Source organism: Hibiscus syriacus, unplaced genomic scaffold, assembly GCF_006381635.1.
Source record: "Hibiscus syriacus cultivar Baekdansim isolate YM2019G1 unplaced genomic scaffold, ASM638163v2 tig00110187_pilon, whole genome shotgun sequence".
In the NCBI taxonomy this organism is placed as follows: domain Eukaryota; kingdom Viridiplantae; phylum Streptophyta; class Magnoliopsida; order Malvales; family Malvaceae; genus Hibiscus; species Hibiscus syriacus.
In genome coordinates, this window is record NW_024062618.1 from 3011694 (window position 1) to 3155872 (window position 144179).

Genomic DNA, 144179 nt, shown 5'->3' on the forward strand with positions numbered 1-144179 from the left:
TGTGTATAAAATTTCTAAATAATTATTACCTTAATACGTACGTCTAATTAGTGTGTCCAATTCAATACTATTCACTCAGTAACCATTAGTAATATTGATACTATGTTTAATATCGATATCTTATAAATATGATTCACTTAATATTTATATTTAATATTTAATTTTGACATCGATATCAAGTCTCATGTCCAGATATCAACACTTATTTTGAAAATTGAATAATTACGCTTTTAATCCTTCTAATATATATGCCATGTGATTATATGACATATTTTGAGTATTTATTTATAAATATTTAGAATAAGTTAAAACCTAATAGAAAATATAATGATAATATCATATTTGATATTTGTATTTTAAAGATATTTAATGTAATACTTGTCCTTTGAAAAAGTGTCCTATATGATACTTTTACTTGATAAAATGTCCATTTTAGTACATGTATTTTTAAAATATTTAATATGATATTTATACTTTCTCAAAATATCTACTGCGGTATTTGAACTATCATTTTATGTATTATTATGGTACTTGAATTAACACGGAAAATAAATGAACGCACATAAACTAGTTTCTTCGTGTATTATCATGTAGGCACTATAGTAATTCACAAAATGATAGTTTGAATATCATATTACATATTTTGTCAAAGTTTATATACCGTATCAAATATTTTAAAATATATGTTATCACATTAGATATTTTATCAAAGTAAACGTATCACATTAGACAGCTTAAAAGTACAAGTGTCACATTCAACATTCAATATGACCTTATCCCAAAATATATCAAATTAATTAAGATATATTGTAGTATTAATATATATTTTAAATAATTCATGTGCAAATACATATAATAAAAATAAAATAGAGAAAAGTTTTGTATTCATTTTTATTGATATTAAGCATCAACTAATAGTTTTAGAACTTATATAATTAGAAAGTCAAGTTACAAGAGTGGCGTGGAAACTGGCATCTGGCTTTAACAGTTGAAAACAATCCACATGTTTATTATTTGCACCATTTGTTTCCTCTAATTTAGTAGAAATACACTCAAACCTGCAAATATAGACTTCATGTTTTCATATAAATCCTTTGTTATTACCTTCGTTCTAAGTACTAACATCTTCTGACAAAAAAATAAAATAAAAATAAATAAATAAAACGAGTAAATAGCAGCTTCGTATTCCTTCAATTATTACATCAAATGTCTCCCATGGCTTCTCCAGCTGCTGAACTTTCCTTTAGCTTTTTACTTCTCTTATCAGCTGCTGATGCTGCTAATAATATTGACATCAACAAGATTCTCGGCGCCTACCCTGGTTTCTCAGACTTCAACAAGTTGCTGACTCAAACCGGCGTTGCTTATGAGATCAACCAGCAGCCGAGTTGCACTGTTCTTGTCGTCGACAATGCTCATATGTCCGAGCTTTCAGGCCTATCGCCGGATGCAGAGAAGAACACCTTGAGCCTCCAGGTTGTGCTTGAGTATTACGATGAAACGAAGCTGAGGAACATGAATTTCAAGAGACCACTGCTTCTCACCACGCTTTACCAGCAGAGTGGGAAAGCTCAACACCACCAAGGTTTCTTGAAAATGAAAACTGAGGGCAGTGGTCAAGTGGCGTTTGGATCAGCTGCTCCTGGTTCTTACCTTGATACCACGTTTGTTAAACAAATTGTTACTGTACCTGATCGTGTTTCGGAACTACAAGTCAGCGATATTATAAATGGTACCCGTGCTTCTTCAAATTCAGCTTCACCAGCTTCCCTTCCTAAAGCTTCTTCTCCCAGGAAGGCACTAACACTACCACTAGCACCAGCAGCAGCAGTTCCTAGTCTTGTCGAGACTCCGGCTCTGTCCCCAATTACTCCAACCGAGTTGCCAGGTGCTCCTGCTTCTGCTCCTGCTCCTTCTGATGCATCTGTTGGTTATGAGGATTATGTTGCATCCACCATTCTTACGGTTTCACTTGGGCTTGGTTTCTTCTTACTATGATTTGACGAGGATAAAATAAGAGGAGAAAGTTTGGATTCTTTTATATTTGGATTTTTGGTTTGTACTCATCCTACTATGATGGGATGTTCCACTTTTTCAAAATGATCATAAAATCAAGCTTCCTGTTTCTAATATTGTTTTAGTTGCAAATTTAACAAGTGAATGTCTCATTAGTTATCATCATTCCATTCCATTTGCACAAATTCTTCTAACTTTGGAAAAATTAATGCATTAAACAAAGAGACATTGTAGCCACGTAACCAAAAGATCTCATGCTAATAATAGTAATAAAGAACCAATATATAGATATTATTACATAAAAGGAAAGTAATTCAAACCAAAGAATCATACCATATAAACATGAGATAATTAATCATATTAGAATGTAACCCTAAAATGTGGAGGTTAAATTTGTATATTTATTCAAAATTCTGAGCAAAATAATGGAATACGTAAATACTAAGGGATAAGTATATTTTTGTACCACTTAAAAAAAGTCATGCCATCATTTTTATAAACGATTTAACAAAGAGTAAAAAAAAATAACAGATGAAAAACGTTGGTGACTAAATTGATTTTTTTATAATTTGGTGACTAAAATAAAAAAAACACTAATAGTTAAGTGAGCAATAGTGTAATCAGTTTGGTATTGATTTTAAAAAATGATTTTAAAAAGTGATGTGAAAAAACTACTTTTTAAAAATATTTTTGAAAAATGCAGTTTTAAATTTTGATTGTATTTCTATTTTAGTCACCAAATTATTAGTGTATTTCTATTTTAGTCACCCAATTTATTTTGTTCACAACGTCGAAATTTAAACATCTGATCTTATTTAAGGATTTAATACCTTATACCACTAGATCAACTCTGTTGATAGCTGATTTATTAGATAATTTGTGTTTATGGTCATGCTCACGAATTTACATTTCTTTAGTTCCAATAGGGCTGAAGTGAAACTTCCAATTAATTCATTTGTGAAGTAGAATGATGATGGTTACGTGGTATTCATTTCTTCTGATTGTAGCTAAAAACATAGATAGAAACAAGAAGCCTGAATTTATTAGCATTTCAAAAAATTGGAATTACAGCTCCGGGTGAAAACAAACCAAAAATTCAAAGATTTAATGAACCTAAAGTTTCCCCTCTTGTTTCATCTACTCAAACCATCGTAAACAATAACCAAGCGCAAGTGAAAATCAAAAGAATGGTAGATGCCAGATAATCCCCACAAGGTACAGATACATCAGACTTATGTTCATCACTACCAGGACCAGGAGCATCAGCATCTGGCGGCGATGCATCGGTTGCTTTAGTCTTCGACGGAGCCGGAGACTTTCTGTTGTCCTCTTCGTCAAGACTAGGTGTAGGTGCTGGAGCTGGTGCTAGTACCTTCCTCGGAGGAGGAGCATATGCGGGAGCGTTTGTTGGAGAAGATGAAACCGAGGCTATATCGATGAGATTGCTGATTTGCAGCACTGAAAGGTCATAAGGTTTTGAAGTAACTTGTTTAACGAGTTGAGCTTCAAGGTGAGAGTTTGGAGACGATGATGCAAAAACCACGGCACTCTTTCCCGTGTTCATCATGTTCAAGAACCCTACCTGATTGCGTGCTTTCCCGGTTTGTTGGTAGAGCGTGGTGAGAATCTTTGCTGTTTTGGAATGCGATTTGTTGAGCTTGGCTTCATCGTAATAATCGAGCACAACATGCACGCTCAAGACCATCTTCTTTGTTTCCATGGGTCGGCCATAAAGTGAACCCAAATTACCATTCGAAACAACAAGAAGAGTGACGGTTTGCTTGCTGTTGATTTCGTCGGCGACGCCCGTTTCGTTCAACATGTTGACGAAGTCGGAGAACTCCGAGTAGCTGCTCAGGGACTTGCCGATGTCTAACTTAGCTGCGGCAGAAGCTAATAAGAGAAAGAAAAATGCAACAGATGGAGAAGACATGGGGAACTTTTTTTTGTTTGATTGTAATTTGAGGAAGATGAAGTTGTTGGTGTTTCAGACAAGGGTGCAAGAACGGGTTTATATACAAAACATGGTGATACCAATTCAAGCCTAATATTGGTAAGTTTGAGTTTATTTCGACCAAATAAGTGGAATTTCAGTTTTGGTCAGAGAAACAAAGAGAGCAATACAGTAAATGTGTGGGTACTTTTAATCGGAACCAAATGCATGTTTGTTCCCACACCCGTTAATATAATTCAATGATATTTCAAATTATTTTTCATTTAAAGCTATATAGTCATGATATTATAAATGATGATAGGTTAGAAAAAACATGTTTTACATCTCATGTTAATAATATTATATCTTACAAACATATTATTATGAAAAAGATTTTAATAAGTATTCTAAATTAATATTGTGTCTTCTTATGATTGAGAAAATGACGAAGTCTTATTCTACTGACTCTATGAAGTGAATGTGACATCTTATAATAAAAAAAGAAGATAAGACTAACAATCGTGGTCATGATAATGAGCGTGTCCATATTCACGGTCACGGTCTAAGACATGAAAAACATGATCATTTTAAGAATACTTACACCAACTATAAGCAAGATTATAAAAATGACGAGCGATAAAAATTTAATCAAGAAAATAGAATCTTTACATTATCGATGTGGAGGAACATAACATTAGTCTTGTATTGTCGTACGTCAAAGTATCTTGTGAACATTTATCAACAATCATTAAATGATAAAGAAAAACAAATTAAGATAAATTTTCTTTGCAAGAATGGAGAGGATGATTAAGGCATTTTTTATCCAACTTAATTAAAGGTAGATGCTTTCTTCACAACCTAAGAAGAGAGGAATTGAACTTTTTAATTTATATTATTATTATTATTATTATTATTATTTATTTTTAGGAATAAATTTTCATATCAGTTTATTGTTATATTGAATATTCATATTCATAACTATGTGATTTTTTTTATTTATTTCTCTCTCTCAAAAATATGATTTCTTCTCAAATACAATCTACAATAAATGATGAAGACTTACACTTAATAGACAGTGCAACTACTCATCATGTAACCCATTTAAAATATTAATACCTAATAAATTTTAACTTTAAACTCATTAATATTATAAAACAAGTTAATTTTAAAATCATTAATATTTGGAAAGAAAAAACTTTTCTCAAATACAAACTCAATTAATTTTATGTTCGTTCATTTGTCTTCATTTACATCGTTCGTTTGTGTTCGTTTATCATTTTAACGAACGAACATAAATGAATACGAACAAGCTAGATTTCTTGATGAACGAATACAAACAAAAAAATTTATTCGTTTATTTGACTAAAGATAAATGAACGAACATGAGCATACTCTCTTTTGTGCTCGTTCGGTTCATTTACAAGTCTAAGAACATAGGTTTGACAATATATATATATATATACTTAAAATATGGGTCGGATTATGATTTCAATTTCAACATTCAAGGTGCGAATTCGTATTAGTTCAATCCATTTTAAAGTTGATAATCTAAGTATTATTTTATATTATATAATTTGTATTATATAAAAATCAAATTTATAACAATATTTAATACTATAATGTAAATATGAAAAACATTTTAAGTTGTTTGTGTATAAATGAGTAAGAATTTTTTTTAATAAAAGATAAAACATTAAATATTAGGTTAAAAATAGAATATTTATTTGGGAAATATTGATTATATATTTTTATTCTATTCTAAAATTTTATAAATTCGGTCTCTAGTAGAGCTGGGTATATGGGCTAAGGCCCGCGGGCTACCCGTTTAACCCGCGACCCGTGCGGGCTTCGGGCCTCAAAAATTGAAGACCGTTTAAATTGTGGGCCGTTAAACCCGCGGGTTTAATGGGTATAACCGCGCGCTACCCGTTAAACCCGCTAAAGCCCGCTTAATTTAAAATTTATAAAATTTTAGAAAAAATAAACTTAAAGAATTTTATAGAAAAAGAAAATAAATTACTTATAAATATGATGTTACTTATAACTATTGTAGTTCTTAAATTTATTAGGGTGTTTGTCATAATTTTACCGTTGCTTGATATTTTTTTCATTTAAATATACATCATTATCATTTTGGTATTTAAAGTTTTTTTTATTTAATTATGACCTTTATTTTTTTCATGAAGTATGTTATCCATTTTGTTCTTTAATTATAAAAAGTCACGTGATATTCTAATAATATATCATATGACACGTAATATTTGGATTAAAAATAAGAAAGAAAAGTAAAATAAAAAATTAAAAATAGACTTTTCAACTTTTAAAGACTTTTACAAAATAAATATATTTTAACAAATTAATACTTATATTTTATCAATTTTAGTATAATTGTATCTTTCAAATTTGCTCTTATATTATAAGTATTTTATTTTATATTTTCATATTATGTTTTAGTATTTCTCTAAAGTATCCATAAAATACAATTATTAGAAACACTTGACAACTTTCTTGTTAGATTTGTATAATGTTTGACTTTGTTAAATTTTTAAGTTTGAATTTCTACTTTCAGACACTTCTGTGTATTCATATTATAGCCTTGAATAATTGTGTTTTATAAAAGTATAATGTAGTTATTGTTTTATTTTTTTTTCATTTTGGTGATATAAGTGAATATTGTTTTTTTAATTTGAGTTTAAGTAATTATATCATTATATATATATATTAATGATTAAAAAATTTAAAAAAAATATTATTTTATAATCATTTCCGGCTATTTAAAATAAAATTTAAATATTATTTATTATTTTGACAGTGCTACCTTCATTTTCAAGTTGCTCGATCATTTTTAAAGGTGTAGTAAGTTAAAACATTATTTTTTATTGTATTTAAAGCATTTAAAATTATTTTTATTAAACGGGCCGCGGGTAAGCCCGTTTAGCCCGCGGGTTAAATGGACGGGCCGCGGACCTTAAAATTCAAAACCGTTTATGAATACGGGCTTTTTAGCCCGCACCGTTTAAGCCCGCACCGTCAAAACCCGCGGGCTAAACGGGCGGGTAGCCCGTATACCCACCTCTAGTCTCTAGTAAAATCTTATGTTGGTCATTCATCACCAAAATTTGCTAGTTTAAGGTATTAAGGTTAGAAGATAAAATTTGATAAAGAAAAGATGCTTGTAAACCCAATGTATGTACTATAAATTTGATCAAGCAAGCAATACTACATTCAGATCTTAGATCAGTTTGTAGTCAAAGATGTATTATTTTATAGAAGATCTTCAAGTTAATAAATAGTACATGGACTAACTGCGAATGAGTCAAAAATATATACAAGTTCATTCATATTTCAAGTAAAATGTCAATTAGATATTTAGGGACGAATTCATAAAATATGCAAAGCACTAGGAGTATTTGTATAATTTACAAAATTATTTTTTACTAATTGTTTACTTATGTATTGAAAAGAAATACAACATATTTACTTACGTAAATTTATTTTTTCAAACTTTGTTTAACGTACTAATTATATTCATAATATGTCAAATATATATATATATATATTTGTAAAATTTAGACGATGATACAAATATACTTCTATAAATTTTTATGTAAATATTTTTAATTTAATATTAAAGTTTAACTTTTTTTAAATCTCATATGGATAATTTGATAAAATTTAGGGTAAAGTGCATAAATGGTCCCCATCTATATAGTGTTATTTTGTTGAGTCTCTCGACTATTAAAAGTTACAAAATAATTCTCCGACTATAGAGCGCTACTTTGTTGAGTCCTTCAACTATTAATAGTTACAAAATGATCATTCGGCTATTTATATGTTTTATAACTTGTCCTATTCCATTAAAAAATTGATAGTCGTCCAAATTGGATGTTAACCTACTAATGGATATTACTTTGTAAATATGTTATGCTTATAACCAACCTTATATACTATAATTTATGAACTAAACGTACTCTAAATTCAGTTGAGTTCAATTTCCAAATATTGATCAATTCGAAATCAATTATACAAGCTAATTGACAGATTGTTGCCTTAAACGGTAAAAATGAATAGAAGGATAAGAATTTTGAATTAAAATAAAATTATACCAAAGAAAATACTTATATTGAAAGAAATAGAATAAAATGTATAGTATTTAGTAGTAGTATAGAAATATCAAAAGCTCTTTCATAATCATATGATACTATTTCTTTAATTAGTAGCCTCCTCCGAAAACTATCCAAAATAATCGCTCTTATTTATTTATCTTTTGAAAACAACGATTGATCTCAAGGAAGAGATTGAAGAATTCCGTCGATGTCTTCCGACAAGGTGCATGTCGAGCACTGTAAAGGCGTCAATGGCCTCGATAAGGTCATCTTAAGGGAGAGTCGCCATTGCTCTGCTGAGGTTTCCGCTTTCATTCTCTTTATCTCAACTCTCATTTGCCTTCTTTTATCCCATTTTTCTTTCCTTTTTAATTTTGGAACGAAATGATTCTTGTTATTTTTATTCGGAATCTCAAATTCTGTGTTGAAAACTTTAACTGCATTTTAAAAGTTTCCGTTTCTTGGAGGACTTTTACGCCATTTTTTCTGTTTATTTTGGATTTATCTGGATAATGCTATTGTCTTACTTGTCTGTAGTAATGAATGATGATTGAATCGTGTTATGGTTTTGCTTAATAAATCCTATGATGATTTGTTAAGTTTGCATTGAATTTAGATTAAGCAGAATTCATCATTTTGTCGTTGTCTTAGATATAGAGCCTGTCTTACTTTACTTGTCTGGATAGCAAGAGCATTGAAGCTAAAATATATGAATCAATTGGAGGAAATAGTATGTATAAGATGCTTTATACATCTTTTCTTTCCCTTGTTAGTGTATACCGGCTTCTGCATGTGCAGTTTTGTTAGTAAGATTTCTCTGTTCTATACCCTGATGAGAGAGCTTAAATGTCCAGAAGCTAGTTAATTTGCTTACAATGCTCTTACTGCATAAAAATAATGAAGTTAATGTTTCATTATAAAATTACTATATTTAGTTAAATGTACACTTGATGGTCAATGAAATACTTGCGCATTTTTCAAGCTTCTACAGTAGTATAGATTATATCCATTTTACTTCCATCAAATGATCGGAACATTTCACCTTTTTTTTTACAAACAATTGGTATTAGAACATGAATTGGTTGTCTGAATGCCTTCAGTTTTGTTGATTTCATTTTTTTTTTCTTATATTAAACATGCCTAAAAGTGGAATTAGAGTTCTTGAAGTCCGATTTCATGAACTTAGGAAGCCATGAATGCTGCTTAATGTAATGCCGTTAGGTTCTTTCTCTCCTCCTCCTCTTTTCTTTTTAACTTGAAAAACTTAATATAGACATAGGAAACAACAATATTTCTCGGTTTCATTCTACTTTCTTTTCCCTTAAGCAGGTATATTTGTATGGAGGTCAAGTCACTTCTTGGAAGAATGCTCTTGGGGAAGAGCTGCTTTTCCTTAGTAGTAAGGTATCTGTATTAGAATTATTCTTGTAAGAAGCTGTTCGGTTTAAGAATTTAAATGAATTTAAGCCATCTCTTCTCCTGCTATCAGTGATCTACTTTTCATCGTTAAAGATGGTCTCAGGATGCTGTTATCATTTTCTCCCACTTAGGCAATACTTATATACTAGTAATGGACTCATTGATCGTGCAGTCTGGTGAGGAAATAGTAGGAAGTTATAGTATTATCTTAGGTGTTTGATCAGAACTTATTGCTACTTTTAGGTGATGAAGTTAGTTCTCAGAAAGCACTTTTGAAATAAATGAGTTCTCATATGCTGTCAGGAGGGGAGCATTGAAATGATAGTCACTTTTACTTACCTTTTGATACCAATGAAACTTCAAAAATTACCTAAAGCACCTGAAATATATCTAAATGAAACAATCAATGTACATTAAGTTTACTTCAAGAAGAAAATTAGCATTTTTATGGGTCTACTTTCTTTTTAGAAATACTTTTGTGGGTCTACTTAGTTTTATGACTGACCTTCCATTTAATGTGTGCTTTCTGCAGGCTACTTTTAGGCCTCCTAGGACTATTCGTGGAGGTATACCAATCTGTTTCCCTCAAGTATGTGATTCAATACTTTTATCTGTTTGTCTTTGCAATTTTTATATATTTGTTTCCGAATTCAATTGTTTTCTGTAAACAGGTGGGAAATATTGGTTCTCTTGAGCGACATGGATTTGCAAGGAATCGAATTTGGAGTGTTGATCCTGATCCCCCACCATGTTCATCAAATATTTCTCAAAAGGCCTTTGTCGACTTAATCCTGAGGAGTTCTGAAGAAGATATGAAGATCTGGCCTCACAGGTGAGTTATTAAGAATTTGATTATTTATCACAGCTATCTAATTGAAATTGGCATTTCAATTTCAATGCTCTTCTTTGAAACAAAGTAGTGAAACTAGCATGATACAACTGTTAAAACGTTGTCTGAACCAGATTCTAGTGCTTCTTTTTCTCCTATAAATTTATATTTTTCCCTATAAAAAGAATTCTCAAATTTATTGTATTAGGATTGTGCTGTTTTGGAGCTAACATGGAACTATATATGAAATCAATTTTAAATGTACAGTATTATTGTGTTATATGAGGATTTATGTAATTTTTTGGCCAATAGATTTTTGGATTAACTGATAACATTTGCTGTCACCCATCTGTGTATGCATTGTGTACATTTAGGGTGCCTAGTTTTATCATTTGGATTAAGGAACATGCAATTATGTGCAGGTATGAGTGTCGGTTACAGGTAGCTTTGGGACCTACAGGTGATTTAATGTTGACATCTCGCATCAGAAACACAAACACTGATGGAAAACCATTTACATTTAGATTTGCCTATCAGACCTATCTTTTCGTCACCGATATCAGGTAACAAATTCTCTTTGTTTCACCTTTTAATAAGACATTCATATTAGAGATGGAATGAAAAAAGAAAAACCTTTTTTTAGTGGAAAAATAGAAACTCTTTTCTAAATGTTGCTATTGTTATGCATATTATAGAGCTAGAACATACTCATTATGTGTTTTATTATTCTTTTCATTTTACTTTTATTTAGTGAAGTACGAGTAGAAGGACTAGAGACATTGGATTATTTGGATAACTTGATGAACAGAGAGCGGTTCACAGAACAAGAGGATGCAATAACATTTGAATCAGAAGTTAGTGTCAAATTTTTTAGAAGCAGGCTTATATCTTCGCTTTCTTTTTGATTCTAATAGTTTTAGTTGTGTTCACTGTCTTGTTGATGAGAAAGGTGGATAAAGTATATCTCAGTACACCAACAAAAATTGCCATCCTTGACCATGATAGGAACCGAACATTCGAATTGCGGAAGGATGGACTTCCAGATGCTGGTGAGTTTATACTTTTCCATACACTCCCAGATTAATTTAGAACCCTATGGATAGGCTATGCTAATGTATCTGCCATTTCAGTATGCGTACGAATGTATGCTTGAAACTGACCATCATTTCCATTTGTAGCTCAACCTGAACTAAATATTATACTTGTTACAGAACATAGCCTACATTTGTTTTAGTTGTAAAACACAAGTTCACTGTTTGCTTATGGCTTTGAAGTAAATTATGCAACTTAATGATTCATTTAACACAATCAGATAAGCATGCAAATCATGGTTAGATGTGTGACTTAGAGTTCGGTTCCGATACTTTGCAGTCGTGTGGAATCCATGGGATAAGAAAGCTAAGGCAATGGCCGATTTCGGAGACGACGAGTACACAAAAATGCTTTGTGTAGAGGCTGCTTGTGTGGAGGAGCCTATAACCTTGAAACCAGGTGAAGAGTGGAAAGGAAGGCAGGAGATTTCAGCTGTTCCTTCCAGTTACTGTAGTGAACAACTTGACCCGTGAAGGCTACTCCTTAGTGATTGAATAATACATCACAGGCTTTTTCCTGGGGCATGTATTGTACAGTTTAAAGACGGCAATCCGGTTTTCGCAACCGATTAGGCCTCCTCCAACTGGCTCCAAATCCAAATTAGCCAAGCATTTAAGTGCAGATTGTCTTGTTTACTAGCACGTTATTTATTATATTTTCAATTTAGGGTTTTTAGATACTAGTAAATATTCCTTTATTGCATCTGGAAGTCCATTTTCTTCGTTTTGATTGTCGAAGCTATTCATATAAATATCGTGCTTCCATCTGTGCGATTATAGAAGAACTTGGCATTTCTACGGATTCTCTGAAAAGTATGTTCAATAATTCCAGATAACAGAAATTGTATATCCTTTTCATATATACTTGGAGGGTCAAATTGTGAATTAAGCCAATAATAATCTTATCATTTTTAATTAAATTATTCTTTTTTCCCTTTCCGTATTATTTCCCGAGTTATCTATGAAAATTAGTTTTATAATTTTTAATTAAAAATAATAATTTCTTTATTATTTAAATTTGGCTCATATATAAAATAAACTCCTCTAATTGTATCAAAAAAATAAAATATATCTCTGATTTAAATCATGGATCAAATGAGTCTTTATTTTAAAAATTATAATCAAATAATTCTTGAAATTACCTTAAACTTTGACAACATAATTTCATAATTTTTTAAATATTGACTCATTTAATCGATACTTTTTTTTAAAAGAAATTATTTTATTCATGGTTAAAATCAAAGGTTGACAATTTTAGGGTACAATTAGAAGGGACTGTTTGCTATAAAATCCTTTAAATTTAATTTACTTTTATAAAGATTCTCCATTGAGCATTGTTTTAAAGAGTACTACTTTCACACGCTTTAGTAAAATACCGACATTGCTCCTCTGTTTCAAGAGCTTTTTCTTATATAGCTTCGGTAATGCGCACACACTTGACCTCTTGGTTTTTTCTTTGGTGTAGACATTTAATTTAGGTCGGTCTCTTAATTTAAATATTGGGTCAGTTAATATAATTAGACTCTGTTCTTGTATTGACAGACTCTTCCATTGTTTGTGACATATCAGACCCACCAAACTTCAAATAAAAACACTTCAAAATTATTAAAAAGAAACACACACAACCAAAATCCACAAAATGAATTGCTAGCATCATTATTCAATTTTCAGTCTTAAGTTGAACAACTAGTGATTTAAAACCTCAATACATTCATTCTTCACCTCCACAAACTAGATCGCATTCCCTTGATACACTAAAACCATATTAAAAATATATAGTATAGGGTAAAGTATACAAATGTCCCTTATTACAGGTTACTTTGTTGATTATCCAACTATTAAAAGTTACAAAATGATCCCGACTATAGAGAGTTGATTTGTTGAGTCATTCGATTATTAAAAGTTACAAAATAGTCATTTGACTATTTATATATTTCAAACTCGTCTTTTTTCGTTAAAAAATTGACAATAGTATGTGTTGAACGTTAACCAGTTGATTAGGATATGATAAATCATATTTTAATGATATCTACTGACACCATCATTGATTTCAAGTACTGACTCGACGGCATAATGTTTCGGACACTAGCTCGATGACATAATGTAAACATAGAATCGTTCCCAAAATACAACTTAAATGATTCTAGGATTATATTTTATCATATCTCAGTCAACATATTAACGTCTAGCTCAAAAGGCAGCCAATTTTGTAATGGAAAAAGATGATTTTGGAACAGATGAATAGTCAGGTGACCATTATGTAACTTTTAATAGTCAGAGACTCAACAAAACAACGCCCTATTGTCAAAAGGATATTTTGTAACTTTTAATAATCGAATAACTTAACAAATCAACTTCCTATAGTCGGGGACTATTTGTGTATTTTACCCTATAATATAATTGTGTTGTGATTCTTGTCTCTTACTTCCTCTAATCCTCTGGCAGCCACCGTGAGTGGAAGTCCACTCTTTCCCGCAACCATAGCAAAATTGGAAGTTACACCTGCAAGGCTGCAACCACAATCATACGACGTTTCTCTCATCAATGAACTCAAAGAAGAAAACAATAACTAGGGCATGCAGAAAGGTATACCCTTGTATTACTAGTCCTAATAATAATATCAACTGACCTGCAAGTCATATGTGAGCAGCCTTCTGTTCTTTCGACGAAGTAGTATTTGCACTCGGGGCACCTACCCCATTTATTTTCCCTGTCAAGTTCCCTCACAATCATATCTTCTCTTCCTCTTTCATACTCATTAAGCTCTCATTAGCTTTCTTTGCTGGTAATTAGTTTACAAGTAGTAGCATAGAATGTATGGTTAAAATAGAACAAATTCAGCTTATTCCAGAAGACATGAACATTAGAAAAAACACCTTGGAAGAAAGAATCCCACATGGGTAAGCAAGAGCAGTTATTAGTTATTTATAATTGTTGCTACCCATAAAATAAATTGCTGAGCTTTGTAACGGAAGTTTGTGACCCGAGAGGGGGCATTAAGATGATGGTACATGGGTCTGGTTCCTTGAGTCGGATTTCATGTGGCTTTACAATGGCCTGCCCGATCCAAGCCAGGAGTTAAGCAATGGTATCTCAGTGAAAACTGAGTGTGTCGTGGCTCTTAGAGTGAAGGGTACTGCGTGAGACTGGTTTCACAGAGCAGCGAAGACCTTCCTCTCTTGGCAGTGGAAGGATTACAGGCTTCATCCACTAAGATCCAACAACTTGTCTCACTGAGCCGACTTAACTGAACCGTCATCTTTTTTAAACAACTTATTTCTGCTATTTACTTGTTTCCAATTTGGGGGAAAAGTTTTGTTCCTTGCTTCACTGTGTTTTGTTTGCTTAACTGTTAGATGAGAGGGTGCCTATTTTTGAAAATATGTGAACTTCCTTGAAGAACCAAGTGAATGTTGTTTGATTTTCATTACTCTATAATTGAATGTCAGAGTATGAGCAATGGAGTTCTCTGTTGTTTATTCCTCATTTCATCTGTATGCCCACTTTATCGTTGGCCCCATGTGATTTAATGTCCAAGACATGTCCAGTATTCTATTCAACCACCTTTTGCATATCTTTTCTTTTTTTTCAAAATTTTTAGTCAATATGCTACTCCATACCCCTAAGGTTCATTCCCTTCCCACTTGTTTACTTTGCTAAATGCTTCTGCACTTGTTACACACTTGTTAAAAGCTACCACAAATCTGGCACATAGAATGTGTCGCGTGTTAGATTTTGAGGAATTGCAATTTTTTTCAGGCCTAAAAGGTAGTTGATCCTCTTTCAGGGACCCAGCAGTGTTGAAAAAACTATGAAAATCGATGAGCATATAGGATGTGCTATGAGTGAGTTGATGAGCATATAGGATGTCCAGCACTTGTTGAACATGCATGCACGAGTTGAGACTCAGGTACAATGCTTATTACTGTTGTTACACTTTGATATGAATTCATATGTAATTTCTGTGATGGTATATGTTACATTCACACAGAACCACAGATTCTCATATGGTGAGCCAATGACAGTTGAGTCCACAACACAAGCTCTTTGTGAGGTGGTTCTTCTATTTGGTGAAGGAGATGAAGAATCAATGGTTCACCTGCATATCTTTTCTCCTGTATAGTTGTAGCTATTGATCCAAGGCTGCATTGTAGCGTATTGGTCTGCTTTCACCAAGTCTAACTTGAGTTAAATTCATTCTCAATTACTTCCAACTTGTGTTTTGCAGATACTATACTGATCCCTCTGGCACATTTTGGCAATGCAATGCAAAAGCTATTGGCTCTGGCTCTGAAGTTGCAGATAGCTCTTTGCAAGAGCAGTTCAACAAGGTATCTCGACTTCTGTTATGTATCTTCCTTTTATTTGTCAGCAATAACTAAATAACCAAGATTAACATGCCATGTCAAAATAATAAATTCCATTGTTTTGACTCCCTCGTATATGCACGTGGGTTTTTTATGCTCACACTTTTAAACCAAAAAAGAACGAAAAACTAAGTTTTGAATTGGTTTCACAGGAATATTTCACTAAAACTAGCATCTCCAAGCTTATTGTTTAGGGTTTTTTTTCGGGAATCTCATGGAAGAAATAAATGAAGTCTTAGGAAACCTGTTTTCCATATTGACATCAATGGTAAAACCCATTTTAATCAACATAAGACTTTTCATCTCATAGCAGTCAATTTTTTCAAACTTTAATGTCAATTTTACTAAAATTTTTCTACAAACATCCAAAAATAAAAGCAAAATTGAGCAATCCTTGTCAACAACATCAAAAGATAAATTCAGATCACCTTATAATGAACGGGGCTTGAGGGGAGCATTGAAAGACAGTTTTCTTAAGAAACCCAATAAGTAGTCAATTTAAAATTTAAATTCAAATAAAGTATGATTGTATATCAGTTGCAGACCTTTTAAAATGTTTGGACTGTGACAAGATAGATAAATATTGGAACATCACATAAATAAATAAATTGCTAAAATCTATATAGACATAAGAAAGAATAGAAGTAGAGTGCTCTCCTTCACAAGGCATTAAACAGGTCCAATTACTCTGTTATATAGTTTGTTTAAAACAAAGCAAAAATGCTCTCAACTAAGTCATTTGTAGTATAGTGGTAAGTATTTCCGCCTGTCAAGTGGGTGACCTGGTTTGATCCCCGGCAACGGTTGAAAGCTTTTTTTTTCCCTCCTTTTTATTTTTTTAAAGCAGAAAGCTGAAAACCTTAAATTATTGACTTTGCCCAGACTCAAACCGGAGACCTTCAGTGTATTAGACTAATATGATAACCAAGTACACCACGAAACCTGTTGATCTATTCTTTATATGCATGTTTCAACGATATGGTGCATTATCCATCATTGACTTGGATCCAATTGCATTATCCTTCGTCGTGGTTTCGGTTTGACAAAGAACTTGTAATCAGTGTTATTCTACCAATTGAAGGACTTAGAGCACAAAGAACTTGTTCTAATCGCTTCTATTTGAGATAATTTGTGGTTAATTTGCAGTCCTTGATGGATCTTCTCTCAATTTTTGGCCATAAGCTACCTTAGAGATCATCAATGGCGGCAAGGGAAAGTGAAAGCAAGCTTCAAGATAGCTCAAAACCGTGAGGTTCACCCCACTTTTGCTCCTTAATTTTAATTAAGGAAAATTAGCATAGTTTTGTATTAATGAAACCTGGGTCCATGACTCATCGTTTAAATTGAAATGGATTAATTTGTCATGCAAACATTACAAGTTAGTCTCTCTAAAAAATAGTCCACAACCTCAATCTTATCGAAAGTCAAGATATTAAACCAGTTTTATAAACTCTAGACAAAGAGCATGGCTTGGATTGACATTGAGGGTGAAACATCGGTGGTGAATGGGTTGGAAATGGTTGTGAATAGACAGTAGATGACATGAAAGCCTCCTGAAACTGCAACTCTTGAGCATTCTTGTGGTTGAATGGAGGAAAGATTTCATCCTCATCATGATCAAAGAGTGCTAACAAGTATAACTCATCAATATCAGAAGTGGGTATGGTTTGTACTCATGATTCTTCTAATATGATTTAAATAGCTGTCCGCTATCACAAGCCGAAACCGTTATTGCATGACCGCGATACCTACAATCATCACAATAGTGTTCACTATGTCCACAATCGCGATAAACATAACCGAAAACACGACCGCAATTGAAATCCTTGATATCAATGTTAAAATATCCTATGATTCGATTCCTGAACACACCAACGATCCAAAAACAATGATAACAGCGGAAGAAAATGCAGCACTAGAACTATCGGTGATTAATATCATGTTATAATTTTCACATGTTTGTGAAGAATGAGAATTGATGATGGGCAGAGAAAGAGAGGCAGTACTCTCCGAAATTTTATTAATCATAGACTCGTAATATCTCAATAGAGACCGAGTGACTTGTATACAAATGACTGATGATTATTGGTTTAGAGACTAACAGCTAACAAACACCTTAATCGTCTCCAACCAACTCTCAACAGCCTCAACCGACGGTGCAGTACAAAGCAACAGATTCTTAACGATCTAACTGCACTCATCAGCCAACAATAATACTCTACTTACACAACTTACCTGTACTTATAACTGATCATTCTCAAGAGGTAGCATTCCTTAATACAAAGTTATTTAACCTTAACAGCAGCAGGCAAACAATTTAGGATATAATTAATAATACCAACTCCATCCAGATCATGCTTAATCCCAACTTGGTGAAAAAGCAAGGGTGTGGCCATAAACTTCTCCTGTTTCCCTTAAAACCCAATGGGATTACCCCAATCAGGTCAAAAACTCAAAAGGAAACTGGGCAGAATTGTGTTGGTATTCCACACCGTAAGCCCTATAGAACCAAACAGGGATTAGCATGATCGGTGAAAAGAGCGTTGGTATTGTTCTCTAGTCATCACCCTGAATGTAGGAGCAAAGAAGCATAGTGGCACAGCGGCGCAAGATGTAGAGCCGAGCACGTTGCTTCTTAACCATGGAAGCACACTTGGTGGAGAAACCGTGCCCCTTTCTTTTTGCGGAGCCCTTGGCTGCTCCACTCTTGTATTGCTGGAACTCAAACTCAACCATGGCTAAGAGAAAAGACTCGTTAGAGAAAAAAGAAAGAAAGAAAAAAAAAAAAAAAACTCGATGGTTTGAGGCTGTGAGGGGTAAGAGCTAATGTATTTATACACTCGGTCTCGAAGTCCTAGAAAGGCTAACTGGAATATGAAGGAAGCAAAGTGAACATGGTCAGATTCAGAAGCTGATAAGGGATCTGCATTTGCATGGGAGCTGTTACTCTTTCTTGCATTCACATAAGAAGAAGCATGCAAAGTTTGCTCTTTCTGTATCTGCATGGAGAAACAAAGAATAGCAAGCAATAGAGTTGACCCTTAATTAATGGCAAATTACTAAAATTAGCCTCCAACTTTTACAAATATAATCATTTTAGTCCCTATTTTCCTTGGCACTTTCAACATTTCGATTTTTAGTTAAAATAACTCATGTTAAATGAAAACAATCAATCATGTCGATGAACATGTCTTAAATTGATGATGTGACACATATCACATCACAATAGGTTAATAAAGATTCTGAATATATATTACATTGTAATCACCCAGACTATTAAAAAAAAATGCCACGTTATCGATACGCATTATCCGCTAGTCAACTAACGGTTTTCATCCAATATGAACCATTTTGATCAAAAATTAAAACGTTGAAAACTAAAATGCTTTAGAAATAGGGACCAATTTAATAATTTTATAAACGTTAGGGTTAATTTTGATATTATATCTTAATTAATTAAATGCCTTGCTTTAGAAGTAGTTCTTTGTATAGTTGATCGTCTACATGCTGTGTATGTATACGATTGAGTGGATTTAAAGGTGTCTTTTTCTAATTGTTGTACAACGTAGCATTAGTATTCAGTAAGCATATCTGGTTAGAGATTCGTGAGATTTCTTATCGCAATCTTTATGGATAGTATATGGTTTTGAATGTTTTGCAATAACTTGCAAAGGCATCAAAGTAAGACGCAATATACAGAAGAATGTAGACATTTAAAAATAATTCAATTCATTTTGAAGCGCGTGGAGCTCCTCGCTTTGAGACTCGAGAAGAAGCTAATTGCATAACGTTCTTCTAAAATATAATGTTATTTTTATTTTAGTTAATTAATTAATGTCTATTTCTTCCCGTAACAACTTAAGGATGGACACCCGGATTAACCAAGTTTTGAATCGGTCAGATTTTATAAAATTATATTTTTTTAAAGATAAATTTAGGTAGAGTAATATTCGAGATTTGGACAAAAAATAGTTAATCTGTTCTGATTCAAAAAATAATATAACTATTTATTATATTAAGAATAAATATAATAATACATGTATATTATATCTCTACTTTATCGAATGAGAATAATAATTTATATATTGGGCTAAATGGTGTAGTTGGGCTCAACTAAAAAATATGGAAATAAAACTAGCCTTAATATAAAATTAAGTGTTCAAATTATACCATTTTTTCTAGTTAAGTGTCTAAACTATTTTCGGTCAATATACGTGTCTAACGTTATAAACATTATCATTTTAAGTTTTCCGACCATAACGACATTAAAAAATTTCGTAAGGCGACACATGTCACCTTGTGGTAATTAAAAAATATTATATTTTAAAAACCCTTTTTTCCCCGAAAATTACAAAACAATACTCAAATCCATGTTTGTATGTCTACATACACATTATGCTCATCGCTTGTATACAACTATTACATCAAAATAGGGTCTAAACACATTGCTAACCAAATAAGAGACACAGACTCGAGACCGATCAATGTGACCTGAATCGAATCTATGAATATCTAAATTCTATAAAACCAATAGAATAAACTTCAATAAGTTCAATGAAGTAGTCGATAACACAATATATAATCAAATACATATATATATAAATTTATATTCTTGGACCTTAACACATGATTAAACGACAGGTGAAGGCCCATAAATTTGGGTTCATCCAATAATTAGTTTAAATAAATTACTTTTTTGATATCTTATTTATTCTCGTGTTTTTTTATGAACATACTATTTTTTAAGTATATTTTATTTTTATTTTAATCACTTCCCGTAAATTTTAATGAAAATGATGATGTGATTTAATATAATAATAATTTTAGTGTTCAAAATCTGTAAATTCTATTAATTTAATATTAACTTGAAATAATTCTATAAATCTTTAATATTTAAATATTGATAATTTTACACATGTCAGCATATTTCAACAACGACTCATCCTCTACCCTCGTTGGCAAAATCACCATTGTGTCATCTGCCTCACTATCAGGGACGAAGCCATGCCTTTATTTTTTAATTAAAAATATATACGAGTAAATTCTAAATTAGAGTTTATAATTTTAGTTTATTTTGATTTTTCCTTTTATTTTTATGGTTAATTATACTTTTTTCCGTTGATTTGGAATCCTAACTCCGTTAATGTTCACTGTTTATAGAGAGGGATGACATAGACAGATCTTGCTTTACATCTGTAGTTCTATATCCATATCTGGTTGTGACATAGAAAGATCTATCTTAGAATCCTAAACTAAACGAATTCATCACTCATCTTATGAATCGAATTATTCGTCAAACCAAAGAATCTATCTTCCATCCATGATTCTGACTCTAGTTCTATATTTACATCTGGTTGTGACCTAGACATATCGTTGCTTGTTTAGTGGCAAAGTTATTTTTTCTAGAATCAGGGTAAGGATGGTTATGTTTGCAAGAGTAAGTGATAATAACAGTGTAGGGTTTACTCAACTTGTTTCCTCGCTAAGCATCCCTTTGAGCTACTATACAGACAATAACCTTCGTTGATCGAAACCATAACGATAAAAAAATAAAAACTTCAATGGAAAAGTTTGATCATAGTTTGGAATGTTCAAAAGTTTGGAGGACCAATTTAAAATGTGGGGAAAAGTTTGGGGATGAATTTGGAACTTTCAAAATTTTTTGGATCAATTTAGAATGAGTCATGGATTAGGGATGAAATTGAAATGTTAACATATTTAGAGACTAATTTAGAATAAAGGTCATAGTTTGGGGATATATAATGCAATTAAATCTAAAATAAATAATACAATTAAATCGAAAATAAATAATACAATTAAATCTAAAATAAATAATACAACCGAAAGAAAAAGGAAATGAAAGGGAGGTAGGGTGCAAATAAACCAATTTTGGCTTCTGACATGACCAGTCACACAATCCAAAATGTCATAATCATTCTACTCATCCCCAATTGTAATCATTTAAGAATCTATACCCAGATTTCTTTTACTTTTTAATAAATATACCAAAATTGACGAACAAAACTGAAACACCGCGAAAATTATGAACTTATAAATACTTTGTCAACAACAAAAAGATAGACCCAAAAAAAAAATTAATGGCAATGTAAAAATAATAGCATTCCGTGGTTTTGGATTCTTTTGGTAAGTCGTGTCTGCCAGCTTTTACTTGGTTGAGTGGCTAAAAGGTATAAATTTTGTAGAATTAAGAGAGAAAAAAGAAATAGTATAAACCCAAAATCAGTTCTGGTTTGTGGGAAGTAACCAGTTTGGAGAGAGATGATGAAGAATCGGAGAAAAGGTTTCGTTTTGGTGTTGTTCACACTCTGCATTTTGGGGTTTAAGCCCCGACGCGCAAATGCTGCAACAGATCAAGGAGATGGTTGGTGTTACTTTGCTTCTTTTTTTCGCCTTATTTGTGATCTTTGGTGTTGCTTTCTGGTTGGGTTTCATTTGTTGTCGACTTTGAGCTGCTTGTGGCTTGAAATGATCTTCCTTGATTACATTGCCTTTTTCTTAAAAATACTTTCAGTGTTGTTTATTGTTTATAAAGTATTCACCTTTGCTTTTCAAAGGTGGGTTTTTGTAGATTATGGACATAAGATTTTATGCTAAGGGTAAATTTATAAAATTTTAGGAAGTAAAATAAATTATCAATAGAAATATAAAAAGAATATTTAAAATACACTAGAATTTGAAATTTTTAAGAGACTATTGATATGTATTCATGGACAAATTCATAACTTTCTGGCACTTCTGTGTTTTGCTGCTGACTGGAAAAAGGTTAAATCTTTCCCCACAATACCATTTATTTTCTCTGGCTGCAATTCTTAAGCCTTTTCTCTGTTCTGGAAAGAAATATATGTTCCCTTGAAACTGAGATCTAGTATAAGATTTCCCGGTGGGGTAACTGTATTTTTGGCTAAATTTCTGACCTTAATAACTAGGTCACTAATGACTTGAAGGAGTGGTAAACATCTTCTATAATAGGAAGATAAATTTGTTAAACATACTTTGTGTGCATGGAAGAACACCAGTACTTCGAGTGATTTCAATGAACCGGTTTCGATGAATGTTTAGAATAGAGAAGTGGATGAATTTAAAACTTGTGATTAAAACATTTCTCCTTGGCTTACTCATCTTGCTTGTGGGATGTTGGATGTGCATCTTCTGCCTTAGGGGTAATGTTCAACAGTTTAAATTCACCTCCACAGCTAACCGGTTGGACTGCAAACAATGGCGATCATTGTGGGCAGTCGTGGAAAGGTGTTACTTGCTTGGACCAATGTGTCACCGAAATGTACTTTCTTTGTTTCGATTTTCCTTCTATATGTCTTGTCCTCAATCAGCTGATGCTAACTATAGTACATTCTTGTATTTGGCCTTTTTCTTCAGTAAACTGTCGAGTCTCGGACTTTCCGGATCAATGGGTTACAGCCTTCAAAGTTTGACATCATTAAAGAAACTGTAGGAAATCTAGTCTCCAAGAGTGGATTGATTTTCTTTCCTTACATTTATCTGGTTATCTTTATGCTGATATTTGAACAAATCTGCAGGGACTTGAGCAATAACAATCTTGCAGGCAATATACCGTATAACATTCCTCTGAACTTGCAGCGATTGTATGTTACTAAACGTGCATTTGTTTCCTTTCCTATGTCTACAGTTTCTTTTCTTTAAGGATTTTGTATAACACAATGTTAATTTGTCTGCAGAAATCATGCATTTAATCGTTTTACTGGAAGTATCCCTTATTCCATCAATCAGATGCATTATCTTCAATACCTGTAAGTAATGTTTCAAATTTTCACACGAGGTCTGTAGACATTTTGACTCCTGCACTCTTTTTTCTTTTCCATTTCTGGTAACACAGAAATCTTGGACATAACCAGTTGCAGAACGAATTGAGTGACATGTTTGGACCACTTTCTTCCCTCTCCACATTGTAAGACGTTCTTACCACCACCATTGAGATTATGTTGTTTTCAATAAATGCCTGTTATGTTTATTCATTGCTTCAGGGATCTTTCTTTCAATTCTCTAACTGGTGATCTCCCCGCAAGTTTTAAGAATCTTACCAGTATGAACTCTATGTAAGTATTAATAGGAAATATGTTGTGGAACAAATGTATATGGTGGATCTCCATAAATATATTGTTTTCCCTTGTGCAGGTACTTGCAGAGCAACCAGTTTACGGGCACTATCAATGTCCTTTCCAATCTTCCCCTTGACACTCTCTGTATCCTGTATATTGTGCTTCGTCTCCATATGGTAAATGTCCCTGAAATATTGACCTTTGTGATAGTTGTTTCTATGTCTCACAGGTATATCTCCAATAACCATTTTTCCGGCTGGATACCGGATCAATTGAAAAGCATCGATTTGTAGGGGTAATATCCAGGAGGTCATCCTCAGATATTGAAAGGCTTGATGATCAACCCTTTGCTCCTCTTCCTTCTAATGAAGTGCAAGGTAACACGCACAATAGATCTGCAACTCTGCACGGTGGCCGTTGAATGTCACCATAATTCTATCTTTACGGTTTGCTCTCTTGATCAAACAATTCCCCCCCCCCCTCATGCTTAACATTGTATTGCAGCAATGAGCTACATACAGCCTTCCTCTTCAGTTGAGACCGAAATCTTTGATACAGCTGCTTCAGTAAACCTTCGTCCCCCACCCGTTGACCATCACAAATCATTAGATGAAGAAGATTTTTCTAAAAAGCCCATTGTTGTTAAGAAAGCTGTTCCAGTGCCTAAAAATGTTGCATCATATTCAATAGCAGACCTCCAGATGGCTACAGGCAGTTTCGGCATTGAAAATCTTCTTGGTGAAGGATCTTTTGGCCGTGTTTATCGAGCTCAATTTGATGACGGCAAGGTATGAATCTCCATATTTTTTCTCTAATAGTTTGTCATTTACTTGCCTCAAGTATTTTTAAGAATTTTCTACTCAGTACTCACCTGGCTGGTACCTTGTGTTCATATTGCCATAGGTTCTTGCTGTGAAGAAAATAGATTCATCAGCTTTTCCCGGTGAAATGACCGACAATTTTATAGAGATGGTTTTGAACATCTCCAAGTTGCATCACACAAATGTCACAGAGCTGGTTGGCTATTGTTCAGAGCATGGACAGCACCTACTTGTCTATGAGTTTCACAAAAATGGCTCACTTCATGACTTTATGCATCTATCAAATGAGTACAGCAAGCCTTTGATTTGGAACTCCCGTGTCAAAATCGCTCTGGGGACTGCACGCACATTAGAGTAAGTCGATAATTTGATTATGGGCAGCAATAGCTATTATTCCGTCTCATTTTTATATGATCGCTGCAAACGGAAGGATCTGCAGTTCATCTCATTTCTATCCTTTCCCCCCTTATAAACAGCTAAAGTTGACTCCCCCTAAGTCCATAAATTCATAATGGGCAACAATGGCTGCATGTATTTTTTCCAGGTACTTGCATGAAGGTTGCTCGCCGTCTGTTGTTCATAAAAACATCAAGTCGACAAACATCTTACTTGATGTTGAGCTCAATCTTCACCTCTCAGACTAAAGCTTTGCAACCATGTTACTATGTCTGGATACAGTGCACCCGAAGTGAAAATGTCTGGTCTGTACTCTCTTAAGAGTGACGTTTACAGTTTCGGAGTGGTTATGTTGGAACTTCTCACCGGACGGAAACCATTTGATAGGTAAGGAATCATCCATGAAGCATTTGGTACTCCGTCGTTGGATGTGCTAGCATCTCACTTAGTTCACCACATTTCTAATTAGTATGCAAGTGTTTTAACAGCACAAGGCCAAGACTGGAGCAATCTTTGGTTCGATGGGAAACACCTCAGCTGCATGATATCGATGCTCTATCGAAGATGGTTGACCCTGCACTTAAAGAGCTTTACCAGGTTAAATCTCTCTCTCGTTTTGCAGATGTGATCGCCCTTTGTGTCCAGGTAATGTCATCCTTTTTCTTGTTTCATCTACATTACATATTCGATGAATTGGATAAGCCCCAGCATTTGTGTGGATGAATGAACTTACTCTTAGGATCCGGATTCTAAACCATATGGAAAGAGAAAATAACTCATAGAATGCTTCATTGCTGTAGCATTTAACAGATCTTTTGTAATTGTTTCTCTGGAACAGCCGGAGCTAGGGATGGCAGTATGACCCGAACCCGACGGGGAAACCCGAAACCCGGTCAAGTTCGGGTCGGGTCGGGTTCGGGGATTTTTTCCGAGGATTTTTTCGGGTCGGGTTCAGGTTCGGGGCAAGGTATCCCCGACCCGCCACGATTATATATATATATATATATATATAATATTTTATATTTTTTATATTATAATTATATATAAAATATTTTCGGGTTCGGGGACGGGGACGGGGCAAAAAAAATCCCCGACGGGGCGCCCCGATAAAAAACCCGTCGGAGATCGGGTCGGGGATTCATTTCGGGTTCGGGGACGGGGCGAGCAAAACCCGCCCGAACCCGACCCGTTGCCATTCCTAGCCGGAGCCCGAGTTTTGACCTCCAATGTCAGAAGTGGTTCAAGCATTGGTTCCACCGACTAGTGCAACGAGCTAACATGAGTAAGAGAACAATAGGGTCAGATCAAGGTGCATCTCGTAGAACAGATAAAGCAGTCTATGATGAAACGCATGACTACACGTCTTCAATGGATATGAAGTACGCTGTTGACTGTTTTAGTGATGAGGACTCGAGATCATAACATGTAGAATGTTACTGTTTTATGGTAGCTAATAAAATATACCTCCCCCAACTTTAGCTTCGGTTTCAAATCAGCCCAACACTTTGTAATATGTTGCAATGTAGTCCACCCCGTAAGTTTAAATTCTTTCACCGTTGTGTACATGTTACTTTAATGTTCCCTTTACAATCATAACCGGAAACTGCAGATATCACTTAAAAAGAAAAATACCACAAATATTTCCTTTTCAGAGATATAATTGCATTCATTGGACAACATTATGTGACCACAAAGAGTATATAACAACAACAATGCCAACCGAATTAATACTCGAAACTACGTAATTATGCACACTATTTCTGAATCCACTACCTTTGTATTCAAAAGTAACACGCTAGATCCTTATTTATATCCTTCCTATCTTCGATCCCGAAAAAATAATCTGTAAAACATAAAGGCATTACGCTGTGTTCAACGGTAAGTGCATGTATGTATCTCTTCATCATATTGTTGTCACAGCCCCTATTGACAGGGGAAAAAATGTCAATTACACCAAATCTCTGCACTTCAAAACATCATTCTTGTTCAAACTAAAACTATTGCATATTTCTGAGATAGCTTGTTCACTAAGATAACCATCTTCATGTTCCCGGTTAATAAGGTCCTCCAACTCCTTCGATGGCTCAAACACCTGTTCCATTATATCGATAATGGAAAATATAACATTAAAGCGAAAATGATTACCATCAAGGCTATAAAGCTATGCATCACCAAGAAGAAATACATGCTAAACTGTTCAAGGATTGTTGAATGGTGTACGCAGACTTATGTATCAAATAAGACTGACAGCCAATAAAAGAATGTACTCTTGGCATTCTTTTGATATAAAAGAATGGTTGGTACCGAGAAATCTTTGTAAAGATGCAGCGCAGAACATGATAACTAAATTATTATTTAATTGTTTATAAACTTTACTTCGCTAAATTCCATTTAATAAAAAATATCATTATTAACACAAAAAATTGATGACAAGTAAAATGGAAAATCTAAACAGAACATACTCGGTGTCGGAGGTAATCGAGCTAACGGAAGTGCAAGAACAACGAAGCAAACATAAACAGTGTAACATCAAATAATCCTGTTATGTCCAGAGTTCAGATTAGCACATGAACTTACCCATTTGAAACTTGGTAAATTATTAGTTCCATGTTTCCAATCTTTATGCTCAGATTCATTCCCCTTCCCATTTTGTGTTTTGAGCTTGGGAGACTAGCTGAAGGAGCTTCTCACTTCACCGCAAAATCAAACATAGACAAACAATCGTGAGTGAATAGTGATACTTTTGAAAGTGGCTGGTTCAAAATTAGCGATCACGATCAACAATGACACTAAAAACTAAGGGATCCACATAATGAAACCCAAAATGCTCTATTGCTTAAAAACTACCTACTTTCTACCGACCATCTGATTCTTTCCCCCCATTCCGCAAGATGCAGAACAGGCCTTCTCCAGTTCCTCAAGCAAAACACAACATGCATGCAACCGAACATAAGAGAAGTGGAAAGCAAAAGATAAATGATGTTCATATCGCAGACATATGAAGAAGTGATGATAGAAAGCAGTGAGAAGGAAGCACATGCGAAAAGTAATCTTGAGATTATATTCATATTTGAAACAGAATGTTGTAACATATATGACTCAAGGTGGAAAGATGCAAAAGGATTTTGTATTCTTAACACAGTTAGGCAGGAATTTCTAAAATTAAATTTTACTATAAAGAAGCAGCTTTTACAATAGGCTATGCTAAACTGTTCATTTCAAATATTATCAGTGTAAACACATCCCTCTACGACACTCCCTTTTAAACCATGCAAAAGTATCTGACTCTTAAGAACATCGAATCCACCTGGAGTCCTCGCCAATGTGAATAAGTGAGAAACAAGGCCCAAAAGAATGGGATGTTAGGCAGAGGCAGAACCTGTGAGAAAAGAAGATCGAGTGAGAATGAGACAAAATATAAATGAAGAAAAATTCAAGTCACAAAAGAGGCTATACAGTAAATGATGGAATCAAAAAAAAAATAGATACTTACAGTAAATGCAGTGGTCAGTGGAAGCAATGAAACCGAACCATAAAAGTATTTTCTGTGTATAACAGTACCCCTGAAAATTTAAAAACACATTTTTACTAATGATATTGTTACTGCTGAAATTTGTACAAATATAAAAAAACATATAAATATAAAATTAAACACACAATACATTCCAAAACCTATCGATAGTTTGTTGGTGTTAAATGCCTTTAACGCCACAGTTACCAATAAACCAACTGCACACTGAGTCATAAACCCGTGTTAGAGATTCTCTGTCCTTTCACATCGAGCATAAGAGCATTCTCAATAACACAGCAATGATACCTCAGAAATGTCATAGACCAGGCTGTAGGACCAGTTAAACAATGAAGTATCCCTACATGTTGATGGTTAAACAATCTGTTTGGAAATGAGAAATAGCTTATGATCTCTAGCAATTAAGAAAGCAATAGAAAAGAGGTAAAACAATAACCTCAAGGCTATTTGCCGTAATCTTTGCTGCACAAGCCGTGCATTTAAACTGAAAAAAAAGATAGAAGTATCAGGAACAAACCATGAGTCTAAAAGCACCTCTACATGCAAATAACCAACATAATTCAAAATTCCATTTAGTGCATCAAGCTATATTCCTCACAAATTATGCAAAGTCCCATATACCAGACCAAAATATGGCACTGTTCATTTTTCCATAGAAGAAGCAGAAAATGTATATAGATTTCAACAAAGGACTAAATCATAGAAGGATGACTGGTTAGTATTGTTCATTTTTTAATATTGAGAAAGAAGAATACAAGAAAGCAAAAGATGCAGTAATATTTTTTTTGATAGAATAGGGAGACCTCATTAAAAAACCCCTTCGTACTCAACGAAATATGAAAGTTTTGTCGAGCATTGGAAGGAGGAAAAGAGTGTCTCATAAATTTTATTGAACCATTGAAAATTACAACTTAGATTACATCAGAAACATACAACCACAAAACCAAACAAAACAGAACCCCCCAACTATGCGTACATACAACCCCTCTCATCCAATGCCTTCTTTAGCCAACTTATCTGCCTCCCAATTTGCCCCTCTAGGAATATGCCTGATCATCACATCTTTATCCCTAATAAACTCTAAAATTCCATTCAACAACAAACACAACTGATTCGGACAACCCCCAAATTCTTAATCCAATTAACCACAACAAGACTATCACACTCAACAATAAGTCTTCCTTTTCCACCCCATTGGGAATCAAAGAAAAGATTCAAACCCTTAATAATGGCCAACATTTCAGCAGCTGTAGGAGGTCCTTTACCAACAGCCTCAGAGAATGAAGCCAACGTAGAACCCCTTGAATCTTTAATAATCCCTCCTATACCACCTTTCATCCGATCATCCGTGACAGCACCATCCACATTTAATTTGAAGAAACCTTCAGGAGGCGGAATCCACTGAACCCGATTGATCACCCTATTCCCCTGACTTCCACATCTATCCGCAACCGAAGGATCCCCCATAAGACAATCCCTTCTAATACATTACCATAATGCTATGAAAGCTAGAAAACAAAGTGATTAAAAAAAATATATATATATATATATATATATATATATATACTGGACTTAAATATAGATCCTAGAGAACATTTAAATATATATACTGGCAAGATTAAGAAGTACAAGTAAATTGCAGATACAGAACAGAAGATGCAGCAATGAAAAAGATAAGAATAGAACCTGGTGGGGTATGTAATCTGAACATTAGTAACGTCCTTGGTTATAGATTTCAACAAAATCTCAGATGGTTTAACTCGAGCTAAAAGCCGCAACCCCAGCCTAGGAAATACATTAAACCGAAACTAAAGCCAAGAATCAGCAGAAACTAAAGCCAAGAATCAGCAGAAACTAAAGCCAAATAATCCAACAGTTTAAACCAAACATATTCGACTGTCAAGTAATACCCATGTAGCTTGTTTTTGAAACTGCCCTCAGGCGCCTTTTCCAATCCCATCCAAGACTTATTCATCTATAACAAACAACCATCAGCAAACCGAAAACCGAGTAACATAGTATCCAAATACACATTGAAGTTACTGAAAGCATGAAATAAAAATTCAAAAAGTGGGGCGTTTAACGTTTATAACATAGAAATCAAGGATAATGGAACAAGAGGGCTTACCTTGTTGGAAACGAAATCGATAAGAAGCTCAGCATTGTCAATGAGGGGCTTGGGATTTGATGAAATCTTCTTGTAAATCCCTTTAACAGTGGAAGCTGTGTTAGCAGCGGAGAATTCTGATGGAGACGAATCAATGGATCTGCTAAAGCACCAGTTTTTCCCTTTAATTGGGAACACCACCAATCTAGCCCATATGATTATGATACTTTTCCTTTGTACTATTATCAAGTATGTATGCTCCACTATATATATATTTCTGTTAACGTAAGTGACATAACGATGAACCATTTCTGAAGCGTTGATAAAGACAACCTTACCTCGTCCGCCAATTTGTTTCCGAGTAAAAAACCACGTTAAGTCCTGCCTGTTAACATACCAAGTGTCCGGTGATTTAGAAAGATGATGACTTATCACGTGCATTTTTGCTATGCTCCCTAGAAAGCTCACTGCCTCTTTCAATTTAGCCATGTTTCTTCACGGTGATGTGGTCGTCCCTCATCTTTCAATTTAGTCATGTCTCTTCACAGTGATGTAGTCGTCCCTCGTCATAGGCGACGATTGCAACTGGTTAACCATACACACTGTGATAATCAGTTTTGCATAACAGTAATCGATTTGTTATAAATTAATACAATAGTCTCAATTATGAGTGGTCGATTTGTTATAAATGAAGAAAAAGAGCTAAGTAACTATTGTTAACATCGAATAATCAATTTGTTGTTAACTGATAACATTACTGACCAAATCGTTATAGTTTTAAAACATCAATGGAAAAAAGAAAAACTTACTCAAATAAGTAACTACTTATATACTACTTGTAACCCCCTCAGACCGATGCAGATAGCCCGATCTGATCTGGAGTGTCACATTATGGCCACCGGAGCGACCCATCGTAAAAATAGCGAAAAATTTAAAACTTTTTATTAGAACATGTAAACTAATAAAAATTATTTGTTACTATTTAAAAATAAAACAGATTTTCAGACTCGTATATAAAACAAAAATACAATTTACATGCCCCCTAATCATATGTACCATACTCTGCAAGCAACACCGGAAAACTCCCTTACTGATGTTGATAGTGATACTGGTACAATTCTTTTAACCTGCAATTATGAGTAATAGAGTGAGCTTCGAAAAGCTCAGTAATACAGAACTACCAGATGATGCTACATGACATGCAGATAAATGAGAAACCATAATTTCCTTATTGAATCATACGTATACCAGTGGGCGGAATAATTTGGGGTTCCCTTAGAAGTTCATCGAGTAGAAGCCATGAATCTCAGTCCATAAGAAACCTTTCATACTATCACTTTTTCATGAGGTTGAATACGATGCCTAGTGTGTTCCATCAGTACGATAAAACCATAGTAGGTACACTAATCAAATGCTAGTTCAGTAAAATCCCATAAACCATACTGTAGTGGAGCTTTTTAAACTCGTATTTTAAAACCATCTTACAAAGAGTTAACCTAAGAGAGCATCTTAGGGTCTGAAAGCCTACCCAAGATATATTTCGGGGTCGTGGGGGCTACCTAAGAACACATCTTAGGGCCGCAGGGCCTACCCGAGAATGATCTCAGGGCCGCAGAGCCTACCTAAGAGTCACATTACGTCCATAAAAATTTTCCAGCTTGATCAGAGTTGTACTTTACAAATCTGTATCTCCAATATACAGTTTATACAATGATACAAATCCATAAGCCATCACCGTTAAGTCGGTGCATCCATAAAATAGTAACCATAGATTTCAGTGTACCACATGTTAAAACAATAAAACAATTTTTCAAAATATAAGGAACACACTAGAGAATCCAAATATTTTTCAGATGCATTTTGTAGTTATCAATATGGATAACATGAACTTGTGCAAGTTGATCGGATTCCAGTAATAAAATCTTATTGAAGAGAATCGATTTCTAATCGATCTAATCAGACATTTCAGATTGATACTTTAGAATTCCACTAAGTTTCTATGTGTATCAGGAAAACGTTCAGGAACCTTTATACATAATAATTCTAAATTCAGATTTACTGCGAGTGATTCCATTACCCAAACAATCAGGGGTATTCAGGAATATACTTTGAATTCATAGGATTTCAGCCCAATTGAACCAAATGAGGTATTCCAAATCTTTTCCTTCTGTGTTACTTTCGTTTTCAAACATGACCGAAGTGATTTTAGATGAAAATATAGAATCGAAGATTCAAGTAATTTACAATCTATGAGTATCGACCATATTATCAAACAACTTGAGTTACACAACTCTCAAACTGATGGATCGGGAGGTATTTGGTCGAGCTTCCAATTTTTCTCTCATGTATCCTCAGCATCACATATACGAACTCGATTCCCAACATAATTTTCCTTGTCATAAAATTAACTTTAAATAATAATTTGAGGACCTAATTCATAAAACTAAAAGCTGATAGTGGTACTATAATATTTAATTACTAAAATCAGGGCAAAAATGAACTAATCTAAACTATCAAAGCTTGGCTATAACTATACTAAAACATGATGACAAAATCAGAATCTTACCAAAAATAGAGGACTCAAATTGTGATTTGGTCATCTCCCTTTCCAAAACCACTTCCAAATAAATTTTGAAATAATTATGACATAATCATAATAATTTGGAAGTTAGAAAAATAGTTTAAGCTTTTAGCAAACTTGGATGACTTACTTTGTAATTTACCCGTTCTCACTTTAATAACAACCCCCAAAACCACATGCTGCTCTCTTTTCACTTTCATTTTCAATTCTTTTTTTTTCTTTCTTCCTCAGATAATCTTTCTTTCCAGACTTAGACTTTAAGCCATTTTCCATGTCTCTTAGATATCTTCACTGAGCTCTGCAAGTGAAGCAAGGAAGCTTCGTCGACCGACAGTAAAAAATTGGTGACCACCACGTCAACTGCCATCTCCGGTCTCCGTTCAAGACCAACTTTACTCGTAAGTTGAATCGTTCTTCTAAACATGAATATGAGGTCTGATATCCCAAAATCATCTTCGTTTATCCTAGATTTGAAATTATTGAATTTGATGCACGTTGATATTTCGATTTCTTGAGTCAACTAGTACCGAGCCATGGCGTGACCAAGCAGAACCGAACTGGGGGAGGACTCGGTATTGACGAGTCAAGGATTACAAATGATTAGCAACTTGTTGGAGTCGAGTGAATCAGCCTAGAGGTAAACCAGACCGAGCGAAGACGTGATGGGGTGAGGAAATCGGAAGGAAGGAAAATCGAGACTGAATCTAAGCCATTGGTTCCGATCGGGATTGTATACATGGATGCAGGAATAGAGTAAGATGTGATGAGGTCAAGTTTTGGTTTTAACGCCAACCTTATCCAAATACTTAGCCTTCAGAATTGGAAATTTTTGAAGATAATTGATTTTGAATTGTAAGCCAAGCATCGGTGGAAATAAAGCTCACAATGACAAATAATAATTGAATACAATAATAGAATTCATATCAGACAAAAAAAAAAAAAGAATTCACATGAATTCTATGTGAATTCTAGAGTCTCTTAAACCCCATATTCAACTAAAAAAACTAACCCCACTAATTGGGGTGTGACAATTCTCCCCTCCTTAAAAGAATTTCATATTCGAAATTCATTCATGTCACATAATTACAGAAATGATACTTCTATCAGTTCTTTCATATCGTTCTGTAGCTTTTACAGAAATACCGATCCTCTACTAATCCTTAACCAATTGAGCATACATTCTTATCAAAACATTTCCTTATTTCAATAAAAGAATCCAAACGAAAATTTTCTTGAGGAATCAATTCAGTATTGGTCACGAGAATAGTCTCATAGAGCAGTAGAATATCCCAATTTCATTTCCGGAGTCGGGTCAGAATTTCTCAGATAAGTAACTCTCACAAGTCTCGTGAGGTACTTTACAGAACTGATATAGACGTTACTGATATTCCTTTATGTAAAGGTAGAGCCTTAACGGATAAAAACTTAGGTTTGCTCTTTACAGAGAGGGATTCAACCTTGGAGTTCCGGCTCAGAGAAGTACGACTGTAGTTTAGGGCATGTACTGATCAGACATCTTTTGACATTCGACCGGCCGATCTATCTTGAAAATTTTTGACTCAAACGATAGCTCTAATACCACTAAATGTAACCCCCTCAAACCGATGCGGATAGCCCGATCTGATATGGAGTGTCACATTAGGGCCACCGGAGAGACCCATCGTAAAAATAGCAGAAAATTTAAAACTTTTTATTAGAACATGTAAACTAATAAAAATTATTTGTTACTATTTAAAAATAAAACATATTTTCAGACTCGTATATAAAACAAAAATACAATCTACATGCCCCCTAATCACATGTACCATACTCTGCAAGCAACACCGAAAAACTCCCTTACTGATGTTGATAGTGATACTGGTACAATTCTTTTAACCTGCAATGATGAGTAATAGAGTGAGCTTCGAAAAGCTCAGTAATACATAACTACCAGATGATGCTACATGACATGCAGATAAATGGGAAACCATAATTTCCTTATTGAATCATACGTATACCAGTGGGCGGAATAATTTGGGGTTCCCTTAGAAGTTCATTGAGTAGAAGCCATGAATCTCAGTTCATAAGAAACCTTTCATACTATCACTTTTTCATGAGGTTGAATAGGATGCCTAGTGTGTTCCATCAGTACGATAAAACCATAGTATGTACACTAATCAAATGATAGTTCAATAAAATCCCATAAACCATACTGTAGTGGAGCTTTTTAAACTCGTATTTTAAAACCATCTTACAAAGAGTTAACCTAAGAGAGCATCTTAGGGCCTGAGAGCCTATCCAAGATAGATTTTGGGGCCGTGGGGGCTACTTAAGAACACATCTTAGGGCCGCAGGGCCTACCCGAGAATGATCTCAGGGCCGCAGAGCCTACCTAAGAGTCACATTAGGTCCATAAAAATTTTCCAGCTTGATCAGAGTTGTACTTTACAAATCTGTATATCCAAGATACAGTTTATACAATGATACAAATCCATAAGCCATCACCGTTAAGTCAGTGCATCCATAAAATAGTAACCATAGATTTCAGTGTACCACATGTTAAAACAATAAAACAATTTTTCAAAATATAAGGAACACACTAGAGAATCCAAATATTTTTCAGATGCATTTTGTAGTTATCAATATGGATAACATGGACTTGTGCAATTTGATCGGATTCCAGTAATAAGATCTTATTGAAGAGAATCGATTTCTAACCGATCTAATCAGACATTTCAGATTGATACTTTAGAATTCCACTAAGTTTCTATGTGTATCAGGAAAACGTTCAGGAACCTTTATACATAATAATTCTAAATTCAGATTTACTGCGAGTGATTCCATTACCCAAACAATCAGGGGTATTCAGGAATATACTTTGAATTCATAGGATTTCAGACCAATTGAACCAAATGAGGTATTCCAAATCTTTTCCTTCTGTGTTACTTTCGTTTTCAAACATCACCGAAGTGATTTTAGATGAAAATATAGAATCGAAGATTCAAGTCATTTACAATCTATGAGTATCGACCATATTATCAAACAACTTGAGTTACACAACTCTCAAACTGATGCATGTCAACAAGTCAATTGATTATCCTTCCAGTGTATTCACTCTTTAACACTATAATGCAGATCCATAGATCATCCCCATAATCATCGCTGAATAGATCTCCCAACTGTCTTTATTTCATTTCCATGTTTCAACGATATCAGGAAATACAGACGTACTTGATTCATGGTTCATAACCCATAAAGACAATTCATCATGTAAGTTCAACAGTGTTTCCAGACTCATCAAAATCACTTATTTAATCCTCATTCATTGAGGTTATTTAGTTCATTTAACAATCATGTCTATTCTTGTTACTTCAGAGTTTTCCAGAGTAATTCAGACGTTTCTGAATTCCAAATACAAATTGCATTTCTATTCAGTTCAATTTAGTCATATACTAGAGTCATTCTAGTATTCGTGATTGATTTATCTTAGGGATATCCATTACTTACTATCGAATATGCTCTAGCGTTGAGTACTTCCAAAATTATCATCAATTCAAACTTGAGAAAACGAACAAGCATTCAAGTGGTTCCTATACCATTCAAGTATTGATACAACACTAGCATTGGTTGACCTGCTTAAGTTGCGTTCTATAACCTTTCAGAGCAGTACAACATCCATGTTTATTTGAATTTCTTAAATAATCCAAGACATTTACTTAGTCTAGGACATAAGAGTATTTTGGTCCTTTTTATGTTCAATGATCTTCCATTCATTTCAAAGCTTGAGGATATCCATTCATTCCTGGCATGGTGATATTCTTTAATCATTTCCATTATAGGGGTATTTTGGTCATCTTACAGATCTAGAATATTTCAATCATTTCCTTCCATCCGGTCTTATTATTTAATTCAAACTTATCATTTATGTCAGTCCATTCGAACTATTCTAACAAAATATCACCATCGATAAATTATTATTATTCATGTACTTACTCAAGTCGAAGATTTCCAGGTTAAATGCCTTCTCAGATGTTACTAACGGATTATCAGGAATTTTCTATATAAAAATAGGATCTCAACAATCAAATCAGTAATTTATCGGTTTAAAAACAAATTCTCATGTTACTTTCTCATTCATAGTCAACTTGGCCTATTTTTACCTCTCAAGGGCATTTTCATAATTTCTTAACCAGATAATTTCGGTATTAACTCTTAATGAAAATAATTATACTTTAGAGATCCAATGGTTAATTGCTTTCCCGAACATTCTTTGATCTCGAAATGATTTCTTAACAGACTTCTCGTATCTTGCATAAACCTTATTGGGTTAAAACCCGGTTATCCAAATTTTCTAAGCAAACTAGTATTTCTTATGCACATCTTTAGTTTCTCAGATCAATATATCCTTTCAGAGTTATTAGTCAACTTCTAGGGACAATTCTTGTCATCTTACAATATAAGGGTATTTCTGTAATTTTACCCTACCGAAATATTCTCATAATTTCCCATCCAAGTACCTTTGATGAAATAATTTATATGTTACAGATCCAAGCTAATTCTTTTGTCACTAACCACAGAACTTGTAATTTTAATTCTAACAATCCATCAATTTCTTATAAAAGTCATCTGAACCATAATCAGTTACCGAATTTTTATCGTATTCTGATCGAGTGTAGAAATTACTTAACTACACGTATGAGACCAGTGTTATCATATTCATGCATTTACCAATATTCACATGTTCCATAAAGCATAAAGAGGTAGTAAAGTATTACCTCGATTTTTGTGTTATACCGATCAACCATTTAAATTTTATTCGATCGCCCTCGAACTTGAACTCAACTTCCAATAATTCCTCGGATACAAAACAACCGAATTTACATCAGAAACTAGACTTAAATTAAAAATCATATTGAATCCGAAGATAAAACATTGAAAACGGCTTACGCGTACGGATGGATCGAGAGGTATTTGGTCGAGCTTCTAATTTTTCTCTCACTTATCCTCAGCATCACATATACGAACTCAATTCCCAACATAATTTTCCTTGTCATAAAATTAACTTTAAATAATAATTTGAGGACCTAATTCATAAAACTAAAAGCTGATAGTGCTACTATAATATTTAATTACTAAAATCAAGGCTAAAACGAACTAATCTAAACTATCAAAGCTTGGCTATAACTATACTAAAACATGATGACAAAATCAGAATCTTACCAAAAATAGAGGACTCAAATTGTGGTTTGGCCATCTCCCTTTCCAAAACCACGTGACCTTCCAAATAAATTTTGAAATAATTATGACATAATCATAATAATTTGGAAGTTAGAAAAATAGTTTAAGCTTTTAGCAAACTTGGATGACTTACTTTGTAATTTACCCGTTCTCACTTTAATAACAACCCCAAAACCACGTGCTGCACCCTTTTCACTCTCATTTTCAATTCTTTTTTTTTTCTTTCTTCCTCACATAATCTTTCTTTCCGGACTTAGACTTTAAGCCATTTTCCATGTCTCTTAGATATCTTCACTGAGCTCTGCAAGTGAAGCAAGGAAGCTTCGTCGACCGACAGTAAAAAATTGGTGACCACCACGTCAATTGCCATCTCCGGTCTCCGTTCAAGATCAACTTTAGTCGTAAGTTGAATCGTTCTTCTAAACATGAATATGAGGTCCGATATCCCAAAATCATCTTCGTTTATCCTAGATTTGAAATTATTGACGTTGATATTTCGATTTCTTGAGTCAACTAGTACCGAGCCATGGCGTGACCAAGCAGAACCGAGCTGGGGGAGGACTTGGTATTGACGAGTCAAGGATTACAAATGATGAGCAACTTGTTGGAGTCGAGTGAATCAGCCTAGAGGTAAACCAGACCGAGCGAAGACGTGATGGGGTGAGGAAATCGGAAGGAAGGAAAATCGAGACTGAATCTAAGCCATTGGTTCCGATCGGGATTGTATACATGGATGCAGGAATAGAGTAAGATGTGATGAGGTCAAGGTTTGGTTTTAACGCCAACCTTATCCAAATACTTAGCCTTCAGAATTGGAAATTTTTGAAGATAATAGATTTTGAATTGTAGGCCAAGCATCGGAGGAAATAAAGCTCACAATGACAAATAATAATTGAATACAATAATAGAGTTCATATCAGACAAAAAAAAAAGAGAATTCACATGAATTCTAGAGTCCCTTAAACCCCATATTCAACTAAAAAAACTAACCCCACCAATTGGGGTGTGACACTACTTATATAATTTACCTTTTATTTTACTTGAAGGTTTGATATAATATATCTCGAGTTTTAGGTTTTATACAGAATTTGTTACGGTTCTAACAGATCGAATCAAACCAATGTAGTCTCTAATGTTTTTTCAGTTGATTACAAACAGAATAAATGAATTCAAGTTCAGGGTTTCAGCCCCAGAGTATATCGCATCATACAAACTCCATTACAGTGTAAGAATGTTGTAAAACTAATAAGTAATCAAATCAATGAAATGCTCGTATAATACACTATAATACAATAATACCAAACCTACCATTCTCTCCAATGGAGCATCTTTAAAATGTCACAATTTTACTGTCTGCCATTTCTGCATATTCTTCACTCCTCACCTGCTATAAAGTTTGGCACTTCACCTTGGCATAAGTACTCATCACATAAAGATCCTGTTCCCCAGCCCCTTCGGAGTCGCAAAATGTCCTCCGTAAAGGTTGAACCTGGGGCTCCAATGAACACACTCGCCATAGCACATATGGTCTTATCCAGCATAGCTTCCACCTTTAAAATATCAGTTAAGAGAAAATTCAGACTGATCCTAGCAAAATAGCAATGATATGGAATTATGGATGCTGGAGTTTAAAATGAAGTTGGGGAGGCTGATCATGGATACACAATCCTTCAAACTGTACAGAATAATAAGTGTACCAAATACTTCTGAAGCTCAGTGGTGCTTTTCAGAACCAAGTATAGGTTGATTATCACAAGGTAGAACTTGAAAAAGGACACGTGTCTGTGTATGATAAGCTCAAAAGAGTGGCCCAGTTTTACCTTCAAACATGGAATTTTCCTTTTGTTGGCTGATATGCATTAAAACTCAAATATAGAGGAGAGAGTTTGATACTATCTTCTATATTGCTAGTAAGGTACACAAAATGATAAGAGTTAAAAATTAAAGAACTTAAAGAGAACTTCAACCAAACAAGCTTTTGCCTTGCAAAAGAGACTACCTAAGGGCATCAGCCATGTGCCTAATCAAAAGCCTCACTCACCTGAAAGGGTATGAGGAACTTTTACTGTCTAGCGCTAAGGCGCAAAGCATAGGCATGCCAAAGTGCACGCCTTGACAACATTGTTCATTCCCTGGATCTGACAGATAGGGCCCAATCATTCATAACACCTAATACATAGACCTAGCACTAAGGATCTTTTAGGCACAATGTGACAAAAAAAGCAGGGTGCGCTGCAATAGCAAAACAAGCCTCACTACTTGACAAGCCAAATGATAAGTCAACCTTTATTTTTCAACAGGTTTGACTTAAAATCTAGAAAACCCTAAACTTATCAGGATTGAGGGATTGAATAGTGAGAAGACAAATCCTGGTCATGTAGACAATTCTAACCTTTGAATAGAATATTCGAAAAACAAAACCAACTCATAATTGTTCTTCCCCCAAACACTAAAATAGTATAAAATCTCACCTGAGGGTCATCCTCGATTCCATGTCTGTATAACAAGGCATCCCATTTTTCAGCTGAACTGCGAGGAGGTCGTTTAACCAGTGGTATAGTTTTTCCGTTCACCACAACCATCGATTGTAGCAAACCAGTTTCACTTTCTGCTGCATCTGTTGAAAGGTATATAATTGGAGTGTTGGCCCTTTCAACCATTCTAGTGATGCAATCCGCAGCTTGAGGAATAGGGTAAAAGCAACTTGGATTTTTAACATTGCTGAGGAAATAAACAAGTAATGTTAGTGGTATTTTACACAAACCCCACTCGCAAAAGCATAAGGCCATACAGACAGACCCAAGATGACAAGAAACCAACATTTACTGGCAATGGCCAAAACCCATTTGTTATGACAAAAACCCTCTATGGTAGGATGGGAATCTATATACAATTCCAGCAACCCACATCATTTGAAGACAGGCAAGACTCCAATACATGAAATTCTCAAAAACTATGGACAGTCTTTCATGCTAGTAAATTCCAAACACTTTGAAATCAAAGCATATCCATTCAGTTCTCAGAACTATGGATACGCTCAACTAAAACAGATAAAGTTTGACATACTCAATCAAACAAAACTAAATCAAAGCAAAATAAAGATAATGTCATCATTTTAATCTTTGACTTCTGTTCTCTAAAATAACATTATGGCTTAAAAAGTAAAGATTCTTACTTTGCTACACAAGTTCCATAGTTTAAAGCAAGAAATGACAAAAAAATTTGAAACTATACCAGAACTTCAAGAATCCATGTCGCCGAAAATGAAGAGCGATAAAATCACTTCCCAAGAACGTCTGAATAAACCGTTGAGCAGTCAACAAGATAAGCTTACTCGGCTCGATCAAGGTCTTACACTTATGCGCAATCGGACCACCTGGTTGCGTCACCCAATCTGTTTCCACGCCCGCAAAAAAGACATCCCCTATTGCAATAACATCGTCATCCGAAGCAAACTTCTCTTCCACATCCTTGATCGTTTTTGTACTCGGTTTCTTAGTATCTTCATTCTTCCAAGCATTCTGCAATTTCCCCATCGAAATTCCTAATGATCTCAACTTCTTCAAGTGCTCTTCGTCCACATAACACGGCTGCGGACTCGAAAAATAGCAAATGAACCTATCAATGTGAGCGCGATTCTTCTTGATTTCCATGAAGTCTTCGAATGGGATAACAACTTTTTGCCCAACACAATCATTAATGTGATGAATATCGAGCACTCGATTGTACTGGTAATCGAATTTTGAACTTGGAATCACCAATGCCCGATTCAGAACCGCTGCGAAAAACATGTGTTTCTCCAAACAAATCAGATGGTTACTCATTTGACCCGACAAGCAAATTGCGAACAAGAATTTATTGGGCTTGGGTTTCCATTCAATCGTTCTTCTTTCAGCGAATTTCTGGTCAACTTTTCTGCAACGGCCGAAACTGTAACCGGCATAGTTGGGGTCCAAAACGGTGACGTTTTCAACGGCGTCTCCCGTTTTGTGAGGGGATAAGAGGGTTTGTTGAATTTGTTTGTTTAACGTGATCTGATTAAGCAATACGGCTTTCATGTCGTCAAATTGGACGGCGGTGACATTGTTATTAGAGTTCACGAAAGTGTGATTCCAAAGAGAAAGAAGGGAACTCTGCTGTTGATTCAACAAGTAAAGAGCTTGAAGTTGGGATTCTTTGATTCGATCCGACACCATATTGAATTTAAGGGAAGAGATGTTGGAAGAGAAGAGGGAACGAATGTCGGCGGAGAAGAAGATAGGGATGATGAGGAGAGGAAGAATGATGGCGAAGAGGTAACGTTTGTTGAGGGAGAGCTTGAAACGTCGTCGGATTTGGGATTCGATCTCCTCAATGCGGAAACTGGATCTTGGAGGAGTGGAAGCGCGTGGGATGGTTGGGATTTGGTGCGGGAGGTTCTTGGTGTCGTTTTGGTGGATTAAGGTTCGGCGATCGTCTTCGTCGGATGAATCTCGGTCCATTGTTTTACTTAGGAATGATCAGTGAGTCAGCGAGTGAAGGAAACGGCTGAGTGTGCGCATTAATCTTTTAGGGTTTGAAAAAAATTAATACCAATAACATTAATTAGAGGTTGAATTAGTTGGGTTGAGGAAGGAAGAATGTCAATTGTGGAAGGAGGAGAAACAAGTCGGTGGAAGAAAACGACTCGGTACCATTATATTGGGTGGGTTGGATCCACCGACCCGATCCAACAGACAGACGACGTCGTACTAAACCCACGTGAGAAAGTTAGTTGAAGTGGAACGCTTTGCCATATACAAGTGGGGAAACCGCAACTTATTTGTGAAGAACTAAAAGCAAAGATGGTAGGAGGAAAAATCTTTAGGCCATATTTTCTTGAGTTTAAAGAAAAACAGTTTTAGATTTAATGATCAATGTAATATCATAATTAAGAAAATAATCTCTTTTATTAGTATTTATTCAAAAGACTCTTAATTTTTTGACAACGAATCTCTAATAGACGTTGTGCTATAACTTAGAACTTCTTAATATAACAATTATCTCTTTAATCACTAAAATCACTTGATGCGTATAAAATTAACATATAAATATAAATTATTATACAATATGTCATATATTAATTAAAAAATATTAGGATATTTTTAAAATATTAGGTAAAGTACACAAATTGTTCCCAACTATAGGATATTGCTTTATCGAGTCCCCTGGTAAATAAAAGTTACAAAATTATTCCCCGACTATAGGGAGTTATTTTGTTGAGTCCATCGACTATTAAAAGTTACAAAATGATCACCAAATTATTCATTATGTTCCAAACTCGTCCTTTTTAGTTAAAAGTTTAACGACAAATTGAGTTGGACGTCAACATGTTGACTATGATATAATAAAATCTGTTATCATAATCTCAAACGACTACCATATCTTAGTCAGCGTGTTAACGTCCAGAAGAGACGATCGTTAATCTTTTAACAGAAAGTGACAAGTTTGGAACATAATGAATAGTTAGGTGATCATTTTGCAACTTTTAATAGTCGAGAGACTCAATAAAGTAACTCCCTATAGTCGGGGAACAATTTTGTAACTTTTAATAATTATGGAACTTAACAAAGTATTATCATATAGTCAAGGGGCCATTTGTGTAGTTTACCCTATAATATTAAACGAATACATATAAGGTATTTTAATATCAGGGAATTAAAACACTTGTCATAGACTACAGTTATTCAATGGCTTCAGGCTTCAGCAAGTAATGGGCAGCTAACTACCAATTATACACGTTTCCTTCATAAAGTTTTTAGTAGCATTTAATTTGGTGATAGAAGTGAGACCCTTTATAATAAATATACTGAAAGCTCAGTATAAAATATTGAAGCCATCGTGGTGGTTAAATAAAATATTACTTTTAAAAAACTAAATTCGAATAATTATATTTATAAATATATGTCAATAATTAAGATATATTATGAAAATATATTATTTTATGAACTCACGATACTATTAAAAACAATTTGTGTTCGCAACTTTCCAATTCAGTTTCCCTTTGCAGCCTCTTTCATGAACGTGTTGGCCACTTGTTGCTACTAACACGGGAGCAGCAGCCACCATTTCTTACCAGTCCAAGAATTAGAACCGTGGAATTTGACTTGAAACAAACCAAATAAATTCGTACGCTTCCATTTCCAAATCATATCCAGGCTTCAGCTAGCCAAGATGCTCCCAATAATCTGGGTTTTCATGGCTTTCCTCGTCGTCATCATCATCGATTGTCGCCATGTTTATAACCAACTGTTGAAGCGATGGTTTGGAGATACCGAAAGCAGCAGCGTTTGGTGCGTGGTTTGCCTTAGCAAGGTCTCCGAAGGGGAAAACCTCCGGTCGTTACCGATATGTCACCATAGTTTTCATGATCAGTGCATTGATTCGTGGCTCAAAGTTCGTCCGAGTTGTCCACTTTGCAGGATCAACGTAGCCCCTCACCAAAACTTGACCATTTCTTCCTTGCTTTCTTTTGCTAAAAGACTTGGAAAATGGATTGAAAACCCACTTTCTTTGGAGCTTTCATCGGCAATTTGTGAGAGTTTTGTCTGTATTTGACCGCCAAATCGTGAGAGGAGGGGAATACACCCATCTGTAGTATATTCTTTTATTCATCGTTTGCTCTTTTTTTTACAGTCTGAGATATGATACAATCGGCCAAAATGGAAAACATTTGTACATTTTATTAACTTTGTTATTTCGAATAACAGTTGTAAGGTTTGAATAGTTGGAAATTAGGATGTAAATAAGGGTGTGTTTGTTTGTCGTAATTGGAATTACAGAATTGGTTTTTTCCGAATTTGTGTTTGTTTTACGTAATTCGTTTTCCGAAAAACGTTTTCATGTGTTTGTTTCACGTAATTCGTTTTCTGGAAAATGTTTTCCCGTGTTTGTTTCACGTAATTGATTTTCCGGGATGTAATTCATTTTCCTAATAACATAATTTCCTTTGTGTTTTTTGTAAAATGACTTACGAATTCATTTTCTGTAAGTCATTTTCCGAAATTTTCACTTCAAACAATAAATACTCAAAATAATTTTATTTTATGAATTTAATATTAATAAAATATTTTAATATCATTTTCATCAAAATATTATTTATTTATTTATTAATATTTATAATAATATAATATAATATTTTTAATATTATATAAAATAATCAATTATATTATAATAATATAAGATATTATATTTTTATTTTAATAATATATAATATTTTTTTATATATTTAATAATGAATAATATTATTTATATATTTAAATAATATTTTAATAAAGATATTTAAAATATACTAATTAATATTTTTAAAATATAATATAACACTATTACTTTAATAAATAATTAATATAATTTATAATATTTTATTTCACTAAAATATACAAAAATTATTATTTTTATTAATAAAATTATAAAAATATATTTAATAATAAATAAATTATTTTAATATTTTAAAATAATAATATTAAGTTTTATGATAAATAATATTATTATTTATTATATTTAATATTTGTAACAAATAATTTTTTAAAAACTCTTCAATTAGTGGAAAAAAAGGTTTAAATAACATCTTCTAAATATCATAAAACGTTTTCCAGATGTTTTTTAGAAAAATGTAATTCATTTTACGGAAAACATTTTCCGAAAAACGTTTTCCAGAAATGTAATTCATTTTCCATAATTCAAATTCTAGTAATTTATTTTCCAGTTCCAGTAATTCAAATTTCAGTAATTCATTTTCCGGAAAACCAATTACAGCCAAACAAACAGACCCCATTTTATGATAGGTGACGAATTTATAAAATTTTAAGATACAATAAATCTGTAAAATTTTAGGAAAGTTGAAAACAGATTATCAATAGAAATAACCGCCCCAGGTGCCGCCTCTTGCATCCATCCCTACATACTTGGAAACTGGTTTAAATGGTTTTACTTTATAATGGGGTTTTTTCTTTGTTTAAATGGATTCGAGTGATGAGCATCCAATATCAAATGTTTTAGAATTATTTTTTAAAAGAGTGGAACTTAGTCAGAACTGTATGGCTAAATTGGCTTGGAATCTACCGTTTGGTATCCATATTTTTTCAGACCCCTCCCATGGCAATTGCAGACGTTCTGCGTGGGGACCTTCCACAATCACCAACTGGAAATGACGTTAGCTAGGAGACCTGTCTAGCCTCCTATCTTTATATTTTTTTCCTATTTATATTAAAAAAATAGATACTATTTTATATTTATCTCATCTTAATAAAAAAAGTTTCATATATAATTTAGTAAACAATGAAAGAGATACCAGTGTACCCTCCCTTTATTGCCAATGCATAATTACACTAGTTATACCGAGTGTAGCCTACACTCCCTTTATTACTTGTGAAGATGAGGAAAAAGCAACACAAACAAAGAAATTAAAACAGCTACAGCTACCCAAGTTAAGCTCAGTCCATTTTCATGTTCCAGTTACAGCATGTAAACCAAAATATGTTTTGATTCGGTAAATGTTTGATGTGAGATCCCCCAAAATTAAAGTTGACGAAAAGGGCTAAAAGACAAGAAAATAGAGATAGCAAAACAGAAAACCTGTTCTGTGAAACCAGCCTAACGCAGTACCCTTAACTCTAAAAACCACAACACACACGGTTTTCACTGAGGCCCTTTGTCCATCTCTTGCCACCTCAATCACATTACCCCTACTCAGGTTACAAGCTTTAGTTACAAAGCTCGGCAATCCATTTGGTGGGTAACAACAAATATAAAAAACTAATACCTGCTCTTTCTTATCCATGTGGGATTCTTTCTTCCCAGGTGTTTTTTCTAATGTTCATGTCTTCTTGGATAGCTGAATTTGTTCTAGTTCAAATTCAGCAAAGAAAGCTAATGAGAGCTTTCAATCTCAATGTTGCAGTTTTTACAAGATCGATCAAGGACTGAAAAAAAGAAAAAGAAAAGAGAAAAACTGATTAGATGCTCGCCAAAGGACCTCATACCCTCAACATGAGACGATGCAAGAGTTTCAGATAACATATTCTGGTTTGCTGCAAATCCGTCTCCTTAATATTTTTTTTATTATGAACATTAGAACAGGTCAAGTCTTGTACACAAACTAATTTTATGAGAATAAAAGAAACATCATGGATTTTTACCATATTGAATAAATCTTTTATGGATTTAAACCATGTTTTGTATGCGCTAATATTGCATAAAAAGCTTCAATGTCCTATAGACTAGGGACAAAGGAGGACATTCCTTTCTAGATCCTGCCTAGCCCTATCTGGTCTGCTCAGTTTCTTCTTCTTCTTCTTCTGTGGCAGTGCATGCTCCACATTGATGGGTTGATGACCAAGAGTCCGGAGGAAAAAAAGGTTTAATGTAAGAGAGCTGCAACAAGAAATTAAAAGGCTTAATGTTATACAAAGTGATGTCCAATTGTCCACAAGGAATTACGTGATAGCTACTAATCTTTTAGGGGTAGAGTGATAGTAAATCAAGTCTGCAAAAGATAACGGTTGGAAACATAGGGTATCGAATTCCTCACCGATCTGATAGGATGTACCAATTCTAGGCACCTTTTAATTTCACTTCAAATCCAACTTTATCACTTTGGTATCCAATAGGGATAAGTGACACTGAAATAAATTTGTTCAGATAATTATCAAGATTAAAAGCTCTGTTTTATATCCAATCAGTAAGGGTGCAATATACATTGTGTGTGAAACATGTTATCCTAAAATGTTCTAAATTAAGATATTTAGATGTGTACCAACCTCATGGATATCATATGATTCATTTGAGGTATGTTTGAATATGTATTTGATACGATTTTGATCTTTCAAAAAGTTTGTATTAAATTGATTGACATATAAGATGAATAAAAAAAATAAAAATTGTGTTATAATGCAAAAAGATGAAAATATAACAAGTTAAGTGCTTCGAATCATGTTACGTATTGTGTTTTGAAAATCAAACGGTGAATTCTACTTCAAATGTTGTCATGGTTATCTTAACTTTGTATCATGTACAATTAGCATATCATTGAGTTTATAACGTCTATGTAGGGATTGCGATTATTTATGGTGAGGCAGAGGGATATGTTGTGTTTTTAAAAGATTTTGAATCTCCATGAAATGGAGGGATGCACTTGATAAGATTCTGGCATTATTCCTTGGAGATGAGAAGTTAGACTCATGTATTCATATACACTAGGTTACCGTGTGCCAAATTAGGTTAAATTGTACTAAATTACCCAAAATTATAATTTGAATATGTTGATCATGATTAGTAGATTATGCCACAATACATTGCACAATTATAATATATTTTATACGAAAAAGATTATGTTATATGTGTTATATATATGAGTGTGTATTTAAACAATAATCTCACTGAACTTTTCGGAGCACACTCTGTATTTTTTATTATTTTTCTTTGGAACTCTATAAGTTTTATATATCATATTACAGTTCAACAAGTCACAAAATATTTTGTCATTTTAAATATTTGTTCTGAAACTCTTAGAGTTGGTTGCATGTTTAATGTGGTATATATTATATTTTAATGGTATGATCGTTTTATGTATACATATGTGTTTTATTTTTGAGTCATTTTGATATTGGCACAAGTTGTAAAGTTTTATTCATTCGTTGCTTATATGTTTTGGTTGGTATTTGATGCATATATTAGGTTGTTACTCATGTCGAATGAATTAAGCATGAGTCATTAGGTGAATGTATGCTATGAACAATACTTAGGCTAATAAGTTTCTAAGATTTTAAGTAAAGAAGCTTTTAATATATGAGTAAAGGGCCGACAGATTGTATAGAGAAAAAGAAGCAGAATCGATCACAAAGCTGACTCAGTCTTTACCAGCAGCAACAAGGACAACCTTACCTTTAAAAACTTCTGATTGCAAAACCATGACAAGACATTAACCTCCCAACATTTATCTATAATTCTTCTATCATTTTTCATAATGAAATAATATTTTGACATTTTCATAATAAAAAGTAAATCTTGCAGTACTTTATAACCAATGCTTTGTCATGTTCCAAAGTGTAAAACATATTCTCTTCCTTTGATCCACCTCCGTCCATGTAGCAGGAGATCAATGTCTGTAACAAGCTCTGTTCCTTTTCATGTTCCAGTTACAACATCTAAACCAGTTATCAAACATGCCAACGATATCATTATGATTAAACACCTTCTTTTTGTGAATTAATGTTGAGGAAAAAGGATAAAAGGCAGAAGAAAATTGAGCGGGTTGTGAATTAAAACGAGAGATGTCAAAAAAGAAAAGATGATGGTTCAGTTAAGGTAGGCTTCGCTGAGACATGTTGGATCTTGGTGAATGAAGCTTGTAAACCCTTCACTCTAGTAGTAGCCATGACACAGTTTTCACTGAGGTCCCATAGCCCAACTCTTGTCTTGGAACGGGCAAGACATGGTAAAGCCACAAGGTTCCGACTCAAGGAGCCTAACCCACGTCCCATCATCTCAATGCCCCCACTCAGGTCACAAGCTTCCGTTACAAAGCCCGGCAATCCATTCTGTGAGTAACAACAAATATAAAAAACTAATACCTGATCTTGCTTATCCATGTGCGATTCTTTCTTCTAAGATGTTTGACTTTTTTCTAATGTTCATGATATCTTGGATGGCTGAATTTTTTCCATTTTAACCATACACGCTCTGCTACTACTGCTAAACTGACTACCGGCAAAGAAAGTTAAAACATCATCCATGTCGAAACTAGCAACAATATCATCTATGATCTATGTCGGTAAAGATTGTTTCCGGTTTCTTCGCATACCCATAGGATATCTACTTTTTTAACATATTCCTCTGAAGTGTTCACAACTTTTTCAGACTCAAATTTAGATTTTTCTCCTCGAGGTGATTCTGATGATAAATGATCTGACACAGGCTGCTGCTTCTTGTACTTATCCACGTATTCCGGAAACAATTTTCTGAATGTAGAGCTGCCAAAAATAAAGAGAAGCAGTAGTAGTGTTCACACTGCCAGTGGTAGGACTGTTATCCATCTAAGCAAAGGACGTATCCCCAGTAACAAAATTGAAGTCTAAATTATTTAAGCACAAGAAAGACATCAAGTCTCACCATGAAAGAGAGAAGCCCGGTTGTAAGTATGCAGCATTATTAAACAAAAAGAATTTAACTCAAAGGGCTTACATTGCAAATACAATATTTGGCAACTATTTTTACATTAAACAACACCTTGTGACAGTTATAGGTGCAACAACAAAAAGGAACTCGCAATTGAACATAAGCCAAATACCTTGATACATACCACATAGGGTTCCAACTTTCAGGATGAACTGAGAGAGAACATGATCAAGCCAACCTGCAAAAGGCGTTCCTTCACGCCCTTACAGCACATAATCTGAATGACAGAAGAAAAAACGTTATGAATTATTTTCATTGAACACGAGGCGGAGAGGTTTCGTGGTGTAGTTGGTTATCACGTCAGTCTAACACACTGAAGGTCTCCGGTTCGAGTCCGGGCGAAGCCATAAATTTTTTGTTTTTCAGCTTTTTTCTTTGAAAAGGACGAAAAAGAAAGCAGACGCCGTTGCCGGGGATCGAACCCGGGTCACCCGCGTGACAGGCGGGAATACTTACCACTATACTACAACGACTTCGTTTGGAATATTTTGTTATTGTTATTAAACAAACTATACGACATGTTAATTGGACATTTCGAGAACATAGCACTCCTATGCTTTCTTATGTCAAAATAGACTTTAGAATTTTTTTTTTCATGCTTGTATATTTTTATTTTATAAACATTTCATTTAATCGTGTTTTGAAATTATTGTTTGTTTATGTTATGTTTCAGTATTTATTTATTTGGTCACAACCCAAACATTCTAAAAGGCATGCAAATAATATACTACAATACGCTACTTGAATTAGAATATCAATTTGACTATGTATTGGTTTTTCTTAGGAAAATTGTCCCTCAATGCTCCCTTCAAGCTTCATTAATTAGAAGGTGATCTGAACTGATCTTTTGATGTTGATAAGGACTGCTCATTTTTGCTTCTACTGTTGGAAGTTTTGTAGAATTTTTTTAGTAAAATTGACATTGAAGCCTGAAAAAGGTGATTGACATTTGAACATGAAAAGTAGAGACATCAAAATGGACTGAGCTTAAAAGAGTAATTGAATAGAATAGGCCTAAAGACAGCGAACAAATTCATTTCCTGCGGTGTAACATATTGGCTGGTTTTATGCACTGTTGTTTAGGCTTTCTACTGAAAATGTTACACATTAGATAATGTGCTTGAATAGTTTAAGTCAGTTACTGATAGTTCTTGTGTGAATTACCAGCTGTGGAAGGGAAAGGATTCATTGCAAAGGACATAGTGTGTTCATTAACTCGGCTGGTGCAGCAAAGCATTAAGCAGTGGCTATGTGATATGTTTAAAGCTCAACACAGAGGAAATGGTTTTCTTTGTTCTATTTTAACCATACATGCTACTGCAGGTAAACTGCTTACCAGCAAAAGAAAGCTAAATGAGAGCTTACGGATACAATATCTCATTTATACCCCCAGGTACATCAAGCGAAGAAATGAGAAGATGAAGGAAGGAAATTCATTATTTGTTCTATAAAATACTTGCCGGTAGCTGGCACATAAAGAAACAAGAAGGTTGTTATGTTTTTTCTAACATATGCAAACCAGTGAACATGGTTTATATCTTTGATGACATTTTTGCCTAGATGGTTTACGGAGAAGAAAATAGAAGCGGTTACAAGAAGTTTTTTGTGCTTTCAGTCCTTGAATTGGTATCCTAAGCTTATAATTAATTGTTTGAAATAAAAATAAATGGTACTACCACCAATTACCTCAAATATTAAAAGGAAAAATAGAATTCAACGACTTTACACACCTATGATTTGATAATAGAAAAGGTGATAGAATTAAATCATAATAATTATGATTTAATTATATCTCATTTATACCCCCAGGTACATCAAGCGAAGAAATGAGAAGATGAAGGAAGGAAATTCATTATTTGTTCTATAAAATACTTGCCGGTAGGTGGCTAGGTGAATGACTAATCATCTCTTTTCTAACCATAATTACTTGTGGACGTCACTTTCAATAACATTTAACTCAACTCAAATGGATCCAAGTCAATGATGGATAATACAATTTTCACATATGGTTGAAGCTGGCACATAAAGAAACAAGAAGGTTGTTATGTTTTTTCTAACATATGCAAACCAGTGAACATGGTTTATATCTTTGATGACATTTTTGCCTAGATGGTTTACGGAGAAGAAAATAGAAGCGGTTACAACAAGTTTTTTGTGTTTTCAGTCCTTGAATTGGTATCCTAAGCTTATAATTAATTGTTTGAAATAAAAATAAATGGTACTACCACCAATTACCTCAAATATTAAAAGGAAAAATAGAATTCAATGACTTTACAGTTTACACACCTATGATTTGATAATAGAAAGGGTATTAGAATTAAATCATAATAAATATGATTTAATTATGTCTAATCATCAAAAATAAAAATAAAAAAGCATTACCACCAATTATGTCAAATATTAAAGATAAAAATAGAATCCAATGACTTTATGTTAGAGTCTTAGAGATATTACTCAGACCAGCCCATGAAATTTCAATCAAAATAGTGGTAAAAGTGTAAGACATGCAGGGAAATAGAGTAGCATATAGGGATGGCAACTCAACCCGAATCCGACGGGTTCCGACCCGATCCTACCCGATCGGGTCGGATTTTTTTAAAAAAAAATTCGGGTTCGGGTCGGGTCGGGTTTTTTTTTAATGCACTGTTCGGGTCGGGTCGGGTTTAGGGTAAAAAAATCCGACCCGACCCGACCCGAAAAATATATATAATTTTATCTTATATATTTAGGGATAATTACAATAATATCCCTCCATATATAATTTTTTTCAATTAAGTCACTGTTTTCATTGAATTAATTTTTTTTTTTATTTCGGGTCGGGTCGGGTCGGGTTTCTAAGTCATATATTCGGGTCGGGTCGGGTCGGGTGAAACATTAATTTTTTCGGGTCGGGTCGGGTCACGGGTGGAGAACCCTTTCTTCTCGGGTCGGGTCGGGTGGCCCAAAAACCCGACCCAACCCGACCCATTGCCATCCCTAGTAGCATATGACTAATAAATTTGAAAAAAAAAAGAGGCAAAAGCTTTTTTTTTTTTTTGAAGCACGTTTAAATGAGGGGTGCAAAGTGGACATTAAATCATATGGAACTGTTAGCAGATTATTGGAGCCAAATATAAAGAGGGCATACTCCTAGCTTGGATCGGGCAGGCCATTGTAAAGTCACGTGATTGTCCGACTCAAGGAGCCAGACCCATGTTTCATCATCTTAATGCTCCCACTTGGGTCACAAGCTTCCGCTACAAAGTTCGGCGGCCCATTTTGTGAGTAAAAGCAAAATATAAATAACTAATACCTGCTCTTGCTTACCCTTGTAGGATTCTTTCTTCTGAGGTGCTTGCTTTTTTCTAATGTTCATGTCTTTTTTCTTTTTCCTTTTGAAGAAATGTTCATATCTTCTTGGATGGCTGAATTTGTTCTATCTTAACCATACATGCTACAACTGGTAAACTGATTATTAGCAAAGAAAGCTAATGGAAGCTTTCAATCTCAATGTTCCAGTTTTCACAAGATCGATCGAGGACTGCAACTTAACCAAGTTCATCACAAATGAAAAAAAAAATGAAAAAAAGAGAAAAAGATTGAGATGCTTGCCAGAGGACCTCATATCCTCAACATGAGATCATACAAGAGTTTCAGATAACATATTCTGATTCCCTGCAACTCCATCTCCTTAATGTTTTGTTTTATTATGAACCTTAGAACATGCCAAGTCTTATACCTACTTTTATGAGAATAAAAGAAACATCATGGATTTTACCGTATTGAATAAATCTGTATGTATGTAACCATTTCTATTATGGATTTAAACCATGTTCTGTATATAACCATGTTTTGTGAAATAATAATATAAAATGGAAGAGTATTACCACTGATTTACCTCAAATATTAAAGAGAAATAGAATCCAATGACTTTATACACCTATAATTTGATAATGGAAAGAGTAGTCCCAAATAAACAATTCAGCTTAGCCTTTGGTGTACCCCAGAGAGTGCCAAAGACTGAAAACTAACTCCAAAGGAATTTGTTTACACCACAACTATTTCTCCAAAGAAAACAAAATAAACCCACAATTATTATAATATCTTATCATTTAACCGGCATGACTAAACGTACACGTAATCTTAATATTTACTTTAATGGCAAGTCCAATTATAAAAAAAATTACTTTAATGACAGTCCAAGGACCCCACTTTATCAGCATTTGATAAGAATTTGACATCAATACAATTTTTAAATTTAAAAATTTGATTAGACTCATAAAGATATATTTTAGCGATATAATTTGAACGGTTTAATTAATTTTTAAGGTATAATTAAATTTTTTGAAAATTTTAAAAGTTTAATTAAATTTTTAATAAAATTTATGGGATTTAGTAAATAAAAATAAAAAAACCCGTGAGGGTCTAATTGAATTTTTCAAGAATTTTAAAAAATCAACAATTTTTTAAATAATTTTAAAGGATTTATTTGAAAATATTCAAAAAAAAATTAAATTTCTTAAAAGTTTGAAAGGGACTAATTAAAATTTCGAAAACATTTTAGAATTATAATGTAACATTTTCAAAATTTTCAGGGTATCAAGACTCTTGTTAGCCCTTCTTATCATCTACACTTACATACTCACTTAGAAAATTTTATTTATAAACTCTATTTCATACTCAATTTCATACTAAAGATTTTGAAATATTAAAATATTTATTTGAGAATTAAAATTAGTAGGAATAATAATGAAATAGTCCTATCTCAGATGAAGCATGTTTTTGATCTACCATTGAGTCGGGGAAATTGAGTGCTAAACAATATAGTATTCTCAATTTATAATTAACCAAAAAAGTGAACTATCTATATATATTAATAGGTATACAATATTTATTGAATATTTGAATTATCTTATCATGATACGTCTTAATATTATTTATCTGGTAAATATGTTGAGTCAATATATGTCATCATTAACTGTTAATCGTAGAAAAATAATAAAATAAATTTTATGATATTAAAAAGCATTCCTAGACGTAAAATTTTATATGACAATCTTGATCATATTATGATAAAAAAAATTCAATGAATTTGACATGATGTAACATGAGATCTACTTTAAGATATTGTGTGGAAACTTAATTTCATGGAGGAGTATGAAATAAAATGTGATATCACGATTCAGTGCAAAAGGTAAAAATAGAATGTCATTTATGAACAAACAAAACACATTGATTAATATCTATGTAACAAGGTAGACATGATTGATATCTATGCTCCAATTTGAGGAGTGTTATTTCCTCTTACTTTTAGTAGTTTCTAGTGTTAGTTTTATCATAGTTTAACATTAATGTTTTCTCTTGATCCTTTTTCTAGTAAAAGGTATCATGGATACCGGTATTTATGGGCTTTCGGTGTAGGTTTATTTCTTGGTTTTTCTTCTTGGCATGTATTTCAACATGCTTTCATGGATGAGATTGCCTTTAAGGGGAGAGCGCCTTCTCCATTTGTCGTTTTGGATATTCTTCAAGTTTTTTTCCTCCATAGTTGGTGCTCGGAGCCGTTGGTGCGATCAACTTATATACATTGTTGTTTCATTTGTTGATACTTTTGCTTATCAAACTATCACTAGGCGATCATTGTAAGATTTTATGATAGTCCCGACTATGTTTATTTAATCTGCAATTGGCAAGAGGTTATTGATACGGTTTTTAATAAATAAATATTTTCCCATATTACTTTTAAAAAGAATTAATGGAAAATAATTAATTTGTATATTATAGGATATATATATATACCCATAATGTTGATGAACAAAAGATATGGAAAAGTATTCCATTTCAAAAATTTTACAGGAATGAATATGAGTGGACGTACCAACAAACTATAAAGGAAAAAAAAAATAAGCAGAATCAACTACAAAGCTGACTCAGGCTTCACCAGCAGCAGCAAATTGAAGATAAGCTCCAAGGGCCCTACCTTACCTATGAAAACTTCTGGTTGCAAAACCATGACAAGACTTTAACCTCCCAACAATTATATATAATTCTTGCATCAGTTTTCATAATAAAATAATATTTTTTCAAATTTTCATTAAAATAAATAAATTTTGCAATACTTTATAATCTATGCTTTGTCATGTTCCAAAGTGTTAAACATAAACACAGTGATGTCTTCGCTTCCTTTGATCCCCCTCCACCGATGTAGCACAAGATCAGTGTCTGTTACAAACTCTGTTCCTTTTCATGTTCCAGTTACAACATCTAATCCAGTTATCAAACATGCCAACAAGATCGTTATGTTTAAACAAAGTCAAGTTCCTGGCAAGAAAATTTATAGAAATCAGATCAGATCATTCTCCAACAAGGTCAATATATATATATATATTTTTTCTTTTTCTGTTTTGTCTTCCATGTTTCTCGTTCATATAGATTGCCTAACCTGTCATGGATGTTTGATCGGATGTCTACTTCATATTTAAAAAGGTTTTCGAGGATCAGTCCCAGGGTGTAATCTGCTATAGAGATGAAAATGGAGAAATTATTTGTGAAGGGTACGATGAAGGCCCTCGTTGTCCTCGACAGTTTCTGGAAACGTCGTATCATCCGAGGTAAGAACTCTGTCTCGGGTTCCATGATAAGCCATATTCAAATTACTGTGAACTGTTTTTTGTACTCCAAGTTAAAGCTTTTGTCAATGTTCTGAATCCAGAGATGCTGAGATCCTTGATCTCCTTCAAAGATAGATGGCTTCAAATCCTTAATGGTGGAGGATTAAGCAGTGCTAATAAAGATGTTAGCATTGTACAAGATGACTCCTAGTGGATTAAATTTAACAAGCTTCAATAGCAGAAAGTTTGTCTCTTACCAGATTCCACAGATTTCATGAAATAATTGTTTCTACAAGAAAGATCAAGTATTATAGATCGTACACAGATAATTAGAAGATCTCTCTCTTGTAATCACTTTGTTTTTTCATTATGATTATCAAAGCTAATAACCCCTTTCGGTTTCTCATTACGTTTCGATCTGTAACTATTATCCAGTAGGATCACTTGATTCTGAATGAGCAATGAACCCAGAAATAAAGAACATACGAAAGACTACAGAATTCTTCTAATTCATTCTGATACATGAAAAAAAGAAAGTTGACAAAGATGCACTACATGATAAAATGATAAATCAAAGAATATTTGTACAAGAATTTCCTGCTGAAATAAAGAAATATTGGACCTTTGACAGATATTCCCATGGCTTTAGAGAGCCTTGTTTTGCATCTACTAACAACAAAATCATGAATCTCTTTTGGTGTTAATGGAAAACTGCCCTTCAAAAGAATCGAAAAAATTGAAAGAATCATATGAACTAAAAAAATAGAATGGAATAGCTAACCCCCAGATTATAGTTTGAATGTTCGATGCCAGACTTACAGACTCATTTAGTGGAGGTAGCACGTTGAGCGTTCTCTTGACCTGTATCTGACTTAGATTTGCTTGAAACGGTAGGAGGAGACCACTGATCTGGCATCATTAGAAAATACGTTGACATTGCTTTCCTGAACCTCTTCTTGTATTGTTCAGGCGAAATTACGGTTGGCGATGCATTCTTTGGCCCGCCAAGGATGCCTGAAGCCTTCACCCAAGTTTCAAGATGCTTGTCCCATGTGTACTGCCTCAAGAAATCGATGATTCCGATAACTAACTCATGCTTCTCTTCATCCTCACCAAGCAGTAAAGAATAATCCATCAGGTCATTCGACTGCAAGGTGGAAAAAGATAAAGAACTGAGAAAATTTGGATGATGAGCACTTTAGTTAGCATAAACTCGCAGATGTGTGTCATGTGAACGGATCTCCACGCATGTTAACTCGAAACAACAACTTAAAACTTACAGCTAGGAAAGCAGTGTCATTCCAGACTGCTCTTTCCAACAAACGCTTCCCTTTATTACCCACAAAAATGGGGTTAGTCGGCATTGATTCAATCAAGTTCTGGTCTAGCAGAACCTTGTTGCTTCCACTAGAATCAGGATTATAACGAGATCTGGAAGATCCTTTGAGATCATATAGCCGCGTGACACTTCTCCTAAACAGAAGATTCTCCATAACCAAAACATCTATCCTTGATTCTTTCCCACCTTTAGGTTGCTTTGTCGTAACCTTCCACAAAAGAGAAGAAAAAATCAACAATAAGATAGACACAAGAATAAATGAACTCCTAGTACCATCTCGTTCCTCAAAGCAAGAGAAAGAAAAGGTTTTTCTGTCCTTTCTAAAACTCCTCGATCATTCTCATTCAAAAGTATAAGGAGTTAGCATCAAACACGCGGAACAACTTTATAAACTAGCAAGCTATTCATCTTAAGGCAGCAAATATTAATGATGACCAAAATCAGCCTTTTGTCTTGTTAATCCAAAAGATTATTGATTGTGATATATAGCATTAGAACATCTGAAGCTCTAGGAATAAGAACCTGATAAACACCAAAAATCTTTGCCAGGCATGTTGGACTTCTAGATCTAATTGCTTCAGATAAGTACTTGAAGTATTTAGGTGCAAATTTTGTAAATGATTCCAACTCCGTCTTTGTGACTTGTTTAATGATAAACCGTTCGTCCAAGGTCTTTGCAAAGAAAACATTGCTCTTTCCACCCTGAGCTCCCCACTTCTTACAGCGGCTCAGAGACCGTATGAAGTCTAGCTCTGATGGGCAACATACTCTCCTTAATGTTTCAAACCACTTTGCGTAGTAACAAGTAACCTTATATTTCACTTTATCTGATCCATCATCTCCAAATGACACCCGGACATGCAAAGACTTCATACTAGAGGCTGGGTCCATAATGAGGGGAGCTGCGGCTTCTAGTAGGGTCATCTGCCGAACAAAAACTTCTATGAGGATCAAAGGGCATATCATCAAAAGAATGGAACGACTGAGAATACACTGAATCAGAGAAGGACGATGAAGACATTGAATCCCCCCAGTCTTTAGGTCTATCAACATCGTCACTTAGCTGGAAATGATATTCAGGTGATACTAGGGCATAGGATATGGTACTTGTGAGCTCATCGTCATAAACTGGAATAATGGAGTCATTAACACCCACTGGAAGAAGCAGCCTAGCCCCACCTTGTAGTTCCAACTCTCTAAATGATGAAATATTTAACTGATCATAAACATTCAATGCATCAAGCTTTGAAGAACTTCCTAAAAAGTTTTTGTTCGATAAACGGTAGAAGCTCAAGAAAGGCATTTTTAACCAGCTTACAAATTCTTCCATATTTTCAGAACCTATACTGAACAATGCAGGGGAAGGAGAACCGTAAACTTTTGGCACAATATTTTCCTCAGAACGGTCTTCCAAATCTACAGCAGCAATATCAGGAAGTGAAAATGAATTTTTCTTAGATAATACAGGTCCTCGCTGAATTTCCCCAGTCCAAGCAGCATCAAGGGTATCTGACAAATTTTCTATGACAGGAAACTGGCCTTCAGACAAGACCCTGCGAACATTTGCCTTAGGTTTCTCATTGTCATATTGGTCAAACATGCTTTGGCTAGCAGAAAGATTGTTGTAGTCCTTGTTTTCGCAACTTGAACTTTTGTTCGCTTCTGCTTCTTGATGGATTGCATCTAACTGATTAGCATTGAGCTTTGCATCCACCACAGTAGAGTCACCAGATTCAGATCCTTTTCCATGTTCCGACGTATCCATGTCCTTGAGCTTATCAATATCAACAACGGATTTCTCCTCATGTCCTGAAACCGAATTGCTGAAAAAATTCTGGCGGCTGTAATTTTCTAATTTTGGCTGCAAAAACCAGACGTTGGTCCCACATATAAGATTGGAAAAGTAATTGCCGATGCAACCGATTAATTTCAAGTATGTCTACAACAGGTTGTCCTTTTCTCACTTATTTTTTCGAAGCCTTTTGCAATGAATCCTAAACCAAAGGGACACAGACGTAAGCTCCACCGAATTAGGCCTAGACATAAAATCCATGTCAACTAGGCGAAAAAGTACAACATATAAAGTCTTACCTCAAACTCCAACTTCTCCTTTTGTAGCATTCCTTCTAGTTCAGCAAATTGATGTCTAAAACTCTTTGTTTTCGTGTTATTATCAGGTGACCCTAAGTCAATATGTTTTTCAGCAATTTCATTTAGGAACTTTAGTACTTTAGAAAACAGAAGCTCTGCCTGGTTAGCCACCTGTTGATAACAAAAAGATAAAGATAAATTACACAAATTCCGAGAGATCCAAATTGGATCCTTCATAAAACCAAATCGATTATTGTTGCACCTTATCTGTTTCTAACTGTACCCACTCCTGATTCTCATAGTAAAACTCAATTTTTGGAGGCGGGAGGTAGACCGAATGAACATCAATTGTTGCATACCAAAAGCAAGCCACCATTCTCCCAAATCTGCATGTATTTAAACATTGAGAAAGAGGAAGAGTGAAGATTTGATGTCTAAAGATTTTTTCAGCTAACAAATCCTGTTAATGTTGCGGAAGACGGCTATCGGATAGAGCAAAATCGCAACTGATAATTTGAGAAAATAAAATGAAGATAAAAGAGACACAAATTTACGTGGAAAACCCCTAAAATATTTAGGGTAAAAACCACGGGCAACGGTAGAAGAATTTCACTATGAGAAAATAGGAATTATAACCTCTCTCTCTCGATCTACCAAGGAGAAAACAATGATAATTCTCTCTAGATAAAAAGGAGAAAACAACTCTCAAGAAACTCTCTAAAATCTCTCTAGTATTGGAAGAAAGCTATAATGCTTTGGGGATGGTTTTAAAGCTAAATGAGCTAGGGTATTTATAGTTGAAGCTTTAAGGACTAATTTGTAAATACCCTAAATTACAATGACTAATTGCATAGTTTTACCATCCACATTTTCAACATTTTAGGTGGAATTGTTTTTCAATCCATACTTTCGGTGCCTAACAATTTTTTTTTCAACAATTTGCACCAAATAGTTTGGCCATTAATTTGGCCACTTATCTTGACTTTTCAACAATCTCCCACTTGAAGATTTGATTGGAACAATCATATCTTCACACCATTCTTTCTACCTTGTACCTTCATGTTGCTTACATCTCTGACAGGCCACAGGAGGATCGACACCAAGTAAATTTATCAGTACTGATCGCCTTAGTCATGAAATCTGCTATGTTGTCTTTGGTATGGATCTTCTGCATATCTACCGTCCCTTCTTCCACCTTTTCACGAATGAAATGGTATTAAACTCGTATGTGCTTTGTCCTTGAATGAAATGTTGGATTCCTTGCTAGATGCAAGGCACTTTGACTGTCACAAAACAGAGAGACATACTCTTGATTGTGCCCAAGCTCCTCCAATAGCATCTTCAACCAAATTGCTTCTTTTACTGGCTTGTGTAGCTGCTACATATTCTGCTTATGTTGTGGATGTAGCCACAACTGACTGCAATTTTGAAATCCAGCTTACAGCTCCACCAGCAACTTTAAACACATATCCTGTAGTAGATTTGCTTTTATCCTGTAGTAGATTTGCTTTTATCCAAATCGCTTGCAAAGTCAGAATCTACATACCCATTGATTAGTAAGTTTGATCATCCGTAACATAATGCAACATTTGAAGTCCCTTTGATGTATCTCAAGATCCTCTTTACTGTATTCCAATGCTCTTTGCCTGGATTTGCCATGTACCGACTAACCACTCCCACTGCTTGTGCAATGTCTGGTCTTGTGCATATCATAGCAAACATTAAACTTCCCACTGCTGATGCATACGGTACTCGAGACATCTCCATCCTCTCTTCTTCACTGCTAGGACTCATACTGGATGATAATTTGAAGTTAATAGGAAGAGGGGTAGAAATTGGCTTACAATCTTGCATGCTGAATCGTGACAATATCTTCTTCAAGTAATTCTTTTGTGAAAGCCAAATCTTCCTATTACTTCTGTCTCGGTGAATTTGCATCCCTAGAATCTTGTTTGCTGATCCCAAGTCCTTCATTTCAAATTCCCTAGCCAGTTGTGCCTTCAATTCTTCAATATGATCTTTGTTGGGTCCTGCAACCAACATGTCATCCACATACAACAACAATATAACAAAATCGTTATCACCAAACCTCTTGAAATAAGCACAAGGGTCTGCATTAAGTCTGTTGTATCCAAGGCACATAATGAAGGAATCAAATCTCTTATACCAACACCTCGGCGCCTGCTTTAGACCGTACAGGGATTTGTTCAACCTGCAAACCAAGTTCTTCTTTTCTTTTTCTTCAAAACCTTCAGGCTGGAGCATATAAATTTCTTCTTCAAGATTTCCATGAAGAAAAATTGTTTTAACATCTAGCTGCTCTAGATGTAAGTTCAATATAGCACACATTGCCAAAACTACTCGAACTGTTGTTACTCGAACCACAGGAGAAAATATTTCATTGAAATCGATACCTTCTTTCTGAGCATATCCTTTGACCACCAATCTTGCACGATACCTCTCCACTTGATCGTCACCATTTCGCTTGATTTTGAAGACCCATTTGTTACCAATTGGCTTCCTTCCTTGTGGTAGTGGCACAAGGTCCCATGTATTATTTTTATGAAGGGCTTCGATTTCTTCTTGCATCGCCATCATCCACAGTGAAGCATCTGAGCTGTTTATTGCCTCCTGGTATATTGATGGCTCACCGTCCTCTGTTAAAAGACAGTATGCAATATTACCTTCTATAACATAATCTGAGTGCCAATTGGACGTCTTCTCACACGATCTGATTGACGAGTTGTTGGAGCTTCAGAACTCTCTGGTTCTTGTTCATCATGTGATGGTTTGCTTCAGAATCTCCTTCTTTAAACTCTTTTTCCACATGTATCTGAGTAGTCTCTGACTTTTCAGCGCTATCATCGTCTTATTTTCTTTGTAGTTTATCTTCTACAAAGATAACATCCATGCTAATGATCACTTTGCAGGCAGTGGGATCCCACAAGCGATACCCCTATACTCCATCAGCATACCCCGAGAATTTGCATTTCCTGGATTTTGGATCCAGCTTTGAAATTTCTTGGGCGTTGTACATCACGTACACAATACTTCCAAATACATGGAGGTTTGAATAATCAACTGGTTTACCAGTCCACATCTCCATTGGTGTCTTCAGCTCTATTGTAGTTGATGGAGCTCGATTCACCAAATAATAGGCGGTATTGACTGCTTCTGCCCAGAATGATTTTTCTAGGCCTGCGTCCCTCAACATTGCTCTTGTTCTTTCTAACAAGGTTCTGTTCATCCGCTCTGCCACTCCATTTTGTTGAGGAGTGTTCGCCACTGTGAACTGTCTTTTGATGCATTCTTTCTTGCAAAAGTCATCAAATTCTTCGCTTGTGTATTTTCCTCCATTATCTGTTTTGAAACACTTGATCTTATTTCCAGAATCAAGTTCCACCCGCGCTTTGAAATTTTTGAAAGTTGAAAACACGTCTGACTTCTTCTTAATAGGGTGCACCCAACATCTCCTGGAGTAGTCATCAATAAATGAGACAAAGTATTTTGCTCCGCCTAGGGATGTAACTGGTGCTTGCCATACGTCAGAGTGAACCAATTCTAGAACACTTTTGCCTCTAGAATTTGATGTGTTGAATTTCAACCGGTGCTGCTTACTTGTTATGCAATGCTCACACAAAGGCAGTGATACCTTTGTTAAGCCTGGAAGTAGCTTTTGCTCCATAAGGACTTTCATTCCTTATTCTGACATGTGTCCAAGTTTCTGATGCCATAGCATTGCCGAATCTGAACTACATGAGGCAACAGAGGCTTCTGCTTCTACCAAAGTCTCTCCCTTCAGCATGTACAAGTTTGCAGCTATCTTTTCACCTTTCAGCACCACAAGCGCTCCACGGAACACCTTCATGATTCCTTTCCGTGTTTCAATCTTGCTTGCATTATTATCCAACAATCCGTAGGATAATAAATTTTTCTTCAGGCCTTTCACGTGCCGCACATCTCGAACAACTTTAATTGTTCCGTCATACATCTTCAATTTGATGGTTCCCACGCCAACGATCTCTAAGGCATGATCATTGCAACTATAAACAGATCCTCCTGAGACAGGTTCATAATGATGGAACCATTCTCTTCTTGAGGTCATGTGATATGTTGCTCCTGAATCAATGAGCCATATATCTGCAAATCGTTTTCTTCATTCTACGGTGGTTTATGCTTCACAGCATAGAGCATCTCCATCATCTGAAGTGTTTGCGGTATTGCCTTGTAGATTGGAGTTTTTATTTAGACTCCAACAATCCTTCTTCAAATGACCATTCTTTCCACAGTTGTAACACTTTAAATTCTTCTTACTCCTCGACTTCGATCTACCATGTTTGTGAATGCTGCTTTGGCCACGTTCTGTTGATCTTCCTCTCATCGTTGTCATCGTTGTCATTGTTGTCAACGCTTCTGCTTGTTGTAGATTTACTTGTCTGTCTTCCTTGTTCTTGCGCCGATTTTCTTCTTGTAAAACAGTAGCTGCAACATCATCGAAGACTAAACTGGTGACATTACTGTTTGTCAAGTTGATGATGAGTTGATCGTATGAATCCGGTAGACTTTGAAGTAGAAGTTCAGCACGTTCTTGTTCTCCTATTTTTACAGCTTAAGGATGTAAGCTGAGAAAATAAGGTGTTCAGTGTATTTAAGTGCTCCGTCACTGAAGTAGATTCTGGCATACGGAGAGTGTACAATTTCCTATTAAGGAAAATTTTATTGTGCAACGATGTGGTCTTGTACAATTTGGTGAGATGATCCCATATCTCCTTAGCTGTCTTCTTCTCCTCGATGCTTGACAATACTTCATCTGCTAATGCTAGATGAAAGTTTGCCATAGCATTCCCGTCCATCTCGTTCCATTTGATGTCATCTGCAAAATCCACCGGCCTTTCACTGATAGCCGCTAAACACCCGTCTTTCCTCAGGATGGCCTTCATCTTTAATTTCCACAATGAGAAATTTATCCCATTGAACTTTTCAATATCAAATTTCGTTGCCATAGCTTCTTTTACGGATAGCTCCCACTATTTCACTATCGTGAATAGTTCTCTGGAACCTTCAAAGAATGGGTAATAACTTCTTACTTTCTTATGTTGGAGGATCCACCTTTTGGTGGCAACCACAAAGACAATAAGTAGATATTACACACTCTAATCTAGCTCGGATACCAATTGTTGCGGAAGACGGCTATCGGATAGAGCAAAATCGCAACTGATAATTTGAGAAAATAAAATGAAGATAAAAGAGACACAAAATTTACGTGGAAAACCCCTAAAATATTTAGGGTAAAAACCACGGGAAACGGTAGAAGAATTTCACTATGAGAAAATAGGAATTATAATCTCTCTCGATCTACCAAGGAGAAAACAATGATAATTCTCTCTAGATAAAAAGGAGAAAAACAACTCTCAAGAAACTCTCTAAAATCTCTCTAGTATTGGAAGAAAGCTATAATGCTTTGGGGATGGTTTTGAAGCTAAATGAGCTAGGGTATTTATAGTTGAAGCTTTAAGGACTAATTTGTAAATACCCTAAATTACAATGACTAATTGCATAGTTTTACCATCCACATTTTCAACATTTTAGGTGGAATTGTTTTTCAATCCATACTTTCGGTGCCTAACAATTTTTTTTTCAACAATTTGCACCAAATAGTTTGGCCATTAATTTGGCCACTTATCTTGACTTTTCAACAGTTAATTAACCAGCCAGATCATGTTATACCAAATATGTAATCAATTAACCAGAACATTACAAAAGTTTCTAAGATCACCAAAAAATATGCTATGATTAATGTCATCCGACTAAGGAGTTTAATGACAGTGTAGCAAACTATAATTATAATGGTCAATAACCTTCACAAAAATAGCACATTCTTTACATGATATTTTGTTTTAAAAAAAAACCCAACATGGAAGGAAAATTACCCATAGAAACGAAGACAATCTCTATGTAAAGAATGGCCACAACTTGCAGCCCTGCTCGCAGCTGCATGGTTTGAAAAGCTAAGCTCCAAAAACTTCCCAAATGATAAACCCCATGCAGCATCAGACATCACTCTTCTGCGAGTCGCAGGAGGAAAACCATTGATCCTAGGACATTGCAAGCATCTATGCCACATCCAGATCTTGCCCTCTTTTTCACCAGGCAAGAGAATTTCAGGGAGTTTCTTAACAGACATGGTTAGGGTTCCTTGCCGATGAGTATAACAGTGAACGTGTGCTTCTGAAGGCAATTCACAAGAAGGGCATCGGTAACTCTGAAAATCAGCAGTCACCTTAGTTTCAAGGGAATGCTGCGTCTGAACAGAGAACTATATAAATGTAAAGAACAGAAAGTTTACCTGATCGAATAAATGATCCCGCAAAAACCGACCCAAAGGTTTATCAAAACTGCCATAGTACTTGATACGAAAGAGATGGGATCTTTCACAGACAGTCCCTTTCCTTGCACATCGGGATGATAATGATACCAAAATGCTCTGATTATTAGAAGGTGCAGAAGGAAACACTTCATTTAATGGTTTTGATACCTCAGAATGGTTATTATGGTTTTTACCATCTTGTTGCACAGATGTTGCCTCTGAACAACCTGGCAAAGATTCAGATGGACGAACACCGTTATTCATGAAAGATGACTTATTTTTGTCCACGACAATTTTCCTCATTGAGGATTCTTTGGTTCCCATTTCACTTTTCTTGGAAAACACACCTGAAGTTTTCTCAGAAGTAGATGATACAAGAGCACTTGACTCTTTCAAAGCGGGTTGTACAGACCACAAGCTTGTACCTTTACTTAAACAAGATGCTGGAGTTTCCTCTATCTTCTGAATATTACGACTGATGATTGCCGATGGAACACTGGTCGACCTTTGTGGTCCACTAAAATGTTGAGGTACCGGGGACTTCATATTGGCAGGAACATTAAAGTCAGGAACTGTTGATATGGATCTTGCAATGGTTGACGGTTTATCCGGAAGTGCCACAACCATTGGAGAGTTTGCGAATTCTGGCAGAGAGGCTCCTTCATCGGCAAGAAATGATGTCTCCAAAGCCAAGTGATAAGCTGCAAAAATTCCATATTGAACTACATGCTTGACTTTCTTCAATTCGTCTCCTTTTGCACCCCTAAGTAGTATCTGAAGCAAGCATATATATATATATATATATATATATATATATATTCAGTTAACTAATAAAATGATTCATAATAACAACAAATTTGATATAGATCAACACTGTGGAGAACATGCATATTATGTCTACAAAAGTAAGAGTAAAATTTAACTTTATATACTGTTATTTTCCAGTTCTTTGATTTTGGTTAGTTTAAATAACTTACAGTGCACCCCAATGGCTCGGGGCAGCCTTCAAAATACATTAGGGTCTTCACCAATTTCTTCCCTCCTTGTCCAGCAGAGCCAATATCTTCCCTGAACCTCTCAACATGGAACTTTTCACAGTAGCCTAGCTTCTGAGAAAACAGATGATCAATTGAAGGAATTATTCGAGCACCTGTGCAGCGTGCAATGCGTTCTAATAATGGCCTCTTGATGTTGAGAACAATTGATATGTTTTTCTCAAGAAGATATTCCTGCGCAAATCGAGAAACCGTTTTCTCTACTAGAAGGATATTAGGTTTGTGTGCATATATCTTTGCTACAGCCATCTTCAAATGATCCATTTCCTGGTTAAAGATGTCAAACCAACAACATAAACACAAAAATTAGAATTTAGAAGGAAACACCCCCCCCCCCAAAAAAAAACGAAATAAAAATCAATGAAGAAAAATTGGAAGAGACTATAAAACATGAAATACCTGCAGCAACAAAGTGTCAAAACTTGACAATAGGTTAGAGACCCGCTGGTATTCTAGAGCTCCACCAAGAATCATCAATCGAGGTTTCTCTAGTTTTGAAGTCATTCGGCGATGAGCAACATTTTTCTTGCACACAACTCCTTTGACAACCATACTATATGAAACCGCAGGAAAATCAGAAATAGTAAAAACAAAAATAAAAGGTTGACAACCAGGAAAGTGTCGTAGTTAACTTGGAATGTATCAATGCAGCAAATGAAAGTGGTGCGACTGATAGTCTAATTTCAACAATAAACTATTATGAAAACCTTCATTTTACTCGTAGCATGAGATACCAAAAGAATTGAAGGGAGGTAGCTGGTCTTGCTATGTTTAAGCCGTGGAAAACAGTGAGGTTTTTGGACTTCAAAAGAGAGGTATCTCAATCTACTTGGCAAACCATTCCTGACATGATAATCTAATTCTTTTGTTTTTCTAATTTTTTTTATCAGAAATCAACGACTTTCTCAAGTTGCAGCACAATATGCATGGCTATTTTCTTGGATAAGATTGTTGATCGATTCATCTCTTATTTATCACATATCAGAAAAAATGAAGAGCTGAATTTAAGCTGTTAAGTAGCATATGAAGAAAATCCTAGCATGAACTTCCTATATTTAGATAAGTTGTCAAATTAGGAACCAGCTATGCAGCAGCCAAACTGAGGCAGTATATACTACATTCGTTTGCTGGAACATTAAAGTGAAGGGTTGATGTAGACAAGATACAGGGTTATCTGTTTTTACAAAGCAATCATAGTGGTCATCTCAGTGATTTATCTAATTCAGATATCAAAAATCATTAGAACAAAATGATAAAGGGTACCATGCAATGCAAGCATCTACAATCTTATTTAAGACTTACCTCTCATTGCGATGCCCAGAAGCTATGCATTTCACTTTAACATATCCACCAGGGTCCATCTCACCCCCTTTGGTTGTGTATGGCTTCAAAAGCGAAGCAGCCTCCCAAGAAAGAGAGGTGACGATCTCCAATCAGCTATCCTTACTATTTTCATCACCCACAGGAAGTTTCTCAACCTGTAAAAGCTGAGCAATCAAAGCCCTAAAATGTCCATCAACAATATTCTTTGTTACTTTCTTTTGCTCCTCAGTCGACTTATCCCTAGAGTGAGATTCCCCACTTCTGAAGCTGCTTGTCTTGTGCCAATACCCCCAGTCTCCTGCACCATCCCCATAATCTTCGTCATCATACAGACCAACTTCGCTCTCATCGTCTTCATCTTCATCTTCTGGTTCGGGAGGGAGCCAAAGAGGTCCATCGTTTTCAAAATCTACAGGCTCGGTAGGATATAAAGAAGGTGATGCTTCACATTCATCACCATCGTGTTCATCTTTCTTCACAAGATGTGATTTTGCTTCCGAACTTGATGAAGGGACCTGGTTCACTGGAGAACAGTTTAAACTTTTTGAGTCGATATTTTCTTCATCGGGATGAACTTCTTGTGGCTCATCATCATTGCTAATGTCATCAAAGTCGATAGGAGTATAGTAGCCATCGTCGTCATCAGAGTAATGCAATGTCTCAGAATCAGACAGATATATGCGGTACTCATCATCCTCTTCATCAATCCAAACCTTTTGAGTCAATATTCCTTCCGAACTTTTTGAGTCAACATATTCTCCATCAGGAAGAAATTTATGTGACCCATCATTATTGCTCATCTCATCTAAACTAAGAGGCGTAAAGTAGCCATTATCTTCCGAGAAATCGGACACGTCCTCATCATCAATCCCAATGCTGAAAGAAAAGCAAGCAACATGTAAGCAATTGGAATAGCTTATAGCATACAACCAATATACAAAAGTTGAAAATTTTAAGAAAAATGTAATTAAGGGTGCAAGATCATCTGACCTGTTCCATGAAACCTCGTATTGGCTTGAAGATGGATCTTCAGCTTCCATAATAAGATCTTTGCCAAACCTTGGCGTTTTCTGGCTAGGCCTACGCATGCTTTTTTTCATTGCAGAGCGAGGGCTGAGAATAGACCTAGGTTGCAAATGTTGATATAGTCCCGTTCGATATGACAGTGACCTGAGGCCACTAGGTTTAGTGGTGTAAAAACTAGTGGCCAACATGGAGGAACGAAGACTCCTGTTGGGCACCCACACTCTACCATCGTTGGTAATTAAGCCATACCTCCATTGGTTGAAACAATAATCACAAACCCGCACCGTCTGCTGCTCTGCTAGGGGAATCCTTGGGTCATAAGATGGAGCAGGAACTGAGCTTCCCGTACACTTGGCACAGAAAACTCGGCCACAAAGTCCACAATGGTGTCTTCGGTTAAATAACGTGAACTGGGCATCACAATCATAACACACCCTGCAGCTATGATCAGGCATCCAAAAATCTCGTGATACATTAGCAGGCTCCGATAACCAAGGGAGCCATGACTTTAGTACACCAACTAGTTCAGAAAATATGTTATTAGAAGCATCCATCATCCACCTACCGATGATCCGACTATCTCCATTCATTGCGCTATATTCATTTGACCCTCGTAACAACCCGTAAACTAGGCCGGGAGAAATTCTGTGAGTGAACTTTTACGCCCACCAATCTACCATCTCAATCCTAGAATGACTATATCATACGTCAGAGACAAGAAATCGCTTCCAACTCCATTAAAACTGGATCCAAATCAATTCCTGGCAACACAAACTAGTTGAACAAAATGAAATTCTTCTATCTTCAAATTCTTGAACCAAAACTAGTCGAACAAAGTTACAGATTGCAAGAAACCAGACTTTATAAATGGTAAAATTATAAGACTGATTCTCGGTTGCTACAAGATAAGATCAAAGCACACCCCTTCTCATGAACCAACACAAATTCCTCTTTCATCAATCAATCCTAGACGTGAATTAAACAAAATCCAATGTTGGAAAAAAATTTCATTTCTTCATTACAACAACCAATGACTAATCAATCAATTGATCGATTTTCAAATACTACGGAAATTTTCACAATTCAACCGTTTTTACCTGGAATTGCCAATCAACAACGTCAGCGTCAAAAGACCATGATCAACCCCTTCAAAAAATGAAGCAACCAACCGATAGATTCTTGTCGCGCAAGCAAACACTAAGGAAACGAAAAGTAGGTAAAAACCAATTGAAAGCGAGAGAGAAAGGGAATGCCCCCACAATGCAGAATGAGATTCTTTGTCAGGAAACCAATAAAATGGTGAAATTCTTGACCATGATAAGGACCATCTGCTTCTCAATATCAAAGAAAGAACCCCATCTTTCCTTTTAGCAAGTTTGTATCAAAACAACACCTGAAAAAGCCTACGCATTGTTTCCATACATAAAAATAATCTGGGCATTCTAAATATATCTAATCTCATTCATATGTTTTATTGCCCCGATATCCTGTGGCAGAGAAAGCTCTGTACTTTAACGTGGGTACTTGATATGAAATGTACACTCTGCTGTATGTTAAAAAATGAAATTTTGAGCAATGCTCTTTTTTAGGGTATGGGAGGACAAAAATGACAATGAAAGAGGAAGAGAATTTGTATTTTGGAGGTTTAACTACATTTAAAGACGAATGTGCAACAGAAACGGAGGAGACTTTAAAGGGTCATCCATTTGCTGCCTCTGACACTCAACGACGGAAAATAATCAACCACAATGCCCTCCACATTCAACCTCGTTTCATGCTTGAGTAGCAAAGCTTATATTTTTCATTTCATTAAGAAAGTACTTAGTTGGGAACGAAGATTTCAAAAGATTGAGCATACTCTGGAATCTTTCGATAATTGTGAGACGTAAAAAGAGAGTTGTGTGAAAAACTTTTGGCAGAGTACAACAAATATCATTTTAGTTTTGATTAGTATTAGATTTTGTGTTCAATCTTAGGAAATTTTACCTTCTTCACTAATAAGAAATTCTAAATAATAAATTATATATTTTAATAAAAGATACCTTCAATAAAGGTGTTTTTGGTTTGAGTAATCTTATATTACTTCTAATAATAACATATCGGGATTGAATTATCTCGTTTAGATTTTTGAAACATTAATTAATGGTAATAGTGTAAGACTATAGGGTAAAGTACAAAAAATTTCCCTTGATTATAGGTTGTTTTTTTCTTGAGCCTCTCAATTATCAAAAGTTACAAAATGGTCATCCAACTATAAGGTATTACTCAGTTGAGTCCCTAGACTATTAAATTTTACAAAATGATCTAGTGACTTTTTTTGTTTTGGTTGCCCTTCCAGTTTCCAAATCTTTGCCTTTATTAATCTGGATTGACCCGGGTCGCCCACTTGACTGTGGTGGATGAGTCTCCCAGTAGAAATTTTTTGTATTAACAAGAACTCGAACTCGAGACTTGCTTAAGCGACATCAAGTTGTTTATCGCTTGAACCAATCCCATTGGTGATCGAGTGACTCTTTTAATCTTATGGTTAGGTTGTTCGTTTGAATCAAATTAAACTTATCTATTGATCGAGTGACTCTTTCTCTATAAATTGAGTGACTCTTTCGACCCAACTCATCGGACTTAATCCGATTAAGATATAATTTATATCTTGTATTAATTATTATTAATATTAAATATATGTTTTATATTCTCTCTTATTTAGTATTAATGATAAGACCCATGCACAAACATCACCGGCACCTATCCATCCTATTTGATTCATAATCATATAACATGTGTGTTTCTTTTAAACACAACATGCTCTTTTTTAAATATATTTTAAACTCATAACTAATAATGTTTTAATAGGTAGTTTTAAATATTTATTCAATCGAACCTCATGATGCGGTCTCAATGATTAAAATAAATATTGTTATTTCTAGAAATTTTGAGTTTGAGCAGCGACATCTGCAGGGTATATATTATTAATGATTAAGAAAGATTTTAAACGTTTATAGTACCGGAGATGCACATATAACTAGTAATCAACGAGCTTCAAAGCAAAAAAGCACTCACTTTGGGTGAGTGTCATCGTTGAGATTGATTTACTGCATCTTTTGCTAACCAATTTGAATTTTTGATTGCATCTCTTTTTTCTTTGTTCGACGATGCTGTGATCAAGCTGCTAACTTGTTAGAAGTGCTCGTATTTTTTCAGGCCCGGGAAACAGGATCTTCCCGCTCCGACTAAAATGCAAATCCTATTGTAACTTCCCTCACAATTTTCATTGATAAAAAAAGTGAAGTGGGATCAAGTTAGATTATAGCATATCACAGATTCTAAAAAGAACAAAATAGACCCCAAATTCTTTTCAAAGAACAAAACTAGAATGTATAAACCCTAGAAACATGGATATTCTTTAGCTACCTACTATATATAGTTTATGTAATTGATAGGAAAGAGAAACAATGAAAACATGATAAATTAAATTATTCATGACATTAACTACTTTCCACGAGTACTGGAATCAGTTTTTCTAGTACATCAAAAGGTCATACAATGTAGAAGCAACATCTTTATTGTATATAGCGTTTCTTAGCAGAAGTAACAGCTTTATTGTATATAGCATTTATTTTCTTAGCAGAAGTTCAGCTACCTCACTTTACTTTGTAATCGCATAAAGCTATATAGTTGTTAGTTCCAAGGTTTTCCTGTAATGAAGGAAATCAAAGATTTATCTACCACAAGCTGGTCCATATCCAGCACCCTCACAACCAACCGTACATCCTCCACCCACCTTTTTCTTCTTCGATAGGGACATCCATGGCTGGCCTTCGAACAACGAGGACCTTTTTGAAGGTGTCTTTTTTGGCTTCCAAAGTGACTTTCGTGTTAGTTTCTTGGTCTTGGACGAGTTTTGAAGGGAGAGCGTTTTGAAGGAGGTTTTTTTTTTTTGGGTCCTGAGGAGGGGAAAAGAGAAGAAAGTTGGGTTTTGGTGAAAGATGAAGGAGAAAAGAATTGCGTACTTTCTTTTTAAAGGTTTATTTACTTGTATTTGATTTTTCACGAGAATGTTGGGCGGGCACCGGAGAAAAATTGTTAAGGACCGTTTTGCACATGGTGATGATTTTGAAAAAGAAAATAGGATGGTGGCAAAAAATATTAGGTAACCAAAGTGAAATTACGAAAATAATGGAATGATTAAATATGTAAATTATTCTTGATATTTGAATGGAGTTAATAGTTTAGGACAAATGAATTTAAATTTCAGAAGACAAAATATTCCAAAAAATACTTGAGACAACTTGATACAAAGTGTATAATTTAATGGGTAATGATGTTATTTCCATATTTCTAATATTTGCTTGTTTAAGCGAATTTATACTGCTGCTCAAGGGCGGAGCACTATTAGGGCCCAAAGGGGTCAAACCCTGTTAAAAATTTAATATATTCGACATAATTTTAGTTTAATAGTATTTTGGTTTATGTAAAAATAAATATTTAAATTAAAAATATAAGAATTTATTAAATATTTAATGAATTAGAGGTTGAACTAAAGAATGATAACCTCGTGTTCTCAATTTTTTGGTCTAATAATAATTTAAGTCATTTTAAGTTTAAATATTAGACAAATTAGGTGTTGTTTTGTGAGTTTTTGAATTTTTATATATATAAATTTATGGTGAATACAAGGTACTCTCTGTACAAAGACTCCCAACTATAATGAATGCTTATAAGCAATGCTCAAACTAGGGACTTCAAGGATAACAATAATCCATTAATCACTAAGGTCTCTTGATTCATGCTAAATTTTGAGTGTGAAAACTAAATAAGTTATTTTATTTTTCTTAATAATCTAATATTTTGGCCACTGTTATTTAATTCTGACTCCAATGCTTATAAGCAATGCTCAAACTAGGGACTTCAAGGATAACAATAATCCATTAATCACTAAGGTCTCTTGATTCATGCTAAATTTTGAGTGTGAAAACTAAATAAGTTATTTTATTTTTCTTAAATAATCTAATATTTTGGCCACTGTTAATATTTAATTCTGACTCCGTCCATACTGATACTACATAGAAGGATGGAGAATATCTTATTATCTGTTTAGCTACATAGGATAATAGAGAATATCTTATTATCTGTTTAGCGTAATAATATCATGTTGTTGTTGTTGTTTTTTCTTTTGGAAAGTGTACGTACATTTACGAGATATCCTTGAGGTATACGCACAATTCAAAATCACAATCCTTTTGTAGAATCTGAATTCAAACATGTTATTTGCTAAATACATTATCTTTACTTATTTGTGATTCTTGGGAAGAAGCTTCTCCCTCAGCTCTGCAACATCAATGTCGCCGAAATGATTCTCCGGAATCCAGTTCCCCGTCTTTGGATCTCTCATCCAGAACATCTCCTTCTCCGCATCATCTGCCGAAACAGCTTCCGCCCTCAAATCCACCACCTTTCTCATAACTGACGCCGCTGCTTGCTTCTTCATGTTCTCCGCCACAACCGCGTAGGATCGTCTACTACAACACATAAAATACACCCTCAATAATCATTCATTATAAGAACGGACACAATATTTTATATTAAGGATCAAACGTAAAAATATTTAAAAAAAATCAGATTATCAATAAAATATATAAAGATTAAGAAAGACTGCATGAAAAATAGTGCATATATATAATAAACAAATATCAACCTGAGTAGCTGAAAGTTCTTGATGGAAAGCTGAGCCATGGCCTGCTTAAGAAGACAGAGGAAAATATAATAATTATTTTTCTTTGTTATGCAGAGATTGAATGCACAAAAGCATGTTATTTATAGATGTTGAAAATGTAGAGTCTAGACCTTGAAAGAGTTGGAGAATATTAATGACTCTTTTACTTGCGTAGAAAGATATACGTAATAATAGAGAATCCAATAGACGTTTTAAACAATTACTACTAGTTTACAATCACGTGGGAATCTATATCTTTTAAAGTTGTATTTTAAAATATATTTTTAATGATTAATTAATTAATAAGATATTAATGGAGATAAACTTTTCCTATTTTTAATTATAATATATCTTAAAAGTATGTCATGATATAAAATCTAGGGGTGTTCAAATAACTGAACTAATTCGGTTAATCAACTGAATCGAATTAGTTCGGTTAATTCAGTTCGGTTATCGAATTAGTTCGGTCGATTAACGGTTAAGAAAATTTTTAGAATTTGGTTAACGGTTAATTCGGTTCGAAATCGATTAATTAACCGAATTAACCGAAATTAAATTTTAAATATTAAATATATTATATATAACATATGGGCTCAACCCAAACCATTTAAAACCCAATTAATAATTTAAGATCCAATAACTTTTTAAACCTAAATCAATATTAACTAATTAAAAAATTTATATAAAATTTTTATTTTATAATTATATATTATTTAAATTAATTGTAAACTGTTTTTTTTAATTAAAAAATATTAAATATATTATATATAACATATGAGCTCAGCCCAAACCATTTAAAACTCAATTAATAATTTAAGATCCAATAACTTTTAAACCTAAATTAATATTAATTAATTAAAAAATTTATCTGAAATTTTTATTTTATAATTATATATTATTTAAATTAATTATAAACTTTTTTTGAATTAAAAAACATTTAATTTTTATATAAATTAGAAAATTTTAAAAAATTTCGGTTAATTCGAAAATTAATCGAATTAACCGAAATTTATTCGGTTCGGTTAATATTTTCGAAAAAAAATTCGGTTCGATTAACGGTTAAAAAAAGTTCGGTTAATTCGGTTATGGTTAATTCGATTCGGTTCGGTTCGGTTTTAACCGAATGAACAACCCTAATAAAACCTAATTAGATAACTGATTTTTATAATATATATTTATCATCAAAGTGAAATTATATTGATTATTTTCATCCGGCCCTTTGAATAACAAAGAGATAAATGGAATATTGGGGGGAGGGGGAAATAAAATATATACAAACTTAAAGGTGATTCATTTGCATCACATATCGTTTAATAGAATACAACTTGGTATAATATTTATACTATTTAAAGAAAAATCTTCTATAAATTAGATAATATTATATATGTTTAAATATAATCATTCTCATATAGTGTAATTTATCAACGATATATTAATCGAATTATATTTACTTTAAAAAAGTTCAACTCATGAGGAAAGATATTGTTTTATTTTATGGAAATATATTTTAAATATATAAATATAAAATATTTTAAGAATTGAGAACTTCAATATCATAATTGAGAAGTTGTATGATATTAAAATTTATAATATAAATAGTTGTATAACATTAGTCTACATTACTCATTAATGTCAATAACTAATAATGGGTAAATTTTATAATTTTTTTTAAATTGCAAAGGGAAAAAATTCACATTAGAGGTCTAAGTACAGGGAACATGAATATTCCTCATAACCAGAGTAAATCTGATAGCGTAAGCGCAATCATATTAAAAGAGTTTGGGTGTGCAAGTTTAACAAGAGCCAGCTATCATGTTACTTTTGCGAAGCATCCATAATAATAATTTATTGGAAGATTTTTTTAATTTTTTTTACATGTTATATTAATAATGCATTGAAAACAAAAGTTATAAAAAAATAATAATATATTGAAAAAATAAAAAGTATTTTAGTCTCTTCATGAATTTCTCCCAACTTTTGCTTTTATGCATATTATAATATTTTATAAATTATAAATATAAATGTAGATAATTCGAATTTATGTTTTGGATTTAAGAACAGATAACGGGATTTCAGGGGGGAAGAGAATATGCGAAATGATATAAATCAATATGTATTATTCTCATTTTAATCATTGTACATAATCAATATCGTTAACCAAAAAAAATCTAATTACTCATCATTTATGAATTTATCAATTCATCAGCGAATATTCTAATAAAAAGTATAAAAAAAGATAAAATAATATCTCCTTTAAAAAATTCTATAAAAAATCAATAATGATAAATATTTAATAGAAGAGTTTTACCATTGTACGAGTCTAAGCTTTTGACTTTGGAAAAAAAGGAGAATATTAATATTAGTGCTTTAAAATAATTAGATTGAAATAAAGCTTAAAAATTTCATGATTTTTTTTAATAAGCTTAAAATTTTAATGATGCTTTTTTTATAACCACTTGTATTTTATATATTAATCAATTAATCTGGATTGTGTACTGCAAAGATGAGAACGACTCTCTCAAGCCAATTTATTTCATTTACAAACGTCAGAATTCGAACTCTTAACATTCCTTAAAGGATAAAATTTCATGATATTACGTATGAAAAAAAAAGAATATTAATATTAATGCCAATTCAATGCATGTTTTACTTCATCAGTTATACTTGGAATTGGATTTGAATCTAAAAGTCACACTCATCTAATACATATTACAAAAGCCAATGATACCATTTGCCCATAACAGCAAAATCCAACACAAAAAGGATATTACATTATCTCTTATATATATTTCTTCATCTTTTCTTCTTGGTGGTTTTCTTTTTAAATTTCCAAACACCCACCACATGTGTATAACCTTTTTCTAGGGAATAAGAACATTTGGAATACAAGAAATTCTAAAAAAAACTCCATGAAATTTGATGTTTCATGTAAAAAGAATTTTAATTAAGCTTCTTTTGTTATTTAATTGTTTATAGAATTGGACTGAATTGAATTTTAAATGGTACAATGACAAAATATATCTATAATGTTTGATTAAATAGTCACTTTGGTTTATATTCATTTTTAAAGCATTTTGTCCCTTAACGTTTCATTTTAGGAGATCGTAGATGGAAATCATTAGTCAACAAACGTTCAACACTCCAAAATATGGGCTTCCCCCTAAAACGAAACGTTTTGGGGAGCAAAATGTTTCAAAAAAGAATAAAGACTAAAGTGATTATTCAGTCAAATGTTAGAGGTTTTTTTTGCCCTAATATTAATGTTGGGAGATAAAAATACTCTAAAAAATGGAAAATGAGCCAAAATGATTATATAATTAAATATTAGGGGTACTTTTTAATATTATACCATATTAAAATATATCTTGAAGTTAAAGTAGAGCATCTTTGCAATAAATCAAAACTCATGAATAGGCAAAGCATAAGCATAAGCATTGTCGATTGTCTAGTCAAAATTTATGACATTTAGAATCAAAGATGAATAAAAGTATACATATTCCATTTCCACCAATGATTCTTTGATTCTGGTCATGACCATTATTGATGTTCCCAAATAGTAATATAAATGAATCGAACAAACACAAAGGAAAATATATTCATGTTCGTTCGTTTAACTTTAACCGTATAAATGTTGCTTGTTCGTGTCCATTCATGTTTGTTCGTTAAAAAAATAAACGAACATAAATGATCGAACATAAAATTAATTGAGTTTACACCTGAGAAGAGTTTTTTTTCTTCCAAATAATTTTAGGATTTATATTTTCTTTAATTGATTGATTTGAGTATTTTTTATTTGGGTTTAAAATTAATTGGGTTTTTAAATATTAATGGATTTAAGGTTAAAATTTATTAGGTCTTAATATTTTAAATAGGTCTGGAGATTGAGCTGAATATAAACGAACAGATTATCGAACGTTTACGAACGAACGAGCTATTTGTTCGTCTTTTTTTCATTTAACTAAATGAACATAAAATCTTGTTCATGTCCGTTCATTTAATAAATAAACAAACATAAACAAACTTTTCATCGAACGATTCACGAACAGTTCGTTGAACGTTTGATTCGTTTACATGCCTATTCCTAAAATTATACAAAGTTTAACAAAATCTTGATGCATTGTTATTCAGAAAGTGAAGTGAAAATTTTCTATTTAAAATCATCAGATATTTTTCTCAAAAAGTGATTTAATTGAATGGGATATAATTAAATTGATAGGGTTATTTGAAAAATGAAAATGACATTGATTATGATTGATGACCAACTTGTTTTATATTTGAAGTTTAGATCAGTTAATTTATGTGGTTATTTTTAAATTAAATTTAAATTTTATTAGGTTTGAGGGCGTCAAAAGCTCGAAATATTTTTTTATATAAAAAGTAACTAATTTATTTTTTTCTTACTTCATTGAATTATTAAGTTAGTACATTGAACTTTTTTATCAACCGTTTTTTTTATTGAGCGTAAATATCTTGATATGGGCATTAAACTTATCAACATGTTTATTAAACTAATTAATGTGATAGTAAACATTTAAATGATGATGTGATAGATGAGGTTGATTAATTTTTTTAGAAATTTTGAAGACTTCTCAATTCTTAGGTAAAATATAATTAAAATAATATAAAAATTATTAAAACAGTTTAAGTATACAAAAGGTGCCTAATTTATACCCGTTTTTTTAGTTTAGTGTCTAACGTTTATTTCATTTTAGTTTGGTATCTAATGTTTCGTTTCATTACTTAAAATGGGTCAAGCCATCAACAACGTTAATTTCCTCCGTTAAAGTGACACGTGTTACAATCTGATAATTTTAAAATTTTTATATAAAGTTAGAAAATTAAATTATATATTTTTAAAAAGAAAAAACATAAATTTTGAAATAACCCCAAAACAATGAAAACCTTCATTTCAACCCCGAAATCTATGTCGACCACCGCCCTTTGCCATCGACGAACCTCCACTCGACCTCACCTCCCCCCAACGACCAAAACCCCTATGAAATTGTAACTGATCAACTGTCGATTGACGATGAATCGACGTTTTATACCCTACGAACCATATGATGAAAATCGCAATCCCAAGCGATTTCGACGACGACTTATAACTAGAATGATGACAATGACTACGTCGGCGGTTGTGGTTGTGGCCGGAAAGGATAGAGGCAGCGGGTTAGTGTTAGGATTTGAGGATTTTGATGCTTTTTAAATTTAAAAGAAATAAGGGGTTTTATAAATATAATAATATTTTAAAAAAATCAAAATTACATGATTATGACATGTGTCACTTAACGGATAAAACTAACGGTCTGTCACCTTTTGTATACAGTATACTTAAATCTTATTAAAAACATCCATAAATTATTAATATATATTAGAAAATAAAAATAAAAAAGTATTTTTTTAAAAAATAAAAAAATTTGTTTTTTTAAATATATTTAAAATATTAAAGAAAGTATTGAAATTCTAGAAAATAAATTTCCACTCTTGTCAGATCGAGTCTATTATTGTTTCTCAAATACATTTTTTAATAGAATCAATACTGAATTAAAACAATTGTCTCTCATGAAGTTCTTCAATATAGTTTAAAATGAAAGAACAAAATATGTAACAAATTGATGCTTATGAATCTCGGTTTAGATCTCAAATTTTTGTTATTTTAGAAGCAATTGGAATAATAAGACATCACCCCCTTGCGGTCGGCCGCAGTTTATATGAGTTGCAGGCGCTCGATGATAGTTTGGTAGTGCTGGTATGGATGGTGTATACCCCTGTTTACAGGTTTCGGCTCGCCAGTCAAATACGCGTTTCGAGTTCTCCACGGTGCTGCTCCCTCCTAGCCAAATAAGGTATACAGAGGCCAGTTGATTTTCTTTGTTCGGTCTATTATAAGTCTATTCCAGGGGTTGTTTTCTTTGGTATGTTTGGCTCTGGATGTAATAGGCTGGGTTCTTGGCTGGTAATCGGGTGGCTTTGAATGATTATTAGTCGAGCTTTTATTTAACTCATTCGTGTGATTTTTTCCATCAATAAAATTCGAACACTCTTTTCCCCTTAATAGATAATGGAAGAGATTTTGAACGAAGTCTGTTATTTTTCACGAAAAAAATAAAAATAAAACATCATCAGATTACATCATGAACACCATCTAGTATCTTCAAGTAGAAGAAACAAATCATCTTTAAATTCAACTTCTTCATATGCGAATGAATGGAGTATTTTCGAAGTCTAACATCAACAAGTACAAAAGATCATATTATTTTCAATGTCATTTCCAAAGTATAAAGAAATGGATCATCATTTTCAATTCAAAATTTTGTATCCTAAAATTGACATATCAAACCCCTTTCTATATCACTTGTATCATACTCAACGTACACACTTGTATTTTATTTTGGTAAATTATAACGTTCTCAACTATCTTTTTACTCTCCTTTTTATATAATAAATTATAACTTTCATCACTTAATTATCTTATTACTCTTATTATTATTATTTGGCAAAGAATGAAACTAACTGCTAAATTAACACTCTATGACTAGGCCATCGCCATTCAACTCTATCAGCATAAATACCTACCTAAAAAAAACTTCTTTAACTAGGATTATCTCCACGTAAATGTTTCTGTAAAATGATCTGTACCATTAACGGCGGGTTGGGAAACTCCAAACATTCGTCTACTAATTTTGACAAGCAATCTGATGCTCTTTTTCCTTCTCGAGGGACATTTTCGAACCTTACAGTCCAATCCTCCTTTAAGAATAGTATTATGTGTTGCACCATTGTTATCTGAGTTTGTTCGTTCTATGCTGCTTTGATTGTCTTTATGACTTCCAAACGGTCCACTTCTACAATGACCTTGTTTATCTCTTGCTCCCATGCGTATGAGAGTCCTAGGTATATTCCCAAATTTCAGCTTCTAAGACTGAACAAGTACCTATGAATTTAGTGAATCTCATCTTCCATGCTCCTTCATGGTTTCTGATGATTCCCCGCACGATGCTCTCCCTGTTCTCATATCTCTAGCTCCATCCGAGTTAATTTTCAACCAGCCTTAAGGTGGTCGTTTCCAAGATATTGATCTTACTGTTGCTTGATTTTGGGCTCTCCTTGGATGTTCTTCAGACTCTATCGCTTTGCATGAATTTACCCATAGGTGTCTGCTCCTCTCCAGCACTGTTCTTCTGTCTTCTAGAGGTGTGTCAAATGCGATGGAGTTCCGATGTAACCATATATTCCATACTATTGCTCCAAACATTATGTCCTAATGGTTCACCGTTCCTACGAAATCATGTGCTTTACCGAGATTTAAGCTTAGCCACGATGACATCTCCATTTCTAGAAAAACCTGCAGCTTTTCTTTCTTGACAACTGCTGACCATATTGTTACAGCCGAGGGACATGTGCGCAGTAAATGGTTTGTGTCTTCCTCTGGCGCAAAACATAACGGGCAGCTGCTATTTTTTGTGATGTGTCGACGCTTTCTTTCCGCATTTGCCATTATCCTCAAACCTTAATAAAAACAAAATTAAAACTCTCAAATCATACCTCAAACCCTAATAAAAACAAAATTAAAACTCTCAAATCATACCTCAAACCCTAAATCAAACCCCATAATTTGAATCGTAATCCTTGAACTCTACACTTAAACCCTAAATTTTAAATAATAAATCATAAACCCTAAATTATACCCTCATAAATCTAAACTTAAACTCCAAATCCTAAACCCTAAATTATAACCCATAAACTTTATATCATAACATCCAAACCCCAAATCAAATCACACAAACCCTCGATTGCAACCCATAAATATCAAATCATGTCACCTAAACCTCAAACCCCAAATCCCAAATAGAAACACCCAAATCTCAAATTACATTACACCCAAATTCTAAATCACATCCTCCAAACCTCAAATCATAAAATACAAAGCCCAAATTACAACCATACACTTCCCAATCGTTAAAGCTTTGAGATGAAATACGGGTTCAAATGAGTATGAATTAGAGGTTGTGATTCGAGATATGAATAATTTTTACTATAAAGAACAATTGATGTTAAATATTAATAAAATATGCAATATCATAATGAAAACAATATTAAAATAATATATATTATTAGGAAATGACCAAAACAAGAGTAATTTAAGAGTTTAATTATTATTATTTTTTTCCAATTTCAATGATCAAAATAATATTAAAATAGGAGTGAGAAGAACAATTAAATCTATTTATGTAATATATATATATATATATATTATAAATCAGTGAACGTTAATATGACCATAATCATAAGATATATATATTCTCATAGATAAGCAAATGATACTTAAAAAATGAGAATGAAAGGCTTAGGAATAGGATGGCCGAATAAAACAGAACACTTCGATTCGTCCTTTTTAGATGAGAACTATAACAAAAATCTCTATCAAGCCTTTCATGTCTAACAAAACTATAACTAAACTGTGCCAAAATCACAAATTCAATCACAATAACTCATTTCTAATAGAAAAAAAAAAGTTTGTCAAAAAAAAACCTCACTCCCAACCAGTGGGAGGAGCAGGAGCGGGAGCATCAATTCCAGAGACGGGGATTGGTGCCGGAGCACTTGCAGGATCCCAACCATCAGCACCACCAGCAACTGCATTTCAAATTCTAAAATATTAGGCAATGAAACAACCATTATGTAGGATATTAAGTAATATGAATGACAGTAAAAGTAAAACATCGGACCTTGATCACCCCAGTTAGCTGTAGGGGCACCTGGAATAGGTGGCTGAACCATATCAGTCCACTGATCGCCACCCATTTGTGCGGGCCATTGGTCAGCTCCTAAAGCACCCATACCAAAATCTGCAGCAGGGAGTCCATAATCCGGGGCAGCAACAACTTCCTCCTCTTCCTGCTCTTTAGCTTCCTCTGGCTCCCTGTAGAAAAATAGATCCACCTACATACAACAATGTCCTTTATGAGTACACAGAAAAATACATAAAAGAAAATCGTATCGACATCATAAAGATGGTCTTCTCTCTTTTACCATCACATCCCATTTCTGTCCAGGAGCAATTGTTCCACGCATCTGAAGAACCATTCTTGCTAACAGCCAGAAAAGACAGCCAATGCTGTGTTTTCCTTTGTTATTAGCAGGGATACCAATGTCAACATATCGCATCGGTGAGTCAGTGTCACAAAAAGCAATGGTAGGAATGTTCCCAAGAGCAGCTTCCTTGATAGGCTGCACATAAAATACTCAAATGTTAGCCAATCAACAAGTATCGTGCAAAAATATAACTTACTGTCATGATAAAAACTCAACCATCGTGTGCAATTTACCTGGTGGTCGGTCCTAGGATCCGTAAGGATAAGAAGGCGAGGCTCACTGAAAGAAGTCTGGAGTTGGTTAGTGAATGTACCAGGAGTGTGCCTTCCAGCAATAGCATGACAACCGGTGTACTGAGCAAACTTCAAGACAGCTCTCTGACCATAGGGTCTTGCAGACTGGACAATGATGTCCTGAGGGTTCTCTATAGCAACAATTACACGTGCAGCAAGCTGAAGCTTCTCCCAGGTCTTGCCAAGGTTGATGATGTAGATTCCTTTTGAGGACATAAAGATAATTCCATTATCAAAGCATAATGGAATACATATTAATCAATGTCGTCAAGAGCACAAAACTTGCATCTAATCAAATATGCCTTGGACAAAACAAAAAGTTCATGTCTTTAATTATGTTTAGCACACACAATCAAATCAGGTCTCTAATTGCAAATTCAATAGGCAAAACCAAACGATCATCAAACATGCACAACTAAAAAGGTACCCGGCATATAAAAAAAACAATGCCATTTCTGCAAGCAACAGATAGCTCCTAAACCATCCGGTTGAGTAAATTCTCACATGCCAAAAAGTTCAGTTACATTAGAAATTTCATATTTCAGAGTAATTCAACATATAACACTCGAAAGAGCAGGGCTAGGACGTTGGAGGCCCTGTGCAAATTCTTAAAAAGAGGCCCTTGCTATTCGGGGGCCTTGCAAATTTCCTTAGTAAAAATTACAAAGCTTGAATGCAATATATATAGGGAGATTGATGATATTACTAACTCAAATACTAACAGATCATTTCAATGAACAGATCATTTCAATGAACTATATTTTACAAGTGAAATGAAATAAAACAATAAACCAAAGCCTCTAGCAGATCTCGTATCTCCTACAAAATATACGTCCAGCAACCAAATAAAACAAATAAACTCAAACATTAAAAACATAAAACTGAATTAAAACCAACCTAAATATCGAAAAACAAAGAACAAATGCAAGAAAAAGGGGTAACTTTGAGCTTCAGTAGTAAAATCCCAAAAGCTAAAACAAGTAATAATTCAAATAAAAAAACAAAACTGAATCTATATTATATAAGAAACAAAGAAAAACAAAAGTTTTACCGTCATTGCGACGCTTGAAGACGTAACGCTCCATTTGGAAATCACAGTTCTTGGTACCGAGATGGACCTCGGCAGCCAACATCATCTGGATGTCGACCTCTTTAGGAGATAGCTGCCTCGCGGCTGTGGCTGTAGCCATTCTCTGTGCTTTTCTTTAACTGCTGAATCACAGAAGAGATGATTACGAGTGTGGGAAAACAAATGAGGCTTGGTGAGAATATGTATAAATAGGATAACTTGAATTTATAAACTGGGGAATTCGAAGGCCGAGGGAAACCCTAGTTGATAATTAAAGGGTAAACTACATAAAATTTCACTAAAGTATAAGTATATTTTTCCCACTGAAGTTTCAAATGTAACAAAAAAGTCACTAATATTGTCATTTAATAACAAATCAGTCATTCTGCCGTTTATAGTTGTTACCCCAATAACAGAAGTCTGATATGGCACATTAGATTGACTTGCTTGGTACCTTTTACCATACCAGAAACTTCAATCATTTATTGGGATTTTTATAGTATGTTATTGATAACATGAAAAGTTTAGAGCAATCGATTATTGCTGGCAATGGTTTTATCGGTATGATTCTGGCCACCGCGTGTCAAATTTTCCAGCTGCAGAACTTTGCTTATTCTTTCAACTATTTTACCGGAGAATCAGCCAGTTGCGCGTCGATATCGAGTTTAAAGGTGAGGAAGGAAAATGTTGGATTCTCTATATTTGTTGGTCTACACTCATATGTTGTTGTTTTTTTTCATTTTACGTGAATCATTAGTATATAAAAAAAAAATCAGTATTTGATGGTCTTCATTTTGCATATTCGTGTCCAGCATGTTTGTCTGACATTTTCAGATATGATTTTGGAATATGGCTCTCCAAATACATGGAAGAACTTAAAAAGAAACAAAGCATACCCATAGTTCGTACACTCAAACCCGTGTAACATGATGCAATTAAGTGCTTGTGTTTTAATATAAAAATAATTGTATTTCCTGCATGTATCTGGTTGGTTGTCACAAGTTATTTAACTTAGGGTAAATTACACCATTTCTCACTGAACTATACTCTCTCTAATATTTCACTCACTATACTTTCAATTTTTCTAATTTACTCACTGAACTTTCGAATTGTTCATGTTTTGATCACTTTAAATTATTTTATTATTACTTTTGTATGATGTGGCATTTTTTATTATTTAATATAAAAAAAATATAAAATATAAAATAAAAACATAATGTGGTCGGACACCAACGTTGGCCACCGTTGATCGCCATGGTGGTCATTCGATTCCAAATTTCATGTGTCTTGTTCGTCTCGACCCCTTGAGTCAACTAATGATTTTCATTCACGGAGGGACCTTTTTACCCCTAAATGAAACATTGAGGACTAAAATGCTAAAAAAAATAAGGGTTAAAATGACTATTTTGATAAACGTTGTGGGCTAATTTTAGCATGACATAATACCAAAATTAACCCCCAAATGTTTACTAAAATAGTCATTTTGGCCCATATTCTTTTTTTGGAGTATTTTAGGCCCCAACATTTCACTTTGGGGTAGAAAATCCCTTTATACATGAAAATTATTAGTTAACACACGATTAACGCACCAAATAGGAGCCTTTTAAACCTAAAATGAAAAGTAGAGAGTTAAAAATGCCCCAGAAAAAAAGAATAAGAGACAGTGATTATTTTGTCAAATGTTAGAGATTTTTTATCCTAAAATGAAACGTTGGGGCCAAAATGCTCCACACACATAAAAAAAAAAGAATAGAGGGCAAAATGAAAATTTTATTAAACGTTGGAGGGCTAATTACAGCATTATGCCTAAAGAAAAATGGGTTAGCAGGGGATTAGTTATAAATAATAAGACGGGTAATGTTTAACATCTGCGCCTGTAGCTCAGTGGATAGAGCGTCTGTTTCCTAAGAAAAAAGTCATAGGTACGACCGACCCCTATCTGGCGCGTTTGTACTACATTATGTTGTAAATGCTTGTTGGGGCTTCATGTTATAAATTGATTTCAATGTAAAACATATTATCGGCATAAAAATTAAATTATTTTAATATTTATATTTGAATTCTTAACTATTATCTTTTAACTAATTAAATTATATGAAATCTAAATTCTATATATTAACGAGCCTTGATAATATTTCATAAAAATTGCTTTCTAGGATTTAGAAGTAGATTGTAATAACCCGGAAAAATGAAAAAAAAAATTATAATTAAGTAATTTGGTGAAATTTTGGGATTAAATTAAAAGTTTTCAAAATTTGTAGGTTGTTTTAGAAGTTGAAGGAAATTTAGGGATCAAACCCTGAATATTTCCATAGAGTGTCGGCATAAATTTTTGGTTATATACGTGCAAATTGATTCTGGTTTCATACCAGAACAATTTGGTAAATTTCCTCCCCGTATCTCTACTTTCAAATTCGATTCCGACGTCGTTCGACCACCGATCGTCGATCCAAAATCACCATCGTGTTCGTCATCAACCGAAACAAAACCCCGTAAATCGATCGTAATGAAACATTGTCAAACATCGTGAATTTCGATTCAAAGTTTCAACCCTTTTTTAACAGTACTGCCGTGAAAATCATCAATTCATCGTCGATCGCTGCTCCGTTTTCGACACCTCCTGCACAATCGTGTTCCTTGTGTCGTTCCGAGCCCACCAGTGTCCTCTTTGTCCCCGTCGTCACCGGTGCGTTAGGGAGGTGAAGAAGTAAAAGTGTCCAACGTATTGAAATTGAGCTCTCCACCGTTCAAAATTTTGAACTGAACTTGGTAAGTGTCTCAAAATCGCTTAAAATATTTTTAAAATTTTTTAGGGAATTTTTAGGCCCCTACGCGTGGGGGAGCTTCGAAAATGGTTGGGCAGTGTTAACCAAGTTTGACCCGACCCATTTGACCCAGTTTAACCCATTTACACGACCCGTTGATCGTTGATCGAAAAAGTCAAACTTTTCGAAAAGTCATATTTTATGTTTTTTTATGTTCCGAGTCCGAATCCGAAGTCCGTTTTTCCAAATCCGAACCCGTAAGCCTCGAAATTGTCAGTCAAACCTGTTGACTGACTTTGACCAAAAAGTTAAAATTTTCGAAAAGTCATTTTATGTTTTTCGACATCATGAATCTGATTCTGAAGTCAGTTTTGCCAAATTCTAACCCGAAAGCCCCGAATCAAGCTCGTTAACCCAAAAATGCTTAGTTTTTTTTAGCATTTTTTATTATTTATTTGAGATATAGTTATAAAATTGATCCAATAAGGTATTTTATGAAGGTACTTGTGTTTCACCTGAGCGAGGATCAGTATTGTCCATTCGTCAGATCCGCCCGATCCGCGCACTACACGAATTACTCGTAGGTTTTCATAAATTATTTAAATAAAGGTTAAAATTATTCATATTAGGATTCTAATATGGATTTCCTCGATTCGTAGGATCTAGCGCTGCAGCAGAGCGTGATCGACAAACTCAGTAGTATGCTTCCCTATACGATTACTCAGACTGTTACAGGTGTGTTGTTTCCTGACATTGTTATTTTATTGTTTTAAAATATCATTTGAATTGTTTCAGATTGGTGATAATTATGAATATTTTTACGACATGATACCTGATTTCTTGATAATGTTTACCCGACATCTGATTATCATATTTATGTATATGATTTTCAAGCATGAAACATTTTCATGTTTTAATGGATTAATCACCATTTTAACTCGAATACATACTTGTTTATTTATGTCATTGGGTGGGAAATATTGTTGGAGGAAGTATACTTGTAGGCTCTTCGGCTTTGTGCTCAGGGCCTTACTGGACGTGACGGGGTGTATGATTCTGGGGAACTTACACATTTTGGACGTGATTGGATGGTGGTAGTGTTTATATTTTTAAAACATGTTTAATGAACTGATTTTAATGAAATATTTTATTAGTATGTTTTTTATACACTGTATGAAACACATTGGGCTTTTTAGCTCATTCTGTAAATTTTACACTTTTCAGATAACAGCAGACCATAATCTAGCAGATTTGGCATCATAGTTGATCAACTACTTTTACTTTTGTATGATCGTATATCTCTATATGTTTTTAAGTTGTATTTGGTGACATGTATTTTGCTATCGTTTTGGATATACCCCGTATTACCGATATTTTGTTCCGTAAATATTTTATACGGTTTTCTGTGGTATTTTGATACGTATGTGTTTTATATAGTTTTCTAAAATATGTATTCATATATGTTTATCGTATAAATCTTTATTATGGATAAATTTCATATATTAATAAAAACATGGATTTCAACGTTGTTTAAAAAAATAAAAAAGAATTTCTGAATGTGATACGTAATCACCTAGACATAGACATAACGTCCAGGCCGGGTTTAGGGGTTACATAGATTATATTTCCATAAAAAATGTATAAGAGGGTTAAATTAATGTAATATTGATATCAAGAAAAGAGAAATTAGAGATGTTATATTATCATTTAAAGATTTTGAGTTGTTAAAGAAAATATTGTTCTTTTTAAAAAATTTACTTTAAGCAATTATGTATGTAATGTGTGTGCACGTTATTAATATTTAAGAAAAATTCTAGATAGATTATAGTTTAAAAAAATTGTGTGATGGTTTAAATCTAAAGGAAAGAAGAAAATGAATTTGAGTGAATTTTATTGTATATAAAGGGGGGGTTATAAGATGATTTTGAAAATGAAAGTGATGTTTTGGTGAAGAGAGAAAAATGTGAACTATATTTAACTAAGTACTTTTTTGAGCAAGTGTAGTTGTTAGAAGAATTTGTCAAGTAAAATTTAATTTGTCTTTTTAAAAATGAAATTTAATTATTCAAAAAATAAAACTCAAAAGATACATAAAATATTTTATTATCTCCTAATTCATCAATAGATTTAAACCAACGTATGTTAGAACCTCCAACAAGAATCGAATAAAAAAATTAAAGCTTTGAAGATAGCGTTGGTGCAATTACAACTATAACAATGACGGAATAAAAGTACATCACATTTTTGAAAAATGTGATATTTTGGAGAAGAGAGAAAAAAATGTGAAATATATTTAACGAAGTAATTTTTTGAGCAAGTGTAGTTGTTAGAAAAAATGTGAAGTAATTTTTTCAAAAAAAAAAAAAAAACTCAAAAGATACATATAGTATTTTGTTATCTCCTAATTCGTCTATAAATTTAATCTAACACGAGATAGAACCTCCCAACAAGAATCAAATAAAAAACATTAAAACTTTGACGATAGCGTTGGTGCAATTACAACTAATGACGGAATAAAAATACATCATAATTACTTTTATTAATATTGTTGTATAGAAATTTTGATATTTGTGAAAACTTACTCATAATCACACCATCAATTCGTTACTAAACGCCTATATTATTATAGTATATAAACCATAAATATTACAAATTTTAAGATATCAAATTTTGACTATTAACGACCTTTAAATACTAATTCATCGACGCTTATTAAGGGGAAAAACACTTCCATTAATTCTAAGGGCAAAGTACACAAATGATCATCTGACTACAGAGTATTACTTTATTGAGTTCCTAATTATTAAAAGTTATAAAATAGTCACTCGATTATTCATTATGTTCCAAACTCATCATTTTTCGTTAAAAAATTAATGATCGTTTGAACTAGACGTTAACATGCTGACTGAGATATGATAATAATATCAAACGATTATCATATCTCAGTCAGCATGTTAACATCCAACTCAAACGATCGTTAATTTTTTAACGAAAAATGATGAGTTTGGAACATAATGAATAGTCGATTGACTATTTTATAACTTTTAATAGTCAAGGAACTCAACAAAACAACTTGCTATAGTCAGGGACTATTTTGTAACTTTTAATTATTGAACTCAACAAAATAATATTCTATAATCAAGGGACCATTTGAGTACTTTACCCTAATTCTAATTAGTTCCCTGTGTGGAGGACATATAAATATATAATATCCCTGAAGTTTGATGAACAAAGATGTTAACTCTTTCAGCTTGGCTTCAAAAACGAGACTCGAGCAAAGTCCAAGAAAATGCAATCCACCTGAATGTAGTTTACCGCGACCAGACGAGAACTTGCCGTCCATGATTCCGGTTGTAGCCACGACTTCAGTTGCACCTGCTCCGACAAAGACTAGGGAAAATGGTATGTCAAAATCAAGAATAACCGTATCTGATAAAGCTTGTAAGAGTTTATATAAAACGGGATTTAGTTTTTTGGGAAAAGACTCAAAAGGTACATAAAGCATTTTGTTAATTCTTAGTTCATCGATAAATTTGATGATTTTACACGGGTTAGAATCCTCCCAACAAAAGTCTAATCAAAGAACATCATTGGAGCTTTGAAGATGGCATTGGTGAGACCCAGAGATGAAAACACAGTGGGACAAAAGCAGTATAAAATCCTATCAACATGCTGTTGGTGCAAGCAATTTTGGTGTTTTACTCGGCAGAAACATGAGCAAAGATAAGGATGATAATGTTCCAAACATCATAAAAGCATTCCATGCTCTTACTTGCTTCTTCATGGTGCAATCCAATTTTGTGCCAGACATCTTTGTCTCAAGCTGATAATATTTCCTTCATCCTTCAAAGCAAAAATAAATATAAGATAATTATATATATAAAGCATAAAATGCAATCTCTAAATAAAATAAAACTCATTAAATTCTACAAGTTCATAGTTTGACAACACAATTGTAATAAATGAGCAAGCCATTTTGGTCATCTACAAGGTCTTCTGGAACCTTGCAATGCTGTATCTTACCTTGTTTCCCTTCATCACAACGTGGTGATAAGACGGAGACAATTGGCCTTTTAACCATGCCTGTAATCCAATTGCAACTCCCTGATAGCCTCGAAAGGCCTTCTCAGAAATACAGAGCTCTTTTGTTTGTAAATGCAGATCAAACAGCTCTCCCAGGGCTCTGAGTAGTGCCTTTCGAATATCCAGGACTTGGTCGACATAGCCACATTTTTCTCCTCTGCCTCCTAAAATCTTCAAAGAGATATTACCAAAAATAATCAAAACAAGCTGATATACTTTCTTAGCTCGTCCAGTCTCTCTTTGCTTCTCCATTTCCTTTTTCTCAGAGGCAGTTTTTAATGTGTGATCCTCTTCTTCAACCAGAGAGTTCAATGGGAAATCACACAACTTTAGATAGCACCTGCATTTCATCATGACAATGCAAAATTTTATATATGTATGCATATTAATTCTTCTTCCCTGTTATAAAATTGAGAAACTTTTCCATCCTTTTTGGTTGTGGTCCGGGGTCCATCTCTTCATAGGCATTACATTTTCGCTTTTTAAGGGAAGAATTAGCCATTGATCCATCATTGTTATCTTCCAAATCTTTCTGATACAATACTCGAACCCCCCATTTCTTCACCTTAACACATTTGGCACAATCATCGGATGTGATTGACAATTCAAGTTCATCCAATATCTCATTTGAGCAATCTGTTGTAGGTGAATTTTGAATTTCACTTTCACCACATGTATCCTCCAAGTAAGATGGATATAACGAGTCATAAGACAAATAAGTAAGATAAATGTGGTCCTTTATTATTGGCTGGATATGTTCTTTACTAAAAATCCAGCCGCCCCTTGTGATACGTCGATGATTTCTACCCTGAAAAAAAGATCCATCACCAGCTTGTGAATTTCTACGGCGGATGACAGCTTCCCACGTGAGTTCCTCATCATCCCTCGAAGCATCGTCATTAACAAAAATGCAGCAGAAAACAACTCCGATCCATCGACTACCATTCCGAATATTGTTAGGCAGTGGTATCTTGATTGAAGAGTCAACTGTTTGATGGTTGAACCATTCGGGAATTTCACTCCCAGGTATAACAACATCAAAACCTTTTATTGAATATGCAATTTCCTGCAAAATAAAACTCATGTTGCTTGGTAACTACTATAAATTCTTAAGAACTATATTCTGTAAGTGAGAAAGAAGGATTAATCTACCCTGATATGTTTTTTCAGCAACATTAATGCATTGATATTCTCAATCAATCTGTAGCAATGAAGGCCATTAAACCGATACCAAGCCACTGCAGTGCAAACATTTGATGGATATATTAGAGGCTGAGGAAACGATTTAAGCTCCCTGCAATTCGACAATCCAAGGTATTGAAGCCTCAAAAGTCCACTAATAAACACAGGTACAGTGATGAAATTGTTACCGCCAAGATCAAGTTTTTCCAGATAGGATAAACAAGAAATATCACTAGGAATATCTCCTTCACGAAGATTGCAGTTCCTTAATTTCAGCTCTCTTAATGAACTCAAACCCGACAATGAATGTAACATCAGAGGCACAGACTCGATCCTTCTTCCCTGGAATATGCGGAGAAGAGACGGTAGATTTGGTCCTAACTTAGATGATGGTCCCTTAAGCCTATTCAAAGACAAGACTTTAAGATTTTTAAGTTGAAAAATGAAGGATGGTGGTTTTTCTATGGCTGTTTCACTTAAGTCAAGCTCTTCCAACAACTCTACTTGCTGCAAATTCACCGGCAAATTCCTAAGCCTTTTGCAACATCTTAAATTCAAATGTTTAAGCTTCGAAAGAATTCCAATCGATGGATGAACATCTACTATCCTTATACAACCCTCAAATATCAAAGTTTCCAGATTTGGGGATGTTGTAAAGTCCGGTGTCTTGATAAGGTTTTTGGACCCTTTGAGGTTGAGCACTTTCAGTTTATACAGGGGCTGTTGGAAACAACAGTAAATTAGAGCAGATTTAGTTAATCTTCTTAAAATAAGCTAGAAAACAAGGGTGAGATGAATTAGTTCTTACTGTATTTGCCTTCCATAGTTGTTCAATGTGGCTGTATGGTAACAGAAGTGCAACAAGGTTGTCTGGTTGGAAGCTTGGAGGTAAGAATCTAAAAGGATATCCCATCCAATCTAAAAGCCGTAGCTCATCTGGAAGATATGTGAGTTCATTACAATTTGAGAGGCAAAGGACATTGAGCAATCTCATTTTTTTCATCTTCGAGACGGCATCAACATTCAAGTTGAGCATCTTGGTCGGTTCCCTGATTACAATCAAAATTCACTTCAAAATATACCACGCATATCCGAATATAAATTTAGAGATTATTCTTCAAAAATACATGAAAACAAACGTCAAAAAACGTTTAACATGCATACAGCTTGAAAAACATAGCCCATAGGAAAATAGAATTGATATCTGCAAACACATGTATGTATGTCTTGCTACCTCTTATTGTCAATGATCATGCCTTCAATCACTTCGGTAGCCTAAAAACATTCAAGAATAAGACATAAGAAAACACAAAATAAAGGGGTAATTTATATGATAAAACTTGTGAAAATTCACATTATGTATAATAATAATAATAATAATAATAATAATAATACTATGCGATTTCCATGGAATGACTTACAGAGTTTCTGGTTAGCACATGATAGACATCTTCTTCCTCCCACAATCTACAACGTTTTCCAGGTTCCTCACTAGATTTTTCCCGAACAATTTTTCTTCCCATTTCTTGTAGCAAGTTATGCATCCACAATTTGTTGTTTTCACTAAAGGTTAGAAGAGACTTCTTGATGAGAACATCGATTCCAATATCCGGGGAAAAACCACAACCATCCAATACTTTCATCACGAAATCTTTCTCGTCCCCATTAAAGAAGCATGCTATATCCAGAAATATATTCTTCTCACTTTCTTCCAATCCATCAAAGCTGATTCGGAGCCTGTCGATAATTTCTTTGTTAGAATCCTTTTCAAGTCTTTGGATTGCACTTCTCCACTGAGCTACATCTCTGCCGCACAAAAAAGAACCCAAAACTTCAACAGCTAAGGGGAGACCACCGGCGTATTTCACAACATGTTCAGAAAGCTCAATGAAAACATCATTTGGCACTGTCTCACTATCAAAAGCTTTCAGATCGAAAAGCCGAAGTGCATCATTGTCATTCAATGTTGTAGGTTTATACACTTCATCTACTCGGTAAGCTTGGAGCAAATGTTCATCTCTTGTTGTTACAATGATCCTGCTCCCTGAACCGAACCAATCATGTCTTCCAACCAAGCATTTCAAGTGTTGTAAATTATCGACATCATCGATAACAACAAGGACCTTTTTGTGAGACAATCTGTGGCTAATTTTGGCGTTTCCTTCCATAACATTGAAAAATTCAATACCTTCATCAAACAAGATCTGGGAAAGAAGTTGTTTTTGTAGAGAAACAAGTCCGAATTTATCAGAAGCCTCTCGTACATCAGCAATGAAGCACTTACCTTCAAAATGAGATGACATTTGATCGTAAACAACTCTTGCCAGAGTTGTTTTACCGATGCCGCCCATTCCACAGATTCCAATAATCCGGACGTCATCTTCTCCGATCTCTATTTTCGAATACAACTCTTCTAAGCGTGATCTAATTCCAACCAATTCATCATGAACAATTGGATATGTCTGACATAATTTTGCTGATAATTTTCTAACAATGTCGCCTATAAACTCCGATTCATTTCTACAAAGCAATAAAATTCAGTTCATTTTTATAATTATTAAATTGATTAAACAAGAAAATAGGGAAGAAAAGAATGGATGACCTGTTATTTAAATGCCATCCTTTGATGTTAGCTACTTGAGTCAAAGCATTTCGCCACCTTGAGATCTTGTTTTTATCTTCCTTGTATCTTTCTGCGTGTTTAACAAATGCTTCTTCGATTTTCTCTTTCTGTTTCCTTAAATAAGATGGATCCACATCGTAGAAAATTGGGAATATTTTATGACCCGTCTCGTTTTTTTGTTTAACAATCTCGGCGAGCTCCTTCAAGCACCAACCGGAAGAGACATAGGTTTCAGATAAAACGATTACCGAGCAATACGATTGTTGAATGGCTTTAAAAAGTTCCGATGCGATCTCCTCACCGGCCTCCAGCTTAAGATCATTCCTGAAAGTGACAATACTGCTCCGTCTCAGAGCACCGTAGAGATGATCCGTAAAGTTCTTGCGAGCGTCTTCGCCTCTAAAACTCAAGAAAACATCGTATTTCTTTCTCCGTATAGATGAGGAAGATGAAGGCAACAACAACATGATGAATTATGAGAAGGAAGTTATATCTGAATTATGAGCATTTTCTCTTTAATAATACCTATGGAAGCGGTCAATGGTAATGCTCTTTAATAATACCCATGGAAGCGGTCAATGGTAGAATTTGGGATTAGGATGTTTATTTACAAGATAATCGCACAAAATGTGCTCAAACTTATGACATTTATTTTAAATTGGTTTTAAATTTTTAAATATATCATATCAATCATTAAATTATTATTATCATTTTATTTTGATTCTTTCATTAAATTGGTGAAGGAGACGAAGAATCAATTGCATATCTTTTCTGTATAGTTGTAGCTATTTTAATTTCTTTGTTTGTGTTGCTTTTTGCTCTTCCTGATAAGTGATAAAGGGAGGCTACACTCAGTATAACGTGTGCAACTATGCATTAGCAATGAATAGTCATTGTTTACAAAGCTTCCAATTTTTACGAAACACTTCCTTTCAGTCTCCTCTTTCCATTTTCTAATTATATTTTTAAAAAATCAACTCAAAAGAGTAGATAGATAAAAATTTACGTGTTCCCACTTTTTTCTTTGTCCATTGCTGTCTCAAACACCTAGTTTTCCGATATATTATTTTCCTTTCCTTCTCCTCCATAGATTTGAAGTCCCAGCATTCCATATAGATACCCTAGCTGAAGAGAATTTCATTTTCAACTTTTCTGTCTTTTGTTCATTATGGTGTTTTTTGCCCTTGTGGGATGTGTGAATGATTAAATTTATTGGTCTGCATTCACCAAGTCTACTTTGAGTTAAATTTATTCTCAGTTACTTCTCATTTCTGTTTTGCAGATACTATACAGATCCCTCTGGCACATTTTGGCAATGCAATGCACAAGCTATTGGCTCTGAAGGTGCAGATAGCTCTTTGCAAGAGCAGTTCAGCAAGGTATCTCTGCTTCTGTTATGTATCTTCCTTTTATTTGACAACAACGTCTAAATAATAAAGATTAACATGCCATGTCCAAATAATAAGTTCCATTGTTTCGACTCTCTTGTATATGCACTTTTTTTTATTCCAATTAATGTAATAATGGATATTTTTTCTTCTCGTATAGGACCTAACTCTTCAAGAAGCCAAAACAATTGATCTGTCCATTTTAAAGCAAGTAATTGAAGAAAAGGTAAGCTTTTTACATTGAATCTTTGCAAGTTCGAAATTGAACCGTATGTACATGTTTATTTTTATGGACAAACTCTTGGTTATTTGAACAATGTAATGTTACAGGTGACTCCCAACAATGGCGATATTGCCAAGGGAGCGCCGACGTACCATCTCTACACCCCTTCAGAAGTGGAAGCTGTCATCACTGGCCTATGAGAAATGCTTTGTCATAAACTATCTTCCCATGCAACATGAGTTGGGGGAGGGGGGGGGTGAGGCTTGTGTTCATTAAGAGGATTCAAACTGTGAAACCTTACTTTTGGTTTGGTGCAAAACTCTTCCACTCTTCAGTTGGATATTTTAATTACTACTAATCAGTAAAAAAGAACCTTTGAATTGGATTTAGTTTGCATTCTCAAATTCTAGCATGTTTATGCCCCATTGCTCATTGTTCATTGGATAGAAATGCCAGTGTTTTGGTTGGGGTCTTTTTTGCCTTGCGCTGTGATGGTGTTGAACTGATTAGGCAGAGGTTGCCTTGGCAGGATGTTGCAACTTTGGAAAACAACTGCCGCATTCCCGAAAATGAAGTCAATCGTGCCCAAAATATGGCATTCTTGGTAAAACTGACTATTGGAATGGGGGTAGAGAGTGTCCTGGTACGCATCAAATGCACAGCGGTAGAACACCGACCAATTAGAACCAGATCGCATAGTCACTGCTTAAGCACCAGCCGTGTTAATGAACCCTATGTCCTTTGCAGCGAATCCTTTCCCTTCCACAGCTGGTAATTCACACAAGAACTACCAGTAATTGACTTAAACTATTCAAGCACATTATCTAATGTGTAACATTTTCTGTAGAAAGCCTAAAGAACAGTGCATAAAACCAGCCAACATGTTACACTGCAGGAAATGAATTTATTCGCTGTCTTTAGGCCTATTCTATTCAATTACTCTTTTAAGCTCTGTCCATTTTGATGTATCTACTTTTCATGTTCAAATATCAATCACTTTTTTCAGGCTTCAATGTCTATTTTACTAAAAATTTTCTACAAACTTCCAAAAGTAGAAGTAAAAATGAGCAGTCCTTATCAACAACATCAGAAGATCAGTTCAGATCACCTTTTAATGAATGAAGCTTGAAGGGAGCATTGAGGGACAGTTTTCCTAAGAAACACCAATGCGTAGTCAAATTGATATTCTAATTCAAGTAGAGTATTGTGGTATATTACTTGCATGTCTTTTTGAATGTTTGGACTGTGACCAAATAAATAAATACTGAAACATAACATAAATAAACAATAATTTCAATACACAATTAAATTAAATGTTTATAAAATAAAAATATAGAAGCATGAAATAAATTTCTAAAATCTATTTTGACATAAGAAAGAATAGGAGTGCTCTGCTCTCCTTGAAATCACAAGGCATTAAACATGTTGAAAAGTTTGTTTAATAAAAATAACAAAGTATACCCAACGGTGTCGTTGTAGTATAGTGGTAAGTATTCCCGCCTGTCACGCGGGTGACCCGGGTTCGATCCCCGGCAACGGCGTCTGCTCTATTTTTCGTCCTTTTTTGCTTTTCAAAGAAAAAAGCTGAAAAACGATATTTTTTGGCTTCGCCCGAACTCGAACCAGAGACCTTCAGTGTGTTAGACTGACGTGATAACCAACTACACCACGAAACTTTCAGTGTCCATTTCGTGTTTTTTATTTATATTACTTATTTTTAAGGGAGTGAAGGAACGCCTTTTGCAGGTTGGCTTGATCATGTTCTTTATCAGTTCATCCTCAAAGTTGGAACCCTATGTGGTCTGTATCCAGGTATGAGGATTTTTGGTTTTTTTTGTTTGTTTTGTACCATCTGTTCAAACACCTATACCTGTCACAAGGTGTTGTCGTAGTGAACTTTTGAAAACCTTGACGAATTCTAGTACTAATTGAAAGAATACGTGGGAATTAAAAATTAAAAAGTCTAAGTGAGAAAAGTTCGAGTTAAAGTGTTATGTAAGCATTTTGTTAATAAAATAATTGAGAAGTGATTAAAACGTTTTAATGTACAAAGTTCGATTATTAAATTAAAAATTTTAAATTTGAATGATTAAAATTAGAGTGAGAAGAAAGTTGAGTGATTAAAATAAGAGTGAGAGGAAAATTGAATGATGATTTACATATTTGAATATCAGTGGCTCTCGTTAGCTTTCTTTGCTTTTAATCAGTTTACCAGTATTGGCAAAGGCAAAGGCAAGCCATTTGCTGATGTTTTCCCATATTCACTTTGCCAGTTTAATCTCAAGCAGACATCTGAGTTTGTTAAATCATTTTCAATGGTGGCTTCATATATAAAGAAACAATGAACCTTGTCTCAACGAAACCTCTCATTAGCTCAACCCATCAATGTGGAGCATGCAATGCCACAGAAGAAAAGAAGAAACTTAACAGACCAGACAGGGCTAAGCAGGATCTAGAAAGGAATGTCCAGAATTCCTTGCTCCCTAGTCTATAGGGCATTGAAGCTTTTTATGTAATACTAGCGCATACAGAACATGGTTTAAATCCATAATAGAAATGGTTATATACATACAGATTTATTCAATATGGTAAAATCCATGATGTTTCTTTCATTCTCACAAAAGTAGTTTGTGTATAAGACTTGGCCCGTTCATAATAAAACAAAACATCAAGGAGATGGAGTTGCAGGGAATCAGAATATGTTATCTGAAACTCTTGTATGGTCTCATGTTGAGGATATGAGGTCCTTTGGCAAGCATCTAAATCTGTTTCTCTTTTTTTTTCCTTCTTCTTTTCTTTTTCATTTGTGATGAACTTGGTTCATTTGCAGTCCTCGATCGATCTTGTAAAAACTGGAACATTGGGATTGAAAGCTTTCATTAGCTTTCTTTACTAATAATGAATTTACCGGTAGTAGCATGTATAGTTAAGATAGAACAAGTTCAGTTATCCAAGAAGATATGAACATTTCTTCTAAGGAAAAAGACATGAACATTAGAAAAAGCATCTCGGAAGAGAGAATCCCACATGGGTAAGCAAGAGCAGGTATCAGTTCTTTATATTTGTTGTTGCATACAGTGTGGATTGCCGAGCTTTGTAACGAATGCTTGTGACCCGAGTGGGGGCACTAAGATGATGGGACATGGGTATGGTTCATTGAGTCGGATCCTACGTGGCTTTACAATGGCCTGCCCGATCCAAGCCAGGAGTTGAGCAATGGTACCTCGGTGAAAACTGTGGGTGTCGTGGCTTCTAGAGTGAAGGGTACTGCGTCAGGCTGGTTTCACAGAGCAGCGAAGACCATCCTCTCTTGGCAGTGGGAGGATTACAGGCTTGATCCATTAAGATCCAAAGGTCTCATTGAGCCGACCATGACTGGACCATTATCTTTTTCTTTTGGCTATGCTGGCCCGGAGTTGTTTCTCAATTTTCTTCTGTCTGCCCTTTTCCTCCGGAAGGAACATTGTTCTTGTTTGCAATTGGAAGAAAAGGCTAGAAGTCCATCAAATCCAGTGCAGTAGTAATTCAATTCACATTATACCTCATAGTCACAATTTCAATCTTTGAGAACCTTTCGAGCATTGTTTGATCACCCAAAGGTGGGGTTCCCACAGAAGGACTGCTTGCGTTTAGAGAAACACTAATATTGCTAACACTTGCAGGAGATCCAACAGCATTTGTTGCTGGGGTCTTGGGGAGGGAATTTGATTTTCGCTTGCCAGCAGCTTGAGACTGGTGATGTTGTTGCATAGAGTCATTTGCACTTGAAGTCAAAGATTAGGTACCACCAACGGCAGGAATTGAGTTAACAGCTGCCTTATCCTTTAGAAATGCTCCAAGTGCATTGGTTGTTGCAACAGCCTCAAAGTGAGGCCCTATAGAACCACTTGAAAATTCAAAGGCTTCTAGAGTGAAGGGTACTGCGTCAGGCTGGTTTCACAGAGCAGCGAAGACCATCCTCTCTTGGCAGTGGGAGGATTACAGGCTTGATCCATTAAGATCCAAAGGTCTCATTGAGCCGACCATGACTGGACCATTATCTTTTTCTTTTGGCTATGCTGGCCCGGAGTTGTTTCTCAATTTTCTTCTGTCTGCCCTTTTCCTCCGGAAGGAACATTGTTCTTGTTTGCAATTGGAAGAAAAGGCTAGAAGTCCATCAAATCCAGTGCAGTAGTAATTCAATTCACATTATACCTCATAGTCACAATTTCAATCTTTGAGAACCTTTCGAGCATTGTTTGATCACCCAAAGGTGGGGTTCCCACAGAAGGACTGCTTGCGTTTAGAGAAACACTAATATTGCTAACACTTGCAGGAGATCCAACAGCATTTGTTGCTGGGGTCTTGGGGAGGGAATTTGATTTTCGCTTGCCAGCAGCTTGAGACTGGTGATGTTGTTGCATAGAGTCATTTGCACTTGAAGTCAAAGATTAGGTACCACCAACGGCAGGAATTGAGTTAACAGCTGCCTTATCCTTTAGAAATGCTCCAAGTGCATTGGTTGTTGCAACAGCCTCAAAGTGAGGCCCTATAGAACCACTTGAAAATTCACCAGCTTTTGATGATAATGGAGATTGAGGGAAAGCCCCACCTGATACACGTGGACTTTGCAGTAATTTCCTTTTTTGGAACCATTCCTCCTTTTTCACATCTTTCTCAACATGCTGATTAATATTGTTCCAAGATGTTTGAAGGAAACTAAGCCTCACAAATCCATGGGGTAATCTCGATTGAAGTCGGCTCTGCTGTGGATCCAAATGGTTTGCATCAGTTTCCCTATTGAATTCAGCACAATCCAACTTGTCCGGATCAAACGGTTCTTCTTTGGAACCATATCTCAATCCTGGCTGTCCAGCAGCAAATGGCATTGTACCAGCCTCCTGATTCAGAACCCCGTCAAAAGCCAGCAGAGGATACTTCTGCATGCTGGCATTTGCATATTGGATTCCTCTTTACATTGCTTGCTGGGGCAGTAACATATTCTTCCAGCTCATATCTGGTCCATGGAGGCCATCCATATGTGGGCCGATTTATTGTTGTGGAATCCCATCTGGTCCAACAGCATTAAGCCTAGTTCTTTTCTTAAGACCAGTTAAGGGTGACACTTGACCACCGGGATTCTCCCGCTTCACAAGAAGAGAAGCACTGGAGTTTATGTTATCAGCATAGGTAATTGACATGTCCTGCATGCTTCTAGAATTCACGGCAGGGGATGTGGCTGATGCATTGACAATAGAGCAATTGAAACCAAGTCTCAAGATATGAGTGGATTAACTCCAACAAACCAATCAATTCACATATGCTCAATTGGTCTAACTTTTGCTACTTGCTTTTTTTTCTTTTTGTTACTTCAATTTTATTAGAAACTAAACTTAAATAGTAAAATGCATAACCATTGTTGATTAAACATGAATGTCAAGCATCAAACCTAAAAACAATCTGTAATATGTGGAGGGGCCCAACTTTAATATAAGACCAGAGGAAGAACAGTACTTAACAGATGTGGAATAACACTAACACCCCCCCCCCCCAAATGTGTTGCTCACAAGGCCTACACATGGATAACCTCACCAGGGATTGGGTAGGAATAACAAGGTAATAAACTGTGCACTGAGTGACAGCTCGACTAATTTTTTACTAAGTGACAACACTCTAATGATAGATTCTTATGATTATTCTTAGGAATTTTGATTTCTTGTTCTTGATATTCATAATATAGGAAACTTTATTTATATATATACCGTGTAAATTGATTAGTGAATACACAAGCCTAATTGTATATATGCCATCCAAAGGTGTTTGGATATGTTTCTTTCATTCATGCTCGACACGCTAGGAAATTAGATCACCAAGCCCTTAAATTTGTTTGTGTGAAAGTTGCTTTTCGGGAAACTGAACCTTACTTTGGTGCCACCCAATCATCTTTTTAGGAGGAGAATAATGGAGAAGAAGAAGAAGAAGAATTGAGAGAACACAATAACATGATGGAAGCAGTGGTGGCAACTTTTACGAAAAGTTTCTCTCTCCTTCATTGGCAATTGCGGACGATAACAATTAAATTCAGGAATGAGATTTACATGGGTTATTGACTAACATCGTTGTTCAACTCAACTAGCTTAGTGGGTTCGAAAAATACAATCTTTCAGATTTTTTTTGAGTACAAATGGATGACAATGAATAATAGTGGATCTAGAAATATTTTTTAAGACGAACGTATATATTAATAATATAAATTTTTTTTATGAATTGAGTACAAATAAAATTTTAAGATGAATAAAATCAATGAAATATATAATTAATTAAAAAATTAAGTTTTCAGATAGACACACATTCGTTTTGAATTAAGAGTGAATCCGCCGTTAGCTGGCGGTGGACCACTGTTGAAATTGAAGATTCCTTCTTCGAAATGGTTTCGTTGGGACCGGGAGGGATCTACACAAAAGCCCAGTTACAGAGAGAGCTTGAATCTTTAGCCACTAGTGATATGTTTGAGAATGTTGACATGGAAGGCACAACCAACCCGGATTGAACATTGGGAGTGAGCATTTGAAATATATATTCGAATGTGGTGTTAACTAGGAGTGAGCATTTGATTAAGTCGAGTTGAGTAAAAAAATTTTGAGTTTTCGAGTTGACGAGTTACATTTTATGACTCGAATTTAACTTGATTTTTTTTAATCGAGTTGAGTTTCTATGTAAATTTAATTATAATTATTTATAGTATTAGAGTACATATTTGTTCTAATTTCTCTAACCATATGAAATATATATTTATATATCTTCATATTCTTTTCACATTATAATGTTATTTAATATATAGCATACAATCTAAACTTATAAAATAAATTTACAATATTATATTTCAAAGAAGTTTTTTTTGAGGATAAAAGATTGATGTGAGTATAAAAGAGTCAAAGAATTGATGTGAATAAAGAATTTGTAAACAATTGTAGTCAAAAGATTAAATTGAGTAAAATGCAAAGTTAAAGGACTAAAAATAAAATAAGAGTACATTTTAGTAAAAATAATAATAGAAGTTGCATAGGTATTTTATAGTGGTAGGGGAGCAAGTGGTTTAAACTTGGTCAAAAAAACGTACTTAGAGTAAAGGATAAATCGAAGAAATATAGAAATCATGCAAAATTGAGGGATTAAATTGAAAAAATAGAAAAAATTATCAAAAAGTAGATTTGAAAGTAAATATGTATTCTATGATGATTTAGAAAAACGTGATTAAAATTTGGTAAAAATGTGATTTAAAATGGAAGAGAAATTGAAGGAATAGTAAATCAGGACCAAATCGTAAATATGTCAAAATATTAATCTAAATTTATGGTTTTTCAAGTTACTCAAAATTTTGAAATATAAACTCGATTCAAACTCGAAAATCGAATTGATAATTCGAGTTGACTTGAATAACTCAAAATTAAAAAAAATCAATTTTTGAGTCAAATCGAGTTTTACTCACCCTAAAGCTAATGACTTGTTCCAACCCTATCAAAATGAACCCTAATATCAGGTCGTCCCTGAGCTTGGACAAGAGGGGCACTTGCCCAAGACCTCTCTTACCCGAGGCCCAAAATTATAATTTCACGTATAATTAAAAAATTATTTATTTAATTATCCACTTATTATTTTTATTTTTGTTTTGGTGATTTGACTATTATTATATTTTTTAAAATCATACTTAACATATAAATCGCAACGCGATTCTTACTATCGCAACGAGTATTCGTAAAAATCGCAATGCGTATCCGTAAATCGCAACGACAATACGTAAAATCGCAACGCGTATCCGTAAATCGCAACGAGAATACGTAAAATCGCAACGCATATCCGTAAATCGCAACGAGAATACGTAAAATCGCAACGCGATTCTGATTATCGCAACCAGAATACGTTAATCGCAACGAGAATCTGTAAATCGCAACGATAATCTGTAAATCGCACGATAATCCGTAAATCGCAACGAGAATCTGTAAAATCGCAACAACACTTAAATTTTGGGTATATAACTACGCAACAGCAGCAAAATAAAATAATCCCTTAAATCGCAACTCATTCATCTCCATCTATCACCTCTCCGACGACATCCGTTTCCTATATCCAAGACATCCTTCCCCATCCGGCAACAGGTTTTAGTTTCGCAGCTCGTCTGTTTAGTAAATTAATTTACAACCATGAAATCATCTAATGTTGATCATGTTTGGATAGATTTTTGTTTTGGAGGGTCATGGGAGAATGTTCATGTTGTTTTACAATATATGTCTCTTACCTATGAATGAAACTACTTTTCAAAGAAATGAATTTAAGAGTTTCCCCTAAGTGGATTTAGGTTATTATCAGAGAAAAGGTAAAGTTTATTGTTATCCGACAATGAAGATGTTGAACGATTCATGCTTACATTAGAGTTTCGCAAGATGATGTTACATTGTATGTTTGTTGAACTAGAAGTAGTGAAGTTGGGTCAGTAGCGGGTAGTAATCACTAAGTTTCAGCCCCAGTTATGGTGCTCACAATGTACAACGTTGTTATCAACCTCAAAATTTATTCCACCACAATTTCATGACAAAATTTTTTGTTTCACCACATTCCATTTCGCGTTGCGATTTTCATTTCGCGTTGCGATTTTCATTTCGCGTTGCGATAATGAAGATGTTGAACGATTCATTGCTTACATTAGAGTTTCGCAAGATGATGTTACATTGTATGTTGTTGAACCTAGAAGTAGTGAAGTTGGGTCAGTAGCGGGTAGTAATCAACTAAGTTCTTCAGCCCCAGTTTATGGTGCTCACAATGTACAACGTTGTTATCAACCTCAAAATTTAATGGTTCCACCACAATTTCATGACCAAAATTTTTTTGTTTCACCACATTTCCATTTCGCGTTGCGATTTTCATTTCGCGTTGCGATTTTCATTTCGCGTTGCGATTTTCATTTCGCGTTGCGATAGTCATTTTTCACGTTGCGATTTTAAGTTTCGTGTTGCGAAAGTAAACTATTTCTTCTTCTACAAATTGAAACTTGAATGGATTGCATTACTTCAACCAAAAGACAAAACAAAGACAAATACTAACTTCAGAGTATTAAAGAATACACAGTTTAGTTCAACCAAAAGACAAAACAAAGACAAATACTATTTCACAGTGTTAAAGAATACACAGTTTAGCAGATTGGCAGCAACCGAATAAATTTACTTCAACCAAAAGACAAAACAAAAGACAAATACTAACTTCACAGTGTTAAAGAATAAACAGTTTAGCAATATTGGCAGCAACCGAATAAATTTACTAAGCAATCTAAGTGAAATGGTTAATTTAAGTGAAATTACGAGTAAATTTATCATCAAGTTAAATATGGAAAATCTTAAACTTACCTCGTTGCGTAGAGTATGAACCTCATTCTGTAACGATACTACCATCTCACGTAGAGCGGCAACCTCACCACGTAAAGTAGACACCTCCACACGCCATGGATCATTGTTATCGCGTAGAGTACCGATCTCCTCACGCAAGGCATTGACCTCATCACGTAACTCCCTTGACTCATCCTGTGGAGGTGGAGGTGGAGAACAGGGAGATAGAAGTCGTGGCATCTTTGCCGGTCGCCTATCATGAGGTGATGGTGGAGAAGAGGCTCGATGATGTGACGGGATAGGTGATGGCTCTGGGTGAGGTGATGGCTCTCGAAGTGGAGGAAGTGGATGCTGCTCATCATCCGTGCCATCAAAACAACGCTGACTAGTCTTTGTAATGAAGTGTGGCCTCCTAACAATATAAAAACTCAAACAAAGTTAAACGTCTACTATTAATAACTTGTTTATATATGAAATTATTTGTGTTAACTTACATTATTTATTGTCGCATATGGTATTAAGTCTTCCCAATCCAACAGACTTTTCCTCTTCCAGAAAATAGCCCTGGGAATATCATTTGACGTTTTTATTGCATATGTCCGCATGCTAGGGAAAGCCTCGAATATCCAAATCTACAAACAATATAATAACAAACATTAGTAATTGTTAAAATAATTAAATTATAATTTTGGAAACATTATATAGAAATTCTTACCTTAAAGGCCCAAACAAAGCCTGGCAAAGTGTATTTCGACCCATCGCCAGGCAAACTTTTGCGGTCATCAAAGGCAGACGACAACTTAGTCCAGGTAGCTTTCCATATATACGAACCCCACGGAAACAAATTCCATGCATTCAGGTCCTCTACCAATAATATTAGCTCCTGAGGAATAGGTTGCCTGACCTCTCTGCCTAAAAAGCCGGCATACAAAAGTACTAGAAGGCATACTCGGACAACATCGACGTCATCCATCCGAGTGAAACCATCTTTCTTATTAAACAATTTCTTCAGGTCGTCGACGTGTAGGTTCGGCTTCTCCATTGACTCATCAGGAAAAACCCGAGCTAACCATGATGGGCGGGCGATATGACGAGTGTACCAGCCTACATCATCGTGTCCGAATCGTAGACCAGTGATTAAGCAGAACTCCTTCCGCCCAAAACAAGTATACGCCGGTGGAAAATGAAACAATATCTCTTCCTCACCACGTTGTATACTGTCGGGTAGATCGCTAGTCATGGTCTGAAGCCACAAATAGGTCAAATTAGCATCTCCACCCGGATGTTGTACTCTCAGCCATGGCCCGAAGCAGGTTTCCTCAAATAATTTTCTTTGTGCAGGTGAAAGCTTCGAAGCAATTGTAGTGGCTAGGCTAACTTTATTCCTTAATGTCAATGAAGACGTAAAAAATTTCTACAAAAACAATAAACATACCAAGTTAGATATACCAAAAACTACATTGTGAAGATATACCAAAAACAATAAACATAAATAGTAGTTTATTCTTGAAACTAAAATTTGCAACACTGTTTTGTCTTTTGGTTGAAATGAAAATCGCAACGCGAAATGAAAATCGCAACGAGAGAATCGCAACGCGAAATGAAAATCGCAACGCGAGATGGTTAATCTATTATTGAAATTACCAGTAAACTTATCATCAGTTTCAATATGAAAAACCTAAAATAATGCAAAATTTTCAAAATAAAAATTATTAAAAAAACTAACCATCGGAGGTTGATTTTCCATTTCTGAATGATTGTGAGGGATTTCGTCGAAGATGGGGACGGAAATCTTCGGAGATGGGGACGGATTTCACCGTAGAGAGTGAGAGATGGAGATGGGACTGAGTTGTGATTTTAGGTTATGAGTTGCGATTACGAGATTTTCTCTTAATATTCGTGTTTGGAATTTGAAAATAAAATACGCGTAGCGATTCTAATGGCGCTTTAAAAATCGCATTGCGATTTACGGATACGCGTTGCGATTTTACGTATTGTCGTTGCGATTTACGGATACACGTTGCGATTTTTACGGATACTCGTTGCGATAGTAAGAATCGCGTTGCGATTTATATGTTCGCGTTGCGATTTTCATATTCGCGTCGCGATTCTGGAAAATCGCAATGCGAATTTGTACTATCGCATTGCGATTTTTATTTCGCATTGCGATTTTGTTGGTCATTTTGGCAAATCCAAAAAAAGTTGGTTAAAATCGTATATTATAAGATATTTTTGGCCACTGAGGCGATTTTCTCTATTTTTTTATTACACACCATTAAAAAAAAAGTTAATGGTGATGATGATGTGACATTTTTTTTTACTTTTCACTTAATTATTCCTTTATTATTTTTTGACAAAGCGGGAAGGTTAAAACCTAACATGTACCTTCTTAAAAAATGATCTTACTTGTTTTGTGTGTGAGTAATTGAAAGTTCAATAAAATCTCTTGATGTTTTCTATTTAAAATTTGATGTATTTATTAAATAGTTTATTAAACGCAATATAAAACAATTTGCAAGTAAATTTATTTAGTTTTATTTTTTCTTATGATTTAATTTTTTTTATACTTGTTATCAGCGTCACTAAAATCTTAGAAAGAGAAAGAGAAACTAAAGTATTACAAAAGCCAAGAGAAGAATTATAGGAGGATTGAGAGAGCTAGGCCTTGTTTGTTGCCAATGCTAGTGCATAGAGAGGTTTTGCAGATGTTGAGAGACCAAGGGAAAGTGAGTGCTAGGTTGTTGCAGAAGATAAAAGAAGTGGTTAAAAGATGGTACCTTGTTATTTAGTTCCAGGATAATCTTGGGAATGCCGTTAAAGGGAATACTCAGCTTCCTGTTATCAAGAGAGAATTGCCTGGACAGCTGACTCAGTTGTGTTGCTCGTCCACAAGTGTAAGTGTCGGATATGAATATGTTGAATTTTTTTTCAAAGTTTTTCCATTCATTAGTTTAATACCTCTAGTTATGGAGTTTTAAACTATTCCTGTGTATTTAGTTTGCAACTAATACTGTATGCATAAAAAGAAAAAAACCAAAGAAGGTTCACAATAGTCTTGAAAGTTGTCAATAACTATCAATTTTCAGCTGATATACACATTCAATTTGAATAAGCTCAATCCATTAAGTTTAACAATTCTTGCCATTATATGTACAGTGGCCTTTGAGATTATTTCCTCGAGTGTTAAGCTATCGTGTATATGTTTTAGAAGGATCCTATGTAACGAGGCACAGGTCAAACCAAAACACAAAAACTTAAACAAACTCGTTCCTTGCCTTTCTATACCAAAACGAAAAGCATGTCCAAGTAGCTTGTATTTTTTGAACCCGCTAAGCTTGTTGAGTTTAACAACGATGTTGGCCGGCCGGTAATCTATGAGAATCCAATTCCTGGGTTTGGTTGTTATCGTCCACAACTGTCGGCCAAGGAGAACAGAGTTTTCCCCAAACGTTGCCACCATATCATTGCTTCCATCATGTTGTTCTCTCAGCTCTTCTTCTCTCTTGGATGGTTAACACGTAACATCAGTTTTCGTTCCCCATGATAACGATTGTTAAGCAACTGTTAAAGTTAAGTGGTCGACTTTTATAAATCAATTACGTTAGTAACCAAATTATTAGTTTTAAAATGCGAGTAAAAAAAATAAAATAAAACATGAGTGATTATTTGTGTAGTTTATCCAATATTTTAAGTAAGGACTTGATGGGATGATTTAGTTCATTTCGATCGAGTTGGAGAAAACCTAGAATTGGTAATTCGTATGGCAAAAATGGACATTCAATATGCTTGTATGGATTTAAATGAGGTTAAAATTATTGTCATTTATGCACAAACCAACTTACCCTAAGTGGTTAAAGGAATGATTATTATTCCTAGAACTCTCATGTTAGCTATTCCTAAAGCTCTTAGGTTCGAGCACCAAAGATTATAGGGTATTTAATCATTTATTGTGAAATGATTGAAAGTCTTTAGAAAATATATTGTCCCTAGATTAATCAAAACAAATTATTATCATTGATAATAAATTTAGAGAGGATACAAATATATATATTGAAATATTTATTAACAAAATTTATACTACTTATATGGATTACAAATTTTAAATTTAAATTTGATTTTAGATTATAAAATAAAAATATAGTATTGATACCAACAAGTAATGTCTTAAGTTCAAGTCCTTGTTATTGCAAAAAATCCATGCTGGGAGACTCATTCACCAGAGTTAGCTGTGCGATGCGGGTCAGTCTGGATTAGTAAAGACAAAACCTTGGAACCGAGAGAGTAAAAAAAAAGTATATAATATTTATTTTTAGAATGATATAAATATTAGGTTTAGATATTTGACATATGATTTAAAAATTTTAATTTAATTTTTTACAGATTTAAATATTATTTTCCACTAAATTTATCACTTATTGACGTATGATGATAATTTTTTTAAACTTGACTATAGTTGTTTTAAATAATTAAATTTTATAAAATTTATATTTAAAATATTACTTGATTGAATATTTTTAAATATTTTTTAATAATAAATTTAAAATAATAATAAATTAAATTTTAAAAAATTGACTATCAAAAAGATGCAGAATCGACCACAAAGCTGACTCAGTCTTCACCAGCAGCAACAAGGGACAACCTTACCTATAAAAACTTCTGATTGCAAAACCATGACTAGACATTAACCTCCCAACATCTATCTATAACTCTTCTATCATTTTTCATAATGAAATAATATTTTGACATTTTCATAATAAAAAGTAAATCTTGCAGTACTTTATAACCAATGCTTTGTCATGTTCCAAAGTGTAAAACATCTTCTCTTCCTTTGATCCACCTCCATCCATGTAGCAGGAGATCAATGTCTGTAACAAGCGCTGTTCCTTTTCATGTTCTAGCTACAACATATAAACCAGTTATCAAACATGCCAGCGATATCGTTATGATTAAACACCTTTTTGTCCTTCACAGTCCAATCACCAAACATTAAAAAGAGTTAAAGTATAGCAGTAGCAAATATACTTCGATTCGGTACCTGGCCAGAAACATTTTTCGATGTAAGATCCCCCAAAATTAGTGTTGAGGAAAAGGGCTAAAAGACAGAAGAAAATTGAACAGGCTGTGAATTAAAACGAGAGATGGCAAAAAAGAAAAGATGATGGTCCAGTTAAGGTAGGCTTTGCCGAGACATGTTGGATCTTGGTGAAAGAAGCTTGTAATCCTCCCACTGCCAAGAGAGGAAGGTCTTCGTTGCTGTGTGTAACCAGCCTCACGCTGTACCCTTCACTCTAGTAGGCCTTGACAATCACAGCTTTCACTGAGGTCCCATAGCCCAACTCTTGTTTTGGAACGGGCAAGCCATGGTAAAGCAACAAGGATCCGACTCAATGGGACTAACCCATGTCCCATTATCTCAATGCCCCACTCAGGTAACAAGCTTCCGTTACAAAGCTGGGCAATCCGTTATGTGAGTAACAACAAATATAAAAATCTAATACCTGATCTTGCTTATCCCTGTGGGATTCTTTCTTCCAAGATGTTTTTTCTAATGTTCATGACATCTTGGATTGCTGAATTTGTTCTATTTTAACCATACGTGCTACGCTACTACTGCTAAACTGACTACCAGCAAAGAAAGCTAAAACATCATCCATGTCGAAACTAGCAACAATATCATCTATGATCCGTGTCGGTAAAGATTGTTTCTGGTTTCTTCGCATACCCCTTAGGGTATCTACTTTTTTAACATATTCCTCTGAAGTGTTCACAACTTTTTCAGACTCAAATTTAGATTTTTCTCGTCGAGGTGATTCTGATGATAAATGATCCGACACAGGCTGCTGCTTGTTGTACTTATCCACGTACTCCAGAAACAATTTTCAGAATGTAGAACTGCCAAAAACAAAGAGAAGCAGCAGTAGTGTTCACATTGCCAGAGGTATGACTGTTATCCATCTAAACAAAGGACATATCCCCAATGCAAGAAGTATCCACAACCTAACAAAATTGAAGCCTAAATGATTTAAGCACAAGAAAGACATCAAGTCTCACCATGAAAGAGAGAAGCCTGGCGGTAAGTATGCTGCATTATTAAACAAAAATAATTTAGCTCAAAGGGCTTACAATGCAAATACAATATTTGGCAACTGTTTTTACATTCAACAACACCTTGTGACAGTTATAGGTGTTTGAACAGATGGTGCAAAACAAAAAAAAAAACCAAAATCCTCATACCTGGATACAGACCACATAGGGCTCCAACTTTGAGGATGAACTGAGAAAGAACATGATCAAGCCAACCTGCAAAAGGCGTTCCTTCACTCCCTTACAGCACATAATCTGAATTAGAAAAACATAAACATTATTAGCTTTTTTCATTGATGGTATGTCCAACTGGTTTCGTGGTGTAGTTGGTTATCACGTCAGTCTAACACACTGAAGGTCTCCCGTTCGAGTCCGGGCGAAGCCATATTTTTTCGTTTTTCAGCTTTTTTTCTTTGAAAAACAAAAAAGGACGAAAAAGAAAAGCAAAAGCCGTTGCCGTGGATCGAACCCAGGACACGCGAGTGACAGGCGGTAATACATACCACTATACTAGAACGGCTCCGCTGCTAAAATTTTGTTATTAATATTAAAATAACTAGGAAACATGTTTAATGCCTTGCTTTCTTGTGTCAAAATAGATTTTAGAATTTTTTTATTTCATGCTTTTATATTTTAATTTTATAAACATTGTTCTTGTTTGCAATTGGAAGAAAAGGCTTTCTTCTTTACTTTATTGTGTCTTGTTTGCTTAACTGTTAGATGAGAGGTTGCCTTTTTTTAAAAAGATGCCAACTTCCTTGAAGAACCAAGTGAAGTTAGCTATGGTCTTATTGGAGTCTCTTTTTACCCTCTTCAATTAAACAACTGTGAATGTTGTTTGATTTTCATTACTCTAGAATTGAATATCAGAGTATGAGCAATGGAGTTCTTTGTTGCTTATTCCTCGTTTCCTCTTCTACTCAACGTGATTTTGCCTATTTTTTTTTCAATTAGTCAACATGCTACCACATACCCCTAAGGTTCCTTCCCTTCTCACTTGTTTACTTTATTAAATTCTTCTGCACTAGAAGTTACACTCTTGTTAAAATCTGCCACAAATCCGGCACATAGAATGTGTCACACGTGTTAGATTTTGTGGAATTGCAATTTTTTTCAGGCCTAAAAGGAACTTGATCCTCTGTCTGGGACCCAGCAGTGTTGAGAAAATTATGGAAATTGATGAGTGTGTTGATTGCTGATGCAGGTACACTTGTTGAACATGCACGAGTTGAGACTCAGGTACAATACTTATTACTGTTGTTACACTTTGATATGTAACTTCTATGTTGATATATGTTACATTCACACAGAACCACAGATTTTCATATGGTGAACCAATGACAGTTGAGTCCACAACACAAGCTCTTTGTGATCTGGACCTTCGATTTGGTGAAGGAGACGAAGAATCAATGGCATATCTTTTCTGTATAGTTGTAGCTATTTTAATTTCTTTGTTTGTGTTGCTTTTTGCTCTTCCTGATAAGTGATAAAGGGAAGCTTCACTCAGTATAACGTGTGCAACTACGCATTAGCAATGAATAGTCATTGTTTACAAAGCTTCCAATTTTTACGAAACACTTCCTTTCAGTCTCCTCTTTCCATTTTCTAATTATATTTTTGTAAAAATCAACTCAAAAGAGTAGATACATAAAAATTTACGTGTTCCCACTTTTTTCTTTGTCCATTGCTGTCTCAAACACCTAGTTTTCCGATATATTGTTTTCCTTTCCTTCTCCTCCATAGATTTGAAATCCCAACATTCCATATAGATACCCTAGCTGAAGAGAATTTCATTTTCAACTTTTCTGTCTTTTGTTCATTATGGTGTTTTTTGCCCTTGTGGGATGTGTGAATGATTAAATTTATTGGTCTGCATTCACCAAGTCTACTTTGAGTTAAATTTATTCTCAGTTACTTCCAATTTCTGTTTTGCAGATACTATACAGATCCCTCTGGCACATTTTGGCAATGCAATGCAAAAGCTATTGGCTCTGAAGGTGCAGATAGCTCTTTGCAAGAGCAGTTCAGCAAGGTATCTCTGCTTCTGTTATGTATCTTCCTTTTATTTGACAGCAATGTCTAAATAATAAAGATTAACATGCCATGTCCAAATAATAAGTTCCATTGTTTCGACTCTCTTGTATATGCACTTTTTTTTATTCCAATTAATGTAATAATGGATATTTTTTCTTCTCGTATAGGACCTAACTCTTCAAGAAGCCAAAACAATTGATCTGTCCATTTTAAAGCAAGTAATTGAAGAAAAGGTAAGCTTTTTACATTGAATCTTTGCAAGTTCGAAATTGAACCGTATGTACATGTTTATTTTCATGGACAATGTAATGTTACAGGTGACTCCCTACAATGGCGATATTGCCAAGGGAGCACCGACATACCATCTCTACACCCCTTCAGAAGTGGAAGCTGTCATCACTGGCCTATGAGAAATGCTTTGTCATAAACTATCTTCCCATGCAACATGAGTTGGGGGAGGGGGGGTGAGGCTTGTGTTCATTAAGAGGATTCAAACTGTGAAACCTTACTTTTGGTTTGGTGCAAAACTCTTCCACTCTTCAGTTGGATATTTTAATTACTACTAATCAGAAAAAAAGAACCTTAGAATTGGATTTAGTTTGCATTCTCAAATTCTAGCATGTTTATGCCCCATTGCTCATTGTTCATTGGATAGAAATGCCAGTGTTTTGTTTAGGGTCTTTTTTGCCTTGCGCTGTGATGGTGTTGAACTGATTAGGCAGAGGTTGCCTTGGCAGGATGTTGCAACTTTTGAAAACAACTGCCGCATTCCCGAAAATGAAGTCAATCGTGCCCAAAATATCGCATTCTTGGTAAAACTGACTATTGGAATGGGGGTAGAAAGTGTCCTGGTACGCATCAAATGCACAGCGGTAGAACACCGACCAATTAGAACCAGATCGCATAGCCACTGCTTGGTGCTTTGCTGCACCAGCCGAGTTAATGAACCCTATGTCCTTTGCAGCGAATCCTTTCCCTGCCACAGCTGGTATTCACACAAGAACTACCAGTACTTGACTTAAACTATTCAAGCACATTATCTAATGTGTAACATTTTCTGTAGAAAGCCTAAAGAACAGTACATAAAACCAGCCAACATGTTACACTGCAGTATATGAATTTATTCGCTGTCTTTAGGCCTATTCTATTCAATTACTCTTTTAATCTCTGTCCATTTTGATGTATCTACTTTTCATGTTCAAATATCAATCACTTTTTTCAGGCTTCAATGTCTATTTTACTAAAAAATTTCTACAAACTTCCAACAGTAGAAGCAAAAATGAGCAGTCCTTATCAACAACATCAGAAGATCAGTTCAGATCACCTTCTAATGAATGAAGTTTTAAGGGAGCATTGAGGGACAGTTTTTCTAAGAAACACCAATACGTAGTCAAATTGATATTCTAATTCAAGTAGAGTATTGTGGTATATTACTTGCATGCCTTTTTGAATGTTTGGACTGTGACCAAAAAAATAAATACTGAAACATAACATAAATAAACAATAATTTCAATACAAAATTAAATTAAATGTTTATAAAATAAAAATATACAAGCATGAAATAAATTTCTAAAATCTATTTTGACATAAGAAAGAATAGGAGTGCTCTGCTCTCCTTGAAATCACAAGGCATTAAAGATGTTGAAAAGTTTGTATAATAAAAATAACAAAGTATACACAACGGTGTCGTTGTAGTATAGTGGTAAGTATTCCCGCCTGTCACGCGGGTGACCCGGGTTCGATCCCCGGCAACGGCGTCGGCTCTTCTTTTCGTCCTTTTTTGCTTTTCAAAGAAAAAAGCTGAAAAACGAAATTTTATGGCTTCGCCCGGACTCGAACCGGAGACCTTCAGTGTGTTAGACTGACGTGATAACCAACTACACCACGAAACCTGCTGTACGTACTTTCCATTTTTTATTTTTTATTCATATTATGTGCTGTTAGGGAGTGAAGGAACGCCTTTTGCAGGTTGGCTTGATCATGTTCTTTATCAGTTCATCCTCAAAGTTGGAACCCTATGTGGTCTGTATCCAGGTATGAGGATTTTGGTTTTTTGTTTTTGTTTTGCACCGTCTGTTCAAACACCTATAACTTTCACAAGGTGTTGTCGTAGTGAACTTTTGAAAACCTTGACGAATTCTAGTACTAATTGAAAGAATACGTGGGAATTAAAAATTAAAAAGTCTAAGTGAGAAAAGTTCGAGTTAAAGTGTTATGTAAGCATTTTGTTAATAAAATAATTGAGAAGTGATTAAAACGTTTTAATGTACAAAGTTCGATTATTAAATTAAAAATTTTAAATTTGAATGATTAAAATTAGAGTGAGAAGAAAGTTGAGTGATTAAAATAAGAGTGAGAGGAAAATTGAATGATGATTTACATATTTGAATATCAGTGGCTCTCGTTAGCTTTCTTTGCTTTTAATCAGTTTACCAGTATTGGCAAAGGCAAAGGCAAGCCATTTGCTGATGTTTTCCCATATTCACTTTGCCAGTTTAATCTCAAGCAGACATCTGAGTTTGTTAAATCATTTTCAATGGTGGCTTCATATATAAAAGAAACAATGAACCTTGTCTCAACCAAAAATGATATATGATTTTATATTATGAATGCATACTTAGAAATTTATATTAAAAATATAAGGGATGCATAATTATAAAATTTCAGGCGATTTAAAATTAAATTATCAATAGAAAATACAAAGAAAATACCTAAATTATATAATAGTTTAAAATTCTCACAAGGTGTGACCGCATCCCAACACCCCCTAGCACAGTCGGCATTTCCTGGGCGTTAGAGTGTCTTCACATTGCATTGGAGCTCAAGGGAAGAAGTATCAAAGAGCCTTACACATTGAGATTGAAACCTCTCATTAGCTCAACCCATCAATGTGGAGCATGCACTGCCACAGAAGAAAAGAAGAAACTTAACAGACCAGACAGGGCTAGGCAGGATCTAGAAAGGAATCTCCAGAATTTCTTGCTCCGTAGTCTGTAAGGCATTGAAGCTTTTTATGTAATACTAGCGCATACAGAACATGGTTTAAATCCATAATAGAAATGGTTATATACATACAGATTTATTCAATATGGTAAAATCCATGATGTTTCTTTCATTCTCACAAAAAGTAGTTTGTGTATAAGACTTGGCCCGTTCATAATAAAACAAAACATCAAGGAGATGGAGTTGCAGGGAATCAGAATATGTTATCTGAAACTCTTGTATGGTCTCATGTTGAGGATATGAGGTCCTTTGGCAAGCATCTAAATCTGTTTCTCTTTTTTTTTCTTCGTCTTCTTTTCTTTTTCATTTGTGATGAACTTGGTTAATTTGCAGTCCTCGATCGATCTTGTAAAAACTGGAACATTGAGATTGAAAGCTTTCATTAGCTTTCTTTACTAATAATGAGTTTACCGGTAGTAGCATGTATAGTTAAGATAGAACAAGTTCAGCTATCCAAGAAGATATGAACATTTCTTCTAAGGAAAAAGACATGAACATTAGAAAAAGCATCTCGGAAGAAAGAATCCCACATGGGTAAGCAAGAGTAAGTATCAGTTCTTTATATTTGTTGTTGCCTACAGAGTGGATTGCCGAGCTTTGTAACGAATGCTTGTGACCCGAGTGGGGGGCACTAAGATGATGGGACATGGGTATGGTTCATTGAGTCGGATCCTACGTGGCTTTACAATGGCCTACCCGATCCAAGCCAGGAGTTGAGCAATGGTACCTCGGTGAAAACTGTGGGTGTCGTGGCTTCTAGAGTGAAGGGTACTGCGTCAGGCTGGTTTCACAGAGCAGCGAAGACCATCCTCTCTTGGCAGTGGGAGGATTACAGGCTTGATCCATTAAGATCCAAAGGTCTCTTTGAGCCGACCATGACTGGACCATCATCTTTTTCTTTTGGCTACGCTGGCCCGGAGTTGTTTCTCAATTTTCTTCTGTCTGCCCTTTTCCTCCGGAAGGAAGATTGTTCTTGTTTGCAATTGGAAGAAAAGGCTTTCTTTACTTTATTGTGTCTTGTTTGCTTAACTGTTAGATGAGAGGTTGCCTTTTTTTTAAAATATGCCAACTTCCTTGAAGAACCAAGTGAAGTTAGCTATGGTCTTATTGGAGTCTCTTTTTACCCTCTTCAATTAAACAACTGTGAATGTTGTTTGATTTTCATTACTCTAGAATTGAATATCAGAGTATGAGCAATGGAGTTCTCTGTTGCTTATTCCTCGTTTCCTCTTCTACTCAACGTGATTTTGCCTATTTTTTTTTTCAATTAGTCAACATGCTACCACATACCCCTAAGGTTCCTTCCCTTCTCACTTGTTTACTTTATTAAATTCTTCTGCACTAGAAGTTACACTCTTGTTAAAAGCTGCCACAAATCCGGCACATAGAATGTGTCACACGTGTTAGATTTTGTGGAATTGCAATTTTTTTCAGGCCTAAAAGGAACTTGATCCTCTGTCTGGGACCCAGCAGTGTTGAGAAAATTATGGAAATTGATGAGCGTATAGGATGTGCTATGAGTGTGTTGATTTCTGATGCAGGTACACTTATTGAACATGCACGAGTTGAGACTCAGGTACAGTACTTATTACTGTTGTTACACTTTGATATGTAACTTCTATGTTGATATATGTTACATTCACACAGAACCACAGATTTTCATATGGTGAACCAATGACAGTTGAGTCCACAACACAAGCTCTTTGTGATCTGGACCTTCGATTTGGTGAAGGAGACGAAGAATCAATGGCATATCTTTTCTGTACAGTTGTAGCTATTTTAATTTCTTTGTTTGTGTTGCTTTTTGCTCTTCCTGATAAGTGATAAAGGGAGGCTACACTCAGTATAACGTGTGCAACTATGCATTAGCAATGAATAGTCATTGTTTACAAAGCTTCCAATTTTTACGAAACACTTCCTTTCAGTCTCCTCTTTCCATTTTCTAATTATATTTTTAAAAAATCAACTCAAAAGAGTAGATAGATAAAAATTTACGTGTTCCCACTTTTTTCTTTGTCCATTGCTGTCTCAAACACCTAGTTTTCCGATATATTATTTTCCTTTCCTTCTCCTCCATAGATTTGAAGTCCCAACATTCCATATAGATACCCTAGCTGAAGAGAATTTCATTTTCAACTTTTCTGTCTTTTGTTCATTATGGTGTTTTTTGCCCTTGTGGGATGTGTGAATGATTAAATTTATTGGTCTGCATTCACCAAGTCTACTTTGAGTTAAATTTATTCTCAGTTACTTCTCATTTCTGTTTTGCAGATACTATACAGATCCCTCTGGCACATTTTGGCAATGCAATGCAAAAGCTATTGGCTCTGAAGGTGGAGATAGCTCTTTGCAAGAGCAGTTCAGCAAGGTATCTCTGCTTCTGTTATGTATCTTCCTTTTATTTGACAGCAATGTCTAAATAATAAAGATTAACATGCCATGTCCAAATAATAAGTTCCATTGTTTCGACTCTCTTGTATATGCACATTTTTTTTATTCCAATTAATGTAATAATGGATATTTTTTCTTCTCGTATAGGACCTAAATCTTCAAGAAGCCAAAACAATTGATCTGTCCATTTTAAAGCAAGTAATTGAAGAAAAGGTAAGCTTTTTACATTGAATCTTTGCAAGTTCGAAATTGAACCGTATGTATATGTTTATTTTTATGGACAAACTCTTGGTTATTTGAACAATGTAATGTTACAGGTGACTCCCAACAATGGCGATATTGCCAAGGGAGCACCGACATACCATCTCTACACCCTTCAGAAGTGGAAGCTGTCATCACTGGCCTATGAGAAATGCTTTGTCATAAACTATCTTCCCATGCAACATGAGTTGGGGGAGGGGGGTGAGGCTTGTGTTTATTAAGAGGATTCAAACTGTGAAACCTTACTTTTGGTTTGGTGCAAAACTCTTCCACTCTTCAGTTGGATATTTTAATTACTACTAATCAGTAAAAAAGAACCTTTGAATTGGATTTAGTTTGCATTCTCAAATTCTAGCATGTTTATGCCCCATTGCTCATTGTTCATTGGATAGAAATGCCAGTGTTTTGGTTAGGGTCTTTTTTGCCTTGCGCTGTGATGGTGTTGAACTGATTAGGCAGAGGTTGCCTTGGCAGGATGTTGCAACTTTGGAAAACAACTGTCGCATTCCCGAAATGAAGTCAATCGTGCCCAAAATATCGCATTCTTGGTAAAACTGACGATTGGATGGGCGTAGAGGGTGTCCTGGTACTCATCAAATGCACAGCGGTAGAACACCGACCAATTAGAACCAGATCGCATAGCCACCGCTTGGTGCTTTGCTGCACTAGCCGAGTTAATGAGCCTTATGTGTAATATCCCAAAATCGGGTCTAGTGACTAAAATGGAAATTTTGAAACTCTGAAGTCTGATTTTGAATTGAAAATTTCAGTGACTAAATTGGTAATATTTTGTGGATGATTGTTTAGTAAATATTAAGTGAAGACAGGGGTAAAATGATCTTTTCTAAGGAAGGATTTTATTTTTTCTTTTTATATAGGATATCAACACGTGGAGATGGAGAGAAATGAGAGAAAACTCGGGAATCTTGGTGAATTTTCTTCTTCCTCTCTTCCCGTGACTCCATTGATAAGGAAAGTTGGTCTCAAACTGGTTAATTCTTGCGTTTTAAAATTGATTTTGATTATTGGAGTGATAGAAAAGTTTAAGGAAAGCTTAAGATTGCTTAAAATTCTAAGATGATTAAGTTAGAAAGGATTAAAGATGAGATGGTTATAAGTGAAATCTTTTAAAAGAGTTAGTAATTGAAGTTGGAAGTTAAATTTGACTTGTCATCAATCAAAATAAGAAATTCAAAGTGTTAGAAATGAATTTAGAACATGTTGATAAATTGGTATGATTCTTAATTTCCATCTAGAGGATGAGATTTTGAGTATAAAGATGTATAAAATGCATAGGAATTGGTTTGGGTATGTATATATGAGTTAAGGGTATTAAATGAGCTAAGTTATGAAGGATTTGAGTTAGAATGAAGTAAATTTCGGGCTTAAAAAGTAATTTCTGGGTAAGGGGTATCGGTACCCATTCATCAGGTACCGATACCTCAAGAGTAAAAATAACAAAGGCATTCAAAGGGTATCGATGCCATATGTACCGATACCATAAAGGAGGTATCGATACCAGAGAAATATTGAATGTAATTTTGGTACCGATACACATCTTGGTATCGATACCCCCAGTTAGGGTAGTACTGATACCCTATAGTGGGTACTGATACCTCTTCAAAGGGAACTTGAAAATGAACTTTTCTTTTATTTTAAGAAATGAAAGATTAGAGTATGTCATTTGGAATTCTGATATGTATAAATGTATGATTATGTAGATATTGAGCGTAAGCAAATTCCGGAACGGCCACCGAGTTAGGATTCATCGAAAGAAAGGAAGTCATAGGAGTAATTGATAGCAAGTGAGGCTAAGGCGAGTGCATATTAGTTAGTATATGATGTTTAGAGGAAATAAGACTTGTGATAAGTCTATTTATACATTAGAATGCATTAGTATAAACATGTGTTTATATGAGTATATGTGATATATGTTATTGTATATGTTATATGATCGTATGTATTCATGTTGTGTGATAATAAACCATATGACTATGTGTGAAATGGAGTAAAACATGTAATTATATGAATATCAAAGATAAGTTATTTGATATGATATATGTGACAAGTAATATGAAATGACTTGGAAAGTTAATATAAGCTATGTGATTTATATGTGATATGTGATTTATGTGACAATGAGTTATATGAAAATAAATGCAGTGATTACATGATCACAAGAGATAAGTCATAAGATGTGAATGATATGATAAGAAGTTGTGAGCTTATGTGATATGAACAAGTGACTATGTGATAAGTATAAAGATAATGCCCATGTTATGTGTCATGAGAGATAGAGGTATAGTTGGCATGTCAAGAGTCGAGGGTTCTATGTGGTCCTTCAGGACATAGTGGTCCTTCGGGACATTTCTACGTGGTCCTTCAGGACAAATTCATATGCCCCTAGTGGGACCTTATACGAGCTGTGGTGACAGTATATGTGCACAACCTCTATGTACTCGCATATCTATAGTTCTCACATGTGTACATGAGCTAACAAAGAAATAACAATAAACATATTACATGTGATGTATATACTGTTGTGATATGAATTGTATTATATGATTTATATGATGATGTGTGTATTGTTTGAATGAGTCATATGTTGATTAAAAAAAGTTAGGTACAAGAAGATATGATTAAAAGATAAAAACGATAATAATATTGATAGTGGAATAAGGTTAGTGATGAAAATAATGTGTGATGTGTATATGTGTACATTATATTATATATATAATGTTATAATGTTTTGTGTGACATCATGAGATGATATGTTCATACATGTTTAAGTATTTAGAGTTTCCTTTATAAGTTTAATGCCTCACTAAGTCTTTGACTTAGCGTGTGAATGTTTCACACGTAGGTTCCGGAAAGCGAGAAGAGAAGTTAAGAGGAGCAAGACATGTCAACATCTCCTTTACGAAGTTCAGATCAGAGAAGAAATGAATATGATGATGTATTTTTGTTATACTGAATATAGTTGACATGTACAATTGGAATTGAGTTAAATATGCTCTGATAGGCTTTGTAAAACCAAATGTTTTTAATTAATATAAATTATTCAGTTTTATTTAAATATGAAATTGAAATTCTTTAGTTATTTTATGAAAAGAAACAGTTTGAAAAATCAAGGTGACACATCGGATTCAGATACGAGTTGGGGGTGTTACACTATGTCCTTTGCAACGAATCCTTTCCCTGCCACAACTGGTAATTCACACAAGAACTACCAATAATTGACTTAAACTATTCAAACACATTATCTAATGTGTAACATTTTCTGTAGAAAGCCTAAACAACAGTGCATAAAACCAGCCAACATGTTACACTGTAGGAAATAAATTTATTCGTTGTCTTTAGGCCTATTCTATTCAATTACTCTTTTAAGCTCTGTCCATTTTGATGTCTCTACTTTTCATGTTCAAATATCAATCACCTTTTTCAGGCTTCAATGTCAATTTCACTAAAAATTTTCTACAAACTTCCAACAGTAGAAGCAAAAATGAGCAGTCCTTATCAACAATATCAGAAGATCAGTTCATATCACATTCTAATGAATAAAGCTTGAAGGGAGCATTGAGGGACAGTTTTCCTAAGAAACACCAATACGTAGTCAAATTGATATTCTAATTCAAGTAGAGTCTTGTAGTATATTACTTGCATGTTTTTTAGAATGTTTGGACTGTGAGCAAATAAATAAATATTGAAACATAATATAAATAAACAATAATTTCAATACAAAATTAAATTAAATGTTTATAAAATAAAAATATACAAGCATGAAATAAATAAATAAAATTCTAGAATCTATTTTGACATAAGAAAGAATAGGAGTGCTCTGCTCTCCTTGAAATCACAAGGCATTAAACCTGTTGCATAGTTTGTTTAATATTAATAACAAAGTATTAAAAACAGAGTCGTTCTAGTATAGTGGTAAGTATTCCCGCCTGTCACGCGGGTGACCACCTGGGTTCGATCCCCGGCAACGGCTTCTGCTTTTCTTCGTCCTTTTTTGTTTTTCAAAGAAAAAAAAGCTGAAAAACGAAAATATATGGCTTCGTTCGGACTCGAACTGGAGACCTTCAGTGTGTTAGACTGACGTGATAACAAAGTACGCCACGAAACCAGTTGGACATACCATCAATGAAAAAAGTTAATAATGTTTATATTTTTTCTAATTCAAATTATGTGCTGTAAGGGAGTGAAGGAACGCCTTTTGCAGGTTGGCTTGATCATGTTCTTTCTCAGTTCATCCTCAAAGTTGGAACCCTATGTGGTCTGTATCCAGGTATGAGGATTTTGGTTTTTTTTTTGTTTTGCACCATCTGTTCAAACACCTATAACTGTCACAAGGTGTTGAATGTAAAAACAGTTGCCAGATATTGTATTTGCATTGTAAGCCCTTTGAGCTAAATTCTTTTTGTTTAATAATGCAGCATACTTACCACCGGGCTTCTCTCTTTCATGGTGAAACTTGATGTCTTTCTCTTTCTTCTTCTCTTTTTAGTGTTTGGTGATTGGGCTATTAACTGTGAAGGACAAAAGAAGGTGTTTCATCATAACGATCTCGTTGGTATGTTTGATAACTGGTTTTGATGTTGTAACTGGAACATGAAAAGGAACAGTGTTTGTTACGGACACTGATCTTGTGCTACATCGATGGAGGGGGATCAAAGGAAGAGAAGATGTTTAACACTTTGGAACATGACAAAGTATTGGTTATAAAGTACTGTAAAATTTGCAGATTAATCGCATTTAAACACTACTTGAATTGCAAAATATTATTTTTAGAGACCTTTCACTGAATTTGAAATATATGGAAGTGAGAGAGAATTTCATCCCAACTAAAATATCCCATTAATGATAGGCTTAGGAATAATGGGTTTTTAGTTTAGGTATAATAGGCTTCATCTCCAAACGAGTTAGCAGAGGGCATCCAAGATGGGGGAATGACGCAGAGAGGTGTTCATCAGGGTGGCGCTCGTACCCCAAGACAGGACTGAGGATCCAGGCCGGTCAGGTGGTTTAGACGGTAGAGCTAAATAGTATGACAGAGTCACGATTTTATAGTGTAGAGTAGCAAGTATGAGTGTAAATGAACATAACGTTCGACGACATGTTCATGAATCATTAACATTTATAATCAGAGAATTATAATCAAAGATTTAGAGGTTTGGTGTTTACGATCAATGGGTGACTGTTCGACGACGTGGGTGGTGGTCGAAGATAAACGACAACGATAATGAGGATTTTGGAATTAGATATTTTAGAAAAAATTTAAATTTTTTTAAGAAAAAAGAATAATAATATTAAGTTTTGTTCAATTAAAATTTTCAAAAAAAAACTTAGCCACGATACATGTCAAATAGCAAATATTTTTTAATTGTTGTTACAGTGTAAGTACTTAAAAAAATAATGTCGGTTAGACAATTACTTTGAGCAAAAAAAATTTAGTCGCCCAAAGTTAACTTTAAATATAGTTATGGCACTTATTTTTTTCAAAATGCTGAGAGATTTTCTAGCTGGAGGGATCAAATTGAGAGATATCTCCTAGGCAAATGTATTAATTAAGAAGTTGATTAAGTCCTGATTTGATTAATGGTGAGACTTGATGTCTTTCTTGTGCTTAAATCATTTAGGCTTCAATTTTGTTAGGTTGTGGATACTTCTTGCATTGGGGATATGTCCTTTGCTTAGATGGATACCAGTCCTACCTCTGGCAGTGTGAACACTACTGCTTCTTCTCTTTGTTTTTGGCAGCTCTACATTCCGAAAATTGTTTCCAGAGTACGTGGATAAGTACAACAAGCAGCAGCCTGTGTCGGATCATTTATCATCAGAATCACCTCGACGAGAAAAATCTAAATTTGAGTCTGAAAAAGTTGTGAACACTTTAGAGGAATATATTAAAAAAGTAGACACCCTATGGGATATGTGAAGAAACCGGAAGCAATCTTTACCGACACGGATCATAGATGATATTGTTGCTAGTTTCGACATGGATGATGTTTTAGCTTTCTTTGCTGGTAGTCAGTTTAGCAGTAGTAGCATAGCACGTATGGTTAAAATAGAACAAATTCAGCCATCCAAGAAGTCATGAACATTAGAAAAAATATCTTGGGCATGGCTTGCCCGTTCCAAGCCAGGAGTTTGTTAGGAAAATAAACCGAGTACAAGTAATTTCCCTTTAACCAGATTAGTGAGAATGCGAAATAAAAGCGGAAAAATAATACCCGAAAATTGATAACGGAGTTCAGCCAATTGTGCTTACGTCTCCGGGCTGCTGCAGATCTTTTACTAAGAGAGAAAATTTACAGGTGTTTACAAAACACTCACTACTCACAAGAAAGCTCTCTAGTATAGGAAGAAAGAAATGTTTTGGGATGATTTTGAAGCTAAATGGGTAAGGGTATTTATAGTAGAAACTTAGGGACTAATCTTTGAAAATACCCTAAAGTGCAATGACTAAAGTGAATTTACCCATTCCTATTTTCAACAAACATCTACCAAAATTTTACCAAACTTTGAAAAACATTTTTCAAAGAAACATTTACCAAACTTTGAAAAAACATTTTCCAAAGTTGGTTGCCAAACTTTGAAACTTTTAACAATCTCCCACTTGAAGACTGATTTTAATATGTCTTCACACCTCGATCAATGCAGCAGCATGTCTGGTCTTGTTATTCTAGCATGCCAACTGAAGCTGAACACAACTTCAGTTTGTCCGTAGTCACCGTCTTTGTCAACATGTCTGCCGGATTTTGAGCTCCACTAATCTTTTCAAGTTTCAAAATCCCATCTTCCAGAAGAGACCGGATAAAATGATATCTCAATTGTATGTGCTTTGTCCTGGAATGAAAAGACGGATTCTTTGCTAGATGGATAGCACTTTGACTGTCGCAATACAAGATATTGTTTTCTTGTTTCTTGCCTAACTCTTCCAAGAAACTTTGGAGCCAAACCATCTCCTTGCTGGCTTCCGTAACAGCGACATATTCTGCTTCAGTTGTGGAGAGAGCAACTATCTTCTGTAGTTGAGAAACCCAACTCACTGCAGTTCCTCCTAGAGTATAGACATACCCTGTAGTGCTCCTTCTGATGTCGACATTTCCGGCTAAGTCAGCATCTACATAGCCTGTCAGTATCATATCTCCACCTTTGAAACAAAGTGCTTTGTTTGTGGTACCCCGAAGATATCTGAGGATCCATTTGACTGCTTCCCAGTGTACCTTGCCCGGATTATTCATGTACCTGCTAACAGCTCCCACTGCATGAGCAATATCTGGTCTGGTACAAACCATGGCATACATCAGACTTCCAATTGCTGAGGCATACGGCACCTTCACCATGTGTGCACGTTCTTCCTCCGTCTTTGGTGATTGGTCTTTGGAGAGTCTGAAATGAACACCTAAAGGTGTACTTACTGGTTTAGCATCTTGCATGTTGAACCTGGAGAGTACTTTGTTGATGTACTCAGCCTGTGATAACATCAAAGTCCCCGACTTTGTGTCTCTCTTGATCCTCATCCCAAGAATCTGCTTTGCAGCGCCCAGATCCTTCATAGCAAACTGCTTCGACAATTTTTGCTTCAAGTGTATAATCTCTTGCATGTCTGAGCCTGCAACGAGCATGTCATCAACGTACAATAATAAAATAATGAAGCTGTTGTCGAACCTCTTGATGTAGCAACAATGATCTGCTTGGCATCTGATAAAACCACTGCTACTCATGAAGCTATCGAACTTCTTGTACCACTGTCTAGGAGCTTGTTTTAAACCATACAAGCTCTTCTTCAACCTGCATACCAGGTTTTTCTTGTCTGCCTCTATGAAGCCTTCTGGCTGCCTCATATAGATTTCTTCCTCCAAATCACCATGAAGGAAAGCTGTCTTTACATCTAACTGCTCAAGATGTAAATTCTCTGCAGCTACAATTTTCAACACCAGTCTGATTGTAGACAATTTTACGACTGGAGAGAAAATTTCATTGTAGTCAATACCTTCTTTTTGCTGAAAGCCTTTGACAACCAATCTTGCTTTGTAGCGTTTGCTCCCATCGTGCTCTTCTTTGATCCTGTAAATCCACTTGTTGTGGAGCGCTTTCTTGCCTGGTGGTAATTCAGCTAATTCCCATGTCTGATTTGACATAAGCGAGTCCATCTCATCTTTCATGGAAGACTCCCACTTGACTGAATCCTCCACTTGCATTGCTTCATCATAGCACTCTGGTTCACCATTGTCAGTCAGCAACAAGTAGTGTAAAGAAGGAGAATACCGTTGGGTTGGTTTAGGAATTCTGGATGAGCGTCTCAGTTCTGGTGTGCCTGGTTCTTCTTGAACTGCTTCAGGATTGATCTGAACATCATTTCCAGAAATCTCCTCGAACTCAGCAAATTCCTTTGTTTCAGCTTCGGTATTACTTGATTCTGCGGTTGATCTATCTTTGTACATCACATTTTCATTGAAAATGACGTCTCTGCTTCTGATGATCTTCCGATTTTCATAGTCCCAAAACCGGTAACCGAACTCATCACCGCCATAACCAACAAAGGCACATTTGTTGGACTTAGCATCAAGCTTACTTCTTTCAACAGAGTCTATGTGTACATAAGAAATACAACCAAACACTCTTAAGTGTGAAAGGTTTATTTCTTTCTTGCTCCAAACTTCCTCTGGTATTCTGCCATCCAAAGGAACTGAGGGCCCACGGTTGATCAAGTAAGCTGCAGTGTTGATTGCTTCAGCCCATAGAAATTTGGGCAAGCCGGCATGTATCCTCATACTTCTGGCACGTTCATTCAGAGTTCTGTTCATGCGCTCTGCTACACCATTATGTTGCGGTGTCTTGGGAACTGTTGTCTCCATCTTGATCCCATTGTTTGCGCAGAAATCTCTGAATCTACTGTCTCTGTACTCTCCTCCATTGTCAGACCTCAACCGCTTGACTTTCAAACCAGTCTCATTTTCCACCATGGCCTTCCATTTTCTGAAGATATCGAAGACTTCTGATTTCTTCTTCAGAAAATAAACCCACACCTTCCTTGTTGAATCATCGATGAAGGTGACATAATATAGTGAGCCTGCAAGAGATGGAACTGGGGATGGTCCCCATACATCAGTATGAACCAATTCTAACCTTTCTGCCTTGGGTGTCTTGCCAATCTTTGCAAAACTGACTTTCTTTTGTTTGCCAAAGATGCAATCCTCGCATAGTCCGACATCTACATTTTTTAGATCCGGCAGCTTCCCTTTTGACAAAAGTGTCTTCATCCCTTTCTCGCTCATATGGCCAAGCCTTTGGTGCCATAGGTTTGATTTTCCATCAGCATCTGCTACTGCAATGATATTCTCTAAATTTGAGGTTACATAGAGAGTACCAGTCTTCTTACCACGAGCAATGACGAGTGCTCCTTTGGTAATCTTCCATTCACAGCCTGAAAAGGTTGTGCTATATCCTTCTCCATCAAGCTGTCCAACAGAAATCAGATTTCTTTTGAGGCCAGGAATATGTCTCACTCCTGTCAGCTTCCAGGTGGTCTGGTTTGGCAACTTTAGTCGGATGTCTCCTTTTCCGACGATCTTTAAGGTTTCATCATCAGCAAGATGAACCTTCCCAAAATCACCACTGACATAGTTCTCCATGATTTCTCGACATGGGGTGGAGTGGAAAGATGCCCCTGAATCCAAGATCCATGATTCAATCGGACTGTTGACGCTTAAAATCATGGCATCACCTGTCTCCTCCGTCATGTTGGCAGATTCCTGTGCGCCGGTATTTTTCTTCGGTGCTCGGCAATCTCTTTTGAAGTGACCCTTTTTGCCGCAATTATAACAGGTAAAATCTTTATTTCCTGTTCTTGATTTGCCCCTTCTAGATTTTGATCTGCCACGATTTGAATTTCTTTCTGAAGTTCTCCCTCTAGACTCCGTGTGTAAGGCTGAGGAGGTTGATGCTTCACCCGATTCTCTTCGTCGAATTTCTTCACTCAATACCAGATCTCGAACATCGTCGAATTTTAATTTGCTGTTTCCCGACGAACTGCTGACTGCTGTAACAGTAGCATTCCAACTGTCTGGTAGAGATGATAAGAGAATTAAAGCTCGAACTTCATCATCGAACTCAATTTCCACTGAACTCAACTGGGTTGTGATTGTGTTGAGTTCATTTAGGTGTTGTGCCACCGATGCCCCTTCCGCCATCCGCAAATTGAATAATCGCCTCATCAAATGAACTTTGTTTGAGGCCGATGGCTTCTCGTACATACTGGAGAGAGCCGCCATAAGACCCGCCGTGGTCTTTTCCTTTGCTATGTTAAAAGCAACATTGCGGGATAACGTCAGTCGGATAACTCCGAGGGCTTGTCTGTCGAGAAGAGCCCAATCTTCATCCTTCATGCCCTCTGGTTGCTTTCCTGAGAGAGGTTGATATAGATTTTTCTGGTACAAAAAATCTTCAATCTGCATCTTCCAAAAGCCAAAGTCCGCACCATCGAACTTTTCAATTTTCACCTTCCCTTCGTCTGCAGCCATCGCTCCCACTCGAATCTGGCTTCGTTTGGATCGTTTCTGACAATTCTTGCGAATCACCGTGTATTAGAACACCACCGTCGACAAACTCGTATCGCCGACCGAATTTCACTATTCACGAAATTCACTATTCACGTGAATAGTAATGAATAGTAACCTCGCAGAAAATTTGACAAAATTCACAACCAAAAGCTCTGATACCAGTTGTTAGGAAAATAAACCGAGTACAAGTAATTTCCCTTTAACCAGATTAGTGAGAATGCGAAATAAAAGCGGAAAAATAATACCCGAAAATTGATAACGGAGTTCAGCCAATTGTGCTTACGTCTCCGGGCTGCTGCAGATCTTTTACTAAGAGAGAAAATTTACAGGTGTTTACAAAACACTCACTACTCACAAGAAAGCTCTCTAGTATAGGAAGAAAGAAATGTTTTGGGATGATTTTGAAGCTAAATGGGTAAGGGTATTTATAGTAGAAACTTAGGGACTAATCTTTGAAAATACCCTAAAGTGCAATGACTAAAGTGAATTTACCCATTCCTATTTTCAACAAACATCTACCAAAATTTTACCAAACTTTGAAAAACATTTTTCAAAGAAACATTTACCAAACTTTGAAAAAACATTTTCCAAAGTTGGTTGCCAAACTTTGAAACTTTTAACAGAGTTGTGCTATGGGGCCTCAGTGAAAACTGTTGGTGTCATGGCTTCTAGAGTGAAGGGTACTGCGCGAGGCTGGTTTAACAGAGCAGCGAAGACCTTCCTCTCTTGGCAGTGGGAGGATTACAGGCTTGATCCACTAAATATCCAAATGTCTCACTGAACCGACCATGACTGTACCATCATCTTTTTGGCTATGCTGAAGCCGGAGTCGTTTCTCATTTTTCTTCTGTCTCCTTTTCATCAACTGATAATGTTTGTTATGTGAAGGACCGAGTATGACCGTGGGGTGAATACATTCTCTCCGGAAGGAAGATTGTTCCAGGTACAATATATGTAAAGTATTTCTGCTATTTACTTGTTTGCAATTGGGAGAAAAGGCTTTCTTCTTTACTTTATTGTGTCTTGTTTGCAATTGGGAGCATGTTTGCTTAATGAGATAATCACAAATAACTATAATCACTGTGAAGGACAACTAACATAACATCATGCCTATAATACTCGTACTTGTAGCAGTTTCATAACTTATAACAAATCATCAACTTGAATTATGAACATGAACATATATAAACCTAAGTATTGTTCATAGCATACATTACGAGCTTCTATACTTAAAATCTTAGAAACTTATTAGCCTAAGTATTGTTCATAGCATACATTCACCTAATGACTCATGCTTAATTCATTCGACATGAGTAACAACCTAATATATGCATCAAATACCAACCAAAACATATAAGCAACGCATGAATAAAACTTTACAACTTGTGCCAATATCAAAATGACGCAAAAATAAAACACATGTATACATAAAACGATCATGCCATTAAAATATAATATATACCACATTAAACATGCAACCAACTCTAAGAGTTTCAGAACAAATATTTAAAATGACAAAGTATTAACTTGTGACTTGTTGAACTGTAATCTGATATATCAAACTCAAAATTTTTTAAAAGCATAAAATATCCCTTTGCCTCGCCATAAATAATTGTAATCCCTGCATAGACATTATAAACTCTATGATATGTCAATAATACATTATACAAAGTTAAGATAACCATGACAATATTTTAAGCAGAGTTTACCATTTGATTTTCAAAACACAATACTTGAGGATGATTCAAAGCATTTAACATAGTATATTTTCATCATTTTGCATTATAACACAATTTTTATTTTTATTTTTTCGCCTTATAGCACATTTTGGCAATGCAATGCAAAAGCTATTGGCTTTGGCTCAGAAGGTGCAGATAGCTCTTTCCCAGAGCAGTTCAACAAGGTATCTCTACTTCTGTTATGTATGTTGCTTTTTATTTGACAGCAATGTCTAAATAATAAAGATTAACATGCCATGTTAAAATAATAAGTTCCGTTGTTTCGACTTGCACTTTTTTTATTCCAATTAATGTAATAAGGGGTTTTTTTTTTCTTCTCATGTAAAACCTAACTCTTCAAGAAGCCGAAACAATTGCTCTGTCCATTTTAAAGCAAGTAATGGAAGAAAAGGTAAGCCTTTTACGTTGAATCTTTGCAAGTTCGAAACTGAACTGAACTGTATGTACATGTTTGTTTTTATGGACAAACCCTTGGTTATTTGAACAATGTAATGTTACAGGTGACTCCCAACAATGTCGATATTGCCAAGGTAGCACCGACATACCATCTCCACACCCCTTCAGAAGTGGAAGCTGTCATCACTGGCATATGAGAAATGCTTTGTCATAAACTATCTTCCCATGCGATATGAGTTGGGGGAGGGGGAAGAGGCTTGTATTTGTTAAGGGGATTCAAACTGTGAAACCTTATTTTTGGTGTGGAACAAAACTCTTCAACTTTTCAGTTTGATATTTTAATTTGAAGAAAGAATAACACAACAAATTCACAAGGTAACGTATAATCATAATTTTAAATGTTATTGAAAGTGATGTCCACAAGTAATTATGGTTTTGTGAAATTAGAAAAGAGTGTAAATAAGACACTGGTATTCATAAGTTATTTAAGTTAGATTGGAGAAAAATTTGGGAACCAACACCGGAGATCAATTCACGACTTTATGGACAAAGAAAAGACAAGCCATTTGCAGGTGCTTTCCCATACCCACTTTGCGAGCTTAATCTCGAGGAGACATTTGAATTTGTCAAGTGATTTCCAATGGTGACTTCAAATACAAGAGAACCAATGAATTCGATCTCTCCAAGCTGCATGTACACCAGCTAGGCCAGTTTTCAGCTTCAATGGTCGCAACCTTGCTAAGAAAAGCTTTCCATCAAAGTGGGATAATGCAGAGAAACGCTTAATCAGCAGCACTTTCCATGAGATTAAGCATAAATATGTTGGGAAAGAGAGTAAGCTCCACAACGACTAGATGCCAATTGAAGAGCTCCTCACCTGCACGGCATAACACATCAGCTAATAACTCAGGTCCAATTTCGATACTTCTTCTAACAACAAAGTCGACATTTTCCGGCTGCAAGAGTGTCATCTAGCTAAGCTGCAACAGAGGATAGGATGGGACGCAACCACATTACGTTGGAGCTTGAGGGAAGAAGAAGTATCAAAGAGCCTTATACTTTGAGACCGAAAGCTCTCATTAGCTTTCTTTGCTCGTAATCAGTTTACCAATATTAGCATGTATGGGTAAAATAGAACAAATTCAGTTATCCGAAAAGACATGAACATTAGAAAAAGCACCTCGGAAGAAAGAATCCCACATGCATAAGTGTCGCAACCGTCTATTGGTTGTGTCCGGGATTGGGCTTCGACTTAGAAAAATGTGGATTGGAGTCGCCACCGATCATGTATTTAAAAATAAATAGGTTGATCGGATACCCTATTTCTTACCTGATCTGCGTCTTACCAGAAATATGTCGGGCTCGGGAGTCGGTTACGGTCAAGGAAGGATTAGCATCATTGAACCGCCCTTTCGGTACTACGTAATTTCCAGTTGTCTTAATTAAGAAAAATAACAAGTTAAATTAAAAGGTAAAGTTTCGATCATAATTACTTACCCTTGATTGATTTAAAAATATCCTTTAAAAAAATCGAGAAATGTGTTAGATAAACAAGGTAAAGAAAACAAATAAGATACAAGGGAAAAATAAAATAAATAAAATAAATAAGTAAGATAAGAAAAAAAAATAGTAAAGTAATAATTATATATAGTAATATTATATTTATAAGTAAAATGTTAAAGAAATATATATATATATAATAATAAAATATAGTAAAAAAATAAATGAAAATAATTTAATATATATATATATACATATAATAATAATAACATGAATAATAAAAATAAATGAATAAAATATCCATATAATAAATAAAGTAACTAATATAGATTTTTAAAAAGCTCTTCCCCTCCTTTAACCGAAAATCAAACCGGTTTTTAAAAATAAGCATCGGGGTAGATCTAGGTTCAAAACTTCGAAACCTCACCTATTTTGGTCATCGGCGCAACCCACGTTTTAGGTTATTCGAACCAAATCTCAAGAAAAATAACGTGCACATGCAAAAGAAAAAAAATGCTACCTTTTATTTCCTTTTCGAATCCTTTACAATAGTTTTGCCTTTGTATCTTCCCGTTCTTTCCTCTATGTTTTGTGTGTAAATTCTCTGTTACAATGGTGAATTACAATGGCTATTTATAGTGCTTGTGGATCCTATCTTTAGGAATTTAAATCTTAGTAGAACTCTATCCTATTTTTAGGAGTTTGAATCCTAGCAAACTTTTATCATATTTTTAGGAGTTTGAATCCTAGTAGGACGAAAATGTGTGTTGCCAGCTGCCCCTCTTTTCCATAGTCGTGTAACGGAGATAGGGAAAAGATTAAAAGACACACTTTTCGTTCAGTGGAGTTGAAAATTAACTCTGATGTTTCAATAACTCCCTGTCGAATTGAGTTACGGATGACTCCTCCATCGTGAAGTCGAGTTCATCTTGAAATGATATGAAATTGAAGCCGTAGTTCGGAATTTGAATCAGCACGTGGCTTCCTGTTACCCTTCGGTCTTCTTCTCGGTTTAAAGACCTTGGATCGGAATCGAACTCAGAAATCTTCATTGACAGATAGCTTTTTCTTGACTTAAGCTATGTTGTTTGAAAATGGTTGCTTGTCACTAAGGCACGGCTAACCCAGGTCATCTTCTCGACTTGAAAACCTCGACTGCAACCGGAAAGTAGTGCGATTGATGTGTCATCGAGCTGAATGGAGTCGAACTCGACAATTTTGATGGCAGATAATCTTTCTTTGAGTTGGATATCCTTCGTCGAGAAGTTGAAATCCAAGTAGCATTGTTCCAAGTCCAATATCCTCCGTCGTGAAGTTGAAATTGGCTCTGGAACTAGGAAATTGTTTGTTGACAACCAGTCGTCCCTTCGTTGTGAAGTTGAACTTGTGTTGTCTCGAGTCCAATATCCTTCGCTGTGAAGTTGAAATTGACTCTGAATGAAATTTTATTGACAAGCAGCGGTCCCTTCGTCGTGGAGTTGAACTTGCGTTGTCTGGAGTCCAATATCCTTCGTTGTGAAGTTGAAATTGGCTCTGAGATTGGGAAGTTGTTGTTGACAAGTAGCGGTCCCTTCGTCGTGAAGTTGAACTTGCGTTGTCTGGAGTCCAATATCCTTCGTTGTGAAGTTGAAATTGGCTCTGAGATTGGGAAGTTGTTGTTGACAAGCAGCGGTCCCTTCGTCGTGAAGTTGAACTTGCGTTGTCTGGAGTCCAATATCCTTCGTTGTGAAGTTGAAATTAGCTCTGAGATTGGGAAGTTGTTGTTGACAAGCAGCGGTCCCTTCGTCGTGAAGTTGAACTTGCGTTGTCTGAAGTCCAATATCCTTCGTTGTGAAGTTGAAATTGGCTCTGAAATTGAGAAGTTGTTGTTGACAAACAGTCGTCCCTTCGTTGTGAAGTTGAACTTGTGTTGTCTCGAGTGTCACGATATCCTCCGTCGTGGAGTTGAAATCGCGGATGTTTGGCTTCGAGCTAGACATCCTTCGTCGTGAAGTTGAAATCTATTCTCGAGAAAATTGTGTCGTTTCAAGAGAAACTGTCTCAAGGGAGACAAAATTTGTTTGAAGGAAAACATATTCAAAGATTTCGTTAAATTGTTTTCAAAGTTTATGTTTGGAGAGAAACTGTCTCAAGGGAGACAAAATTCGTTTCAAGGGAAGCTGTCTCAAGCGAGATAAAATTCATTTCAAGGGAAATGTTTTCAATGTTTATGTTTCAAGAGAAACTGTCTCAAGGGAGACAAAATTTTCTGTTTCGAGGGAAACTATCTCAAGAGATAAAAAAAATCATTTCAAGGGAAATGTTTTCAATGTTTATGTTTCAAGAGAAACTGTCTCAAGGGAGACAAATTTTTCTGTTTCGAGGGAAACTATCTCAGGAGAGAAAAAATTAATTTCAAGGGAAATGTTTTCAAGAGAAACTGTCTCAAGGGAGACAAAATTTTCTGTTTCGAGGGAAACTATCTCAAGCAAGATAAAATCTTCTTAAAAAAACAGCCTTGAGTGAAATGAAATGCCTTCTTTCGAGTGAAAACGGTCTCAAGCGAGACAAATCTTGTTTTAAGAAAAACAATCTTGAGTGAAATGAATCTTCTTTCGAGAAAAACAGCCTCAAGTGAGACAAAGTATGTTTTAAGAAAAACAAATTTGAGTGAGATAATCATTTGCATTAAATGAGACTGTCTTAAGTGAGACAAAGTTTATATTGGAAATGTTGAATCTGGAGATGAATGTCGATCTTTCAATCTGTCGAGTTGGCTTTTAATCTCATATTCTCCTGAAAGATCTGTAAAATGTATATGGATGTAACTATCCTGATGATGTATGCTTGATGTATGCCCAAATGAAATTTATTTGCTGTTGAATTTGCCCTCAAGGGAGGAAAAATCAAGGTTTTTATTGCTCATGATGATGAATTCAAAGATGCAAATTTCATGCGTCATGTATGTACGTGTTGATGTATATGTTGAGATGTGAGGGGAATGGTTGCGTGTGCAGTCTTCATTCTGACTTAATTTGTCTTCATTTCCACCAGGGTGTACTCTTGCAGACCTCAAGACAATTTTTCCTTCCCTTATCAAATTTTGCCCCAATGATGGTTTCCTTTGCCTCTGTTTCGATCTTGAGCTTCGGAGCGATATTTGTTGAATTCCAAGATATGCTTCCAGAGAACTTATCTTGTTTGAAAATGCTTTTCTTCTTTAGAATTTTCAAAATTTTGAAAAATATCAAAAAGAACTTTTGAAAAAAATTACCTCTTTCTAGGTTTCACAATTGAAGCAAATCATGAGTTCATTGGATATCAAAAAAATCAAACACTCTTTTAATCTTTGATAGTTGCAAATCTTTGACAAATATCAAGATCAAAAAGTTGGTCTAGAGGTGGGTTTGTTTCATCGATTTGGTTATCGTGAAGATCATGGCATGCCCCTCTTTCTTGATTTGGTATTTTGATCAGAGGCGAACAAAATGACAACTAGCATAATCAATGACTAGACCTTTCAGAACACTTCTGTTTCAGTTCTTTGAAATCTTCCATTTGTTCAAGTTTCGTAAGCTCTTCTAACAAAGGTAGTGCATAAATATCGGTCTAAAAAATGAAATTCTTGAGAGCTCGTGTGAATTTGACTATAACAGGTGTTTCTCAACTCCCTTAGTCTATTATTACCGAAAATTTCTTTTTAGATGAATTTGATTTATTTTGCCATTGTTTGGCTAGCCGAATCCATAAAGTCGAGGCATTCAACCAATTGCTTTAGAGGGATAGCTTATAATCACTTTTATCAGGTTTAACTGAAGGGTTCATCTCATCACAAAGTCTTTAACCTGACAAAAGCAGTGGAGCAAACACCGAATTGCCAAGTGTCCGAGCAATGTCATGATTTGAATGTAATCTATTCATAAAGCCAGGGCTTTCGAGTTTCCTCTAAAACCAATTGCCTTAGTGGAATAGCTCAGCTTTAGAGGGACAAATCACTGAAGGGTTCGTCTCATCACAAAGTCTTTGGCCTGACAAAAGCAGTGGAGCAAACACCGAATTTCCAAGTGTCCGAGCAGTGTCATAGTTTGAACATAATCTATTCATAAAGCCAGGGCTTTCGAGTTTCCTCTATAACCAATTGCCTTAGTGGAATAGCTCAGCTTTAGAGGGACAAATCACTGAAGGGTTTATCTCATCACAAAGTCTTTGGCCTGACAAAAGCAGTGGAGCAAACACCGAATTGTCAAGTGTCCGAGCAGTGTCATAGTTTGAACATAATCTATTCATAAAGCCAGGGCTTTCGAGTTTCCTCTATAACCAATTGCCTTAGTGGAATAGCTCAGCTTTACGGATTTAATTTCTTAAGATTGTCAAGAAAAACCTGTTATAGTCTAGGTGTTTTTGAAAGTCGAGGGATCTCATATTTAGAGTTCAATTTCCAAACAACTGACCTAAACTAGATTTGCTTACTCGACTATTCCATCTGTGAAGATCATTATCATCCCTGAACATCATAAACAAGGGTATAAACCAATTAGTTTTGCAATCTCATGTGCTAGTTGCCCTATTCTGTTCGCTCTTAATACGTGTCTGAATACCAAACCTTGGATGGATTCTTCATGAGAAGAGAAAACTTAGCTCGGTAAGAGAAAAATATGTAGTCTGATGTATCTTTTAAATTAGGACCAAGGGGTCTTTGTTTTGCAGGGTTCAATCTTGTCATTTGTCAAAGATTTACAACCTCAATTATTAAACATTTTTTAATTGAGGTGATATTCAAGGAATTCAAGATTAAAATTTGCTCACTCCTAAGAAGGAAGCATTTTATTTAAAATGTTTAAACGTCAAGTGACTTAAAAATGTTCACACATAAGAAGTACGAAAGAAAAACAAGTTCAAACAAGATGATATACTTGATAATGCAACAAAATTCCTAATGGATGCTCCATATGACTCTCGATCAGAATGCCCCATTACATATTGAAAGTGAATGCCCCTGAATCGATCAGATCTTGGACCTTACGTTTCAATGCCCCACAATTCTCAGTGGTGTGCCCTGAGCTCCCAATATGATAGTTGCATATGGCATTAATATCATGACCTTCAGGATATGGGGCCTCTCTAGGTTTGGATTGAACTAGAGTCACAAGATTTTTCTCAACTAGCGTTGGGAGTAACTCATATGTCATTAGGATTGGATTGATGCAAATCTTTTTTTTCCTTGGTATTCTCTGAGTTTGTTTAGAAGTACTAGACGGTACAACTGCAACAATTTTTGGACTTGAGACCGTAACACCTTTGTTGGCGTTGTAGGTACTGACATTGTTGATATCTCCCTCAATTTTTCCTTGTTTTATAGCTGGCTCGATCATCTTACCAGCCATAACTAGATCTGAGAAAGTTCCCGATGTAATTGTCACCAGGCGCCCGAAATAAGGTGCCTTCAGGGTCTGTAAAAATAGCTTTTTAGTTTCATTTTCATCCAAGGGTGGATGAACTTGGACATGCAAATCCCTCCAACGCTGTGCATATTATCGGAAACTTTCATTGTGCTTTTTCTCCAGGCTTTGTAGCATAACTCGGTCTGGTCTCATATCGTTGATATGCTTGTATTGTTCCAAGAAAGACTTGGCTAAGTCTTTCCATGTCTTGATATGAGTTCGGCTGAGCTGGTTGTACCACCGGATAGCTGAACCAGACATGTTCTCCTGGAAGCAGTGGATCAGGAGTTGATCATTCCCTACATATCATGTCATCTTCCGACAGAACATAGTGATATGGGCTGAAGGGAAGCTGTTCCCGTCGAACTTCTCAAACTCAGGAACTTTAAACTTTGGTGGAAGCACCAAATCTGGAACCAGGCTCAGCTCCATTGCATCCACTCCATAATCATCATGGTCCTCTTGGACCATCTTCATTTGATCTTCTAACATCTTGATCTTCTTTTCCATCTTCTTTTCCTTATCCTCCTCGTCAAAATCCGGGACATGATAGCCTTCCGGATGAGTGTTGGTCGTAGAAGCTTGTATATTTGCACCAGATATAGCTTTCCCCTTGATAGCATATGAGTCCTCTTGTAATCCAGGTAAGATTTCAGGTGAGACAACCTCTTGTGGGGTAGGTGGTATAGTTACCCCTTCCGGTAAACCTGCCCCAAGCGCACTGGTCTGTTGTAAGCCAACTGACTTGGCAACGATATGATCAACCAAATATTCTTGGTTCTTCATGATTGTATTCAGAGTACTCAGACTAATCTGGTTTATCTTATCTTCAAGTTCTTTCTGTAATTTTGCCATGTTCTCCTCGATTTGAGCCATTTCGGCCTCCATTTGTTTTTTTCTTTTTCAAGCGGGTGTTATGCGGATGATGCGTATTTAATGTCTGTAGTGGTAGACTTGGTGTTTTCTCTTTCGCTTTCTGAGACATGTTCTGTTTGTTAATACGAATGTAAAAACATGGAAAATATAGAAATAAACATGAAATATAGAATGCAAAATATGCAATGCATGATGTATGCAGCTTAGAGGCACTGATCCAGAAAAAGTGTTCATTATTATAATCTTTATTCAGACAAAAATATCTTATCTTGTAAGAGACATAAAAACAATCAAAGCTACACTCGGATTAAATCCTCTAAACCCCGAATAGCTCCTAGTAGATTGACAAGTCTTCTACCTTCATCCGTTACTGGTTGAATACCTTGTCGACCACTCCGGCTTCCCTTGCCAGGCCATGAAGATGACGGGCTGCCTTCTGTACTTGATCTAGGAAATCTCGGATTACGCGTCTCTGGCCAGTGTACTCTTGAAAGGCTGACTTTTGGTGTGCTTAACGTAGACTCGCCCTAGTTTGATGTTTACACAGTGTAGCAGTGTTGTGTATTCTTCGATAGTAGGTACCATGTCCTCCCAGTTAAAAGTGAAACAACTGTATCTCGGGTTCCAGAATTGGACCATGGCTCTAATCTAGGGCTCATCAATCCTAACGTGAAGTAAAAGTGCAATGTCACCGTACCGTTGGCTAAACTTATGTTTCCGATCATTCTTCCAACTGTCCCAGATATCTCGAAGCTCCTGCACATTGTTCTGTTTTAGGCTGATAGATGCGTACCTAACCAGCTCTGACACATAGCTTTCTTGAAGGTTGTCTCCCTTTTCTTTCTGAGTCTTCTCGGACCATAGTCGTACCTCGTGGTTTTTAATCTCCTGTATTACAACACCTTTGTCCATTAATGCAGATTATTTATGGTTAACGAACACGTTTTTTTTGGTGGATCAACACCTTTTTTGAATGATGAAGATGATGTAAATAAAATAAAAGAGAGGAAAAAAATGAAAAGAGTTAGTAAGGTAAAGATAATAATCAAAGCAATCATGAAAATAAAAGTCCTACCCCACATGATATCTACCCCACATGCTTATTATTCCTACCCGAACATGATCTCCATCCCGCAAGTTGATTTTGAACAAGTCCTAACCGCATAAATTTCTAGTTCACATATTTTGAACAGAAAGTAAAGCAGAAAATAATTTTGGTATCCTAGGGTTTAAAACGAGGTTTTGGGGTGGGCCCTAACTCCTTGTAGTCTCCGGGTTTAGGTTCTAAAAAAAGGTACTCGAGTTCTTCTTGTCGGTGCCCCCTTGGGCTTGCCAGACCCTTAGTCCTAAACCCATCACAGGCTTGTGTGGACTAAGTTAAACTCGAGAGGACACATTCCCTTATGCCCGCACGGTGAATAAATTCACACGAAGACATAAGGTATATGAATCCCGAAGACTACTTGCTAGGCCCGTACGGTGAATAAATTCACACGAAGGCGTCGCTTTCACCCCCACTTAAAACATGGTTTAGAGCTTGGGTATAGAGCCTTAGATGAAAAAAAAACTTTGAAGGCTGAAATCATGAGAAAACGATTAGTCCAACTATTTACTCGAAAATATAATCA

At 34.9% G+C, this 144179-nt stretch overlaps 9 protein-coding genes, 1 long non-coding RNA gene, 7 other non-coding genes and 4 pseudogenes across 24 annotated transcripts; 11 read left to right on the plus strand and 10 right to left on the minus strand.

Moving 5' to 3' along the window:
* Nucleotides 1–1215: 1215 nt before the first annotated feature.
* LOC120217418 (fasciclin-like arabinogalactan protein 14) lies at nt 1216–1998 on the plus strand. The gene has a single exon (XM_039214518.1). It carries the CDS (start codon nt 1216–1218, stop codon nt 1996–1998), a length of 783 nt encoding a protein of 260 aa, XP_039070449.1.
* Nucleotides 1999–3157: 1159 nt separating this feature from the next.
* Nucleotides 3158–3949, minus strand: LOC120217419 (fasciclin-like arabinogalactan protein 14). Its single transcript, XM_039214519.1, has one exon. The coding sequence runs from the start codon at nt 3947–3949 to the stop codon at nt 3158–3160; it is 792 nt and encodes a 263-aa protein (XP_039070450.1).
* Nucleotides 3950–8145: 4196 nt separating this feature from the next.
* On the plus strand, nt 8146–11889 carry LOC120217420 (annotated as a pseudogene).
* An 11289-nt stretch (nt 11890–23178) lies between these two features.
* LOC120217769 lies at nt 23179–26638 on the plus strand (annotated as a pseudogene).
* A 214-nt stretch (nt 26639–26852) lies between these two features.
* Nucleotides 26853–31476, minus strand: LOC120217765. 5 transcript variants are annotated; one of them, XM_039214839.1, is made up of 8 exons: nt 30732–31465; nt 30514–30578; nt 30290–30388; nt 29040–29087; nt 28568–28637; nt 28382–28453; nt 27652–27764; nt 26853–27166 (listed from the first exon to the last, which is right to left on the minus strand). In XM_039214839.1, the coding sequence occupies exons 1-7, from the start codon at nt 31197–31199 to the stop codon at nt 27762–27764; spliced, it is 825 nt and encodes a 274-aa protein (XP_039070770.1). In that variant the 5' UTR covers nt 31200–31465; the 3' UTR covers nt 26853–27166; nt 27652–27761. The 5 variants fall into 5 exon arrangements, with proteins under 5 accessions (XP_039070770.1, XP_039070769.1, XP_039070771.1 ...); XM_039214840.1 differs by lacking the exons at nt 26853–27166; nt 27652–27764 and adding exons at nt 28747–28810; nt 28892–28966 and having other exon boundaries at nt 28439–28453; nt 30732–31472; XM_039214842.1 differs by lacking the exons at nt 26853–27166; nt 27652–27764 and adding an exon at nt 28747–28966 and having other exon boundaries at nt 28439–28453; nt 30732–30811; nt 31049–31469.
* Nucleotides 31477–39675: 8199 nt separating this feature from the next.
* On the minus strand, nt 39676–43129 carry LOC120217763 (O-fucosyltransferase 36-like). Its single transcript, XM_039214835.1, has 3 exons — nt 41743–43129; nt 40980–41229; nt 39676–40058 (listed from the first exon to the last, which is right to left on the minus strand). Exons 1-3 carry the CDS (start codon nt 42987–42989, stop codon nt 39882–39884), a joined length of 1674 nt encoding a protein of 557 aa, XP_039070766.1. The 5' UTR covers nt 42990–43129; the 3' UTR covers nt 39676–39881.
* Nucleotides 43130–49585: 6456 nt separating this feature from the next.
* Nucleotides 49586–57694, plus strand: LOC120217766. 3 transcript variants are annotated; one of them, XM_039214845.1, is made up of 4 exons: nt 49586–49668; nt 56942–57047; nt 57166–57290; nt 57392–57694. In XM_039214845.1, the coding sequence occupies exons 1-4, from the start codon at nt 49625–49627 to the stop codon at nt 57423–57425; spliced, it is 309 nt and encodes a 102-aa protein (XP_039070776.1). In that variant the 5' UTR covers nt 49586–49624; the 3' UTR covers nt 57426–57694. The 3 variants fall into 3 exon arrangements, with proteins under 3 accessions (XP_039070776.1, XP_039070775.1, XP_039070774.1); XM_039214844.1 differs by having other exon boundaries at nt 49588–49688; nt 56962–57047; XM_039214843.1 differs by lacking the exon at nt 49586–49668 and having other exon boundaries at nt 56827–57047.
* Nucleotides 50974–51047, plus strand: TRNAV-AAC. Its single transcript has one exon. It is a non-coding gene; the product is annotated as a tRNA-Val (tRNA).
* Nucleotides 51102–51173, minus strand: TRNAD-GUC. Its single transcript has one exon. It is a non-coding gene; the product is annotated as a tRNA-Asp (tRNA).
* Nucleotides 57695–58113: 419 nt separating the features above from the next.
* LOC120217422 lies at nt 58114–71046 on the minus strand (annotated as a pseudogene).
* Nucleotides 71047–75747: 4701 nt separating this feature from the next.
* On the minus strand, nt 75748–76260 carry LOC120217767. 2 transcript variants are annotated; one of them, XM_039214847.1, is made up of 2 exons: nt 76184–76260; nt 75748–76004 (listed from the first exon to the last, which is right to left on the minus strand). In XM_039214847.1, exons 1-2 carry the CDS (start codon nt 76219–76221, stop codon nt 75779–75781), a joined length of 264 nt encoding a protein of 87 aa, XP_039070778.1. In that variant the 5' UTR covers nt 76222–76260; the 3' UTR covers nt 75748–75778. The 2 variants fall into 2 exon arrangements, with proteins under 2 accessions (XP_039070778.1, XP_039070777.1); XM_039214846.1 differs by having other exon boundaries at nt 75748–76007; nt 76184–76255.
* Nucleotides 76261–84708: 8448 nt separating this feature from the next.
* Nucleotides 84709–86841, minus strand: LOC120217764 (40S ribosomal protein SA-like). Its single transcript, XM_039214836.1, has 5 exons — nt 86642–86841; nt 85531–85793; nt 85235–85432; nt 84931–85144; nt 84709–84838 (listed from the first exon to the last, which is right to left on the minus strand). The coding sequence occupies exons 1-5, from the start codon at nt 86778–86780 to the stop codon at nt 84735–84737; spliced, it is 918 nt and encodes a 305-aa protein (XP_039070767.1). The 5' UTR covers nt 86781–86841; the 3' UTR covers nt 84709–84734.
* A 5722-nt stretch (nt 86842–92563) lies between these two features.
* On the minus strand, nt 92564–97799 carry LOC120217762 (TMV resistance protein N-like). Its single transcript, XM_039214834.1, has 8 exons — nt 97292–97799; nt 96111–97209; nt 95924–95964; nt 95498–95738; nt 94660–95409; nt 93448–94573; nt 93197–93267; nt 92564–92814 (listed from the first exon to the last, which is right to left on the minus strand). Exons 1-6 carry the CDS (start codon nt 97777–97779, stop codon nt 93893–93895), a joined length of 3300 nt encoding a protein of 1099 aa, XP_039070765.1. The 5' UTR covers nt 97780–97799; the 3' UTR covers nt 92564–92814; nt 93197–93267; nt 93448–93892.
* A 91-nt stretch (nt 97800–97890) lies between these two features.
* Nucleotides 97891–99150, plus strand: LOC120217423 (proteasome subunit alpha type-5-like). Its single transcript, XM_039214520.1, has 4 exons — nt 97891–97913; nt 98595–98691; nt 98861–98926; nt 99031–99150. The coding sequence occupies exons 1-4, from the start codon at nt 97891–97893 to the stop codon at nt 99121–99123; spliced, it is 279 nt and encodes a 92-aa protein (XP_039070451.1). The 3' UTR covers nt 99124–99150.
* Nucleotides 99151–100392: 1242 nt separating this feature from the next.
* On the plus strand, nt 100393–100464 carry TRNAD-GUC. Its single transcript has one exon. It is a non-coding gene; the product is annotated as a tRNA-Asp (tRNA).
* A 61-nt stretch (nt 100465–100525) lies between these two features.
* Nucleotides 100526–100599, minus strand: TRNAV-AAC. The gene has a single exon. It is a non-coding gene; the product is annotated as a tRNA-Val (tRNA).
* A 14075-nt stretch (nt 100600–114674) lies between these two features.
* Nucleotides 114675–114748, plus strand: TRNAV-AAC. Its single transcript has one exon. It is a non-coding gene; the product is annotated as a tRNA-Val (tRNA).
* Nucleotides 114749–115109: 361 nt separating this feature from the next.
* On the plus strand, nt 115110–116842 carry LOC120217424 (annotated as a pseudogene).
* A 1240-nt stretch (nt 116843–118082) lies between these two features.
* Nucleotides 118083–118154, plus strand: TRNAD-GUC. The gene has a single exon. It is a non-coding gene; the product is annotated as a tRNA-Asp (tRNA).
* Nucleotides 118155–118215: 61 nt separating this feature from the next.
* On the minus strand, nt 118216–118289 carry TRNAV-AAC. The gene has a single exon. It is a non-coding gene; the product is annotated as a tRNA-Val (tRNA).
* An 8007-nt stretch (nt 118290–126296) lies between these two features.
* LOC120217436 lies at nt 126297–127791 on the plus strand. Its single transcript, XR_005525144.1, has 3 exons — nt 126297–126340; nt 126489–126519; nt 127750–127791. It is a non-coding gene; the product is annotated as an uncharacterized LOC120217436 (long non-coding RNA).
* The last annotated feature ends 16388 nt before the right edge of the window (nt 127792–144179 follow it).

Bases quoted from the DNA above. Each gene is read 5' to 3' on its own strand.
- LOC120217763 (XM_039214835.1), bottom strand. From the start codon at position 42,989: ATGGACCGAGATTCATCCGACGAAGACGATCGCCGAACCTTAATCCAC. The intron at 41,230-41,742 runs GTATAGTTTCAA...TTATTTCCTCAG, and splicing joins CATGGATTCTTGAAGTTCTG to CAATGTTAAAAATCCAAGTT. The intron at 40,059-40,979 runs GTGAGATTTTAT...GATATTTTAAAG, and splicing joins GAATCGAGGATGACCCTCAG to GTGGAAGCTATGCTGGATAA.
- LOC120217418 (XM_039214518.1), top strand. From the start codon at position 1,216: ATGGCTTCTCCAGCTGCTGAACTTTCCTTTAGCTTTTTACTTCTCTTA.
- LOC120217765 (XM_039214838.1), bottom strand. From the start codon at position 31,199: ATGGCTAAATTGAAAGAGGCAGTGAGCTTTCTAGGGAGCATAGCAAAA. The intron at 30,389-30,513 runs GTATTACTTGAC...TGTATTTCCTAG, and splicing joins TTCAAAAACAAGCTACATGG to GCTGGGGTTGCGGCTTTTAG. The intron at 29,088-30,289 runs GTTCTATTCTTA...CTTTTTTTTCAG, and splicing joins CAGATTACATACCCCACCAG to TTTAAATGCACGGCTTGTGC.
- LOC120217419 (XM_039214519.1), bottom strand. From the start codon at position 3,949: ATGTCTTCTCCATCTGTTGCATTTTTCTTTCTCTTATTAGCTTCTGCC.
- LOC120217762 (XM_039214834.1), bottom strand. From the start codon at position 97,779: ATGTTGTTGTTGCCTTCATCTTCCTCATCTATACGGAGAAAGAAATAC. The intron at 95,965-96,110 runs GTAAGTCATTCC...GAATGTTTTTAG, and splicing joins ATGTGCTAACCAGAAACTCT to GCTACCGAAGTGATTGAAGG. The intron at 95,739-95,923 runs GTAGCAAGACAT...GATTGTAATCAG, and splicing joins ATGATCATTGACAATAAGAG to GGAACCGACCAAGATGCTCA.
- LOC120217423 (XM_039214520.1), top strand. From the start codon at position 97,891: ATGGTAGAATTTGGGATTAGGAT. The intron at 98,692-98,860 runs GTATCTCTGCTT...CTTCTCGTATAG, and splicing joins TGCAAGAGCAGTTCAGCAAG to GACCTAACTCTTCAAGAAGC. The intron at 98,927-99,030 runs GTAAGCTTTTTA...GTAATGTTACAG, and splicing joins AGCAAGTAATTGAAGAAAAG to GTGACTCCCAACAATGGCGA.
- LOC120217766 (XM_039214843.1), top strand. From the start codon at position 56,850: ATGTCTTCGCTTCCTTTGATCCCCCTCCACCGATGTAGCACAAGATCA. The intron at 57,048-57,165 runs GTCAATATATAT...ATATTTAAAAAG, and splicing joins TCAGATCATTCTCCAACAAG to GTTTTCGAGGATCAGTCCCA. The intron at 57,291-57,391 runs GTAAGAACTCTG...TTCTGAATCCAG, and splicing joins GAAACGTCGTATCATCCGAG to AGATGCTGAGATCCTTGATC.
- LOC120217767 (XM_039214846.1), bottom strand. From the start codon at position 76,221: ATGGCTCAGCTTTCCATCAAGAACTTTCAGCTACTCAG. The intron at 76,008-76,183 runs GTTGATATTTGT...TATGTGTTGTAG, and splicing joins AAGAACTTTCAGCTACTCAG to TAGACGATCCTACGCGGTTG.
- LOC120217764 (XM_039214836.1), bottom strand. From the start codon at position 86,780: ATGGCTACAGCCACAGCCGCGAGGCAGCTATCTCCTAAAGAGGTCGAC. The intron at 85,145-85,234 runs GTAAAAGAGAGA...TGTTGTATGTAG, and splicing joins GACAGAAATGGGATGTGATG to GTGGATCTATTTTTCTACAG. The intron at 84,839-84,930 runs GTCCGATGTTTT...TTTGAAATGCAG, and splicing joins AGCTAACTGGGGTGATCAAG to TTGCTGGTGGTGCTGATGGT.